Raw genomic sequence first — 144,179 nt, 5'->3', positions numbered from 1 at the left:
ATCTCACATTTGATAGCTCACGAGGCAGAACATTGTGTGATGAGAGTGTTTCAGTCAAAACGTAAAAGGAAATTTAATCCAAATATATAGTAGAGAGAAGAAAATCTAAGCATATATTGCTTAGAACCTGGTTTGATCGATATTAACAAGATTTATTATAATGAGTGCCATGCAACATAATTTTGTTAAGCTTCTAAGGAATGGGGCTCTCTGAGGCAGAAATGTAGGTGCAAGAGTGAGTCTAAGACTAAGAAATAAAATTAAGATGGTCAGTATGAGAGCCAGAACCTACCAGATTTCCTGGCTGAGACCATTTCCTGCAAAGAAACCTCTAAAGGAAGGTATGGGCCGTGTCACTCTTCAAAGCTTGTCTCAGATTCCCAGTTCAGTCTCCTCATCTCCATTTTTTTTCTTTTCATCCCGAGTGCTCTGCCCCATCACAGCTTTATCACTCTTTCTCCCATTGTGCCTTCAAAGGTGAGGTACAAGGCAGAGCTCAGCGCCAGGTTGCTCCCACGGACAGGGAACTACAGGTACCCTGTTGGCCCATAACAACTCTTATCACAAGAGTTTTACACATGCCCACGGGGTCGACACAACTTTTTCTAATGGACTTTAGTTCAGACGGGAAACGGAGAGACCAGAGGTTAGGAGGTCTGCAAGTCCCTGGGGTGGGAGTCTCCACCCGGATCCGGGGACTTACGTCACCGGGCAGTTACAAACGTGAGTGGATGCTGCTTGTGCTCTGCAGACATGTGGGAGTCAGAGGCAGGGACTGCGTGCCTGGGGAAAGGAGCGCCTTTTTTTTTTTTTTCTAGTTCTCATCAAAGAAGCCACGTGCCTTTCTGGAGACACCCGGGCTGCAGCCCCCGAGGAAGCTGATGATTATAAGCTCCCAGACCCTAGGCTAATTACAGCTTTCCAGAGGGGTGACCAGGACTCTACTTGGCCTGCTTTTGAGGCAGGCCTGGCAGAAAGGAAGACATTCTAAAGAGACCCCGCGTCTCAGCCCCACTATCAGACCACTGAAACCACAGAGCCCCAAAGAGACGGGGATTTGCCCAGGATTCTCGCCCTGGGAGAAGGGGAACCCGCCTCTAATCAGAGGAGGGGTTTGTCTCTAAGGAAGGGGTTCTGCAGTTGCGACAACTTGTGAGAGCGCCTCACGGGCGGGCGCACACCCCAAGCCTTCAGTTTAAACCTTAGTCTCCCTTGGGGGGGGGGCTGAAGGACAGATCTGTGAATTGAGGGGCTGAGGAGGAGGAAGGAGGAGTTTCCGGGGTTTCTTGGTCCTGTTTCTGCTTTCCATAAATTTGGCTCTTCGTTGGCTTGTTGAGGATGGGTGGGCCAACATGGTTTGGGGCACAGGCTGTGACACACGCCCCCCCCCAAGTTCGGTACCAAACTCCGAAGACCACCAAACCGGCACAGATGTTGGCACAGCATTAAGCAGAGGCCAAGCAGGTTTATTTGGGGTTGTTGTTTACCCCCCCCCGACTTCCTGGTGACCTTTCATTTCAGATGACTAAGTCTAAAGCCTGCCGCATCTTGAGTGGAAGCCAACGGGGCGAGGGCGGGAGTCGGGGCTGGTGGTTGGGATGGTCTGCCTTGCGGTTTACATTTCGTTGTAACTTCAGTCGTTGACAGGATCCGGCGGCGGCGGCTGCCTAGGAGCGCTGGGTGAGAGTGTTTGCCGCCTTCCCTCGGTGTTTCGTGGTTAGTTCTTCCGCTGGCGGGGTTTTAGCGGGCAGCACACTGAGGCAAGGTCCTGCCCAGCATGTACTTAACTGGGCTCCGCTTTTCCCTTCAGGCCCGCTTCTTGGCTCTTTGTAACTGTGGAGGAGGTATTTCTCCTCGGAAAACCGCGGGCCAGACGCTGTGGCAAATGGCAATCCTGGACAGCTAGTTCCCTCTAGGACTGCTCTTCTAGAGCATCCTTCCCCGCAGCTGTGGGCAACCTGAGATAAGCTTATCTCAGTATTCAAAGCCTCCTGCCGCCCTCACACACCCCTCCATAGAGTGCACTGATCGACTTGGCTTGTGTAACACGCAGGATGCCTTAGGTGAAATCCCTAGTACCACAGAGAGAGCCAAGAGAGAAAAAGAAAGCCATACTGAAAGAAACATGCAGCATTTTAGTTCATTATTTTATCTGTAATTTGACTTTGTCTGTGTTAGAAATAGGAAAAAAAAAAAAAAAAACCTCTTACAATGCCAAAGGGACTGGGGAAATAATACTTGTGTGCTCGTGTGTGTGTGTGTGTGTGTGTGTGTGTGTGTGTGTGTGTTTTCAAATTCCCCCTGGGTTAAGCAAATGAAAAAGATACGAGCTTTCGTTATGGTTATTATTACAATATTTTTTCTCCTGCCTCCACCTCCCAAATGCTAGGACACATCACCACACCTTGCCTGGTGATGCAGCTTAGACTGGCTGATAACTGTTTAGGGCACTAGTAGAAGAAAGAAAACCTTTTTGCCAGAAAGGCTGCTCCTTCACGCACTTGTCTGCTATTTGTCAGATGCCCAGGAGTAGACAGGCTAGAGCCCAGGGGTAAAGTGTGAGCTGTGGATGACAGCTTAATCCGTTTAAAGGTGTTAGTCTCTGGCTTTTTTTCTTCCCCTGCTGAAGGAGAAAAGCTATCTTAAGATTTCATTATTAACCAAATAAATGTTAGTTCTAATTTCTTGTTGCCGTTGCTGTAGCAGAGGTCCAACCCAGGGCCTCCCACATGCTGAGCGAATGACCTACCACGGATCTGTCTCCCGGCCCTAACAATTTCCTCAACAGTGTTGTGAAAATAATAAAGCACAAAGATAAAAGTGAAAAAATTATCAACAGCTCGCCCCGAGGTAACTGCCCAGTATCATTAGCCTTTCATATTCTTCCTGGCATTTGTCTATTCAAAGGCAATGCAAAATGAAGTTGAATACACATACACGTGCTTTTCTGTTTTCTCAACTGCTTCGCTCTCAAGGCATTGTGGTAAGCCATCTCTCAGAATAGGATTTCTGGCATTATACAGTGTTGGGGTTTGGAGGTGGAGGGAAGCTCTGGAGGACTTCTGTGGGGAGGGGACAGTCCTGGGAAGCTTGGACTCAACCATTGCTAAGGGGTGGCCTGTCCACTCACCAGTGGGTGGAATTCGCCCTGCGCAGGGCACGGAGCGCATCCCCAGCAGAGAGGGAAGAGAGAACTTCCTAGCGGGAGGTGACGAGACCCCTTCCAGGGTCCGGCTACATTGTCCAAGTTTCACGTCAGTACACACTGCTCGCAGAAACACCTGCTCTTCTTAACTGTGAAAAACTGAATTATCACAATGCCTTTACTTTCTTTCCCTGAAACTGGTGAAATGCATTTAGGGAGCAGCGGTTGCATCATTTAGAGCACATGAAAAAGTTGGAAGATGGGTGCTCGTGTGGGGTTTAGGTGGTAGGATTCGCACTGTGGGGCACAGTTGACCACAGTGCTTGCCTAGCAATGCAGGACGCCTCGGATTCAATCTCCAGCACAGGAGCCAGGGCAAGAGTTCCCAAAGTTCAATGTTATCCTTGGCTACAGACAGTTTGAGGGGAGCATAATCTATGAAATTTTGTGAAACCCTACTTCACAAAAGAAAAGAAAAGAAAAGAAAAGAAAAGAAAAGAAAAGAAAAGAAAGCTTGATTGCTTAGGGAACATAGGGACAAGGCTTACCGAGAGAGTTCTGGGGCTGTCTGTCAGGTGTGGGCCACGACAGTTATAAATTTCAGATGAAGGGCTTTTCTGGCCAACCACATGCTGCTAGTCATGGGTCGTCGGACCTTCTGGGTTCCACAAATCCAAACAAAGTTTAGATTAGCATGGCTTATGACATGGTCTTAGCCCCTTTCCTGGAATAGCTAGCTCTGTGGTTAATCATCAGGGTACAAGAGGCATTGTTCAGGTTGCTGGGAGACAGAGAGACATTTTTCTTTCCTGGTGTGGTCACTGGCTGGTTACCAGGGCTCCCATGAGTAACCCTAATTAAACCCATTCTCTTTCTTTCTGTCACACACACACAGTGGAGGGGGAGAGAGATGACTACACACAAACATGAGCTCATAAAATTGCAGAAGAAAGGAAGGAAGGAGAAGGGAAGAAGAAAGGGAAGGAAGGAGGGGGAAAGAGAGAGAGAGAGAATACTCCAAAGGCAGAGGTCCGTAAAATGTAAAAGGTCCGTAAAATGTAAAAGGTCCGTAAAAGGCTTTTCATCGCTTGAACCCGCTGGGTGCTTCAGTCCCAGCTGCTTGTCAACAGCAAAGCTAGTTTGAAACCACTAACATGCAGGCCAGCTGTGTGACCTCCACAATTAGTGAATTTTTGACATGAACTGAAAGCAAGAGCAGGAAGTTTATTTATCTTTCCCTGTCTGTAAAGCTGCTGCCCTGGTGAGCGTTCCTTACCAAATGAGTATATGTGGCCATTAAATTGGCCTTCGGCTTCTAGTAGCATCTCCAGTTACTGGTTCCTCTTCCAAACCATTCCACTGTGGCTTACATTGAACAAGGAATAAATCTCTTAATTGATGTTTTGTTGGTGTTGTGCTTTGGCATTCTTGTTACTTAGTCATGTCTGTTTTGGATTTACACAGCCTCCCTATAGCACAGACTGGTTTCAAAGTCACAACTTTCCTGCCTCGGCCTGGATCATGTACCACCTACCACTCCAGACTCAAGCTGACTTTTGATGTTGTTGTCATGAAACAGGATCCCCTGTAGCCCAGGCTGTCCTCGAACTCGCTACATACCTGATGCCTCTGAAATTCCGATCCTCCTGCCTCTGTCTCCTGGGTTACTGGCATGTGTGTGCCACCATGCCCAGTTTTCTGCAGTGCTGGGACCGAGGGCTTCCTGTGTGCTAAGCAAGCACTATTCCAACTGAGCTATGTTCCCAGCTCTCTTCAAGTTCTGTCCTTCTGGCATCTGTGGGATGTTGCCCATGGCTCATGGACCAGGTGGGGAAGCATCAAGTCCACCTGGCCAGACCCTTCAGCACTGCTTCCTGGTAGGCCAGATCACAGTGGGCACATGTGATTGGCTGTCTGACAGGCGAGCGAGGAAACTGTCTTTATGGCCAACCCAAGACAAAGAGATGGTCAAGATTAGTTGCTTTGACTTTGGAGAAGTGAAGTTTCAGTCTCTAAGATTCATTTTGGAGAGGGAATAATAAGCCAGGAACCAGAGGTAGAAATTTAAAATATCTCTAATAATGTCACAGACTCTACCCATCTGTCTTGTCTACCATAAGCTCCTGTGATATATGCCAAATGGCAGTCTTATTTTTCTGTTATTCCTCCTATACTCATGAACTAGAACTTCCCAACAAAGAAAGCACCAGCCTTTCTCTCTAATTTAAAATGTTGTTTATTTACCTATACTAGTATTATATAGATATGACACAGATCATAAGAGAGAGCTACAGATAGTTCATTCTACGAGTTATAATCCATTAATAGCATTACTTTCATTCAAATTTGTCTTAAATTTAGCCATCAAATTTCCTCCGAAGTCTCCTCCGTGACCGACTCAGCAGTGGTTCGTGTGATAAGCTCTTCTCTTAAAGCCCATTCTCTTCTGCCTGATACTGAGAGTCCCGGGCTCAGCCTTCTCTTTTTATCGAACAATGAATGGCATTTGGTAATCAAGATTTGGTACTAGATGTGCTCTCTCTTTGGACGTAAAGAGAACTTATCTTTATACGCAGCTATCACATCTACCTGTGTATCTACGTGGGCTCATAAACTTGCTTATCATGTGGCTTCCTGAGTCCTGGCACCTGCCCTGACGATTGTTAGTTTTAGTTTTTTACACAGCATCTTACTGCATTGCCGGTCCAGAACTGGGCCTTGATGATCTTCCTGTTTTGGTTCCCCAGGAGCTGCCTGCTCTGAAGTTCTGCTCATCTTTGGGTCCTCCACCAGCATGTTCATAAGCCTCCCGGGGAACCTCACTGTTTGCAGTTTCTGAGTTAACCCAGTCACATACTCAGCCCAGTGTTTCCTGAATACCTCCGGCTGTTCTCACGGGAGGCGCTTGACCCCTCTCCTGAGTGCGCTGGCCAAGCTCTGGTGCTAGAGACCAACGCCGGGGGCCTGCAGTGCTGCCCAGTCGCCACCGACACCCAAGCCCCTCATGGTTTCAGTTTTGCCCAGCACTATTTAAGCTTTTTTTTTTTTTCATTTCTTTTGTAAACTATTTGGTTCTGACTTTTCATCATTTTCCTAACCTTGAGACTTCTGAACCTCTCACATTGGATATATTTTTTGAAAACATTCTCAGTGTCAAATTTTGTACCCTTTCTCCTTACGTTACAAACTACACAGTATTTTCATACTACACTCAGTAATAGGAAGAGAAATTTACTGAGCATGATGATAGTCAACAGATAGGAAACATTTAAAAGACCATGGTAATCCTCTTTTTCTTTGTCTTTCTCTCTGCCCCACCCCGACCCCTTTCTTACAGGTAGGGTCTCACTACAGCCCTGGCTAGCCTGGAACTCACAGAGATCTGTCTGCCTCTGCCTCTGCCTCTTAGGTGCTTGGATAGAAGGAATGCAGAGATTAAAGGTGTGCCCAGCCTGCCTCTTTTTTTTTTTTTTTTTAAATAAACCAGTTTTATCTTCCTCTCTAATAACCAAACATTGTTTGCATGCTGTTTGCTAAGATTCAGGGGGCCCGACTGATTTATAATTAACTATACTGAATCAGCGTGCGCACGCAGATTTAGACATGTTTAAAGCATCCTTGAACATTTCTGGTCATGTGGAGAAACATCTGAACATATCCATCCTGTAAGGTTGTTCTGGGCATCATATACTGCTCTCTTCTTTCATTCAAGGAAACTACTAAGTTAGCACATGCTGCAAGTGTTGACATCTAGAGAGAACAAAACAAAGGTGACTGGGGAAATAAAAAGCTCCTAACTGAAGCCATCTTTCATAGTGTTCTTTCTATTTAGGAGATGGTCTCTTTACATGGCCCTGGCTGTCATGGAGCTCACTGTGCAGACCAGGTTAGCCCTGAATGTACAGAGATCCATCCACCCACCTCTACCTCCCAAGCGCTGGCATTAAAGGTGTTCACCACCACGACCAGACCTTTTGCCCTTTTTAAGATATGTACCGAATTCCTAAATAGAAATGCCCAGCAGCATTACTGCCTAATTCTGTGAGACCGTTATAATGCCTGGTGTGTGCCTAACACTGAACTTGATGCTGCAGGGAGTGGGAAGAGAGGAAGGAGGCTGAAGAGGTGGCCCCACAGATGAGTGGGGTGACCTGAGTTCGATCCCCAGCACCTGAGTAAAAAGGTGTGGCTGTACACACCTGTAACCGAAGCAATACAGTAGGGTGGAAACATGAGGGATGGCTGGGGCTTGCTGCTCAGGTGACAGGCCCAGAAGCAAGGGAAGGAAGGGGAGAAATGGAGCAGGTCACCTGGCGCCCTCCTCTGGCCTCCACAGGCACATGCAACTGCACGCATGCACACATACACACACACACACACACACACACACACACACTTTTTTAACTAAGAAGGGGGGTTTCCAGTTCTCCAAGAGCTCTTCGTAGACCGTGCATCATCATTCCTGAGTAAGTGACGGCAGTATGTGAAAGCAGGGCTCCTAGGCAGAGAGACCGGAGGATTTGAATTTCACAATTTACTCAGCTCCCCCCACCGCCCCCCGACACACACAGTCGCTGTTTTCTTATTAACTCAGTAAAGACCATAATTTCCAGCGGCCGGGCTGAGTAAATAAATATTGCAGGTCTAAGCCACGCCCGACTCAGTGCGGAGCCCTTCGTGACGGAGCCAACATCGTTGCCAACAAGGGTGGCGCAAATCAACAACAGACATATCCCTGCCAGACACTCTCCTTTGTATCTGTCTTAGTTTTAAAACAGTTGCCCACTAAACTCTAGGCGGTGCTCTCCGTGCTTGGGCGAGGTGGGCGGGCCAGTAACCGCTTCAGTTATACAGGTGAATAAAGGGAAAGTTAAGTGACGCTTAAGTGGCTCGTGTGAGACCACGTGGCTTTGGAGATGAGGGCCTCAGCAAAGATACTGTCATTCCAAATCTGGGTCACATTCCTGGGCCTCCCGTCACGAGGAGAAGCTGGGGGTACCCTAACAAAAGCTACTCTCTAAAGGCTTTGCTGAGCTGGCCATGGCACCACCTGCCTGTAAGTCCAGCCTTTGGAAGGCCTGAAGCAAGAGGACCATGAGCTTGAAGCCAGCCTGGGCTACATGGTGAGACCCTGACTCAGGAAAAAAAATAAACATCAACAACAACAAAACCACAATAGAAACCCGGTTAGGGTGATCGTAAGGACTTGTCAGTCCCTGCCACGGGTCGGGGGCTAGCAGCACTGACAGAAGGTGCAGGCCCTGCCGAGTCAAAAGTGATGGGGCAGCTTGGATTCAGCAGAGTGCTGTGAAACCCAAAAAGAGGCCGAGCAAGACAGGGAGGAGGGTGGGAGTGCAAGCCTAGGCTGCATGGTTTGAGAAGGAAAGGGTTCCCTGACCCTACCCCTGTCACAGCCCAGTCATTTATTTCCTCCCTCCTGGACAGCAGGTACCGCTCTAAAAATAGCACACCATCAACCCTGTTTCGGTTCTTTCACCCAGGAGAGACACCTGTTCACCTCACCAGTTCAGTCAGTTCCTTTCCCCTGAGGCCTCTGTACCCTCTGAGGTGGAGACTGAAACGCCTAGCGATCAACAAGCTGCTTTCTCCAACCTCATCTGCCCCTGGCCAGTGCAGCACCCCACTTCACTGAGGAGCAGAACACAGTGCCTTCCTGGAGAAGCTGCAGGCTGCAAATGCCAACGTTGTCTTTTTCAGGCTTTTGAGACCTCACATTGAAGATGGCTCAGGCAACAACAGTCGTCGTGACTCAACCTGGATTTGTTCGTGCTCCTCAAAATTCCAACTGGCAGACCAGCCTGTGTGATTGCTTCAGCGACTGCGGAGTCTGTAAGTGTGGGGAAGGTGTCCTCATAATTGATACAACACCTCACTCCTCCCTTACTGTGTTGGAAGTTGTTGACTTATTACAGGCGCCTGGGAATCTCAGAATGGTACAGTCTACTGATCATAGCTGGTTCTCCTCCAGCTGGCTGTCCTGGAACTCGTTCTGTAGACCAGGCTGGCCTCAAACTCCAAGAGATCCACCTGCCTCTGCCTCCTGAGTGCTGGGATTACAGGCATGCATGATTTTTTTTTCCCAGCAACATGATTTCTTTTTTGTAAACTTATTTATTTTTATTGTATGTTCATTGGTGTTTTGCCTGCATGTATGTCTGTATAAAGGTGTTGGATCCTCAGGAACTGGAGTTACAGACTGTGTGAGCTGCTATATGGGTGCTAGGAATTGAACCCTGGTCCTCTGGAAGAGCAGTCAGTGCTCCTAACCACTGAGCCATCTCTCCAGTCTCCTAAACCTGATTTTTTTTAAAGGGCAACAGCAACAATATCTCTTCTTAGTTACACAAATATTAAATCTTGTTTTATAGTCACACTGTGTCCAGTCAGAGAGAGTGTGTACACACCATCAGAGATCAGTTTTAATCTGTACAGCTAAGTCTGTCTACATGCAGTAAGATCTCTCTCTAAGTGAACTTGGAAAGAAGTGAGGTGGGTGGCAAAGGGGACCAGGGGCTTCGTTCTCAGCAAATCAGGAGCAAAAGGTTTGCTTTGAAGCCTGTTCCTAAGAACGGTAAGGAAATACAAGTTTGGCTTGCCGTAGGATGGAACTTGGGACTGAATGAGCTGATACTCGCTTGGAGAACACAGCCAGAGCGAATTCCCTGTGAGTTTGCTCACTGCCTTTCCAGAACGCAGCAGGCAACAGGCACTGAGTGACTAATGTCTCTCACAAGATTATTTTGACATCTGAAAAAAGTGATAGTGAAAGGCTACAATAGTCAAATTCCCCAAAGATGAACGCTCACTCTCCCAGCCCCAAGTTGCTGCTCAATTATTTGGATGTACAATTACTTGGATATATGAATTTTAATGTCTTTAATGTCGGACCGCCAAGATGGCTCAGTGGGAAGAGTGCCTGTGGCCTATCCTCACAGCTCAGTTTCCCACATGGTGGAGGGAGAGGTTCATTGAAAATTATCCCCTGACCTTCACACATGCGCACATGCATGCACATACTACATAAAATATAGTTTTAAGGGGGGGGATGTTCTAATGCAGCCTTAATTGTTTTGTGGGAAGTTTTCTTTTTTCTTTTTCGTTTGTTTGTTTGTTTGTTTGAGACAGGGTTTCTCTGTGTAGCTCTGGCTCTCCTGGAACTCACAGAGCTTGCCCTGCCTCTGCCTCTCCAGTGCTGGGATTAAAGGCGAGTGCCACCACCATTCGGCTTATGGCAGATTTTCCTTCTTTTCTTTCTTTTTTCTTTCTTTCTTTCTTTCTTTCTTTCTTTCTCTTTTTTTAAAGATTTCTTTATCATGTATACAGTGTTCTGTCTGCATGTACACCTGCATGACAGAAGAGAACCAGATCTTATTATAGATGATTGTGAGCTGCCATGTGGTTGCTGGGAATTGAACCCAGGACCTCTGGAAGGGCAGCCAGTGCTCTTAACATCTGATCCATCTCTCCCCCACAGCAGATTCTCTTAAAAGCAGACCTGACCAAATCAATCTCCTCTTACAAAATACTTGGTGGTTCTTTCTGGCCTTGATGGCATATGTAATCACTCTTAGTTTGCCACCACACACACACACACACACACACACACACACACACACGCACGCCTATGCCACCCCCTAACTCCACTCCATCCTCTCCCAGGACCTTGGTTACAGTGAATGGATGTGACAAATTGTCTCAAATAGGCTTTATTCCCTTTAGCCCACATTTAAAACTTTTTCTAAGCATGCTTCACCGTTCACAGCTCACCCAGTCCTTCCTACTTAGGGCCTTGTAGACGCCACTCTGAAGTGACCTGGGCGGGCTAGGCTGGTTCTGTCCTGAATGTTCTTTCCTTTTTTATCCCTGTTGAATTTCAGTTGGGGACATTGCCAGTACCAAGGGTTTTTACCTGGAACGTGGGTAGGCTTCCGTAATTTCTACGTGAGTGGCACTGCGGCAGAAGGGCCAGGTCACCTCCACGCGCAGTCGCTCATGAAAGGATGCGTGCTGGGGGAGGAGGGGGGTCCCGTAATGAAATCCCACCCACACAGCAGAGGGGAAAGGCCTCGTGGCGGGGCTGCTCTTGAGAGAGCCGACCGAGCAGGCTAGAGGAACTTGTATCTTTCCTTATCTTCGCAGGCCTCTGTGGGCTGTTCTGCTTCACGTGTCTCGGATGTCAAGTGGCAGCCGACATGAACGAATGCTGCTTGTGTGGGACCACGGTGGCAATGCGGACCCTCTACCGAACCCGATACGGCATTCCCGTGAGTCTCTTTCTCTCTCCCTTTCTCAGTCAGCCCAGTTTGCTACCGTATTTACCTCAGCTCTCAGGAACGGCTGCTGCTTGACAGCCTCCAGGCTCGGAATTTGGTTGGCTAGAGTTTTTGTAGCAGGTACAACCTTAGGTTCCATGGACACAGCAGTCAACCTTCTCCTTTTGTGCCCTCCACATTCTCTAGAGCAGGAGATTCGTGCTTGCAGTGTGTGTGTATAGCGCAACCCAGAAGGATTAGCTAGAAGCCGGCGTGCATTAGGTGGTTCCACCATCCTTGTGATGCCTGTGTGTGCTGTGGGAGAGGGGCGGCCGTATTTTACCAATGAAGACTTCAGAGTTTGTAAGGGGCAGAGTTTATGACCCAGAGATGTACCGTAGTAGCGGAGAGTAGTAGTAGCCAAGCCAAACCGTTCGTGCATGCGCTTTGCCTCGCGCCTGTATCACTGTATGTACGGGGAGAAGCAGTCAATAGGGTGAGTAGATATGTGTGTGTACACGTATTTCCAGAGATCATCTAGAAACGCACATTTTATATATATTTATGTATCTATCCACTTGCTTCCCTCTGTGTGTGTATATATAGAGAGAGACAGAGACGGAGATAAAGAAAGTCAGAGCAAGAGAGAGAGAGAGATTTGTTTTAAAGTCATGCAGCGGAAGCCATTGAATCCAAACCTTGAAGTGTAAGCTGTCAAGCTGGGTATTCATGAATGAACTGACATTCAAGTCCATAGGCAAATTACAAGGAGGATTCTCATCCAAGGGAAACCCTTCCTTCCTCCTCCTCCTCTTCGTCCTCCTCCTCCTCTTCCTCTTCCTCCACCTTCTCCTCCTCCCCTCCTTTTTCTTCCCCTCCTCCTCTTCCTCCTTCTTCTGTCTTCAACCAGCTGAGCATGGTCTCACACCCATCAGAAATTTTAGGACTTGGGAGATTGAGGTAGGAAGATTGGGAGTTTGAGACTGGGCTGAGCTACATAGTGCAACCCCATCAGAAAGAAGGGAAGGAAGGAGGAACAGGGGTTAAATATCCAACAAATCTGAACAGAAATGAATGACGTAGAAGGTGAAAATCGAACCTTTTGAGAACCAGGTCTACTGCCTAACAATCAATAATAACTTGTGTGTATCCTCTTGAGACATGTTTCTATCCTTGTAAACTCATAGAAAAACATAGCCATACATGCTGATGGTTTGTACATTGACAGTCTCGGAGGAATACTTGGCTGTATCTCTCTAGTGTCAGCACCCACTGTCCTACAGCCTGGAGGCCCACATGAGGAGGCTATGGGTTTGGACATCCTGCGCTGTTGTCCCAGGAGAAATGGGGCGGTTCTGGCAGCTTCCCACCTCCCCTGTTCCTCTGCTGAACTTGGGGTTTATCTAGTGAAGAGTCCCCACCCCTGGCCCCCATGGCTGCTTCTGGTTGTGAGTTCTGTGACTCGGCTTAACCTTCTCCTCCATGGTTGCAATCCCAGCCCCAAATTGCTCCGGATTTCCGGCCTTACTAAAGGCCACCACCGCCTGTTTCCTAGCCCTGAAGCAACTTGTTCTTTAAATGATCTCATTTTATGGACTGTGAAGAGAAACAGTCATTCTCTAGCTTCCTTCACCTATCTGGTCCTTGACAAGAGCAAGTGTGTACGTACTTTGAGTATTCGCTCCTCGATGTGGGCTTTACCTATGAACCTCACAGAGCCCGGCTCTGGTCCCAAGTCCCCTGCTGGTTCCCAGCCCACTTCCTCCTACACAACTCCCGGTACCTTTGGCTAATCCCAAGCCCACGTTTTCTTATGATCCCAGCACTCTTCATTCAGCATCACAGTCGGAGCCTTAGAGTGAATGTGATTATGTTTCCTGCCAAATTTTCACTTTTTTCATTAGCCCTTGGCAGTACTTTGACCCCAAGTTCTTTGACACTTCCCTAAAACTCTTCCCAAACCGCTCACCGCATCCCGTGCCTGGCTGTGAGATCAGACTTTCTGTCTCACAGCTTCCTGGCTGTGAGCCCAGACTCTCTGTCTCTCCTTATTGGACTCTTGGGCTTAGTAGTTTAATGAATCTTATATTCTAAGAATTATAAAGTACTGGGACGAAGAGGCAAGTGTTCTGTGGGAAAGTGAGCTAGCATTTTCCCAAAAGTTTTCATCTAAACTGAATGCAGGGCAAGAGATGGCTCAGCAGATAAAGGCACTTTCTGCCAACGGGGAAGACCTGCATTGAATCCCCAGGACCCTGCAGGTCTGACCGCTGACCTCTGAGCGTGTACACACACACACACACACACACACACACACACACACAGTCAGGAGCACATGCACGTGCTAAAGAAATAAAACATAAAAAGAAATAAACAGAATTGGAGCTTTTGGTTCTCTTTAAAACGCTGAAAAAGTCCACAAGCAGCATGCTGGGCCATTCACGTGTCTCCCGTGTCATCCACAGGGCTCTATTTGCGATGATTACATGGTCACCTTATGCTGTCCTGTTTGCTCTCTGTGCCAAATCAAGAGAGACATTAACAGGAGGAGAGCCATGAATGCTTTCTAAGGAGCTGGAAGGTGAGTCAGTATGGGCTTGGGAAACAGAATCAGGGGCTGGGTAAATTAATCATTGTTCGGAATAACAAGTCAGTGGTAACAATTCCGTAAATCTCGTGCTGTCTCATTATAACTATAATTGGTTTTGATTTTTTTTTTACCTAGTTTGGGCCATGTTTATTAAATAATGGTGAGTTTTATAAACTTATCAGAATTGTTTTCGTCCATTAATGAAGCAACTTAACACTCTGAAGCTACAGAGCACAGTGAACAAAGAATAAGTTGAAGCTGGGCATGGTTGTGCCTCCTGTAAGCTCAGACTCAGGAGACGGAGGAACCGTTGCCCTCAAACCCAGCCTGGCTATGAAATAAGTTCCAGGCTAGTCAGGGCTACAAAAGAAGATCCCGTCTCAAAATATGAAATGAGGGGTGGGGGAATGGTTCACTGTGTAAAGTACTTGCTCTGTAAGCATAAGGAGTTTGGAGTCCCAGAACCAACGTACCAAAGTGTGTGAGTGTATGTGTGTGAGTGTTAGTTATGTGGAGTATGTGTGTGTGAATGAGTATATGTGAGTGTTATGTCTAGTATGTGTGTGTGAGTATATGTGTTTGAGCGTGAGTTTGTGTGTGAGTTGTGTGTGTGTGTGTGTGTGTGTGTTTAAAAGCTGGGCCTAGCAGCCTATAGCCCCAACACAGCTTGTAATACAGGGGAGAGACAAATGAATCCCTGGGCCTCACTGACTAGCAAGTCTAGCCAAAAGAGCAAGCCAAAAGGTTGCTAAGATCCTATCTCAAAAAAGAGAGTGGAGAAGTGATTGAGGAAAGATATCTCAGTGGTAACCTTGTATAGGAAATATACCTGCATGTACACACACACACACATACACACACATGGAAAGAGAGAGAGGAGTTTTAAAAACTGAAAAGACAAAAAAGAAGGCAAAGACATACTTCTGACTCTGACAACATGATGAAGCAGGTAAACAGTTTTGAGATGACAATTTTAAAATACATAGAAGGTTAAAAAGCAAGAGTGACATGGTCTGTAACCTTTGGGTGACTCAAGTTACAAAAATCTATTTACTACTAAAGATGAGGTTTAACACATAAGGTCATCAGCTGTGCAAGAGGGCACACATGTCCACTGCCATCATGTTAAACTGAAATCCATATGGCCTCCTTAGGAAAACCAGCCTTGTCCAGTAAACATTTATAGATACAGCCACATGTGAATATATTTCTTGATAGAATATCTAAACGTGTACCCCTAATTATGTTAAAGTATTGATAAATATTAATAATTTTTACAATTTTATTTTAAATGATTGTATGTGTATGCCTGTATATTTGCGCGAAGGCGCCTAACGTAGGTGCTGGGAACCAAACTTGAGCCCTTTTGAGCAGCAAGTACTCTTTAACGTAGATGCTCTTAACTGCTGAGCCACCTCCTCAGCCCCTAGAAACTCATTCCTCTACATAGGTAGCTCTACCTGTCCTGTTTGTTCAGCGCCTTCCCACACTTGACAGAATAAGACTCATGTGTGGTCACACTTAGTGCAAATGTCTACAGCAAATACAAAGGCCATTGTGCATTCTAAATAAGTGACCATTTAACCTAAGAGCTCTCAATTAGAATAAGTGCACAGATGCTCCAAAGCAAAAATACATTATTGAACAAATACGAACAAAAAGATCTTGCTGAAGGAAATGTCCTTTGAGAGGGATAGAGAGAGAAGGTGATGGTATTTGGAAATGTTGTATGGCATTTCTTCCTCTGTAATTCAGCCGAGTCTCCTGCCAGCTGACTTTTCTCAGGATTGGCTACTGAAGACGCAGGCAAATAGAAATTAACGCTGGGTTTGTTGCTTGTCTCTGTAGGATATCTCCAGTATGAAAAGGAAACCTTCATTTTCCTATTTTCTACAATGTCCCACTTCCTGTCTGAAATGGAAAACTTTACATAGGTTAACAGAAATAAGTATTTGTATAGATGTATTTTATTTTGTGTGTGTGAGTGAGTGTGAGTGTGTTGCATGTGTATGCAGGTACCTGCAGAGCCCAGAAGATGGCATTTGATTTCCTGGAGCTGAAGTTCCAGGCACTTGCCAGCCACTTGATGAGTGAATGTCTTGCCGTGTGTGTGTGTGTGTGTGTGTGTGTGTGTGTGTGTGTGTGTGTGTCTGGTGCCTTTGGAGGCCAGAAGAGGGAATTGGATCACCTGAAACTGGAGTTACAGGTGGTTGTGAGCCACCAAATCCAGCTTCTCTGCAAGAACAAATGCTATTGACTGCAGGGCTCTCCCTTCAGCATCCCCTATAAATAATCCTGGAAGGAGGCATAAGACATTGTTCGTCTGTTTAGCAAATAATATAGTATGTATTTAGTGTTTCAGAGAAAAATCAAAGATGAAGCAGTTCACTGTCCTTGAAGCTTTTATTCTCAAAAGAACCCTACGCAGAACATGGCATTTGATGAGTGCATTACACTGAGTGCCAGGATGGTCATGTTTGTGAGATGAGGGAAGGACAGTTTCTTGGTTTGGGTTCTAAAGAAGTTTGTCCTTAGTTCACCGGAAGTAGGTAGAACTGCCTGTCACAGGATGGAAGGCAGGTTTGTGGCAGGTGTGGATAAAGGCAGGTGATGCAGCAGCTCAGCTCTGATTTCCTCTAAGCCCCAGGGGAAAGAAGCATCAGTTCTCAGATCCCTCAGGAAAGAGTGTGAAGAAAGCTCCCCACAGAGCAACAGAGTCCTCTCATACACGGAAAGAGCAACCCAAGGCAACCCTGAGGATGGGGTCAAGCTAAAAACCTCTGACCTCAATAGCTGCCCTCCTGGGCCTGCCCCAGCCAAATCAGCCAGATGGAGGAGAGAGGGTGGATTGCTCTGGCTCACAGGCCAGCCTCAGGTGTATGTATATATATATATATATATATATATATGGAAAAATCATCCATATTTATGGGCTTAGGGCCAATTTGACTGAAACATGAAATAACAGATTTTTTAAGTGAGTTTGTGCCTCAGCATGCTAGGCTAATGCTTGGTAAGCATGGGGAAATTGTCAAGGGATTTTGAGTGAGTAGAGCTTTACTTGAGAAAAACAATAACGGTATCTAGTACAGTGCGCAGGGACAAAGGCCAGAAGCAGAGAGGCGAAGACACTGTAACACTGCTAAATAAATGCAATGTCCACATAGAGACCACAGCTGTCATCCTAAAAGGAGTAAGAGTTTATTCTGAAGCCATTAGGAGCAACCACGGCCCAGGAACACAGATTTAAGTTACCCCAAATTCCATGTTCCAACACAGAAGCAATTTTACAGGACAAAGAAAGTCATAACTCAAGGCAGCTTCGAAAACGTTGGTGGGTACACCAGACAGGTGGTAGAACGGGGTGCGGGGAGCTGGTTTATGGGCCCAGGATGTTATCTGACGACATTCTTAGTTCTTGAACTGGTGGAAGCCAGTGTTCTGCTAAGTCAGAGTTTGAGGCCAGCCTGGGCTACATGAGACCCAGTCTCCAAACAAAACAAATCCACTGGGCTAGAGAGAGGTCACAGGTTCCATTCCCAGCATCCACAATGATGACTCACACCATCTGAAACTCCAGTTCCAGGAAGTCTGATGCTCTCTTCTGGCATCCGTGGGCATGAGACACACATATGCACAGACAGGCATGCAGGCAAAATAGTCATATACATAAAATAATTAAAAATTTTTAGATACAAATATACAAACAAGGAAAGTCTGATACACTATCAGGTGAGAGAAACCCATGGAATATAACATCACCCAGTGCAGTTCAGTGCTTGGGCAGGATCCCGGAACGGACAGGGCAGTTTGGTGAAAAGGTGAGGAATCTGGACCAAGTCTGCTCTGGTTAATAATGTGCTGCCGTTGGCTTCTGCAGGAACACCCCATGTTAACCAACAGGGAAACGGCCCAGGGTGCTGGGGACTGCTGCATCTCTGTGCAACTTCTCGGTGTTTCTAAAATGATTCTGCAAATTAATGTTTAGCGAAAAATAAAAAAGTAGATCAAGAGACTCAGAGACTGTTTCTGTGCTTCCCTCACAGGCGAGAGCGCTCGCTGGAGCAGCTGAATCCAGCACATACCTCCTCAGCCCGAGTCTTTCCAAATCTGTGCAGCTGAGATGCGATGGATGCGCTTAACGACAAGATGCTGACGTTTTAAAAATCGGGCCTTCTGATGTATTTTAAATGGCTGCCGCTCCTCGACTTGGTTTCTCCTTGCTTCCGCGTCATCAAATATTCCAGCTTATAAATTTTTTACATTACATTTTAAGCATAAACCAAATAAAAGGTTTTGCTAAGAAGATTGTGTGTGGTGCTGGGGATTAATTCAAGTTAGGGCCTCCTACATTCTAAGTAATTGCCACACCTTTTAGCCCTTCCTACACTTTTTTATGCATGTTTGCCTTCACTCAAATACTTTTGTCACCAATTAATTTTAAGGGTTCCATCTCGTGTCCTCCCCTCCCTCCCCCATGGTTCAGCGTCTGGATAGCAGGCTTTCATCATCTGCAGTGCAGCACTTTGATCCATAAAGCTTGAGGTGGGGTGTGAAAGCAGCAAGCTACAGATAGACAAGGAACTATCCCGAGCCAGGGGACACTCTCTTCCACCCCTGTTGCTTATCAGTGTGTATACTGACACAGCAAGACTATGCCAGGAACACCCCAGGTCTGGCTTTCAGCTGAATGCTGGAGAGGTTTGTGGCATTTCCTTTTTCTTTTTTTATCCTAAAAGGATAAAATATGAGGCAATGGGGCCTGGAGAGATGGCTCAGAGGTTAAGAGCACTGGCTGTTCTTCCAAATGGTCCTGAGTTCAATTCCCAGCAACCACATGGTGGCTAATAATGATCTATAATAAGATCTGGTGCCTTCTTCTTGCCTGCAGGCAGAATGCTGTGTAAATAATAAATAAATAAATCTTTTTTTAAAATGAGGTAGTGATGTAGAAGAAACTCAAAGCAATACAATTGCTATAAAGGATTTACCGATAGATTTACTTAAGAGACATTAAATCACACAAAGAAGAATTGAGCCAAGGAAGTGATACCAAAATACCTCAGAGATAACCAGTATGCTAACATGGCCTGTTACAGAGAAGCAAAATTTGTGATGTGAGGACACAAATGTTTGTCTCCAAAGAACCTGTGTAGGGACATTTTAAAGAATTCTGGAATTTTGATTTCTTTAAAAAAACACACACACATATTGCAAGAATGTGTTTTCGTTTTAATCCCAGGTGTAGGAATATGGAGCTGCTTCAGACTGTCCACAGCAGCTGACTATGATTTGCCTCGTCCTCTAGCAGAGGCCTGGTTTTGACAGCTGCAGAAAATTTCTGCAATTGTGTGACCTTAGAAATTCTGGGATCTTTTCAGAGGGTACATAAATGGGAGGGTACCAAGAGGCAGGGTTGGTTGTTGGTCAGTTAGGAAGAAGAAACAGAAGGAAAGAAATTAGATTCAGGAATCACTCTCCCCTCTCCTAGTGTTAGGAGATGAAACGGGGCTGGGGTGGGGGAGGGGAGCAGGATGCATATAAAGGGTGGGAAAAAGAAGAACCCACAAAGTAGCAAAGACCAACTACAACCCTGTGTCTAAAAGGCAGCTCAGGGGGGCAGCACAGGGTCACAATCGCCATTTTTGTTCTGCCATTAAGTCCCCCATGCTCTTATCAGGAAAGCATAAGCCTGCTGACTGGGTGTGCCAAACGTGTAATAACTATTCGAAAAGAACAACACTGGCTTACATAAAAGATAAATAATTCAAGCCAGGTGTGGTGGCGCACGCCTGTAATCCCAGGACTTGGGAAGCAGAGGCAGTGGGCTCTCTGTGAGATCCAGGCCAGCCTGGTCTAGGGGAGCCAAGGATACACAGAGAAACCTTGTCTCAGGGGAAAAAAAAAGAAAAGAAAAGAAAAGAAAAAAGAAAAAGAAAAGATATAACAGGGCACGGTGCACTCCTGTAATCTCAGCACTCAGGGAGGCAGAGTTAGTCATATCACTGTAAGTTAAAAAGACAAAGAAAAGAAAAGGAAAAAAAAATTCTGGTAACACCTTTGCTATGTAATTCTCCCATCTTTCCAGGTGACCAGTGACCAGATTTGCATTCTCCTGTTTCTATTTAAGTCGCTCAAAGCATAAACTAGGGTTGGGACACAGAAGAGATTTAAAACATGTATAACAGTAAAATCTTCTATGGGTGTTAGCCAAAGCCAGCATGGACTTTAGTAGAGGGCTTTGTCCTTATTTCTTGAGAGCTCGGAGTGACTGCTTGAGGGGAAGGAGATAATTTCTGTAGCAGTAATAATAAAGTTTTCGTTGTCAAAGTCAATGACCTGGCTTTGGTTAAATGTTGATGAAAGCATGTGTAAGACAATTTATATATATATTCTGGATATTAGCCCTCTGTCAGATATAGTGTTGGCAAATATATGTAGGTTATTATTATTATTATTATTATTATTATTAGTTACATTTTATTAACTCCGTATCCCAGCTGTATCCCGTTCCCTCATTCCCTCCCAAGCCCTCCCTCCCTCCCTCCCTCATCTCCACCGTGCCCCTTTCCAAGTCCACTGATTGGGGAGGACCTCCTCCCCTTTCATCTGACCCTGTTTTATCAGGTATCTTCAGGACTGGCTGCAAAATCCTCCTCTGTGGCCTAGCAGGACTGCTCCTCCCTTGTGGGGTGGGGAGGTCAAAGAGCCTGCCATTGAGTTCCTGTCAGAAATAGTCCTTGTTCCCCTCACTTTGGGAAACCAATTGGTTACTGAGCTACCACAGGCTACATCTGAGTGGAGGTTCTAGGTTATATCCATACATGGTCCTTGGTTGAATGTCAGTCTCAGAAAACACCCTGTGCCCAGATATATTTGGTCCTTGTGGAGCTCCTATCCTTTCCACGTCATACAAACTCCCCCTTCTTTCATAATTCCCTGAACTCTGCCAAAGGTTTGGTTATAAGTCTTAGTATCTGCTTTGATACACTGCTAGGTAGAGTCTTTCAGGGGCCCTCTGTAGTAGGCTCCTGTCCTGTTACTTGTTTTCTCCTACGTCCAATGCCCATCCCATTTGTCTTTCTAAGTGAGGATTGATCATCTTACCCTGGGTCCTCTTTCTTGTTTATCTTCTTTCGGTGTATAGATTTCATTATGTTTATCATATCTTATAGGACTATATGAGTGAGTATATACTATGTGTGTCTTTCTCTTTCTGGGATACCTCACTCAGAATGATCTTTTCTAGATCCCACCATTTGCCTGCAAATTTCATGATTTCCTCATTTTTGATTGCTGAGTAGTATTCCATTGTGTAAAAATACCATAATTCCTGTATCCATTCCTCCGTTGAGGGACATCTGGGTTGTTTCCAGGTTCTGGCTATTACAAATAAAGCTGCTACAAACATGGTTGAATAAATGTCCTTGTTGTGTACTTGAGCAAATTTTGGGTATATGCCTAGGAGTGGTATAGCTGGGTCTTGAGGAAGCACTATTCCTAATTGTCTGAGAAAGCGCCAGATTGACTTCCAAAGTGGTTGTACCAGTTTACATTCCCACCAGCAATGGAGGAGGGTTCCCCTTTCTCCACAACCTCTCTAGCATGTGTTGTCATTTGAGTTTTTGATCTTAGCCATTCTGATGGGTGTAAGGTGAAATCTCAGGATCATTTTGATTTGCATCTCCCCGATGGTTAAGGATGTTGAGCATCTCTTTAAGTATTTCTCTGCCATTCTATATTCCTCTACACAGAATTCTCTGTTTAGCTCCGTACCCCATTTTTTTAATTGGATTACTTGATTTATTGCTTTTTAACTTCTTTAGTTCTTTATATATGCTGGATATCAGCCCTCTGTCAGAAACAATTTTTTTATCCTACTTGATTTATCTGTGCTGGATTCTTTTTTAAGTAGCAGAACTGAATTTTCATAATTTATTTATTTTTATTTCATGTACATTAGTGTTTTGACTGTATGCAAGTCTTGTCAGGGTGTTGGATCCCCTGGAAGAGGAGTTACAGATAGCGGTGAGCTGCCCTGTCAGTGCTGGGAATTGAACCTGAGTCCTCTGGAAAAGGCAGCCAGTGTCTCTTAACCCCTGAGCCATCTTCTCCATCCCCTCTGTCCTGAATCTTCTTTGTAGTTTCTGCTAATCATGCTTCGTTTGCTAGGGTGAGGGAGGAAGATCAAGTCATCCAACTAGCAGATTCACCGAGAAACCAGTGAGATAAAATCAAGGCTCGGGTACTTCGCCTTTCCTCTCCTGCTCTGGAGCAGTGAGCTTTACCGCTCACTGCTGCTCCATTCACACTGAATGTTCCCACAGAAATTCACCCACTGACAGCTTCCGCTGCCTTCTGTATCCCACAGAGGACGGGGGGGCTGCCGACAACCACACACCTCACTGCCACTCTTGGGTTTTCACAACCTTAGCTGTCTGTGCCAGCTGAATCTTTTTTGAACGTCATCAGTACCCACCCGTTTGTGTAAATGAACCACAGGCACCACCTGCACACAGAGGTTTTGTTTCATTTCTCTTGCAGTCAAGGGCAAGATCACCTTTCCTGGCCACCACATGGTTTCAGACGTGAACAACAAAACCTACAATATTGAACAGGAATGTTCTATAAGTGTGCATTTTGATAATCTTTTAAGAGGTTCTGATCAAATAACCATGTCAACTGCAAAGAAAAATTTGTTTCTTTTTTTTTCTTTCTTCAAAATCTGGATAAATATTTCTTTCTGGTCATATTACACAGCTAGAGATTATGGGATGAATGTTAAGTAGGAGTGTTTAGATTAGACATCTTGTGGGGGTGGGGAGTGGCACACGCCTTTCATCCCAGCACTGGGAAGGCAGACACAGGAAGATCTCTGAGTTCAAGTCCAGTGAGTTCCAGGAAAGCCAAGGCTATGCAGAGAAAAACCCTGTCTTTAAAAACGGAGAGAAAGAGAGAGAGAGAACATCGTTGCCTCGTTCTCATACAGAGAAATGGATAGTCTTTTCCTATCAAATATACAATCAGCTATACATTTTTGTCAACATCCTTCACCAAGATGAGGGGGTCCACCTCTCCCCCTAACTTCCTGACGCTTACCATGAAAGAGCTCGATATCTTGTGCTTTTTCTGAACCCAGTGATGGCATGGGTCATATCGGTCAGCTCTGAATGCTGGTGCAGCCATGCATACCTGGAATAAGGTTGTAGCGGCAGTTGCTTCTCTGGTGTTGGGTTTGACTTGCTACTTGAGCAGATAGGTATTCCTGTCCTAAATTAAAATAAAAAAAAAAAATACTTTTTGATACTGGTTTTCATGTAGCCTGCCTGGCCTCCTCCTCACTAGATAGCTGAGGATGACCTTGAACTCTGATCTTCAGGCTTGTGTCACCACATGCAGTGTTTCCAGGGCTCTGTACGAGCTGGGCAGGCATTCCCCGGACTTCCATCCCCAGTGCCGTTTTCTTGTTGTTTTGATGTGAGCCAAGCTGGCCCTAGAATTTTGATCCTCCTGTTTTATTCTTCCTAGTTTTGGGGTTCCAGGCATGTTCATAGCCACTTCAGCATGGCTATCTCTGATCTCCTTTCTTTATCTGAGGTTTGTTTGCTTTTAACCCACACCACTTTTTTTCCTCTCTAAAGAACTTCTTTTGGTATTTCAGGTATGTCTGCCCCCAAATGCTGTTTTCATTTTGGCAGTTTTAAAGTATAAATGGCAGGTTTTTCCATTCAATACCTTAATATCTCTGCTGTGCTCTTGCGTGATTTCTGAAGAGCAAGCCAATGTGATTCTTATTCATGTTTCCTCCACAGATAAGGTGTCTGGTCTTTGCTGTTGTCTTTTTTTAACCTTCCCTGTCTTTGGTTTCTGCAGTTCAAATATGATATATCCAGATGTTAAAAAAATTAATACTTTCCTCAGTTTGTAATCAGAGTTCTTGTTTTGCCTGAGACAGGGTCTTTTTTATGTAGTCCTGGCTGACCTCAAACTCATGAAGACCAGACTGCCTCTGCCTCTGGAGTGCTGGGATCAAAGGAGTTGGCCACCACATGGGCTGTTTTCTGAGGTCACTTCTACGTTTGTTTTAGGTACTGGAGATGCAAGCCTGGCCACACCCGTGCTCTGCATGGCTTTACCACTGAGCTATCCCCCAACTGCTGTTTGATGTTTTCGTTGTCTCATTTTATAAGGCAAGGTCTTCCTGCGTAAGATGGGCTAGCGAGCCTCAAACTCCAAAGTCTTCTGTGTCAGCCTCCCCAGTACTGAGGTTACTGGCGTGTGCTTCTATGCTCGTATCTCTCAACCCCTGACTTTGTAATTTGGTGTATATTATTAGCTTTGAAACATTGTTAGGAATTATTTCAGATATTTCTTCTCTTCCTTTCTTCTGGTATTGTCGTTACATATGAACTTTGGTAATTTCCTCACAGCTCTTAGCTGTCCTTCTTGTTCTATTTTGCCACTTTACACTTCAGTTTGGGAAGTTTCTCCTTACTATCGACAGCTTTGGGCTATTTATTCTCTTGGCCATAGTCGGCTTAATGATGAGCTCAACAGTGGGTATTCTAATGTGCTTATTTCTTGCACTTCAATCCTTAGTTTTAAACTTTCATTTATATAGTCACCTATTCTCATGTTTGTCAACTTTGTCTGTTAGAGCCCTTAGCATGTTAATCATGGTTGTTTTCACCAGCTGGTCTGATAATTGAAATAACACCTCATTATATATTGCCTTGTTATGGTGCCTGACATCTCTCTTACAATGGCTCTCTTGTCCTTTAGCATTTGGGAGTTTGGGGTTGGATGTCAGAGGAAATGCATGGTTTTATGCTAATCTGAATAGGAACCGACAGGTTGTTCCCCGTAGTTGTAACTGAGAGAGGCTAGTTTCCTTCTTGTTTGTTTTGAGCGGGAGTCCTTCTTTTGGGTCTGTCTTGCACTCTCAGTCACAGTTCTCTGGATCTCTGGGAATCCCTCTATATTATGATTGTTTCTTTTTAATGTATAGTGTATGTGTGACTAGAGCCACACATGTGCTATGGTGTACATATGGAAGTCAGAAAACTTTAAAATTTTTCAGAATCACTTGTTTTCTATGTGTGTTTTGCCTGCATGCATGTCTAGACCTCACTTGCATGCCTAGAGCCTTCAAAGGCCAGAAGAGGGGGAATGAGTCCTCTGAAAATGGAGTCATAGGTGGTTGAGAACCACTTGGGCGCTGAGAATTGAACCTGGTCCTCCGGAAGAGCAGCCAGTGCTCTTAACCACCGAGCCGTCTCTCAAGCCCCAAAAGTTGTTTTTGAGTCAGTTCTTTACTTCCACCTTGCTTTGCAGCAGGGTCTCCCTTGGATTTGCCATGCTGCATACTCCAGGCTAGCTGGCTTTTGGAATTTGTGCCACTTCTCCTGTCTCTCACCATGTCATCTCATCATAGTAGTGTCTGGACTAGAGATGCACACCATCTCCTCTTCACATGGGTTTTAGGAGTTGAACGCAGGTCAGCATGCCTGCAACCACTTTTACCCACTGAGCCATCTTGCTGGCCCCATGGGTCTATTTCTTAGAGTGAATCCCTAGGCTTTGATCATCAAAAGTGTGTCAAAACAAAGGGTGTACTTCAAAAGTTATTCCCCTTCCTCTGGCTGCTGAAATGCAGGAATTCTAGGGAAAACCCTGAGAACCTGGTCTGCAGGAATGTCTCCAGCAACACTGCCTACTCCTAGCTCACCAACTACAACCCTGGTCCCTCCATCATCCTGTGACTTCAACTTTCTGATAAATCTAAGACAAGACACTGATTTTTCAACCTGCCTAGCTGTTTTTGTTTTAAGTGGGCAGGTCACTTTCAAGTTCTTTTATTGCTGGGGCTAAACAAGAAGTCATCCGTACCCTTTTTAAAAAGTTCTTTCTGCATATTCTCTAACCACAGTTGAAATACCCTTCTATGGGGCCTTCCTTGTTGGCTTGCTGCCAAAGATGAACTCCTCCTTGTATGTAACTCCAAGCAATCACCTCACTCCCTTGGGTTTGTTACTCAGAAGGCTTGAAAGCAGGCATTATAGTTTATTCTTGTATTTGTAGCATAACATGTAACATTTTCTAAATTCAAGGAAAAAGAATAAAACACTTTTCACTAATTGAAAACAAAGTACTACCTTTATTTGGCTCATGGCTCATTTATTAGAATAACCACATTTGGAGAGGCACAAAGCACTTAACTTTTACATGACTACAAAGTTATCACAAATCCCAAACTTCAGCTCTTTCACTTCCACTTAAAGAACAAATTTTCAAAATATCTGAGTTAGATTAACACACAGACCCAGAGTACATGGGAACTACTCTGTTTAAATGTTGCACTTCTTGCTCTCGTGTCTTCTTTAAATAGGGTCCAGCATAAAAGGACTGAAATGTATCGGGTCGCGATGCAAATGCTTTGGAGGGCAGTGAGACCAATGCACACAGGTGGCAAAGATGCAGCGTGCGTAGCCCTGCAGGCACTCACTGGGCCATCTGGGCTTCCATGGCTTGTGCCGTCCACTCTGGGGCTGTCTGACTAATTTTCTCCAGAAGGTTATTTACTTGGAAACAAAGTGACTGGATCTGTTTATCCCATGTTGGCAGGGCTTCTCGTGCTAAGGACAGAAGAAAATAATGGAAAAAATAGAAATCACTTACAAAGCAAAGATAAAAGATAAATCACAACAGTGTTAAATTTTTTTTTAATTTATTCCAAAACTCTTGGCTGAAAACAGTAATTAAGCGATAGTTAAGAACTCAAATCAGGCCAAGCATGGTGGCACACGTTTTTAATCCCTGCCCTCAGAAGGCAGAAGCAGGATGGATCTCTGTGAGTTTGCAGCTAGCTAGCCTGGTCTACAAAGTGAGTTCCAGGCCATCCAGGATTACACAGTGACACCATCTCAAAAAACAACAAAACAAAACAGAACAAAAAAAACCCTCAAATCACTAGCACCAAATACAAAATAAAACATAATTTAAAAACATAGGTTATTATTGATGATCTTGAAAACAAAGTCAACAACTGAACATCTTTCAAGACAATATTACTTCAGAGCAGCCTCATCCAAGGGCCCCGTGCCTCAGCAGTTTACTGGTGGATGACACTGCCATCTACTGGGAAAGCATTGGATTTACATACAGGACTGCGCTTACCTCACCAAACAATAGAAAAAAAGTAAATCCACTCAAAACACTATCTTGAATCTACTTTTTCTTTTTCTGGTTTTTTGAGACAGGGTTTCTCTATGTAGTTCTGGCAGTTCTGGACTCACTATGTAGACTAGGCTGTTCTGTACCTTAAAGATCTACCTGCCTCTGTCTCCTGAGGGATAGGATTAAAGGCATGCACCACCACCACCTGACTTCATTCTTCTTTTAAAGGGACTCACTTTATGTTTATGAATGTTTTGCATATAGCATGTACATATGAATGTATGCGTACCGTGTCCTGCCTGGTGCCTACAGAGGCCAGAAGAGGGGGTACCCTAGAACTGGAGTTACAGGTGGTTCTGAGTCACCATGTGGGTACTGGGAACTGAGCCTGGATCCCCTGAAAGACTATGGAACCATCTCTTAGTAGTCTTTTCTCCATTTCTGTGTTAACTTGTTTTTAACTGAAATCGAGCTACATCACATTCTGCCCCATCCCTTTCCTCCATCTGCAGCACAATGACTCTGGCTATACTAGAGAAACTAGGTTAGAAAGAAATTGTAGACAAGGGAAATAATTCACAGGCAGTGTTCAGAATGCAGGGAATACAGAATGAAGAAAAGGGGCAGCAAGATGGCTCAGCAGGTAAAGCACTTGCCGTGACCACCATTTGAACTCAATCACTAGGACACAGAGTGGCAGGAGAGAATGGACTCCCAAAAACTGTCCTCTGATCTCCACATGTTCCAAGGTGTGTGATACACACAAATAATAAGAAAAAATACAGATTCCTGACAGCATTGGGACTTATAATTTATAGGGCATGGAAGATAAAGTACTTCAGAATAAGAAATTAGCCAGGCTCTATGGCACACGCCTATAATCTCAGCTCCTGGGAGGCAGAGGCAGGAGTTCGAGGCTAGCCTGGTCTATAAAGTGAATCCAGGAGAGCCTAGGCTACACAGAGAAACTGTCTCAAAAAACCAAAAAGGAAAAAAAAAATAAGAAATTAAAGAAAAATTGAACATGTATCTACCTTTAATGGCTAACTAGCAAATTTTGGACATGTGTTCATCCTAAATGTCCACTGAGCAATCAGATACAGGTACCTTAAGAGCAAAGTAGAGCTATGGGTTTGAGAATGAGAAGAGACTGGTATAAGTCAAATCCAGACATTTCCACATAGACATGCTAATCAGAGATCACCCATGAAGACTCAGCACTTCTGTTAGCAGAAAAGGCCTGGGATTAAGCCATAAGTAACTGATGTTCAAATGTAAAGGTATCACAGACTCCATAAATATGCCTGCAAGAACAGCTGGAAAGAATGTGGGAGCAGGACAGGTAGAAGAGTTGACAGCTTTAGGATGGCCATGGCTGTGTGTGTGCTGTGTGCAAAGGGATAAGTGATCAACAATATTTGCCTTATTAAAAGTTGAGATAAAGCCTAAAGCAGTATGACAGCACACACCTGTGATCTCTGCATTCAGGAAGCTGAGATGGGAGGAGCTCCACATATGAGGCCAGCCTGGGCTAGAGAGACTACTTCAGAAGAAAAGGCCTGAAAGACAAAAGCAGCTTGTCTACTGGGAGAACTCTGTGTGCTTAGGACCAACTGAAAGAAGTCAGCAGAATTTAAAAAGCTAAAACCTAAAACAAGCAAAAACAACAGGCTCCTAAAGCAGTTCTTTTTCAGTGAAGAGTGGGGCCAGGGAACAGACCCTAAGAACAAGTAAAGTTCATAAATCTGATCAAGAAGTTAAAAAAAAAACCAAAACTTTGAAATGGGAAGCAGGGTTTTCTCTTTAGAAAAAGAAAAGGTTTAAGAAAACTCAAATCTGACTTAGAAATATATATGTATATGCATATCCATACATGCATACCATAACAATTAATGAAAAAAGAAGCCATGAACTTGAATAAGAGCAAGGAGAGACATATGGTAGAGTTTGGAAGGAGAAAAAGAGGAAATGATGTAATTGTATTACAATCTTAAAATTAATTTTTAAAAAGGATCAAGTTCTAGGTACCAGTAGAAATGGAATTGAACAGGCTATCACAGGATCCAGTCTAAGCAGAGAGAGAAGAGCCTGGAAGGAAGTGGAAAGGAACACACTAGTAGCTTTCATGGGTCAGTGGAGAGTTTGTACAGATAGTGGGAGAACAGAAATGACCACCAGGGACCACACAAAACCCAGCTGTGCTCTGAGTGAGAGCTCTCAAATTAAGATTCACAGTGTTCTGGTCCCAGACCTAAAGTGGGAATAAGAGATCAAAGGTGCTGACAGTGGCAAGTCAGCTGGTCCACCCGCTGCCTGCCTATATTGGTTCACTGAGTTTATGAGTAGGACATGCAAGTGTCATCCTATGTGTACCACACACGGTTTAAGTTCAGCCAAGGTCAGATGACTAAATGAGTAAACTGATACAATATCAGTTAAATTTTTCTTAGTTTAGAAATGCCGAAATAAATATATTCATAAATATAACCTGTTAAAGTTATTTTAAATGATTTCTTTTGGAAATAAGCTCATTAGTCATATAATTCAGGGTCAAAAGAAACAATTCAACATATTTTAATCACATGCATACAATTCATTGCCATTTTACTATGATGAGAGTGCACAAAACCGCTTACTTTCAAAATGAACTATTCCATCAATCTGGTCAATAAATCCGTTCATACGTCCTTCTGTTATCATTTGAGATGCTATCTTTTCTGCCTATTAAAAACAAAAACAAAACAATCTCTCAGAAACGGAATACCGTATTTGGCAACCATTCACATATACCCGAGTGATAGCCTTTGGCCTAGCTCCCTATCATTACTGTGCTTCCTGTCGGTTGTTGAGAAACATGTCTTACACTTCTAGTTTCTTGCCCCATTGTTTAAGTTGAATAGGATCTATTTCGTTTTGTTGGGAGTTTGTGTTTTGGAAACAAGTCTCATTATACAGCCCAGCTGACCTAGAACTCATGAGCCTCTCGTGTCAACCTCTCAAGTGCTAAGAATATAGGCATGCCTGACCTGCTAGACAAGAATCCAGCAACTTTTTATCATTTTTAGCAAATGTCTCCTCTGCTTAAAATCAAAATACCAAATTTTCTTCATTTTTATGAATCATTTCATAAATCCCTGGCTGACCTCAAGTTCCCTACAAAGCTGAAAATGATCTTGAATTTCTGATCCTCCTGCCTCTACTACCCAAGTACCAGGATTACCGGAGTGTACTCAGCACAGTTTACGTGGCTTTGGGATAAACTTCAGAGCCTTGTGTATGCTAAGCACATACTCCACCAACTGAGCTAAAAAAATATCAGCCTCAGAAGTTCACCGAGATGCAAGTATTAAAAAATTTAAAAACTGCAAATACACGCTACTGTTGCTACTGCTTCCTAGCAAAGTGCTACAAACGAGCTGAGTGGTTAAGTGCACTGGCTGCTCTCCAGTGGAATGGGATTTGATTACCACACAGCAGCTTACAACTATCCATAACTCTAATCCTAGGGGATCCAATACCCTCTTTTGGCTTCTACAGGCATCAGGCACACATGTGGTGCACTGACAAACATGCAGGCACACCCCCCACACACACACATGGGGCTAGAAATGGATCAGTGGTGAAGAATGTACACTTTTCTTGAACAGGATCTGAGTTCAGTTCCCAGTATTTACACTGGGGGGCTCACAACTGACTATAATTCTAGCCCCAAGAGATCCGAAGTCCTCTTCTGGCTTCCTTGGGTACACACAAACACACACACAGCATACACTCATATGGACATACACACATACTTATAAATAAAAATAATAAATCTTTAAAAGAAATCCATATACATGAAAGTAAGTAATTAAAAATCTAAAATTAAGAAAATAATAAAATTGGCTTAGGTTCTGGGGGAAAACAAAAACTTGCTTTTTAAATTTTATTTCACTCTAACTTCTGTGTATTCTTTATTTTCAAACCTTGTAGCTTGGTTTTTGAGACAGTGTCTCCCTGTGTTGCCAAGACAAAGCTTGCTACCTTCTTGCCTTATCTTCCTGAGTTCTTTGATCACAAGATGTCTCACACTCAGCCTAAAAACTTAAGAAAATACTATTTTAAAAACTCTAAGAATCAAATAAAGGAAGAGATGTTCATATTCAAATAGAATATGAAGAGGATTTAAAGGATAATTAGAGGGAGCAAAAACATATATGTTCTAAATCTGGCTCCTGTTGCCAGAGTTAATGCTTCCTACCCAGGAGTAGGTCAGATCGCAATTGGTCATTTGTTTTGTTTGGTTTTCACTGTGTGTGTGTGGGGGGGTGTCTTGCCTGCAGGAATGTCTGTGTACTAGATTGGTGCTGCAGGCCAGAAGAGGGCCTTAGATCCCCTGGAACTGGAGTTACTTGTGAGCCACTGTGTGGGTGCTGGGAATCGAATCTTGGTCCTCTGTGAGAAACGCCACAGAACATCTCTCCAGCCCCTTGTCTTGCTCATGTTTTATACTGACATCTTTATAATAAAAACTATATCACTCCTACCAACTGGTTATAATCTTTGACTAACAATATATTTACTTCCCTTAGTTTCCACAAGCAATCATAGCATCAACCCTGAAAAGAAAGCTTCTTTCTGCTAATTTGCCTGACTCTGTAGCCATCTTCCTACCCTAGTCTCTAAAGTGCTGAGATTATAGGCGTGAGCCGCCACACTTGGCTAAGAAAACATCTTTTAAATAGTTCCCAAATCAATCCACTTTCTTTACTAAATGTATATGCAAAGAAACTGTTAAAAATCATAAATCAAGCCTGGCATACACACACCTGTAATCTTAGTAAATGAGAGGTAGAGGCAGAAGGATCCAGAGTTTAAGGTCATCCTTGCCTTCTGCCTCCTACTGAGTTTGAGACCAGTCTAGGCTGCATGAGATCCTGTCTCAAAAGAAGAAAAAAGAAAATCCTAAATTAACACTTCAAAACAAATAAGCACTACTTTAATTAAGGTGAAAGACTGATTGCTTACTCTCAGTGTTATATGAAATTAATGTGATGTTTCATAATGATAACACTATAAATACAATTGGTATTGTGCTGGATGGCCAACCAAATCCAAAAAATAAGATACCTGGTAGGCCTAAACTAAACTCAGGAATTACAGTAGAACATCTTGGGATCAGAGAGATGAGCAGGGCAGAGAAAAAAGGACAGCATGAATCACAATCTAACATTCCAGGAATTTTATATTATCAGCATCTTTAAGATACTAAACAGAGATATCCTTATGAAAAATTTCCATTCTAAGTAACTATCATAAAATACAATTTAAAAAGCTAAAACCACTAAGTTTCATGAAAACAATATTTTACCATTCAGTCTCTTCCCACTTACCTGAGGCTTTAAACATGTAGCTTTTGCTATGCTGGGAAACATTATCAATTATGTATTTTCCCATTACTTCAATAGTTTTGGGTTTCAATTTCCTGTTATAAAGTATTGAATTAAGAAAATACCTTAGCTGCAGGGATCTCTAAAAGAGCTCCAAGTTCTTCAAAGGTGATATTGTTATATAATTTGCTTGCTGACAACAAATTATGCTCAATAACAGCTCTGTCCAAGATGCTGGAACCTTAAACAAATAAACAGTAAATGTTTGAAACTAGTTTATATAGCTTTATTTTTATTTCTAGACATGTAATAATAAGCTTTTTGCTTCTGATTAATAATTTACTAAAACAAATTTGTTATTATTATTTATTTAGGTTTTTCTTATTTTTTTATTTTTGTTTTTTTGAGACAGGGCTTCTCTGTATAGTCTTGGCTGTCCTGGACTTGCTTTGTAGACCAGGCTGGTCTTGAACTCAGAGATATACCTGTCTCTGCCTCCTGGAGTGCTAGGATTAAAGGCGTGCACTGTCATCTTTGATGTTATTATTAATTTTCATTTTTCTTAACAAGATTTCTCTGTGTAGCTCTGGCTGTCCTGGAACTCACTTTGTAGATTAGGATGGCTTCAAACTCAGAAGATCTACTTGCTTCTGCCTCCCAAGTGCTAAAATTAAAGGTGAGTACTGATATGATGGGGTACAATTACACTTTTAGTTTATATACAATTAAATAAAATACAGTATTTAGAAAATTAATGATGGCTAATTTCCAATAGTCAAACAGAACCACACCTCTGGGTGTGTCATAAGGTTGTTTACAGACACGTCTAACTGACGAGCAAAGGACCATCCTGAAGTTGGGCATGCCACCTTGGGCTGGGGTCCCAGACTGAACAAAAAGGAGAAAACCTAGCCGGGTACCTACACTGTTCTCTCTGTGTCCTTACTGTAGACATGTGACCTGGCCCCTCAAACACCATGTGGTCTATATTCTCACTGTGTGCCAAAAGAAATCCTGACTTCACCTGCTTTTGTGATACACAGAGACATTTAGAGACCTTCAGGGAAGTATTCTACAAAACCCTTCCTTATAACTGCTCATCACCTTATCACAATAAAGAAAAGAGAGCTAAAAATGAGTTAGCCAAGAATAGGGATGTAGACTGCTCCAGTAGTAGAATGTTTGCCATTGAAGAGCACAAAAGAAAGGGAAGGAGGATGGGATGGATGGTAGGAAAGTGGAAGACTATATATACACACACACATAGAAACTTTTAACACAAAACCTCATAACAGCAATATTAACAGCCCCACTATTAATAGTGGAAACAATACTCCTGTCCATCAACTCACATAAGTAAGCAAAAGGGCACATCCACATGATAAAATATTATTTGGCAAGTAAAATGAATGAAAAACTAATAACAAGGATGAGCCATTACACTGAGAGAAGCCAATGATAAAAGGCTATAATAATATTATTATGACTCCACTAACATGGTATGTCTAGAACAGACAAGTTTATAGGGCAAAAACTATTTTCAGTAATGCTACATGACTCTGGAGTTAAAAAAGCCAGTGGACATACTTTAACAATAAAGCAAACACAAACTGGGCATGGTGGCACACGCCTGTAAATCCAGTAATGGAGGAAAAAGAGGCAGGCAGATCTCTGTGAGTTCAAGTCCAGCCTGAGCTACAAAGCAAGTCCAGGACAGGTAAGGCTGCACAGAGAAACCCTGTCTCAAAAAACAAACAAACAAGCAAACAAGTAAGAAACAATAAAGCAGACACTATGTTGAGATTGTTTGCTCAGGACCACTGCCTCAGATGGAGCAGCACATAAGTATCCTTTCTCCTGCACACAGACCTGAATCACTGCTCTTCAGAGAACCTTTGGAGCATATTTTTCCACTTTCTTTTGTGACCAGAAAGCTCAAAGTCAATTCCAAAGATCAACTACACTAATTCTGGAAACTTTCTACCTAGCTTTTAATTAACTTATATATCAAACATTTTTGTTGTTGTTGTTTTGTTTTCCAAGACAGGGTTTCTCTGTGTAACAGAGTCCTGGCTGGCCTGGACTCGCTTGGTAGACAAGTCTGGCCTCAAACTCCCGAGTACTGGGATTAAGGGCATGTGCCACTTCACCTGGCTCCAGACTTTTTTTTTTTTTTTTTTAAATCATGGCTGCTTAAAGTATACAGTAGATTATAAATTCAAAAGTTAAAAAACAAAACAGGAGGAATAGCATATGTACTACTCATATTTGGGCCTCAAATTCAATCTTTCTAGAAGCCAAGCAAAATAAGAGAATCAATTTATAATTCATAATGTGTTTAACTAAGATAAAAGCTAATTGCTCAGAAGAACCAGAAATAATCTATAGCCATAAAAAAAAAATTTAAAGAAAACTCCATGAAAAAGAAAATCTTGGGGCTAGAGATACAACTCAGCATGATCAGAGCACTTGCTCTCCTGCAGAGGGCCAGGGTTTGGTTCTAGCAGCCACACGGGGTAGCTACCCCTACTTATAATACCAGCTGTTGTGTCACTCTCTTCTGCCCTCCAAGATACTTCCACACACCTAGCATACACTCATATTGACACACATTTATACACATAAATAAAAATAAAATCCTTAAAAAATGCTTTAAAAGAAACGTCCTTTAGGTAGAAAGGTGGGAAGCACTTGAGTCCTTTTTAAAGTATAATCAAATAAAGGAAACTGAACAAGTCACCGATCTGGCTCAGCTCTGAGCAGCTAAGACCAGATAAACCCCTACCTTTCAGCTAGCCCAAGTATAAAGGACTCTTCACAACTAATTTCTTTTTTGTACAGGGTGATAGTGACCCTAGTGAGTCTAGCTGACATGCATGCTCAAACTGTTCCGTGCATATTTCTCTGTGTTCTTATCTGTATGTTTAGTATCACAGTCACTTAACAAGGTACTTTAAAACATCTGTAGACAAACGTACATAAAATAATAAGCAGTCTCCCTAGCATTATTTCACAAAATGCTTTCCAATAGGTACTACCACAGAGCAGTGTTGGTGTTTAATATTCATCAGCAGTCAATATTCCTCTTTTTATTAATCAGAAAATATTACTTGGAAATATTAATCTAACATACATTCTACTAATACATTCTATGCCTAAGCATTCACTGCCGCATACACTAAGACGTCATCATTACCGTCAGCTGTAGTTGCTTTTTGGTGAGGCATCAGCATTGCAGCAAATTCTTGAAGCTGGTTTCCTCTGATGATTCTATCTAGGTACATTTTCTCTAAGATCCCATATGCAGCAAGCTGCTGGCACCTTTCATCCTTAAAAAGAGTAGCCAGCATCCGAGAGCGCTGCTGTCCTAGGAAAACACAAGAGTGTCAATTGTCTGTTTCTTCAGTGACAAAAAAAGAATCACATTCTATGATCCCATTTTTACCTACTAGAATACAAACAATCCCCATTAATATATATGCAGTACAGTATGTAGCATGTTCTAGAAAATTTCTGTACCACGCAGTTAATGCTCAGCTTCTGCTTTTACGGGATACAGAATTAGTTCTTCTAAGGCCCTAGAGTCAATGTTTTGTCAACCTTAATCAATCTACACTTTTGTTTCATGGGTTTCTGTTTAGAACCGTAATTAACATATATGTTAAGTACCTTATTCATCAGCCTTAAATTCATAGCTAACACTGCAATTCTGCCAAAATAAAGTTTACATGACACTATTTTGTCACACAAAAATCTCCAATCAGACGGCCTATACTTAGGAACACTAGAGGGCATGGTAGCATATGCCTGTAATCCCAGCACCTAGAAAACTGAGGTAAAAGGATTGCCAGAAGTTTAAGGCCAGAGAGAGCCATAGGTCAGCCAAGACGATACAGCAAGACCTTGTCCACCCCTAGTTCCTACCAACACCTACACCCGCACACACGCTCCCCCACCACACAGCACTAGAGAGTTCAGCAGGATGCCAGATTTTTTTTTTGTTGTTCTAATTTTTTTTTTTATTAAAAGCCAGGTCACAAAGATATTTACTAATTTTAATTGTTTCCTCTGAAGAAAAAAATATCTTGAAAGGAATTTTATTTGGATTTGGCAATTTTCTTTTTTTTAATTTATTAATTGCAGTTTATTCACTTTGTATCTCACTGTAGGCCCCTCCCTTTTCCCCTCCCAATCCCACCCTCCCACTCTCATCTCCACCCTCCCTCCTCTCCCAGTCCACTGATAGAGGAGGTCCTCCTCCCCTTCCATCTGATCCTAGTCTCATCAGGACTGGCTGCATTGTCTTCCTCTGTGGCCTAGTAAGGCTGCACACCCCTTAGGGGGAGGTGATCAAAGAACAAGCCACTGAGTCCATGTCAGACACAGTCCCTGTCCCCATTACTTGAGAATCCACTTGGACAGAGCTCCCATGGCCTACATCTGTGCAGGGGTTCTAGGTTATATCCATGAATGGTCCTTGGTTGGAATATCAGTTTCAGAAAAGACCCCTGGGTCAAGATTTTTTTTTTCTCTCCTTATGGAGCTCCTGTGACCCCTTCTTTCCTAATATTCCCTGCACTCTGCCCAAAGCATGGCTATGAGTCTCAGCCTCTGCTTTGATACCCTGCAGAGTAGAGTTTTTCAGAGACCCTCTGTGGTAGGCTCCTGTCCTGTTCCCTGTTTTCTGCCTCTTCTGATGTCCATCTAGCTTGCCCTTATGAATGAGGATGAAGCATCTTACCCAGGGTCCTCCTTCTTGATTAGCGTCTTTAGGTATATAGATTTTAGTATGATTATCCTATATTACATGTCTAATATCCACTTATAAGTGAGTATATACCAAGTGTGTCTTTCTGTTTCTGGGATACCTCACTCAGGACGATCTTTTCTAGTTCCCACTATTTGCATACAAATTTCATGATTTCCTTGTTTTTAATTGCTGAGTAGTATTCCACTGTGTAAATGTATCACAATTTCTGTATCTATTCTACAACTGAGGGACATCTGGGTTGTTTCCAGGTTCTGGCTATTACAAATAAAGATGTTACGAACATGGTTGAACAAATGTCCTTGTTGTATACTTGAGCATCTTTCGAATATATGCCTAGGAGTGGTATAGCTGGATCTTGAGGTAGCACTATTCTTTTTTTTTTTTTTTTACCCTTAAGTAGTTTATTAATTTTTTTTATTGCTTTTTATTTAGTTCTTTTTTTTAAGGTAGCACTATTCTTAATTTTCTGAGAAAGTGCCAGATTGATTTCCAAAGTGGTTGTACAAGTTTACATTGCCACCAGCAATTGAGAAGGGTTCCCCTTTCTCCACATCTTCTCTAGCATGTGTTGTCACTGGAGTTTTTGATCTTAGCCATTCTGATGGGTGTAAGGTGAAATCTCAGGGTCATTTTGATTTGCGTCTCTCTGATGGCTATGGATGTTAGCATTTCTTTAAGTGTTTCTTAGCCATTGGATATTCTTCTATTGAAAATTCTCTGTTAGGCTCTGTACCCCATTTTTTAATTGGATTTCTTGATTTGTTGCTATTTAACTTGAGTTCTTTATATATTCTAGATATTAGCCCTCTGTCAGATATAAAGTTGGTGAAGATTCTTTCTCAATCTGTAGGCTGTCATTTTGTTTGATGACGGTATCCTTTTCTTTACAGAAGCTTTTCAGTTTCATGAGGTCCCATTTATTGATTGTTGATCTTAGAGCCCGTGCTGTTGGTATTCTGTTCCAGAAGTTGTCTCTTGTGCCAATGAGTTCCAGGCTCTTCCCCACTTTTCTTAAAACAGGTTTAGTGTGTCCGGTTTTATATTGAGTTCTCTGGTTCACTTGGACTTTAGTTTTGTGCAGGGTGATAAGTATGGCTTTATTTGCATTTTTCTAAATGTAGATATCCAGTTAAACCAGCACCATTTGTTGAAGATGCTATCTTTTTTCCATTGTATGGTTTTGGCATTTTTGTCAAAAATCAGGTGTCCATAAGTTTATTTCTGGGTTTGTTTGATTCCATTGATCCACCAGCCGGTTTCTATGCCAGTACCATGCAGTTTTTACTACTGTTGCTTTATATATAGTACAGCTTGAGATACCTCCAGAAGATTTTTTATTACAGCAAATCACCAATAAAAGGTACAAAACTATGGAAAATGGGATCCTGAGTAGCCCACAAAAGGACACTTGCTTACAGTTTAAAAGTTAAGCTATAACCAGGTGGTAGTGGTGCACACTTTTAATCCCAGTACTTGGGAGGCAGAGGCAGTCAAATCTTTGTGATTTCAAAGCCAGCCTGGTCTACAAAGCAAGTTCAGGACAGCTAGGCTGTGTGTGTGAGGAGGCGTGGGGGTGATCTGGGCCATAAAGAGGAAGAGCACTATGAGATCACGCTCACATGGTGATCTCATAGTGATATTGAATACATTTGCTACATTGAATACATTTTCTACACATATACACAAATGACAAAAAAGCTGAGAGTTTGAGTTAGTTGAAAACAAATTTAATCATTAGATATGTTCACTAATAAAGACCCACAGATAAGTGAGGATAATTGAATATTCATATAACAGACCAGAGTAGAGATCAAATGTTCCTAGTGCTTATAAGCCCAGGTGATTTCTATTTTTTTCTTGCATATTTACATTTACCCATTGTGTGTGTGTGTGTGTGTGTATGTGTATGTATATATATATATATACTTCTGTCATCCTAGACCCTAGGCTTAAGGATGAGGATTGCCAGTTTGAAGCCAGCCTGAACTACATAGCAAGTTCTACGCCAGCCAAGCTAAACAGTAAGACTTTGTTTTAGAAACAACAGCAAACAAAAACAAAAATTTCTCAGAATTCTAAGAAGCAATATTGTCTCAATTTATACATATTAGAACCTTTAAACAACTGATGACAAAAATACCAAAAGAATTGAAACAATACTTTCAATAATTCCTTTCTTTCTTGTAAAATATAACTCTAGGTTTATAGAAGAAGAGTGCAGTCTCAAAGCCACATACACCAAGTAGCCATGGGCACATCAGTATCTAAATCTTGGTATTTTGTGCTGGCTAGTTTTATGCCAACTTGACACAAGCTACCGTCATTTAGGAAGAGGGAACCTCTAATGAGAAAACGCCCACTAGACTAACCTGTGGACAAGCCTGTGGGGTTTGGGGAGCACTTTCTTCATAGTGACTGTTGTAGGAGAGCTAAGCTAACTGTGGATGGGGCCACCCCACGCTCATAACCACTAAGCCATCTCTCCAGCCCCAGGATTTTTTTTTAATGAACACATAGGGCTGGGCACAGTGGGAATGGGGACAGGCCACAGCGCAGTAGTAAGAGCACTTGTCTAGCATGTACAAGGCCCCAAGCTGAATTCCAGCATCACAAAGTACCCACAAGTGAGCAAAATGAACCTGTAACTATAAAAAAGACAAGCAGTACTATCTGCTGAAAACTAGTTTTCAAGTAAAAATTAAAACACATTTGTTTCTGAGACTGACAGCTTTTTCAGAAAAACTTTTAAGATTAATAATAACATTCAAATGTAAATTTTATAACATACATTAAAATGTATCAATATTTGGAAGTTTTATATAATTCAAGGAACGAGTATTTTCCAAATCTAGTAAATGATGGTAGAAAACTTTGCCAGGGAAGCTTTCAAAGCATGAGACAAAAAGGATGGGTGTGGTAGCTCATGGTTGTAATCTTGACACACAGGAGGCAAGAGGAGAGAGGCAAGTTTAAGGTCAGTTTGGTCTAAGTGCAAAGATGCTCTTTCAAAGCAAAGGAAGAAAAAAAGGAGGAGGGAGTAACAAAGTGCAGGGTACTTCACTTGCACAAAGTGCAAGGTTAACAACATTTGACAGAGCAAAGGACAATAGTTCACTGGTGGCATTTCAGATTCCACACAGCAACCAAACTGTACAAAACTACAGCACTGGTCATGTTAAGTATAGTATCAAAAGAAAATACCCCACAATTACCTTTAAAAGTCATTAAAATGCGCCTCCCTTTTGTGCAATATATCTGTAAAGCTAGATTTTCTTTATGCACTTCATTTAAAATACTGCAGGAGTACCTAGAGTAACTCAGCTGTGTTCTGACCTACACAATTTTTGTTTGTATGTTTTGTTTTTTGAGACACAGTTTCTCTGTGGAGCTCAAGCTGTCCTGGAACTGGCTCTTTAGACCAGGCTGCCTCTGCTTCCTGAGTGCTGAGATTAAAGGTATGCACGACCACTACCCAGGTAACCTAGACACTTGGTAACTACAGAATAATTCTGTGATATGCTTAGCATGTATGAGGCACTGGGTCCCTTCCCAGTGTGTCTCTCTCCATGTAACACATACACACAAATAATAATGAACTTTCTGCATGACAAAGTTTCACAAAGTCCAATATAGGCAATTTTGGAAAAAAAATACCAATTTTATATGTGAAGATTTTTTACAACTCAATAAAAAAATGGCCAATGGACATTATATATAAATCATTCTAAAAGAAAATGCAGTGTTATCAACAATGACTTCTTAAACACACAAAAAGATGCCTAAGAACATTCATTTTAAATAAAATATGAATTAAAACTTAAGTGTAATAACTTTCCATCTACTAGATGGGCAAACATTTAAAAATTGTTAATACCTATGAAGATCCAGTTACTCATGAACATCTTTGTTTGGAGTGTAATGTTACAGCACAATATACACTTTCTATCAAAAGATTAAAGTATGCATCTTTGGACCTACGAGTTTAACCTATCCATAAACTCATCCCTGTGCATAACCCCTGAGCACATGGGTGTATCCAACCCTTTGACACTGTAAAATGTTATCAACTACAAAGTTCACACTCAAGAACCATGCAATTGAATTACAAAAACAAAACTAAACTAAACTAAACTAAAAATAATCCTCATATTTTAGGTGTGTTTAAAATTTCATGGTGGATCACACTTATAGCTATCCTTGGCTGCATACAGCTTATGGGCCATTGGTTGGATATGCCTGGATGATAAAGTAAAACAACAGAAAACAGAAATGAATCCATATACTAACATGTAACAATCACAGATACTTAGTAACAAGAAAAAGTAAGTGGTGGTTTAAACCTTAATCCCAGCACTCTGAGGGCAGAGGCAGGCAAATCTCTAAACTGGAGGCCAGCCTGATCTACATCAGGAGTCCCAGGATAGCCAGGACTAAATAGACTCTGTATCAAAGGGGGGGAGGGTATTGTTAAATGGGAGTTCTAAACATGTCATGAGCTCGCAACTGATTACAGCTCTGAGAGGATTTCAGAATGATTTAGAAAATCTAAACTTAACATTCTTTCACAATGGTCCTCTCTATTTAAAAGCTGTGTGTTTTCTATGCTACTATTTAGTAAAAACTTTTTATGTATTGAGGAAAAAAATGAATGCTAGGTCTAAAACTGAAGCTTAAAGGTTTAAAAAATGAAAGGCAGAATACTTTTGAGAGAACACACATGCTATGTATGACACACCTCTGAGGGTCAGACACAACTTCCTGGAATCAGTTCTCTCCTTCCACCATGTGGGTCCTGGGGCTCAAACTCTCAGTCATCAGGCTTGGCAACAAGCCCCTTTACTGGAGTCACTTTACTAACCCAATCTCTAGATTTTAATCGTTCTTTTCTCCTCTGAAGTTCTCATTTAATTTAGAACCATTTTCTTTTTTAGTGAAACTTAGAAATAAACTGTTACATCTTTTAACTATTCTTAATGTATGAATGACAGGCTGAAATAGTCACCTTATGTTTTTAGAGAAATCATTTTTCTCCTCCTTTTGTTTCATGTTACACTTACTTTAATTGTACTGAGACATCCCCAGAAGAGTTCCTTGCTAAGTATTCCAGTAGTTAGCACTTAACGTTATTAAGCAGACAACTCGCTTTATTTAAACATAAATCACATGCTCACCTGCTGATGCTAAGATGGTGCAGTGCAAAGCATGCTTTAAGGCCTCTAGTCTTTCACTTTCATGGACTATTGTCTTGTAAGAGAGTTCGTTGTACCTTTGGGCAGCTTCAATGAATTTCCTTCTGTAATCAAGGACACGTGCATAGCAAACCTATGGAGGGAAAATGTTCCAATTAGAGGAAAACTGGAAAGACAAAGGAAAGAGACAAGGAGAATTTCTAAAATACACAAAAATCACGTTTTGAAACATCCTGGTATATAATTAATCAACACAAGATTACATACAGATTAGCTCATTTGTTACCTTGTAGTGTATTTGTAACTGTTCATTTGTGGATTCATTCTGAAGCAAGGATGCTCGATTTATATAAGCCTCAGCCTGAACAGGGTCATCATCCTCCAGATACAGCCTAGCAATCTTCAGGTAAGTCTCCAGCTTATAGTCTACATTGTACTGTCTAGGACAAATGAATGAATGAATGAAGAATGAATATTTTGTCAGGAAAGTTTTTTTACAAATAATAAAATTCTTATTATATTATGTTACAGAAAATAAACTAAGATTCACTGATCTTTTAAGTTTTTATCATCATTGATCATTTTATATCATGGCTGCTTCTAATTCACAGATAATCTCATAAAATAAAGACACAAGTGCCAAGTTTCAAGCTTTTTGGATATTACTAGTAGAACTACATCCAGGCTCAGCTTGCCTGGAGAACCACCTGGCAATTAACTCTCCATTTATCCTTTGAGTTCTTTATATATGTATGTATATACAAATATATATATATGTATATGAGTATACATATACATATATATGTGTGTGTGCTCTATTTGCATGTACCTAAATGCCAGAAGACTGCATTAGATCACATTACAGATTGCTGTGAGCCACCATGTGGTTGCCAGGAATTGAACCCAAGACCTCTGGAAGAGCAGAGCTGAGCCATTTCTCCAGCCCCAACAACTTTTTAAAGATTTATTTATTTATTATTTATATAGTATTCTACCTGCATGTATGCCTACATGCCAGAAGAGGACACTAGATCTCATTATAGATGGTTATGAGCCATCATGCAGTTGCTGGGAACTGAACTCAAGACCTTTGGAAGAACAGCCAGTGCTCTTAACCTCTGAGCCATCACTCCACCTCTTTTTTTTTTTTTTTTTTTAAGTGAAATAGTGGGCTTTGGCTAAGCATGGTGACACACATATTTCATACCAGCACTCTGGAGGCAAAGGCAGGAAGATCTCTGTGAGTTTGAGGCCAGCCTGGTCTACATACCAAGTTCTAGGCCAGGCAGGTAGCAAGACGCTATGTCAAAAACATATTATTTGGAATATAATGGTATGTCAAACATCATTAAAATTATTTCTGCCATCCAAGTAAAATGTATTTTTATTCATATAACAAAATATAATCTCAATTAGAGTAGTAGTGAGACTACAGGTGGTTTTCAGTTTCTCCCTTCCTCCACTGGTTAAATTTTACTCCAGGAATGAAGAAATGGAGGCCTCACATAATTCAAAACTCATCATTTGAGATCAATCCTCATAGAAAAGTAATCTTTTTGATTTACCAGCCAAAGCAGTAATGCCTATGGCAAGAAAAAAAAAGCCTTAGAATTCACTTGGCTCCCATTCCGAAATTAATTCTTTACTTGTTTTGATTTTTGTAGGGGAGGGACAGGTCATGGAAAGGATTTTTATGAGTTCAAATTGTTAATTAGCTTATTAATTATCAACAGCTTATGCTTGTCACTCACAACTGAAATTTATATGAATTGTTCTGCATGTTAAGCTTCTTTAATTTTCTATGAGAGAACCCTTTTATTACTTTAAAAATCAAAATGAATAATTTCTTTAAAGAAAAAAGTTCCCATTTGTCCAAAGTTATAGCCTGTATTTTTCTCACTTACAACTGCCACCCCCTCTGTAGTTGCAGCTGATGGCTATATCTGACTTCACTAAGAGAAGCAATCAAAGTGTACTTGCATAAACGCATCACTAACACAGCCTGTTCTGTGATCTAGTTATTTCACATCCCTGGGACAAGTTTGCCCACCAGAAACATCTGGCATTTCTGGTTGCACAGCAGTGCTGCTGCCCTGAGAAAGAAGAATTGGATGCTGCTAACCTTTTAGCACAGGAAAGCCCTAAAGAGAGGATTATGCCAAGCTAAAATGGCCGCACCACTACCAGACTCCCTTTTCATACATTCTTGTGGGAATCCTTTACCAAATTCTCAGTGTCAAATTTTTGTTTTGTTTTTCAAGACAAGGTCTCATTATGTTGCCCTGGCTGTCTTGGAACTCACTTTGTAGACCAGGCTGGCCTCAAACTCACAGAGATCTGCCTCTGCCGCGTGAGTGGTGGGATTAAAGGTGTATACTACCATGCCTGGCCCTCTCATTTTTCTTTGAATCGAAGTCCTTACAATGGCTTCAAGAACCCAGAGGATCTGATCTATTGTGCTGATTTCATTGTCTTTTCCTGTGTTAACTCTACCTCCACTGACATAACAAATACGCTGGCAGCTTAAGACCTTTGTGTTAACAGACCACTTCTAAGAGTGGCCTTGTTATACTCTGCCCCAGACAACTCCGTACTCTCTGAGAAGCACTTACTGCCACCTAATGCACTGTGTTTGCAGCTTCTACATTAGGATGTACGAAAAGTATGAGCGAGCACTTGTCTGTCCAAATGCAATATTCACCGTACTTTTGCCCTGTTTCCAGAGGAATCCCCACCAACACTTGGGCTGCATTTCTCCAGTCTTCTTCTTTCTCATAGATAGATGCAAGATGCTGTCTTATGGAAGCAACCTAGAATGAGACATAGACGTTAATGAAGCAGTGCTCTCGTCCAGTCTACTAAGCTGGTAAATAAGTCGCAAGGTTTATCAAGTTTGCATTCACAGAACATCAAAACAGAGACTTAAAACAACACATTTCTACAATGTGTATCTTGGCAACATTTTGTTTTCGGTATTAAATTTTGCTTTTGTGTTGCTACACACATGATGTTGGAGCTTTCCTGTGCCTTTAATCTTAACTTACAAATAGTCTTACTAAGGCTACTGAGATTGATCAATGGTACAAAAGCCTATCATCTAAATCTGATCCCCAGAATCCACATACAGATGAAAGAACACAACCAATTCTACAGAATTGCCCTCTGACCTCTACCTGTGCACAGTGGCTCATATCTGTATACACAAAAAAAATTAAGTAGAAAATCTTTACCAGCACTCCACTTGGAGCTGCAACATCCTAATGCTTACCTGATTTACATTATAAATGCTGTTTGACAGATTTATTAAAAAAATATGAAACAGCAAAAATTATCTCATTTAAGGAGTTAACAGCATCAGATCAAATCATAAAAATAATTTATCTTTAGAGCAAAATCTACTGTTCTAACACAACAGGACTATGCACATAGGAACTCACACAAACTGGGGGAGCTTGCACAGGGCCAGCACAGGCTCCAGCCAGACAGCGCCCCAGCAGGGAGAGAGGGATTGGACACAGGGTCCTACACCTAACCAAGAAGCTGTTTATAGCTGACATGCTTCTGGCAAAGGGAAATCAGTCCCTCTGGGTCTATCAGCCACACTCTAGGGCAGCAGGGTCCAGGCCCAACTTAATGATATCTCTATGGACTTCTTGTTTCACCTTGCTTTGTTTGGACAGGTTTTGTTTTGTTTTTTATCTTATTGGTCTCTGCCTGTTTGTTTTGATTTTTGTTTCTGTGGTTTTATGGTTCCATGTGTGTTTGTGGGAGGGTGGGTGTGCCCCTACGCTTGCCTATGTGAACAGGCACATATGTGTTTCATGGTTTGCTTCTGGCTTTTGTTTGTTTTTTAGGTTTTCAAGACTGGGTTTCTCTGTGTAGCCCTGGCTATCCCGGAACTTGCTCTGTAGACCAAGCTGGCCTCAAACTCAGAGATTTACCTGCCTCTGCCTCGCAATGTTTGTTTGTTTGTTTGTTTTTTAAAGAAAGAAAAAAGAACATAAAGTTGAGTGAATAGGGAACACCTGGGAGGAGGTGGTAGAAGGGAAAACATAATCAAAATATATTGTATAAAATTTTTTTTTTTCAAAAAAAAAAAAAAAACTACTGGCAATTAGTAATTTTAGTTTTCTGATTCATTAAAACCGAATAAAATAACAACGCTCTGGATTTTCACCTGCTCCTCAAAAGAGATGACTCGAGGCTGGATCTTCTCCAAGGTGAAATGGTAAATCTCCTTGGCTGTGCTGTCTGGCAGGTTAGGGAGGTGTGTGCAGAAATCCGTCAGCAGCTGCCGCGAGATCACCAGACTGACATTCTCGTTCACCACTTGTGAGAAAATAAAAAAATATAAAACGTCAATAATTTGTAAGTTTCCATTAAGCAACTAAATTTTACTTTAAGTTAGCACTTAATACATTCAATGTATTATTCAGAAATTTTCATATCCTTATCACCTTATGTTACATAGTTAGTTTCTATATACTGGATTTTGCTGATTACATATCTGCTACTGCAAAGCAGAAAAAATATAGTAACTTTTCTAAGAAACATAAAAGACTGGGGAAAATTTATTTCTGAAAATTTTATACTTTTTTCTTCTTTATTTTTGTGCAAGGGATGGCACAATGCACCTAAACAAAACCTTAAATGGGCTTTCAATTTTGAAGACAATTCAACTGAAAAATAACCCAACTCAAAGTGGTTAACAGTCTGGAGTAAGTTAATCTGAAAACACATTTAACATGATTGTTGTAGAACCGGCTGACAAAGCAAGCACAGCTCTTCCATTCTACTCACTTGCTTCCACAAAAGCTTTCAGTGCTTCTAGTTGTTCTGTCCCAGATAGCTGAATGGCTTTTTCCAAAATCTGACGATATCTAAAACAGGATCAAATAAAATAACAATGTTTAGTTCTAATTGTCAACTTGAAACAATCTAGAATCACTGAGGCAGAGAGTCTCAATGAAGAACTATCTTAATCAGACTGGCCTGTGGACACTGTCCTGGAAATCTTGATAACAACTGAAGAGCGAAGACCTACCCCTGTTAGCGGCACTATTCCTAAGCCGGAATGCTGACCTACAAGAACTGAGAGCCAGTTAAGCATAATCATGTGTTTATTCTCTCTCTGCTCTTAACTGTGATGTGAGAAGCTGCTTCCAGCTCCTGCTGCCCTGACTTACAAACGAAACTAAGACATATACTGTCTAACCCAAACCCCAAAGTTTACTCACCTTAATTGTGTATTTGTTTCTGTTTTTTTATTTTTTATTTTTTTATTTTTGAGTCGGAGTTTCACTATGATATAGGTCCAAGCTGCCCTTAAATTCTCTATGTAGCCCAGCTAACTTGGAACTCTTGATCTTTCTGTCTATCTCTCAAATGCTACACTTCTGGGTACGCCACCATGCCCTGGCCTACTTATTCATTTCTACCACTAACTTTGACATGTATTCTGTCTTTTCTATTTACCCCAGTTTCTTCCATTAATCTCTAGGTGGCAGTTTTCTCTCCAGCACACTGATAATAAACACATATTTAAAGTTTCCAACCCATCACAAGAAATACTAAGCTTTGAGACTGGTGAAACAGCTCAGCAGATAGTCATTAAAGTCACTTTCTGCCAATTCTGACACTTGAGTTCTGTTGCTGGAACTCACACAGTGGAATGAGAGAATTGACTTTTCGAGAAGTTGTTCTCAGACCACATACACAGACATACACACACAGAGAGAGACACACACACACAGACATACACACACAAATGCAATCTTAACAATTTTTAAAATAATAAGCTTGTAATTCTTTGTTTGCTTTTGTTTTTTTGAGACAGGATTTCTTTGTTTCCCTGGCTGTCCTCGAACTCAGTTTGCGTGAGTCTGCCTCTCAAGTGCTGGAATTAAAAACATGTATTCCATGTCTGGCCTAACCCTGTAATTCTAAGGTGCTACCTTTAGTTTTTAATATTGGATTTTTTTTTTTAATTTTAAAACTCATCAGAGAGGGCTGGAGAGATGGCTCAGCGGTTAAGAACAGTATCTGCTTTTTCAGAGGTCCTGAGTTCAATTCCCAGCAACCACATGGTGGCTCACAACCATCTGTATCCTCTACTGCCCTCTTCACAATGGAGCACTTATGTACATAAAATAAATAAACAAAATCTTAAAATAAAAAAAAAGACTTGTTTAAAACTCATCAGAGGATGGGTTCAGAAACTGTATTACTGAATCTAAAGCTGTATCTTTCTTGAAAACTTTCACTTTGAATTAGAAGTAAAATACCAATTTTCTTTCAAGTGTCTCTTAAAAATAAGTTACAATTTCTTCAACTGTATGCTATACAGACATACAAGAATACTATTTGAGGCTCCTGAATCTAGGATCATCAACAATCAGATAATACTGACTAGACAACAAAACCAATACTAGAGTCTCAGTATGTACAAAACCAATTCCAAATTCAGTATGTACAAAACCAAGACAAATGTACTAATAGAATGTTCTTTATGTTGTCAGACATCTGCATTCAGTTCTAGCAACTGGTCTACTATCCCTCACCACATACCTATCCCATCAAAGTGGCATTATGAAGAGAGTAAGAGAAATGCTAAAAATAAACACTGACAATTACCATGTCATACTAAGTTCCTTTCTTGGAACACACAAGTTCCAAGAGGACAGGGCCCTTTTTTTTTCTGCTTTGTTCACTGAAACATACACGGTCTTAAACAATATGCTGCACAAAAGGAGCACTGACTTAACAACGGTAACACTTTACTTCTTAAACTGAGTCAGTAAAAGAGGGCTAAATTGTGTTACTTTTTATATTTTGTGGTTTTGTTAATTTTTAAGATTTATCATTTTTATTTGTGTGTTGGTGTGAGCATCTGTCATATAAATTTGGGTACCCATGAAGCCCATGAATTCAGAGTCACTGGTGGTTGCAAGCTACCTAATGTGTTTGCTGGGACCCCAACACCAGTCCTCTGGAAAAGTGATCAAACAGCACACTAACCACTGACCCATCTCTGCAGCCCTCTCTCCTGTCTTTTTAAAACATTTATTATTGGATCTACAGAGATGGCTCAGCAGTTAAGACCATTGGCAGCTCTTCCACAGGACCAAGGTTCAATTCCCAAAACCTACACAGTGGCTCACAAACATCTGGTCCCAGGGATCTGATACCAGTTTCTTGGCCCTGTGGACACTAGGCACATGCACAGTGCAGACAAATATGCAAGCAAAACACCCATACACAGAAAAAAACTTATAAAATTATTATTGTAGATGGGGATGAAAATACTGTGGTGTACATGTAGATGTCAGATGGTCACTTTGTTGAGCTGGTTTTCTATTTACCTTTACATGGGTTCTGCAGATCAAACCTAGGTCTCCAGGCTTCCTTAGTAAGCATCTTTACCTACAATTCATCTTGCCAACACCACTCTTTAAAGTACGCACATACACACAAATTCATGTATATACAAATTTTAATTTTTTTTATGTCCACATCTACTTATTTATTGATCTGGTCACATTTTCAGGTAGATCATGCTTACTGGTGTGTCATTTATTTTTTGATTGATTTATTTTTCAAGTTTGATTATATTCTATTAAAACAAGGTTACAGCTAAGTCTTACATTTACATTCTCCTAGAGTATTTTATACAAAGATGAGTACTTAGATAAATTTGATGCCTAACCTAAAGTTAAGACTGAGGGCGATGGCACACAACCTTTAGTCCCAGCACTTGGGAGGCAGAGGTAGAATCTACATGGGTTCAAGACCAGCCTGGTCTATAAAACACTGAGTTCCAGGACAGCCAGGGTGGTTACACAGAGTAACCCTGTCTCAAAAAATAAAAAGTTTTCTTTTAAATTTATTTATTTATACTTTCTGTATTGGTGTTTTGCCTACATCAATGTCTTGGGCACAACATGCATGCAGGCCCACAGAGGCCAGAAGAGGGCATCAGATCTGGAACTGGAGTTACAGATGGTTGGTTACCACCATGTGCGCACTGGGAAATCAATCTGGGTGCTCTGGAACAGTCAGTGTTCTTAACCATTGAGCCATTTCTCCAGCCCCTGACTTACATAAATTTTAACACAGTTTCATAACTTGTCATTAGTCTGTCCTGGTAATAGGAAAAACATCCTAACGCAGGTAAGTTTTAAACTAGCCCAGTTACATTAGAAATGGCCTGCTTAAACTAGGTATGGTGATCTGTCTATAACCCAGCACCTGGAGGCAGAAGTAGTAGTAGGATCAGGAATTCAAGGCCAGCCTGGGCTCACAGAGAAACCCTATCTCAAAACAAAAACGAAGAAACCAAAGATATCATGTAAGGTAATAAGGAATTTACAGATAAAGTTGGTCTATGACAGTATTGTGGCTGAGATGGTAACAGGAAAAGTTAAGCCAAGTCAATAAGAGATAAGCAACCACTTTCTGATTGGATTTGAGTTCTGCTCCACAGAAGAGAATTCATATCTGATATTGGAGACTGAGTCAAAAAGCCTATAGATGGGAGATTATGGGCCCTAGAAGAGAAGGTGCTATAGGCATTTTGCTAAATGAGCAGACATGTCTACCAAATGGGCCTTCAAAATAATTTACGCTTATGATTATGTTTATGATTACAGTGCTACCATAAGCTTTGGTCAGAAAACTTCATTTTACAGTGGGCAATGGTAACTATAAAGACAAACAACTGGGCAGCCAGGTGGTGGTGGTGGTGGCAGCAAAGGTGGTGGCGGCTACCTTTAGTCCCAGCACTTGGGAGGCAGAGGCAAGTAGATCAAGACCAGCCTGGGCTGTCTTGAAACTCACTCTATACCAGGCTGGCCTCAAACTCACATAGATATACCTGCCTCTGCCTTCCTAAGTGCTGGGATTAAAGTTGTGTGCCACCCCTGCCCAGCAATAAATGGGATTTCTCTATCACTCTCTCTAAGGCTCAGGGAACATGACAGAAAAGGGGACAGGAAGACTGTAATAGTGCCAGTGAGACAGCTCAGTGGGAAAAAAACACTTGCCATATAAGCCTAATGTCCTGAATTCTATCCCTGCAACCATGATGGAAGGAGAGAGCTGATAACTTCTGAAATTTGTCCATCGACTTCACATGCACCTATAGACATGAACACACACAGTTATAGTAAGTATATAAAAAAAGACATGGGAAGCAGGGGAAAAAATAAGAATTTAAAGTGAACCACAGCCTCTTCCTGGAGGCATTTTCTAGTCCTCAAAGGCAGTGGAGGGAGAAGTGAGGTGGTGAAGACTCTTCCAGAACAGAGAGAGGGAGGCTCCCTCTGGAGCACTCTTAAACCTGCTGGAAACACTGAAAGGCAACCCGCTGTTTCTGGGAGACTAACAAAGCTGGAGGTATATGAGTTAAGTTATATGCATGCCAAACAAGGAAACACAAACACTTTGAAATGAGGTCACAAATTCAATATCAGGTATTATCTAGGAAAAAATTCGGAAGCCTTTTGTCTTAGACTGTTAGCAGGTGCTGACAGAAGGAAATAAAAACTCTGATACACAGCATGCTGGGCTTCAAATTGTCTTTAAAAAATACTTTAGAAATAATTTGCAAAAAAAAAAGATTAGGAAGGTACATGACAATATTAGCTATCATCAATAAAAGCAGCAACCAACTGCAACAACTAGGAACTGATGCTGAAGCCAGAAAAACTGTAATACAATCACACCTAGGGAGATAAGGTAAGCTTTGAAGTTCAATAAGAAACTAGGAAATATGAAGTGAGATTTGGAAAATGAACCATCAGAAATTACAGAACTGAAAGATACTATAACCAACTTAAATACCCAACAGCAGATGAGACAGCTGAAGAACGGCTAAACCAGAAAGCAGATGTGAAGGTCTAGAAGGAGGCATAAAAATGAAAGAATACACAAGAGAGCAGAAGATACAAAAGTTCCAATCAGATGTTCTGAACAGAGGATTCACTGGAGTCTAGAGGACAAATAAGACAGACCAGATGTAATGAAGAGGCATTACTTAGACGAGGAATGGGGGCCCATGTCTATAATTGCAATACTTAGAAGGTTGGAGCAGGAGAATTATAATGAGTTCAAAGCCAGTCTCAGCTACAGAATGAGACACTGTCCAAAAAAAAAGGGGGGGGGCAGGTAAGGAGATAATCCAAAAGACAAGTCTCAGAGCTGTCCAAAATATGTCCACTGGGCTTCCCAGTGAAGCTCAGCCCAGCAACTTTAAATATGTTCAAAAAGTGGTTTTTCTTTCACTCCCTGTATCTATGTCACTTTGCAATTTGACTTTGTAACTCTTCACATAAGAAGAAAAAAAAAAGTTTGTTTCACCACCCCATTCATTCCCTTTGAAACCCTGCTGTCACATATTAGCCACCCACCACTCAGAAGCAGAGCAGGTACCTGGCCTGCAGCTCACTACAGATGCACGTAGGAGGTCAAGTGGAAGCAGGACCATTTGGGCAGATAGTTCTTTACCTCAGCCTAAACCAAACTGTCAACCTACAAAACTGTAAACTAAATCATGTTTTAAGTCACTACGTGACTTTTTTAGTGGCTTATTTCATAATAAAAGCTAACTGCTATTTATATATGTGCTTTATAGTAAAGTTGCCAATAATAAAACAAGCAAGTACTAATATAATTTTTCAGAGAAATAATCTTCTAGTAATCTCCTGATCTTTAAGCATTCTATTTTTATTTAGTGGCAATGGGAAATACTGGTGGAAAAATACTCTAATACATTTTAGTTGAAAACAAACAGTTCATTATTTGTTAGGAAACTGAGGCAAGAGGTTTGCCATGAGTTAGAAGTGACTATGAGCTATGTAATAAGTTTCAGGACAGTCTGGGGTATGAATGAGACCCTTTCTTAAAAAAAATAAAATAAAATAAAGCAAAACATAGCCACGTTTGGTCAAATTAATATAAGGCCAAAATGGTGGCTATATTATTTAGAAGTTCACAGACACGGCTGTACCCGGGCTTCACCTCTATGTGATTCCCAGGCTTCTTTGTGTGTGTGAGTATTCCTCCCCTGCAGTCCCTCCCTCTCTCAGAAGTTCTTTCTCATTCTTAAATAAAGCTGTTTGCTTTGGAAAAAAGTATGTTTTCTCTGTCTCTTCCCCCACATATAAGGCTAGAGCCATTACCTACTCGCCACATCGTGTCTGGCATTTACTCTGGGCACAGGAGCCACTCAGACTGTCCTGGAGGACTAACAGAAACCAAAGATCTGAGTCAGAAGGGGTCTTTGGGCTACCCAGTCTCCGCCACTGCAGATAGCGTGCACATACTCATTCTGATCCAACGTTACCTCACAGGAGCAGAGGACAATCTTACTCTTTTCCTTCTGGAAAAGTCTTCTTGGTAAGCAAGGGCAACTAAGAGGTCTTCTATTACTAATGACTTCTCATAAAATGAAATTTTAGCAGTCCTGCCAGAGCACATTATTAAACCCAGCTTTGAGGAGCCTGGGGCAGAAGGATCAGGAAGGAGTCCTAAGCCATCCTGAGCTACAGTGTTGGAGGCTAGCCTGGGCTACAAGAAACCCTTCTCAAAACAACAAACAAAAATAAATGTTTAAACTGCAAAGACCCCTCCCCCCATGCCTTTTGGATCGCTTCCATGCTCTGAAACTGGGAGAATGAAGGATGAAGTTTTCCAGGTCATATTTGATTGACTCAGGAAGGACCTATACCCCACAGCCTAATACCTGCTCTCAAAGAAGAAACATCTGAAAAAAAAAAAAAATCTAAAGTATGTCCAAGTAAAAGTAAGCTACAGCTGGGCACAGGTCCAGTGTGGGGATGGGTGTGAGCATGTGAGCATGCTTCCCAGAAGTAACATCTGAATCAAATGTGGACGAGCCAAGCAGTTTGGCCAATTTCAAGAGAGCCTAGCACGGGAATTACCTTCACGTGTTCCCTTTCCAGGCTCTCTTTCTCTTCTAAAGGTTTGGGTTTTTTGTTTGTTTTGTTTTTTGTTTTTTACTTTTTTGAGGTAGGGTCTCTTTATGTAGCCTTTGGCTGCCCTGGAACACACACAGACTGGCCTGCTTCCAACTCCCAAACTCTGAAATTAAAGCCTTCACCACTAAGCCTGGCTTCTAAAACTTTCTTGAAAAAAGATTTATTTACTTTTATGGGTATGATGTTCTGCCTGCATGTTTGTCTGTACAACACATGCATGTCTGGTACCTGTAGAGGTCAGAAAGGGGTAGTGGAGCCCATAGAACTGAAGTTATAATTATAAATAGCCACCATGTGAATGCTAAGGACTGAGCTCAGGTCCTCTGCAAGAACAGAAAAGTGCACTTAGTAGCTAAAGTGCTCCAGTGCCCTCTTCTAAAGCTTCATAAGAGGTAATAAATGTTATATGAAAAAAAAAAAGCAGCCTATATCTACAACAACAAAATGCTTTTTATATGGCCAGTTTCTCATACTAACTTTGAATAAATAAAAGCACTTCTGAGTTTTTAACAATGAAAGCAATATAGTCGAGTTGATTAAAAGTGAGCTTTGAGACAAACGTGGGTTCAGAAGAAGTTATGTCCCCTTCTGGCTATTCACTGATTTAACCAACAGTTCTTGAACAACACACTGTATGGAACAGACAATATCAGTATTAGAAATCTTGTATTGCATAATTCCTTACAGTAGGGCCTTTGTTTCTCAGGTCCCAATTGAAAAAAAAAAAAAAACCAAACACCTTAACTGAACAGATGACTTTGACACATGTACTTCATAAAGTATGTGGCTAGCAGAACTGCTTTGTTATGAAGATAAACATCGTGACACATTCTTACCCAAATAGTACTGGGTAAATACCTAGAGGGAAGGCCAACAATAATATTCTCAGAAAGCAGCAGTGAGCCTGGAGATGGCTCAGTGGTTAAAAGTGCTTGCTGCTCTTCCAGAGGACCCGAGTTCAGTTCCTAGCACCACATCAGATGGCCCACAACCACCTGTAACTCCAGGTCCAGGGAGCTGACTCCCTCTTTCAGCATCATGGGCACCTGCACTCATACTCACATACACATAAATAAAAATAATAAACTAAATCTTTTTTTTGTTTTGTTTTGGCTTTGAGACAGGGTTTCTCTGTGTATCCTTGGCTATCTTGGACTCGCTTTGTAGACCAGGCTGGCCTCAAACTCACAGAGATCTGCCTGCCTCTGCCTCCCCAAGTGCCCCAACAATAAACTAAATCTTAGGACAAGAAAAGAAAGCAGTATTGAGGAAGGTGCCGGCCAGCACAGCATGGGCTAACATTTATCAATTATTTCATTTACTCTTAACAATAAACCCATGTGGTAGACTGCCACAGTAATAGTTCCCAAGTTCATATTCCTCTGCAATATCACTTTGTTACGGAAGTGTTGGTGGTACGCTCCATTTCCCTTCCTCCTGAATCTGGGCTGGTCTTCTTACTTGCGTTCATCAGTATCACAAAACTGATGTGAGACTTCTCAGACTAGCCTGAAGCCTTACAGCTTCCAACCTCACTCTGTTAGGACACTCTGATGAAGGAAGTCCCAGAAGAAAGCCAAAGCTACACCATGGAATAAGAAAAAAAAAAAAAAAAAAAAAGACCCTGCCAACAGCCAGATAGCTGTGTACATGAGCCCAGCCCTAACTGGAGCGCCAGCCAAATTAATCTGCATAACTGAACCAGGCAAGATCAGGAAAACAGCCCAAGCAACACTCAGTATCCTGAGGGGGAAAAGAGTACTTTTGTACTACTAAATTGTGTATTTATTAAGCAGCAGTAGAAAAAAGAAACACCCTATTGGAGGCATACCACTGTTTGTCTCCAATTCTGAGCTAAAGAGGGGTAAATAGCTGCAGTTCCAGAATTCTTTCAAGTCTGAGCAACTGTATCCTATCTGATAACTTGTAGAGTTAGTGTTTTCTGTAATAGAGAAAAACAAAAATCAAAGGAAATATGAGGGGATACATAAGCTAGTTTTACTTTTGACTAAATCTATAAATCTATACATGCAAAAAAAGACTAAACAGTTAAGACACAGTCAACTATTTCCAACTCCTGGAATAAGTCCTATGTATTTACCGACGCTTATAACAATAACTCTATGATGTTTTCTATACATCAGGGACCGTATTTAAGCATGGTAAGCACTTTGACACACACTCATTTAAAAATCAGGCAAGTCCAGGGTATTTTTTGGCAGAAAAACCCACTAATAAAGTAGACATTATTTACTACAGAGAAAAGCAGCGCAGCAGCCACACAACATATACACCATTTCAATGCGCAGGTTTGAGCAAGAACATTTCATTAATTAGACCTACGTGCTCTCAGCTGTCAGGATGTAAACCTTAGGATCAATCGGAGCCATACTATCAGCAGAAAGCAAAGCTGTGAGATCTACAAACAGAAAACGAGTGTGAAACTGCCAAAACAACTACCTGGGGGTACCGACACACGTCTCAAAGTTGGACTTGGAATGGACCTACGCATTCTAAGGTTTCAACAAAACTCCCAAGCAGCCTGGCAACACCACCGTTCTAGACACCCTGAGCCCGAGGACGTTCTACAGCGTTCCCTTCTACAGAGTTGGTGACAGGGTATCGGAACATAAGGACCCCCCACTCCCCCACCAACACGCTATAAACTGAGAAGTTCTGGGCGACATGACGGCGGCCATACCTTCCCGGCCCGTCAAGCCTCAAAAAAAATAAAACAAAACAAAACAAAAAAAACCTCTCTGCATCGAAGTCCAGACCAGAAATTTACCTCCACCAAGACGCGGGCGGGGGCGGCAGCCAACAGCAGTTAGAACTGTCGGGTTGGCCAGAGAGACGCTAAGGCGGCCGCGGCCGGCGGAGCCGTCTTTCTCCCACGCTCGCAGACGCCAAAGGCACCCGCGGAGGACGTTATCAAGGACCCAGGAAGCTGGCAGTCAGGCCGGGTCTTGGGACGGTCAGGCCCCCGCAAACGGTCCCCACAGCTTTCCACGGCTCCAGCAGTTACCGCCGCAGCCGGCTCCAGGCCCGCCCCCCTGAGTCAGGCCTACCTCGTGCCTCACCCCGAGAGGCCCCGTCACCTCTAGGAAGGTAAATTGGTGGCCTCCCTCCCCGCTCTGGGCTCCCAGGGAATACTCACTTGCCCGCCAGATCTTTATGAGAGCCGCTCGAATTCATGAGCTGGGCCAAATCCTGTCGCACGGCAGCCGCCATCTTTCTTCCACCTCAGCCGCGGCTGAGGGACCGCTCGCAGCCAGCAAGGAAACGAGTGTGGTCCTCCAGAAGGCAGGCAGAGGGAACGCGAGGTGCCATAGAGTAGCGCCTGTGCGGGCCAGAGCGTCAAGGATGGGAGCCGGAATTAGCTCCGCCCACAAGGGTTGAGTGACACAAAACTCCTCTCCTCCGCTTTGAGTCCCGCCCAGGCCTCCCGAGAGACGCTGTCTCTCACGCTCCGACCTGGGATTGGCTGAAGAGCTTGAAGGCGTGTACCTGTGCAACTTCAGTAAAGGCCCGGCTCGTGAAACTACGGGATTTCCACTTCAGTTCCGGGACTAAAGATTATCGTCCTCACCTTCCTTCTTTAAGGCATCTCTTAAACACACACACAAACCGCAGAGATGGGAGGAAAAAGACCATCGACCCAAATCATCATGGCTAAAATAGTTAAAGCAAGCGGTTAATTAAGGCAAACTTTTTTTATTCGTGTACTAAAGCACGAATTTATTTTCCCCCCAAGGCAGAGTTTGAGGGGTTCTCCCCCCCACCCCGGACGTGAGGGAGACAAGGCTGAGTAGCTCAGGGGCAGGGAGTTTCCAAATGGGGTCTCTGGAAGGCAAAATAGGCAGGAGTGTCAAGGAGCAGAATGTAAGCACAAGCTAGTCCTTCCTGAAACAAAGACACGGTTGAAAGGTGGGCAAAACAAGGTAGTCACAGGTGGTCATAAAACCTTTAGAAACAAAGTGGGGTTTCAAGGTGGTTATAAACCTCTTTTTGAAATAAAAACATGATTTCTGTTCCTGGAACAGGCAGTGCAGACCATTTGTAGTTCCGGTTATAGGTGGGGCCATAGCCCAATACACGGGAAACAGGTTTAATCATATACAGGAAGGAATCTAGTCTGTCTTTACTATAAGATGGTTTTTAAGCCTAGAATGGAAGCAGGCTGGTTTTTCAGATAATTTACCTAGTAGGGAATACACAATGGTCAAGAAAATGATCTTTCCAGGATGAATCTCCACCGCTTAGGTGTGCTGATGTCTGTGTTTCCCCACAGGTGAGAAACTCAACTGCATACTTTATGATAATACTGGGCTTTTTCGGCAATTCCCCTTATAAAAAAAAAAACAGCCGATCCTGGTGTGGTCACCTGTAATACCAGCACTCCTGAAGGCTGAAAGATCAGGAGTTCAAGGCTATGCTCCCTTAACTTAGCAATTTTGAGGCCAGTTTGGATTACGAGAGACCTTGTCCCACAAAAGTCTAAGATACAGTATAGATTGAATGTACATACTCACACACACACCTATGTGTATGTCCTTTCTCTGTTACACCCCGTATCTTTTTAAAGTATTGGTCATACACATACCACTTTGTTCAGAACAATGCTATTTTTCATCAGTTAACCTGAAGTAATTAGTAATACTTCCTTTCACTTTAGAAACTGTTATTTGAATCTCAAGTTATATGGTCATCTTACTTTTACATATGATTATATTCATTATTCATGTATTCTTAGAAAACTTCTTTTAAAAATGCAATCAAATAAATATAAGATTTTATATTCTTTTCCTTTCACAAAAAGTAACATTCCTTATTGTTCTTCCTTTAGTGTTTTCACTTTTTTTAATGATCTAGCCATATAAGGCCAGTCCTTTTCTATCATTTTTTAAAGTAGTGATAGTACAAATTAATATGTTAAGTGATTTTTAATAGAGCAACCATTGGTGCAGTAAACAACCTTGTATGTGCATCATTTAAGATATGTGCAAATGGGCTGGAGAGATGGCTCAGAGGTTAAGAACACTCACTGTTCTTCCAAAGGTCCTGAGTTCAATTCCCAGCAATCACATGGTGGCTCATCTCCATCTATAGTAAGATCTGGTGTGCAGGCAGGATGTTGTATAAATAGTAAATCTTTTTTTAAAGATGTTTATGATCAGCTTACTTTAAAAAAAAAGGATATGTGCAAATAAAATACACTCCAAAAAAATGAGTCAAGGTACATATAGTTTGGGGGCAGATTTTTCCCAAATTGCACTTAATGGGAGGATTCTAGTATTTTGCCCTCCAGTCAGATATATTTGGATTGTAATTTCTTATAGACTTACCTGCAACAAATACTAGAAGCATTTTGCCACCTTGGTACATTATGGCATGTTCTCTCTACTGGGAAGGGAACAGAATGAGGAACATAAAGTAATGTAGAGGTTCTCCACACCGATTCACATCACATTCTTTTGGTAAGAATGCCTAGCAGTGGCTATGCTGGAAACTCACTCTCCAACTGGGCAGCCTTTATGCCCACAGGGGGTGGGTCAAGTGTTCTGGCACAGGCCTCTCAAGGCCTGTCTGGACAACTTAGTGGGTCCTGTCTGAAAATAGAAAATAAAATGAAGGCCAAGGATACACCTTACACCTCAGAGTTAGATCACTCGCCTACCATGTAGAGGCCCTAGACTAAATTCCTAACCTAAGAGTGAAGGAGAGGGAAAAAGGGGTGGGGTGGGAGGTGGGGAGATGGACCCAGAGAATGAGCGATAGAGGGAATCAGCAGTCTTTACTGCAGCCTGTCCATCTGACCACCTAAATATCAGGGAACTCCCTTCCCTGAGGAAAAGAATTCAACTTCCCATTCGGTGTTACCAAAAATAAAATCACAACAATGTAAAGATCTTCTTCAGTTGAATATAGTTTTTATTTTAGAATCAGGAACATCATGAAATAAATGTTCCAAGAAGAGAAACATAGTTATATAAGTCAGAAAAAAAACAAAGGAAAGAAATAAGGAAAAGTGAGCCTGGCACAGTGGCTGGTACCTGTAAGCCCGGTACTCAGGCGGTTGAAGCAAGGGGACCCATACAGGTTTAAGGCCATCCTGAACTACGCAGAGAATTTCAGAAGGGTCTGGGACACAGACTGAGAAGGAAAGGAAAAGTGGTTTGTCATTTCAACGTGATTTTCTTTGTGAAACAGGGCCAAAAATAATTTGAAAAATCCTAGTTACTTTAGGTTAATTTGGTTTTTTGTTTTTGAGAAAGTATAGATCATCGAAGGAGCTTCATCAGTGTGTTAATTGAAAACTGCTTGTTTGAAAAATCTCTTTAATGTTCATTTCTCTGGAGGTGAATTAAATAGCTTGATGATATATGTTACTGTGAGTCCTTCACTTTTTATTTATAGTCTAATCCTCAGAGACAGGAGTGGGAGCTTGGTCTGAAGCAATGGGCTCCTGTAACTTTATGTTTACATCAGCTCAAACCCTAGGATGTTAAAACAAAACAAAACAAAAACCTCTCGAGGGACTGGAGATATGGCTTGGTAGCTAAGAGCAACTGCTCTCTTGCAGATGGACCCGGGTTCAATTCCCAGCATCCATATGGTGGCTCAGAATTGCCTATAACTTCCGTTCCAGGAAATTTGATATCATATTCTGGCCTCCTGGAGCTCCCACACAGAAGCACATAACTCACATAAATTCACTCAAGCAAACATGTAGACACATGAGATAAAAATAACAAATCTTTCAAAAGTAATTTTTAAGGATGCAGAGTTGGGGAATGGCTCGGTGTGTGTAAAGAGTGTAACACACAAGCAGTTTGGATTCCCAGGACCCATATACAAAGTTAGTCTGCGACAGGTGGGTCCTGAGGGCTCCCAGACCAGCCAGTCTAGGTGAAAGAGCAAGCGTCCAGTTTCATGAAAATAAGATGGAGACAGATGTAGGACGCCCACTGGTCTCCACATGTGTGTGCGTGGAGAAGTGCATGCTCACCCACTAATAGAGAAGAACAACCCCGAGTACAGTCTCACAAAGTTTCTAGTTCACCGGGAGCTCGGGATCTGCACGCCGAGATGTTGTTTCTTATCGGGAACTCACTGTTCACCTAACTAAACCCTCTTTGGCATATCAGGATTGCCAGTATCATTGCCCTTTGCACTTGGGGCATTGTTAAGTAAAGTAAAGATTATTTGAATAAGGACAGCGATAGTAGGTCCGATCATCAGGACACCTACCAAGTGACTAACAGAAGGGCAGCGAACACATTGCCAGTTCACCGACCAAAGGAATGATTCATTCCCCCAAACGGCACTGAAAAGAATGGCAGGAGAATTCAGCACACTATTCAGAATATTGCTCAGCTTAAAAGTTCAGGATTGTTTGTTTCTGAAAATTTCCATTTCCATTTAACATTCAGCTACCTGTACATAAGTACAGGTGATTGAAATCTCTGAAAGTAGAATCAGGAAGACGTGGCACAAACCTCGACATTGGTGTACTTTGGACATGCCACCTTGATCTCATTAGGGTCAGTTGTGTATCGCATAGTGGTCGCGTATGGTGTTGGATGAAATTAAGAATTACTATAATTAAGTATATGGTGAGCTTATGCTTTCTCCGGAGTTCATTAGGGCACGAACAACCAAGAGCTTTCTGTGTTTGTTTTTCACTACTAAGAGTTTTCTTCCAGACGCTTCCTGATGCCCAGCGTTCTTTCTAGAAGTAATCATTAAGCCTGCCCTAGTTGGTTCCTTCCATACTCAAACCTGTTCACATTCTTTCTCTCTTTCCCATCCCCTAATCTTGCTTTATTTGAACATTGTCCCTCGTTCCATTGCACCACTGTGGATCTTCAACCATCAAAAGGATGGTAGATGGTAGACATCAACTCTACAGCCCACAGATTTGGAAGTCTCCAGAGTTTAGTGGTTTCAGAGAGTTCTCTAGCTAAGGAATAGATACCACACCTGTCAAATAATGCTGACAGTCTTATCAAAAGTGACAATTCCACTGTGTTGAATGTCTTCTGTTTCTATCTGCTGGCTGTTCCTTGAGGTTTCTGATGAGGAAGGCTGAAGCAGGCATAACTTGAATCCAGGCCTGTTTGAAAGGTCAGCCCCACTGTATTTTTCAGACCCATCCACTTACTGTTTGCTTTGGTGATGTTATCCCCAGGTTTATTTTGGAAAACAAATACAGGGGTCTGACCTTGAAGGTCAGGAAGATTGGTGTAGACTCTGACACTGGTGTGCCTCAAATACAGCACTGTGGTATCACTGGGGTCAGGTGTGAGGAGTGTAGGAGAGGTGTCTGGTACTGAGTGAACCCGGATGCTGAATATGCAGCTTGACCATTTCCAGATTAAAAAAACTCTCTCTCTCCCTTTTCCTCCTTCCCTCCCCCTCTCACGTGTGTGGGTGTGTGTGCATGTGCATGGAAGTACATGTTCACATGTGTGCACATCCATGTGGTATTTTCTATTGCTCTCACTGATCTCTTACTGACCCCAAAGTTTACCAAATGGCTTGACTGGCCAAGTGGTAATCTACCTGTCTCTGCCCTCAAGGAACTGTGAATTTGAACTCAGGTCCTCATGTTTGACGGTCAGGCACCTTACCCACTGAGCAATCTCCCTAGCACCAATATATTATTTTTGGTTTTAGAGTTTGTTTGTTTGTTTGTTTGTTTGTTTGAGTTGGGGGCTTTGTGTGTCAAGGTTGGCCTTTCATTTGTTTATAGCTGAGGATAACCTTGAGCTTTTGGTCCTCTAGCCTCCTCTCCCCAATTTTTGGAATTATATGCACATGACACCACTCCTATGGAGACAGTATAGCGTGTGTGTGTGTGTGTGTGTGTGTGTGTGTGTGTGTGTGCACACGTATTCTTTTTGGAGGCTGATGTTAGGCTTCATCTTCTATTGCTGTCCACGTTCTACTTTTGAAATAGGGAGCTCACCAATTGGCTAGGCTGCTTAGCCAGTCAACTCCAAGGATCCACCTGCACACACCACCATGAGCATTGCCATGCTCAGCTTTTCAGGGACGGGAGGATCTGGGGATGGGGATGTGAACTCAGGTCCTCAAAGGTACCAGGCAGGCACTTTACCAACTGAGCTATCTCCTGAGCTGAAGCTAGTGCATTCTTTATCTTTTTAATGCACATTGGTGTTTGACTGCATGTGTGTCTGTATGAGAGTGTTGGATCCCCTGGAAAAGGAGTTACAGACAGGTGTGAGCTGCCATGTGGGTCCTGGGAATTGAACCTGGGTCCTCTGGAAGAGCAGCCACTGCTTTTAAGCACTGAGCCATCTCTCCAGCCCAGACAATGCATTCTTAATGCCTACCTTTTAAAGATGGCAGCCTAGAAATCATCTGAAAAAGGTGGTCTCAATTGAGGTATAATTTTTATTAATTTAGTTTTGCTTATGCTTATCTTTGTTTTTTGTTTCTGTTTGGCAAAGGGTCTTGGGGAAGAGGGACAGCAGGAAAAAAAAAAAAACCATCTCTAATCCAAGTCTCCTCTGCCACTTGGAAGTGAATAAACCCCTGGGGTGTATAATGTGGTCAAGACTCAGAATTGTAAAGATGGTTTAGTCTCTTTTCATGTTTGCTTTGGATTAGACAGGCAGTGATTTGCCAAACAAAAACTCAGCCACACACCTGGGGAATTCTTTACTAGTGGAAAGCTCCTATCTGGAAGGGAGGTTTACCTGACTTCCTGGTTGCTGTGGAACAGTTTTACTAAACATTTCCATGTGAAAAAGACTTGTCACCCTGAGGTAGAGAGATAACCTAGGTAGTGAAAAATCTTGGGGTCAGCCCTAGGGAGTGGAGAGCAGGACAGGAGAGGAGACATTTCTTTTTCTAGACTGCTGGGCTCTTATTCCTTGTGCCTCATATCTAAAAAGCTGTATTTCCAGATTTTGCTTATGTCGCCTGAGAGAGAATAGCAATACTTGCTGTCCAGACGACTTACTCACCCTCTTCCTCAATTCCAAGGAGCTAGCAGGTTAGCCAGGGCACGTCTGCATTGGCTTGAGAACAGTACCAAAACACAGCTTAAAAAAAAAAATAGTTTTGAGGCTGGAGAGATGGCTCAGTGGTTGAGAACACTGGCTGCTTTTACAGCGGACCTCGGTTTGATTCCAGCTACCCACATGGTGGCTCACAACTGTCTGTAGCTCCAGTTACAAGACCCTCTTCTGGTCTCTGTGGGCACCAGGCATGTATGTGGTACACGTTGATACATGCAGATGTATAAAATAAATCTAAAAACAAAAAAAGTAACAGTTTGTCTCCCAGCTCAGACCTAAAAGCTCATACATTAACAACACCCTCCCCAGTGATTCCTGAGCATTAAAAGCTGAGAAGCTGGCTGGTATGGGGCTCATGCCATTTAATCCTAGCACTTGGGAAACAGAGACAGACAGATCTCTGTGAATACCAGGTTAGCCTGGTCTACATAGAAAATTCCAGGCCAGCCAAAGGCTACATCATGAGACACTATCTCAAAAAGAAAGAAAGAAAGAAAGAAAGAAAGAAAGAAAGAAAGAAAGAAAGAAAGAAAGAAAGAAAGAGAAAAGAAAGAAAGAAAGAAAGAAAGAAAGAAAGAAAGAAAGAAAGAAAGAAAGAAAGAAAGATGGAGGCTGAAGGGGCTGGAGAGATGGCCCAGTGGTTAAGAACATTTGCCCAGATGGCCTGCATTCAGTTTCTAGCACCCACATCAGGCCACTAACATCTGCCTGTAACTCTAGCTTCCCAGCTCCAGGGAAAGGATTTCATCTTCTGGCCTCTGTGGGCACCTCCACTTTTCAAGCACATAGCCACACACACACGAGTAGAGGAATTTTAATTCAGAACATAGCTGTTCTGGGTCTGTGTATTTGGCTGGAATAGACACACACCTTTACTCCAGGAGACAGGGGCAAGCAGATCTGAGTTCAAAACCAGCCTGGTATAGAACAAGTTTCAGGTAAAGAAAAGCTTAGGTCCAGGCATCGTGGTGCATGCCTTTAATCCCAAGCAATGAAGGGAAAGTTAGTTTGTAGAAGGAAGCACCTATGTTTTGAAAGTGATATCTAATTGAGTGATAGAAATAGTGACGAATCATAGAAAGAGTTGACAGAATAGGATATGTCCAACTCTCAGGAGAAAAGAGAGGAAAGAGAAGCTACATAAGGAGCAATAAGAGAGAGGGGAAGCAGTTTTACCAGGATAGTAATGGAGAGACAGCTTGCAGAGAGAGAACTCAGGTAAAGACTGAAATGAGCCAGAGAATGAGAAGGAGTCAGGAGATTAGAGCAGATTGCTTGAGTTAGTTTGAGGCCCTGAAGAGCAATTTAGAGGCTGAGAGAAAAGCCAGATTGAGTAAATCAACTGGGGGAGGAGCCTGAGCCAGAACAGCTGATTTGAACAGCGAGCCCAGAGTTCAGAGAGAGCTAGAAAGGATGAGCTTATTCAGCTGTAATTCTCAGAGGCTGAAAACATCCTAGGCCTAGGTTAGGTTTTGTGGAGGCTAGAAGCTTCCAGGACTAGGCCTAGGTTAGCAGAAGGAGGCAGTGAGCCTCCCAGACAACAACCGAACCAGGAGAATAAAAGTTGCTTTTTACACACATAATTCAAAATAAATACTAAAAGAGAAGTTGAGGTGTAGAAAAGCATCTAGCAGATCTTAACACCACTGACGTATGGATTCTGTCCACTCAACCCGGCTCTAGTAATGCTATTTCTCCATCCAGGAACCTACCGTTACGACAACCGACTAGACGGGTGCCAGCCTTTCACCCCGGCCCCGCAGATATGCGAAGGAAGCCATACCTGGACCACTCTTCATGCGGCGCATTCTTTTGTATTTTTACCTTGTCCAACCCAAATATGCCTCGATTGATGAGTGTGACCGAGTGCCTGCCGGCATCTTCCACACCATCCCTTCTTGCTCCCTCTTGTTTCGGGTGGCGCTCTGAGACCACCTGCTTTAGAATCATCATGTGCTTTCTACTCTAGACCCAGTACAGTCAGTTCCCAGGGAGCCGTTGTCTTTTAGGGGGAGCCGACGGTCCTAATGCTGACAATCCGCGTGCTAGGAATGCTCTTACTGTTGCATCAGCGATGTTGTCCTTTTCGTGGGAGAGATCCAGAAAACACACGTTTTAAGGGTGAAATAACTCATGAGCTCTCGCAGAGAGCCTCTTCAGCGTTACACTGTGTCTTCACACCCAGGATCCCAGTTAGCAAGAGTATGGGGAACCCAGATTCGGAATGTCCCGTGATTACTCTTTACGTTTGCCTCTCGTGCTATACGCCTCGGAATAATGACAGTAATGCTATGACAGAAATATGAGTTGAGGGGCCAGTGAGATGACGCATGGTGGAAACACACACACACACACACACACACACACACACACACACAATGAAGAAGTAGGGCAGCTGGGGATTTGCTGAGTGGTTAATAGCACTTGTTGCTCTTTTTAATTTACTTATTTATTATTTATACAGTACTCTGCCTGCATGATGTATGCGTACTCACCAGTAGAGGGCACCAGATCTCATTATAGACAGTTTGAGCCACCATGTAGTTGCTGGGAGTAGAACTCAAGTCCTCTGGAAGAACAGGCAGTGCTCTTAACCACTGAGCCATCTCTCCAGCCCCAGCACTTGTAGCTCTTGAAGAGGATGAAGGATAAGGTTCCAATACCTACTTATATGGCACCTGAGCAACGTCTATAACTTCAGTTCCAGGTGGGCTGATGCCATTTTCTGGTCTCTACAGACACTGTATGCACTTGGCACACAGATATACATGCATACAAACACCCATACACATTAAATAAAAATGAATAAATCTAAAATGGAATTGCAAGTGTAATTTTTTTTGTTTGCTTTTTGAGACAGACTTTCTTGAAACCGGAACAGCCCTGGCTATCCTGGAACTCACTCTGTAGACCTGAGCTGCCCTCCAACTCATAGAGATCCTTCTGCCTCTGCCTCTTGAGTGCTGGGATTAAAGGAGTGTACCTCACTCGTAAGTCAGTAAGTCAGATGGGCTTGGTATTATGAACGGATACACTTTCCTTGAAAATCTAAAGATATTATCTAACTGGAGAACATCGGTTCAGAGTCTAATTTAACTATCACCATAAATCACTTGTTTATTTATTTACTTTGCCCCTAAAATGGCCCAGGCTTTTCCTCTAAAGTCCAGAAATCTTACTAGACAATGCTTCAGTGGCCTTCCTGATCCATTATTCTCAGGTATGAAACGAGCTCTTTTACTGTGTGGTTTTTATAATTTCCCCAGTATTATATTCTATTCGAGTTATCTGTACAAGGTTTCTTTGGGTTTTTTTTGCTTGTGTTTTTGTTTTGTTTTGTTTGCTTGTTTAGCAGACTCTCATATACAGCTCAGGCCAGACTTGAACTTTTTAAAACTTTTTTTGTATTATTTATTTATTATGTATACAGTGTTCTGCACCCATGTACACCTGAACACCAGAAGAGGGCGCCAGATCTCACTATAGATGGTTATGAGCTACCATGTACTTGCTGAGAATTGAGCTCAGGACCTTTGGAAGAAGAGCCAGTGCTCTTAACCTAGGAGCAATTTCTCCAGCCCTGGACTGGAACTCTTGATCCTCCTGTCTCTGGCTCCTGAATGCTGGGATTGACTATAGATCCCACAATGCGCCAATGAGGCATCAGAGCTGCTAGAGTAACAGAAGGTTGTGAACCACTGCATGTGGGTGCTGGGACTCAAACTCTGGTCATTTGCAAGAGGAATTGCATGCTGAGCCATCCCTTGGCTGCTCTGCCTTTATTACAACTTAATGAAGGAAAAAAAAAATCTTAGAATGTTGTTACTCTGTAGTAGTCCTCCCCCAGCTGGGACTTTTAGGCCTGTTGACTACTGCCTGCCCCAACTCACCTAATTCCTTGGTTTCGCCAAATGAAGTTGACATTTTTGTTTCATTTCAGCCAGCATTTTCTGTACATCTGACTTCGTTTTAGCAGTCCCTTAACACCTGTGTTGTAATTCTGTAGCATTGTCATTATTCACCTACACCACCTAGCTTATTCAAAGTAGATTATCCACCACAGATTCCTCTTCCCTGCATCCCTACCTTGATGAGAACCATGTTTCTTTGCATATTAGCCAAGAAGGATCCATGTGTACGATGCATGCCTATGGAGGTCAGAGACAGCTCTGGGAGTCTGTTCTTTCCATCCACCGTCATAGATGTTCCAAGGATGGAACTTAAGCACCTTTGCCCCCTGACCCCTTATGTCCAGTTCTGGTTTTTAAAACTCCTGTATTGTTTTTGTTGTTGCTAGGTTTTTTTTTGTTTGTTTGTTTGTTTGTTTATAGCTACCTACTTACTTGTATTTCTCTCTTTTTATTTTTGCTTTTTCAGACAGGATGCCATGTGGCATTTTTGGGGGGAGATGAACAAACTCCTATTCACCCAATAGAGTGCCAATGACAGACCAAAGAAATAATCCACCCATCATGAGCTTAATGCACCAGCAAATTTATTGGGGTTATTTACAAGAGTATGGTGGCAGGTCCATGCAGAACTGTGGATGACTGAAAGGCAGCTGCATTATCTAGAATTCCCAGCAACACCAAAGGCAATCCACGAAAGGTGCATCCACTCCTGCACAACATGGATGCAGCTCAGCTCCTTTCCCCAGCAACTGTTACTGTATACAATATTGGAGAGGGGCCTTGTAAATCTTGTAAGTTTCAGGAGCTTCCTGAGACTGCTGAGTTTCATTTATTTCCCGAGATTTGCCAAAGTTTCACTTTCTGAGTCTTAAGCATCCTACCTTCAGGAAGTAATGTTTTAATTTGAAGAAAGTACCTGCAGCAAAAATATGTTCTTGCTCTGAGGCCCCAGGTAGCCTTGGATAATTCTCAGGCTCCAGAATTCCATAATTAAAGCATGTGTGTCCTTGTTAGGATTACTATTGCTACAATGAAACACCATGAAAAAGAGCAAGCTGGGGTGAAAAGGGTTTTGCAATCCATCAGGGCAGGAACTCCAGCAGGGCAGGAACCTGGAGGCAGGAGCTGATGCAGAGGCCATGGAAGGGTGCTGCTTACTGGCTTGCTCCCCATGCTTGCTCAGCTTGCTTTCTTATAGGACCACCAGCCCAGGGATGCCACCACCTACAACTGGCTTGTCCCTTCCTCATTAATTACTAATTAAGAAAATGCCTATGGCTGGATCTTAGGGCAGCATTTTTCTCAATTGAGGTTCCCTCCTTTCAGATGGCTCTAGCCTGTGTCAAGTGGATGTAAAAAACTGGCCATGTCAGTTGCCACTCCTATTTTAGCATCCACTCTTAGTAATCCCTGAGAGAACGTCCATGAGAAGCAAGTCTGTGAAGGTTTGCATGTTCACAGGTCTCTGTCACCTGACTGCAGTGGGATTTGGGTTGTACTGACAGCTTTTTTCTTTCATAGCTTTCAGGGTTTCAGATGAGAAGTCAAAGCCATACAGTACCAGTGATGTCCTATCCTCATAGGTCTTTCTCTCTTCGACTTTTCAGAAGTAACTTCTCTTCCTATCATTTTAAAACTCTCCTCTTTATATAGACTTACCCAGGACATGCTGAGGTGTGTTCTTTCTCATGAGTCTTGCCTGGAACACAGACAGATGCGAGTCTATATATTTTATGGAGGGGCATGTTCTTGAAGCATCTGCTTATCACTTTTCTGTCTTATGTTCCCTTTTCCAGATAACTGTACCCTGGGTCTCTTAGACTTATCTTCGTAGTGACCTGTATTCTCAATCATAATTTCCACCTTATATATGTCTGCTTTGTGGTTTAACATATCCAGGCAGGTGTGGTAGCACACACACCTTTAATCCCAGTACCAAGGAGACACAGGCAGGCAGGTATCGGTGACTTCAAGACCAGCCTGATCTACATAGAGAGTTCCAGGATAGCTAGGGCTACATTTTAAGACCATGTCTCAAAAATAAACAAGCAAACAAAAAAACAACTTTTTCATGTCCCAACCCATGAAGGAGGAGTTAAGAGTGCAGAGGAGCTAGCACTTACCACATAAGCATGAAGGCCACAGCACCCACATAAAAGCCAGGCACTATGGGATGCACTTGCAATCCCAGGACTGGAAGGCTGAGACAGGGGAAGGTATGGGGCTCCATGGGTGACAACCTAGCCTAAGTAAGGAGCTGTCTCCCCCCAAAACAAGGTGTACAGCTCCTAAGGTATGTCACCTCAGATTGACCTCTGACCATCACATATGTGTACATGCAGACACACACACCAAAGAAAGAAATAATGATTTTTTAAAAGCAAACTCACATGAAAATGTTTTGTTTATTCTTTAATGACCATAAGTGGGAACAGCCCTCACATTCATTGTCAGGAAAGCAAAGAAACAAAGTTCAGCATTTTCATCCAACCAACACAAATGCTCAACATTAAAAGGGAATAAACTACAAACACATGCAACAATAACAATCTTTTAAAAAGTATTTTACTGAGTGAAAACAGCCATATAGTAAAACAAACAAACACACAAAAAACAAAACCAAAAAAACTGTGCAAGGGTTTGTCTGTGTGAAGGTGTAGCTCAGACAAAACTAATTTATAGTGATGTAAAATCAGAGTTGCTGGGTGGGGCTGAAGAGACAGCCTTTAAAAAGAGTTAAAAGTGAGTACTGCTTCTACAGTGGACCTAAGTTTCATTCTCAGCACCAGTGGCTTACGCCTGTCTGTAGCTCCAGCAACCAGGGAGATCTGACAGCTTTGGCCCTCTCGGGCACTTGTACTTGTGCACATACCCACACACACAGATACACACATGCACGTAATTGAAAGCAATACAAATAAATTATGTATTACAAAGTCATTCTGGGCCTGGTGATAAAAACACCTTCTCATACACATGAAGATAAACAAAGACAAAAATCCACTTTTTTGTTTGCTTGTTTGTTTGTTTTGTTTTGTTTTTCGAGAAAGGGTTTCTCTATGTAGCCTTGGCTGTCCTGGACTTCCTTTGTAGACCAGGGCATCAAACTCACAGTGATCTGCCTGCCTCTGCTGGGATTACAGTCATGTGCCACCGTTCCCGACTTAAAAACCCACAATTCTTTGTATGTGCCATGAAAGGAAAGCCATGAGTTGCATTTGGTTTATATGCTTTAATTTGCCAATGCCTGCTCTTGAAGATTCTCTTTTACTGGTGAATGGTTCAAGAAGAAATACATGGTCAAGTCTGACCAGTGTCTCCAGAAGAGAACTTGTCTGAGGGCCTGTTTAACTTGCTGTTGAAAAGACTATCCTGACTGTAGCTGACATGTGTGAATTGTATGTGCTTTATGTGGTCCTAGGTGCTAGCTATAAACCTCTAAGAACAAAGACAAAACATTGAGGATGGTTTCAGGAAGAGCAGGGACTAGCTGCTCAACAGAGCCCAGAATTAAACTAAGCAGAGCAAACAGGCACTCAGCCATAGGCTTGGGTCACTGGAGTAGGGAACCCAATTGCTCTACTCTTCTTTCTGTTGCAGTGATAACTCACTGACCAAAAGCAACTTGGAGAGAAAAGTGTTTATTTGGCTTAAACTTCCAAGCCATGATTCATCATGTTGTATAGCAAGTGAATTCAGATTAATTTTACATGTTTAGACCTTCTGAAAAACATCACCACAGTTAAATTCTAACATACTCTCCTCTCTTCAGAAAGTTATGCCTGACCCCTTTGGTAGCAATCAAACACCACAATTCAACTGCCAGGCACGGTGGCATAGACCTCGAATCCCAGTGCCTGGGAGCAGAAACAGCAAACCTGCTGTAAAGCCAAAGCCAGCCTGGGTCACTTACCCTGTCTCAAAAATCTAAAACAAACAGTAATTCGCATTTCCCCGCTGATATATGTGGATATTGTTTTTAAATGGCATAGAAATACTATCACATCACACCATTTTTTTCCATTAAATGAATTTGTCATAAGCTTCCAGAAATCTTTCAGTTTTCAAAAAAATTAATAAGGGATCAACAGGTGTTGCATTTTAAAAGGGTGACAGGGCAAAGGGGTCTATGAGAGCACATGCCTGTAATCCCAGCACCTGGGAGGCTGAGGCAGTTCGACTACCACAAAGCCAAGGCAAGCCCGGGCCTTCACAATGAAGGTCCTGTTAGAAACAAGTTATAAGATAAAGGGAAATAGCTCAAAATGGAAGGTAACACATTTCTGTTGGCTGCTGCTGCTATAGAGACATCTTGGAAGAAGGGAACACGTTTTTATTGGCTGCCGCTGTAGGAGTGTTTTTTGTTTGTTTGTTTGTTTGTTTTTGTTTTTAATGCTACTGTACTGGGTTCTTATATCTACCACCCTTCTCCTCACCAATCCCTTCCAACACCCCAACACCAGGTAGGAGAGACAGAAGGTTAGTAGGGAGAGGGAGCGTCGAGATTCTTTTTCAGACTACTTCCTGCTGATTAGGGACGTTGAGTTCCTTGGGAGCAAGTCCACTCTTGTCAGGATATCTCTTTCCCTCAACCGCTTGACAAATGAGCAGGAACCGCCAGGAGGAACAGCGGCGCCTCCTTTCTTAGGGCTTTGGTCTTTTTATACCTGCTCTAGAGTCCCCAGAATTAATCTGTCTTCGGCGGCAGAAGCATGCACCAGGCAAATAGTCAGCTGCTGTGGACAGTCTGAAGCAGCCCCAGATCCCGCCCCTGGGATTAAAACAAAAACATGTTTACATAAGATAACTGGGGTTTTACAGACACCAACATTCTCACTGCATGCTTGCTATAGAGACGTCCTGGGCTCCAGGCAGACGCGCCACAGCCAGGGGAGCCCTGAGTAGTCTTTTGAACGGCCCTGTGATAAGGATGATTTGTTGACCTGTAGATGCGTAGTCCCCAGCACTGCGTCTGGTACAAAATAGGAACTCGGTAACATCTCATTTTGTCTTCTAATACCTCTACCCAACTGTTACCTACGTAATCCTGCTTCCATGTTTTTATTCTCTTTTCCTCAGAATCGCTATCTGTTGGACTGGGAGGGGCTAGCTCAGTAGTAGCATACTACTGAGTATGCGCCCAGTGAGCTGTGAGTTCAACCCCCAGCACCAATTCTTTTTTCTGTTGAAAGAAATTGCAGATCGCTCACAACGTCTCCTCCAAGGACCACAAAGCCATCGTGGAAAGCGCAGTGCGGCTGGCGACCAGAGTCACCAATCCCAGCTGCGGCCTGCGCAGTGAAGAAGACAGAAACTGCGAAGAGGGACAAAGAAAAAAGAAACCCCAGGAACTGGGGATGAGGACACTGAGACGTCCGTGGCAGGCAGCTGTGCCTAAACTCTCACAGCTATTATTAGATGGCGGGGCTGGCATTTCAGCCCAGTGTGGGTGCCGAGATCAACCAGCCTCAGATATTTGCTTATTTTTAATAAATGCTATCTAGTCTCGGCAATATTTACATTTCTTACTTTTGTTTTAAAGCTTAGTCACCATGGATAATATTAAAAATAGCTCTCATATCTCTACGTTTAAAAAACTGCATCAATTCTTTTTCTTTTTTCTTTTTTCTCTTTGTGTAGCCTTGCTGTGCTGTCCTGGACAGAGATCCGCCTGCCTCTGCCAAGAGTTTTAGCATTAAAGTGCAACACCACCAAGCCAGGCTTAGTTCAGTTCTTGAGGAGGATCCTGTTGTAATAATGTGGCTGCCTCTGCTATTTTATTGTAATATATGATGTCATTGCTTTTGTTTGTTGGTTGGTTTGTTTTTGAGACAGGATTTGTTTGTATAGCCTTGGCTGTCCTGGAACTAGCCCTGTAGACCTCAAACTCACAGAGATCCAGCTGCCTCTGCTTTCTGTGTGCTAGGATTAATGGCATCCACCACCACCTCCTAGCCAGTTGCTGCTTTTTCAATTGTAATTTTTTTTTTTTTTCCTGAGACAGGTTTCTCTGTGTAGTCCTGGTCATCCTGGAATCTTGATTCAAGGAAGAAAACATCGTGTATTTTCTTTCTCTGTGTGTGAGAGAGAGAGAGGCGCAGGATGTGGTGTCTTACTAAGTAATCCAGGTTGAGTGTTGGGTTCAAACTCACAAAGTTCTTTTTGTCTTATCATCCAAAAAGTTAGGATATGGGTATGTGCCACTCTGCTCAGCTAAAAGCTTATTTATTTATTTATTTATTTATTTATTTATTTATGTTTTTTCTTATCATCTTTATTATTTTATTCTTGGTCTTATGTGAATTTTACTGAAATATTTTTAAGATTTTTATTTTTAATTTATATATCTGTGTGTCTGTTTGTGATATATGCACATAAATAGGGTACTCTTGGAGGCTAGAAGATGATGTTGGATTCCTGGAAGCTGGAGTTACAGGCAGTTATAAGCCACCTGGTGTGTGTACTGGGACCTAAACTTGGGTCCTCTTCAAGAACAGTACCGGATCATAACCATGGAGATGAGATATCTTTCCACCTTCTTCGAAGAATTGTAACACTAGGTACAGTTGTTGGGTTTTTTTATGATGCATCACTAGATAAGCATGTTTTCCCATTTGATGGATTACACCAGTATATTGACTAATGTAAAGCTATCATTCTCCTTCCGCAGAGACTACTTTGTCATGGTGTTAGTTCTTTTTAGTATCAAATCGCTAACTGATAAAATTGTAATAGTCACTTTAGTCTTTGTAACAAAACCACAGTAAAACCGGAAACGTTTCTCTTATCCTTTAGGTGCTGTTTTGTAGCAGTGGGATCAGAACTGTGCTAGCTTGGTGGAAGGAACTCAGAATTTTTCTACCAGGGTCGGGTGTGGGGTTGGGGATTATTGCCTTAAACCGGGCTAAATTTGGTCACTCCATCTCTCTGTCTTCTTCTTTCCAGAGATGCCTCTACTGGGGATTTCTGTCAAGGTTTCTCATAAACTGAGCTCACAATACCGATCCTCAACAAAACCCTTGTATAGTCTCCAACATTCCCACCTGGCACTTCTGAGCCACTGGACTTGCTGAAGTGCGGTCTTAGCCTAACAGAACTAACATCTGGGGCCAATACCGTGTAGCCATTTGGCACCTCTCGCTTTTATTCAGCTGTCTGAATCCTGGGAGGTTATTTTTATTTTGTAGACAGAAAAAGAAACCTGTTATATAGGAATCAGTGGAGGCACCAGAAGAATTTAAAACCAGGAACACTTGATTGTAGCATCGCTCTACATAATAACTTTAACATAATAACGCTTGCCTCCTCCATGCCAGTCCCCAGGTGGCCTGACGTTATCTGTACGTCTCCCGTAGTCCTCTAGTGATGCACCTCACGGGATACTCTCAAGGCCTTTTGTATTTCTTGGATTTTTATAAATATCCCAGGAAACGAAGGAAAAGACGATCGAACACAAAGAATCCATATTGTATTCGTACAAGAAGGTCTATACTGTATTTCAAAACAAATTATCAAAGACTCCCTTGCAAGACAAGTTTAACTCTGCGTGCTCCTCTCCGGGGCTCTCTTGGCGCCCCTTGCAAAATCCAGGCGTGAGCCCGGAGAGACTTAGCCCTGGAGCAAGGACGTCGACCCTCGCCTCACTCCGGCGCAGCACCGGGCGGGGGCGCGCTGGAAGCCGCACCTACTGTGGTCTTGTCACAAAGCCAGAAAAGCACGAACCCACCCGGCGTTCCCCGCCTTCCTCCTGACAGAGGCCCCGGGAGGAGTCACGTGGAAGACGGGAGCACTCCTCCGCCTTGCGCAGTGACGCGGCTCGGGTTGCCAGGGGGCGGGGCCGGCCGCGGAAGGGGCGGGGCGGCGCAGGGGCGGGCGGGGCGGGGCGGGGCGGCCCGGCGTATTATGGGATGCGGCGGTGGAATGGCGCTGGGCGCGTGATTTTGAACAAACCCGGGTCTGTGTTTCGGAGGCGCCGCCGCCGCCGCGGCTGCTGGGAGCCCGGGGAGCGCGGCGCGAGAAGGAGGCGGCGGCGCCGCCGGCTCGGGTGAGTGTCAGCTCGGGAGACCCGGGCTGAGCGTCGGGGACCCGCGCCGGGCCCTCGGGGCGGCCGCGCGGGCGGAGAGCGCCGGCCGGCTCCCGGGCAGCTGGGCCGGTGGGCCGCGGCGGGCGGAGGGTGGTCGGGGCGCGGCCGCGAGCCGCTGGCGCCCGAGAGCGCGGCTGTCAGTCGGCGGGGCCGGCGCCGCCCGCCCCGCGCTCGGGAGGAAGGGCCCGGTGGCTGTTGACAGGCTCTCGGCGCGGCCCGGGAAGCGGCCGCCGGCCCCGGGCTCCTGGGAACCGGTTTTGCTGCTGTGTCATTTGGTACCGGCGCCTCCTTTCGCTGCTGCCCGCCGCCGCGTTCTTCCTACGCCCCTTTGTATGGACTCCTCTGGGTGTGTGTCCGTTTCCCTCGCGAAGCCCACCAGCCAAATGTCATAATGTCCCCGCGGTGCACGGGGGAAGGGAGCGGGCTGGGACTCAGCCTGGCCAAGCAACGGTAAACAACCATCCGAGGGCCGGCGGACCCGGCTGTTGGTGGGGGAATAAAGTTGAAAGATGAAACTGGGAGCTCCTTACACGCCCAGCCTCTAGCGGGCTGTACGGAAAAACGCGCCGGGAGTGGGAGGGACAGAGCTCTTGATTAAGCCCGAGCCTGCAGACTTTTATATATGGAGTTGTCATTCAAACAAGGTAGGGTAATGAGATGGCCTCTGCGTCTTCCTTATTCTTAGGTCAACTTAAGACGGTAGAATAGCTCTGTTCACAACCCCGAGGTTCAGTTTGCTCATTTCAAATAGGTCTTTTGGAGCTTATCCTGTAGCTAAATGATACAGAATAAAGCTTTTGAGCTGGCAATTATTAAGGCTTCCTGAGGTCAAACAGCTAATTTTGGGGGAATGCTGGACCCATTAAGAAGCCTTACAGCTTACATGTTCTTATTCCTGAGATGATTAAAAATGACTTATATCTTCTTTTGGCTACTGATTAAACAAAATGATGTCAGGAACTGGGAGGGGCGGATAGGTAGTTCTGGAATCTTGTTCTAAAGCAGGCTGTTTATTTTCACTGCATTGAATAGGTGTATCAGCAGCAGATGGTTTTTAATTTGGAAAGTTAGATCCTAAAACCATTTGGCAAGGGATTCTATCGAAGAGCTCTGTTTTCTATATGTTAGAAGTTGATCGTTCATGAATGTTTCCACGGTTGAATCAATTCACCTTAAATTAAGTAGCACTTGGTACGTCTTAAGCCAACGACAAATTGACGTAATGGCGTTTATAGGCAGAAATGGCCAAAGTTAAGTGGAGAGGAAAACAGTTCAGAACTTTATTCTTAAAAATTAAGAAAACAACAACAACCCGTTGTCTGCAGGTTCAGCGCCTGTTATTTATGGGGTGTCCGAGGAGACAGGCATGCATATGGAAATAGTCATACTGTCAAAGTCGTTCTGTGGGTGGAGTAGAATGCCAAAGTCGGAGAGCGACGTTCAAGGCCTCCAGTGACTTTGAAATGTTTATGAAACGTGGTCTACCATCTCTCTCAAGTGTTGTTCTGGAGAAGAATGAGTTTGGGGTGTTTACGGGTCTTGTGTCAGATTTCCGCTTGGCTTGCCCTCCTAACCAATACCCCGGACTTGGAATCCCCCAGGTATCACGACTCCCGTTGGCGTTCCTCCGGGGCCCCCCGGGAGCCGTGGGGTCTGGTCCTGGGGTGATCGGTGTGACCCAGCCCGCCGGCGAGCGCTGGAACCTCGGGTGTGCGTTTGAAGGTTGGCGGGGCGGGCGGGAGGTTTCCCCGGATATGTGGGTGTGCGCCGCTTGGGAGGGCGGGCCGGGGCGGGAGCAGGAGGAAGGGGGAGGTGACTGGCGGCGGCGGCGGCGGCCGGGGCTCGGCTGTCGGGGGAAGCTGCTGAGCTGTGATGGTGATGACGAGGTGAAAATGGCGGATCTTTCGAAATACAATCCCGGCCCCTGACATACCAGAGGCGGCGGCGGCGGCGACATCGCCACCCCGGCTCCCGCCAGGGTCCCCGGGTACCCCACAGTGCTCCATTTCGGGCAAACTGGGAAAGGAAGCAGCTGGACAGAGCTACCGTGCACAGGCAAAACAGGCACTTCCCCGGGCTCGAAATTGCCCGGGACCTTCCTGAGCCCGCTCCTCGGAGCCGAGGGTGGAGAAAGCGGCAGCCTCTGGAGGTAGAGGAGAAGGGGGGGAGGTACCCGGAGGCTCTGTGTCTGCAGAGCTCTTTATTTGGGAGCTGGGGGAGGAAATGCGCTGCGGATCAAGAATGACTTGTCCGGAGTGCAAAGCCTCATAATGACATCAACATTTTTTTTTGGGGGGGGGGGTATCAAGAGCACTGAGTTTGGTTCTACCTTAAGGCTGCTGCTGAGGCCTAGAGGACCCGCTAGTACTTACCATGATTTCCTGATAGAATACTTAAAACACCCGCTCAGTGGGGGTTGGCTGATGGTGTCCAGCAGTTCAGGGACACCCTAAACACTTAGTGTGTTTCTTTACTGAGGCACAGTATTGGCATTTTCTTCCACATTTAATGTTGGTGATGGACATAGTCCATAACTTGTTGGGGTGTGAGTCCTCACCAATTTTTGAACATATGGACCAGTTTTGTAGCAATCAAAATTTTATATGGCTTTGTCATCTTTGGGGTGGCACCTCTGACCCTGCCACTTGGCAAATAACAGTTGATACTGTCATATTTTCTGCTCGTTTTAAAATGGAATCTCTTCTCTGTCCCCATTTAATTTCATGAATTATAGAATGAAGTTATGGAAGATTTTTATGATAGGCTGTTGTATACTACAAGTGAAATCCTGTTTGGTAGTGTTGTTCTGCTTATGAGTTTGCCTTTACTGTCACAGATATGAAGGTTTGATGCAAACATTGAGCATGTTAAGCTGATAAAGGTAATTGGAACCTGTTATATTGCAAATGTTGCTTCTTTGCTCAGGTAACTAGAGCACTGTTAATTTGATTATAAGGCTCGATTGACTTTATAATGGCCCCAGCCTGCTTTTGTCATCTGATGGGCCATACTGTGCTGCAGGTTCCTAGGCCGTCTCCTTGCAAACAACAGCAGTGATACCAAAAGGCTTACATGTTATTTAAAACTTTACACACTGGTTTGGGGCCCTCCTTTTTTCTTCAAAGTAAGTGGTAGAAGGTTGTGTAAGTGACCTTGAATTATGAGAGTAAAAAGGTTAATATTTAAGAAATGCCTAGTAGTAACATTTATGAGTGGCAATCCGGTTTTCTTACTCAGGTTGTCTACAAGGCAGGATAGTATTTCATGTGTTACAATATGGCATATTGTGATATACAGGGCAAATATTTTGGATGTGTATATAGTTTGAACTTTGGCTTTCACCCACGGTAAGGATGAGAATATTTTACAGTCAATACCTGAGAGGTACTTAGAAGATTTAATTATTGTTGCTCATCAAAAATATAATTTGAGGGGCCAGCCAGTTGGCTCAGCAGGTAAAGCACTGGCCATGCTACTGGCCTGCCCTCAGCCCCCTGGAATGCACATGTTGAGAGAATACCAGCTCTCACAGGGTGTTCTCTGACTTCCTCATGGCGAGTGTGCTCCCAACATGTAGCAAATGTAAAAAATATTAAATTTGTGGCTGAAGAGATATCTTATCTACTAAGAGTGTTTCAGGCCTTTCTGGAGTTTCCAGCATCCATGTCAGATGGCTTTACAACTGCTTTTATCTCCAGCTTCAGGGAATCTGATGCCCTCTTCTGGCCTCTTTGAGAACCCAAATATGTGTGACATATACTCACATACAAAAATGACTCTTTTTTTTTTTTTAAAGATAAAAGCATTACAATTATATATATACACACATATATTTGTTCTTGCATTACTCAGTAAGAATTTGTTTTTTATTATGCTCACTTAGTAGTAAGAGTAAGAAAATTTTAAAACCTAAATGCTTTGTGATTGGTTTTCTTTTTTTCTTTTTTCTTTTTCTTTTTCTTTTTTTCTTTTTTTTTTTTTTTTTTTTTTTTTTGCAATGGGGTCTTGCTATGTAGCCCAGGCTAGCATTTATTTTTTTTGTGTGTGTGTGTGAGAGCATTTTGCCTGCATGTATGTCAGTGCACCACTCACAGGCATTGGGTACTCTGGAGCTGGGGATGCAGACAGTTGTGAGTCACTGCAGTGTGAGTGTTGGGTTCTTTGGAAGAACAGCTACTGCCCTTAACTTCTGAGCCCTGATCAGGTTAATTTTAACTTCCATCTCTGTTGCCTTTTTGGTTGATTCTTAGTGATTATCCTGCCCTGCCTTTTTTAGATAGTCTTTTTTTTTTTTTTTTTTTTTGCCTAGGATGGCCTGAAATTCATAGTGGCACAGACTAACTTCTAACTCAAAATGGTCCTTATGCCTCCCAAGTGTGCTGGGATTACAGGTATGAGCCATACCACGCTTACTCTGTGATTACCTTTTAAACTACATGATTCTGAATGCTGGGATTAAAGGCATATCACTATACCCAGTTGTGATTACCTTTAGAAAATAATTTCCTTTTTAAAATTATAATATGATTATATCATTTCCCCCTTCTCTTTTCTCTAAAACCTCCTGTATACTCCTGTGTTCTTTTTCTTTTTTAAGTTCATGGCCTTCTTTTTTTATTAATTGTTGTTACATAGGTGTGTGTGTGTCTGTGTGTGTGTATTTCTAAACACATAAGTACAACTTGCTCAGTCTGTGTAATTACAGTTATTTGTATGTGTGGATTTTCAGGGCTGACCATTTGTTATTAGCTTCCTGGTTAGTATGCTCTTCTCTGGGAAAACTGTTTCTCCCAATCTCAACATGCTTTAGGGATTAGAGCTCAGTTTTTAGATCATTTTAGTAAGGATAGTTGCCTATTAATAATTTAAGTGTATTAGAATGACTGAAGGAAGAATTTGCTTGTGGAGGGAGTCAGGCGTCTGTTTTGTTTGGAGAGGAACAGTATGGACGGTTTTGCTTGTTTTGGTTGGTTGCGGTTTTTTGAGACAGGGTTCACTATAACTTAAGCCAGTGTGTAATTTGAGACTCTTCTTGCCTCAATCTCCCCATTGCTGATTACAGGGACTGATGTCACACCCCCGTTAGAGTTGGACATCCCTAATCTGATTCAAAATGTTCACTCAAAAACTTTTAGCTTTTAGAGTATTTTGGATTTTGACATAGGTTATAATTACAAGGAAAAGCTATACATATATTTCCCAATGTGACACTTGAGAATCTGAAACACTCCTGGTTCCAGGCATTTTGGATAAGGAATAGTTAGCCTCTACTGGGGATCATGAGTCCTATACTGTGCAAGGGAGATGGGTAAAAGAAATATCATTGCCCCAGAGGACTTTCAGTTTAAGTATCACCGCAGGTAAAATTGAAACCATAGCCTAAAAGCTTTAAGTTGCGTATAACTTTTGAGTAGAATGGCAGCCTCAGTAATGTACCTGGGGAGATAATCCAGGAATGTTTCTGTAAGATGTGCTGGAGATGAGAGGAGACAAGTGAGATACCATGGTGCACACCAAGCTGTGGAGGTTCAGTGCTGTTGATTGTGAAGGGATGGGGTAGTTCATGCATGAACTGCTTGTCGTGACACATTAGTATTTCTGTGGAGATCTGTCAAGAGCTCATTGTATTTTAATTAACTTACTGTTTGGTGTGTGGGCTCACATGCCAAGGACCACATGTGGAGGTGAGAGGACAACTTCCCCACCATGTGAACCCACAGCACACAGTCAGGTCACCTGGCATCGCAGTAAGCGCCTTCACCAGCTGAGCCATCTCCAGCCCCAGGCTGAAAGACCTCCCCACACAAAACAGTAAATTAATTACAAGAAAATAAGATCTTTTAATTGTTGACATATCTCCAAAGGAAAAAAAAATAGTAAGTTCTAGGCCAGCCATAGGCTACATAATGAGACCTTGTCTAAAATAATAATGATAATGACATTTGAGGAAGAATATTGACCAGTGTTATTTTCCTTTTTATTTAGGACATACATTGATGACCTTTCTGGGCATCAGTAAGGATATTAATGTAGGAATCCAAGAGGCTTGGGTTAGCATATGTCTAGGTTTTGTTAACCTTGTTTCTATGATATGATACTTGAACTGAAGAAACTATTAATTCACAGTTCCAAGTTACAGTCTGTCATTCCAGGGAACTTAGGTGGTAGGAACCGGAAATAGCTTGTCATATCATCCAGTATTTGGGGATCATTTCTCAAATTACGTGCATTAAGAATCCTTGTTTCATGCTGTCTTCTGGACATACCATGACCATCGATTGCACTCATGTCTCTGTTTACCTGCACAAGACTTCCAGAAGGGGAACAGCCCATCAAGGTGTGTAAAGCAGGGCAGCAGGGGCGTAGATGAAGCTGGCTGTCACATTGTTTCAGCAGTCTGGAAGCAGAGCCAAGCTTTGATGGAATATTAAATGCATAAAAACAGAACTTAAAGGGAGAAGTGGTTTAGAGAAACAGGAAAGAATCGTGGTGGTGAGTTCACCCATGTCTTCTTAGCGGCCTTCTAAATGAGCCTGAGATTGATTACATGATAAGCAGCTGGTAGAGCCAAGATTGGGAAATGGGTCTTACTACCATAGTTTGTTGTTTAAGATAGGTCTTCTACATAATCCTTGCTGGCCCTGAGCTCATGATACTCCTGCCTCAGCTTTCTGAGTGTGCTTCTTCTGCAGTAACACTGTAATAAATTCTTTAAAATGTAGCCTTTTACTTCCATCCATATTATTTTAAAATTTTAGATACAATTTACTTCTTTTTCATTGTCTCTGTACTAAATCAAATCTGTTTATATCTGCTGTGGACTTTCTACTGTAACAGCCCCACCCCACCACCCTACCCTTTTTTTTTTTTTTCTTGTTTTTTCCAAGACATCTTTTCTCCTGGTAGCTCTGGTTAGAACTCTCACTCTGTAAACCAGACTGGCCTCAAGCTCACAGAGATCCGCCTGCCTCTGCCTCCCGAGTGCTGGGATTAAAGGCGTGGGCCACCCTCAGGTTGCAACAGCCTTTTAACTGTCTGTCCAGTAAGATGCCTGAGATGATTTTACCTCTTTGTCTCTTGATTTGTAAAAACCTCTTCAGGGCTTAATTTCTCAAATGTGCTCAAAGTCAGAAAGCAATAAGAAGTACCTATTTGTTGAAGTACTTATAGAACTGTAAGCTAGTTACAAATTCAGACCTTGTAGAGTTTTAGATAGAAAGTATTTTCAGAGGATATTGTTGAAAAGCTTACTTGAAGATAGCTTGTCAGCCTGCTAGCATATCTGTGGTGGTGTGGATTTCTTGTTAAAAGCCCTGTGAAGTCCCAGAGCACTATATAAATCCACTGTACATGAATATTTATTTGCAAAACCTGGCATATATAATGGTAGAGTTTTTTTTTTTTTTTAAGGCTACCCTTTCTTTATGGTTAACATGTTCATTTTTCAAATACGAAGATGCTATTGTTTGCCAGCTCTTGTAGGCCCTAGGATGAGAGGGTTTGATGGTGAGGAAGGTAAACAAGTCTCCTTCGCCTGTATCTTACACTCCAAAGAAAAGGGGTGCGGTGTGATCAAGGTATAAACAAATAGACAAAACGTTCTACTGACTGTATGTGCAATGACAAGAATGAGGGGAAGGATATAGTGCCTAGTGGTGATGAGGGTTGTATTTAACAGAGGGCTTTTAGTGTCAATGAGATGGATTTATAAGTCATTAGACCTTCTGAATCTAAGGACTCAGATTGGACTTAAACCATTAACCCATTTTCAACTGGGAGGAAGTAAAAAGCTGATTGACTTCCCGGAGTATACTTTTTTGTCTGTAGATGCTTAGAATGCTATGAGCTGAAGCTACTGGAGGTTGGGGGCATTCCATTTCATGTTCTGGGTTCTTCCCCTCCATACATTGACTGGTGGTAACTCCTATGCAGGTGAAGCAAACTGGCCTTAGCATCCTTGGTCTGTGAAGATCGTGTTCCTTAGAATAGACTTTAACACTGATGAAGACACATATGCTAGCACATAGCTTCCATTCCAAAGGGATAAAATTAGGGTGATGAATCATGTAACTAAAGGGCCAAACCCTTTTCTTGCCATACACACACGCTTGTTTGGAGAATTTATTTTAGTGAAGGTTAGTATGCCCTGCATGTGACCCTAATGGAAGCATATAAGGGGATTAGGTGCTCTGCAGAATGCAGAATGGCTTCCGAGGTGTCCTGTCTCTGGAACTTTGCATGGTCTCATATTACTCACCGACTGGCCACACCTGATTAGACTGTTTCTTACTAGAAGTTTGAACTCCCAGTTCAAAAAGACACAAATATGCTTCCATTCTTGTAACTTAGTATTGCGCGTGGGTATTCTCCTTCTGTTCCCTTCTGCCCTCCCCTCTCCTTCTCTTCTTTCCTTTCTTCCCCCTCTGCGTATCCCACTATGAAGTGGTCTTGCTATGTGACTCAGCTTTGGAATTGCCTCAAAATAAAAATCCTCCTGCCCCCCAAGTATTGGGATTTCCAGCATTTACTTCCATGCTGTGCTGTTCCAGGTCTCTTCTTAACAGGATGAATGTGGACTTCAGTTTTCTGATAGCAGAGCTTTCTTTAAAGGATCAGAGGCAGAATGCACAGAAGACACAGTGGTCGAAGCCACTGTCTTATTTAGGAACTGAACACCCTCTCAGTGGTTGTTAAGACAATAGAGCAGTTTTGCTTTTCTTATTCAGTAAGTTGCTTTGCTTTTTTCCTTTGCTGTGCAGCCCAGGCTTGCCTGACACTCAGTAGTCTCGATTCCTGGGGTTACAGGAGTAACTGTACCACACACCTGACATAAACACGAGTAAGGATATGGGCTAGGCAAATAATACTAAAAACCAACTTGATGTACATTGCAGAATACTACCCTCTGTAATGTGTTCAAGTGAACAAAGTGAACCGTCCGTCAATATGCTGAATAACCGATTCTCAAATCTCTTATTTCAGATTACGGAAATGTAAGAGTTTCTGTTTTTTTGACAATAGACATTAAACTAGAAATTGATATAAAATGCATAGAAAATCTCCAAGTGTTTAGGTGTTAAATGCTATCTATTATCATCTGTCAAAGATGGAGTCACAGGGGCTATTAGACAATGTTTTAAAGTGACTAAATAATAGTAAAAAATGACCTTAATGGAAGGCATTTAAGTAGCATTGGTATTCTTTTTCTTGTTGTTAGTTTTTTTTTTATGTTTCAATGGCTTGTTGTAGGTTTAGAAGCTTGAAAGTCAGCCATCATGCCCTTGAGAGCTGTAGCTCTGGGAGCCAGTGTGATCTGCAGCATGTCTGGGCTGCACTGTTCCTTTGTTTTTGAGTGTTTTCATGTCACTTTGGGGAAAAAAAATAAAACAAAGCTGTGGAAGTGATCTGAACCACATCTTGAAAAATTGTTTTTCTGTAGGACAGATAGTAAACGTAAGTTTTGCAGGCATAAAATTACTCATATATTTCTCCCAACCATGGAGAAATGTAATTAAACAATAACAAAAATACCTTAGGGTGAGATTGAGTAGAAATAACACTCTGGGCCTCTAGGCTGGGTTTACTGAACCCTTGTTGCCATTTTAAGATTCTGGAACAAGGAGTTAAGATTACATCTAAAGAATGCAGAAGGATGTAAAGATAGCTTTTGACTGTGTAAAAATGACAGTTGAAATCTCCAGCCAGAGTAATTTCGAAAAATGAGATAGAAAACAAAATACCAGTGGGAAAAATGAAGAAAGGACATTTCTACAGAGCCTACAGATTTTTAAAGGAATGAATATTATATGTAACTTTAAATATATATATATATATATATATATATATATACACACACACACACACTTAAATAAAATTATACAGTGCTGGTACATTTGGCAGGAGGAAATAGACAAGTTCCTTCAGAAACACAAACTATCAAATATCAAAGCTTACTCATAAAGAATTTATCAAAGATATTTATAAGTTTAACAAAAAAACTTTTTGTAAGCCAGGAGCAGTGGTTCCTTTCTGTAAAAGCTTGAGAGGCTGAATCAGGGTCACTGGAGGCCAGTGTGCACGAAAGTGCATATAAGACCTTGTCTCTAGAACAAGAACAAAAGAAAGCTTCCTAGAGCCATGTGTCTCCACTGATGAATTCTAAGAAACATGCAAGAAGGAAATGGACAACTCTGTGCATGTGTTTCCTGAGCAGAGAATGTGCTCACCTCATTTCGTCAGGCTAGCCTTAGTCCCAGGAAGATGCCACAAGAAAAAAACACTACAGACTGATACCTTTCATGAATTTACACAGAATGCTTAGCAGAAAGTTTACAGAATAGAATTCAGCAGCTAACACAACTGCGTTATAAGATGGATGGTCTTTGAAAATGTAGAATTGGATTGATAATAAAAATCAGTTTAACTTGCAGATTAAGGTAGAAAACCATCTGATTTTCTTGGTAGTTGTAGAAAAAAAAGCACACAACAATTAAACGTGTGTGTGTGTGTGTGTGAGAGGGAGAGAGAGAGCGAGAGAGAGACTGAATGTTGTGCTTTATACATCCTAAGCCAGTGTTCTGCTGATAGGTTGTTTTCCCATCCTCACCCTCTTTTGAGAGTGGGTTTTGATATGTACACAGGCGTAGTAGGTGCTTTTCTCTTGCTGTGATATGTACACAGGCGTAGTAGGTGCTTTTCTCTTGCTGTGATATGTACACAGGCGTATTAGGTGCTTTTCTCTTGCTGTGATATGTACACAGGCGTAGTAGGTGCTTTTCTCTTGCTGTGATAAAGTACCAAGACCAAAAGACAACTTAAAGAAGAAAGTTTATTTTGGCTTAAGGTTCCAGAGCAAGAGTCCATCATGGCAGGGAGCAGGCATAGTGGCAGGAAGCTGGTTAAACACAGTTCCTTCCACATACAGGAAGTGCAGAGAACAAGCAGAAGCATGAGGCTGTCAACCTTAGGTGTCCTCTCCCAGCGATGTGGTGTACTTCCTTCAGCAGGGCTGCCTGACAGCTGGGGAGCCAGTGTTCATACCTGAGCGGAGGGGCTATTACTCATTTAAACCACCACCCAGGTTAGCCCTGAACTCACAGTCCTAAATCCCTGGATTATACTCACGAGCCACCATTCTTGTCTTCATTTAATTGTTTTATAGATGTATTAACTTTTACTTCAAATGTATGGATGTTTTACTTGTGTGTATGTCTCTGTACCACATATATGCACTACCCTCAGAATCCAGAAGAGGGTATCAGCTATCTGAGGACTGGAGTTACAGATGGATGAATGTAGGGTCTGGGAATCCAGCCCCGTCCTCTGCAAGAGCAGCCAGTGCCATTTCTCTAGGCCAAGTTTTTTGTTTTTGTTTTTTAAAGGATAGGCAAGATGGCTTAGCAGATGATGGTGCTTTTGACCAAGGCTGATGGCCTACATTCAATCCTAGTGATTCACATGGTGGAAGGAGAGAACCATTTCTCACTTTGTCCTCTGACCTCCACACTTGCACCATGGTACTCGTGCACCCCCTCCCCCAATAAAGGGAATAGGAGAAACCTACAGATAAACAAATGACATTGGGAAGCAGGCATGGGAGTCTGTTTTCATACCCTTAAGTCTTCAGTTTGTGTGAGGTCACAGCAAATATAGCAAGGCAAAGGAAGTAAAGGTGTGCAGATTAGAAAGGGATAATTATAGTTGATACTTGCATTGAGTATTGATGAATTTTAAGTAGTCTACATTGAAAAGCTACGAACAGTGAATAAGTGGGCTTAGGATACAGGGCACATGGATAGCATATAAAATCACTTATTTCTTTATATTAATGACAAACACGTGAAAAATAGGGGAAAACCATTTACAATAGCATGAAAACAGAGCACTTAGGGGTAGATTGAACAGTGTGTATAAGATGTGCACACTTGGGAGTATAAAATGTTGCTGAGGTAGATGTGCTGTTGGAAGATGGCTCTGTGTGTCTTTTGCATTTCTGTATGAACTTCAAGGAAGACAGTGGCAGCTCTTGTTTTTTTGTTTTGTTTTGTTTTGTTTCCGAGACAGGGCTTCTCTGTGTAGCCCTGCCTGTCCTGGCACTTACTCTGTAAACCAGAGTAAGTTTTATTCTGTAAAATTCTGAGATCTGTATGTCTCTACCTCTTGGGATTAAAGGTGTGTGCCATCATTACCTAGTGACAGTTCTTGTTTTAAGACTTAAGATCTTTTCACAATGGTGTGTACCTGTAATCTTAGCTATTGGGTGGCCGAGGCAGAAGGATCCCAGCTTTCAGGTTAGCCTGAGTGATTTAGCCAAACCCTTTCCAAAATAAGACAGAGCTAGGACTGTAGCCCAGAGATAGAGCATTTGCCTGTCATGTACATCGTGTCCAGTGTAAGAAAATATCATCACCTTCTTCTGTAAACAGGAGAGAGTTTGTTTAAAGGTTCTCCAGTTGGGATGCCAATTCCCTGTATATGGGGTGTCAGCCTGGGCAACCTCTTTGTCTTCTGTGGGACTTGAGAGCTAGAGGAACTGGCCTACCTACACGTGAGGCTTATGCTTTTTCTCTACTACTAAAGCAAACAAATGAAAAGCTTAGTCTCAGACTCAGGACTTTGTGTTTTCTGGTGATGAGATAGTAACTGGTTCCTGGGTTTCTTTGCTTGCAAATAGCCTATTTGAAAAAAAAAAAAATCTCTCATCTCAGTTTGTGCCATGGCTTCTGGAAAGGTCAAGGAAGGATGGAGTCTTTGTGGGCTAGATTAAAGGTAGTGAAAGACTTTCTTGGGTAGTGGATGATGTCATCTGTAAGTTGGACAAGAACAGCTTGCACAGGGAGAGTGTTACCTGTTAAATAATAAGTAGAGGCTTAGTAAGCCTACTAGATAATGCTTTAGTTAGTGTACACACTCAACCCCATGCCCTTTGCTGAAAGGTAGTTTGAGTATGGCTGCTGAGTGAACGAGCCCTCAACTTTGTGTGTGAGACTTTCAGAGGATGACAGTGAGGACTTGGAACTTTTTTTTAACTGAGAATCACAGGAGTTGGTTGGGCTACAGGAGTAAGTTCTTAGGATTGGAAGAAATGTCAAGCTTTGCTTATTAGTGGGAAGTCACTAGCTCCATCTTTGTCTTGACCTTTGCCTCTGATGTCTTGACCTTAAGGGAAAAGGTGAGTGGAGCTTGGGATGAGGTACCCTGTCCTTAAGAAAGACCAAAGCCCACCCATGTGTCTATGCCCCATTTTGCACATTGTAGAGAAGAAAAAACAATCTGTTGAACTACAGTAAGTTGGGACCTTCTGTGCTATTTACCTGTGGCTACAAGAATTGTACAGAAGCCCTTCCTCGAAGCAAGCATTTGAGATTGGTCTTTACTGTTGCACTCATTACTAGTTCCCTTCTTCTGACTGTTACATAATATTTTCCTGCACAGATCCACACTTTGTGTATCCGTCCACTTAATAATGGACATTCACTTATGATAATGAAACTTATGGATAATCCTGCCATAAACACTAAGTTCAGGGTATTATGGCTAACTGTCTTTCTATTTCTTTTGAATAAACACCTAGTGAGGAATGAGTCAAAATTTTATGGTTCTGTTGATACAGATTACCTCATTTAGTATGGCGTGAACATTCAGGTTATAGGCATAATTTGTAGGAGAAATGAAGAGGCTGTGTGACTGTGGGTGGGGCTCTTGTGTGTGGACACTGTGACGGTAGGTGGGGCTCTTATGTGTAGACACTGTGACGGTGGGTGGGGCTCTTGTGTGTGGACACTGTGACTGTGGGTGGGCCTCTTGTGTGTGGACACTGTGACTGTGGGTGGGGCTCTTGTGTGTGGACACTGTGACTGTGGGTGGGGCTCTTGTGTGTGGACACTGTGACTGTGGGTGGGCCTCTTGTGTGTGGACACTGTGACTGTGGGTGGGCCTCTTGTGTGTGGACACTGTGACTGTGGGTGGGGCTCTTGTGTGTGGACACTGTGACTGTGGGTGGGCCTCTTGTGTGTGGACACTGTGACTGTGGGTGGGCCTCTTGTGTGTGGACACTGTGGCTGTGGGTGGGGCTCTTGTGTGTGGACACTGTGACTACAGGTGGGGCTCTTGTGTGTGGACACTGTGGCTGTGGGTGGAGCCCTTTGTTGTGCCTGGTTAGGATTTTCAGTGAAGCATGTGTCATTGGTTTTTTTGTGAGACTGTACTGTGAATGCTGGTAAACCTGTGAATGGCCATGGAGCTGTGTTCAATATTTAAGTGTTTATGGCTCTGCCTCTGTTCAGTACCTAGTTCATGTACCACACTCACTTCTCCACTATTCCAAAGTCTGCAAACCCTAGGAATTACGTTCAGTTACAAATTATTGTGACTGATGATTTTCTTGAATATATAAAGGAGTCATTCAGCTCAGTAGGAGTTCCAAAAAAGTCTTCTTAAGGCTGGCCTTGAATTCCTGACCTTTTGTCTTTACCTCCCAAATGCTGAAATTACAGGCATATCTTAGCTGTTAAGAGGCAAACACAAACACATATACAGGCATGCACATGCACACAGTTTGTACATGCAGATGGTCAGTATTATTACTGTTGCTGGCAGTGGTAGGTATATGCTAGGCAAGCACGGAGCAGGAACAACCAGATTTCCCAAGAATCTGGTTCCCAACAAATAAATGTCTTTGTTTTTCTGACTGACTTACATCACATAACACAATGATCTTCAGTTACTGAATTTTCACCTTTTGAAAAAGGAAACAACATGTTAGAAAAACATGCAGAGGGGATTGGAGATGTAACTCATTAAAAAAAAAAAGCTCATGTGTAGCATGTGCAAGCTGCTATGTTCAATATCTGCTACTTTTTTTTTTTTAAAGAAGATAGAGCAGACTCAGTACCTTGTGTGAAAAATAGAGGTTGGTCTGATGTGGTAGCTCATACCTTAATCCCAGCATGTGGAAGGTTAGTGGACATATAAAATTACATGGCCTCAAACTCACAGAGATCCACTTGCCTCTGCTCTCCTAGTGCTAGGATTATAGATGCATGCCACTGAGTTTGGCTTGATTTAGACGTTTTAAAATCATGATAGTTTTTCTGGGGTAGCACTCTTTGCTGAGGAGCATCTGTACAGGATTCTCTGTACGAGAAGTTCTAGTATGAGCAAAAAAATACAAAGCCTATTCTGAAAGACAGCGGTGTGTAGTGTGGGTTTTCAGGACAGAGACTTGACCCTGAAGGATTAGGCCTATTTTATTCTCTACTTTAAAACACCAGTGGTAAAATGTTTATGATTTTGCAACTAAAATGACTAACTTTGGAACCATCCAACCCAGAATTCAGATTCTGTCTCTGTCATTCACTAACTGCCTTGGGCAATTATTTAATCTTTCTATATTTCTCATCTGTGAAGTAGAGGTAGTAATGTTACACCTGTCCGTCCAACATGGGGAGGGAAATCATGCCATGCTTGCAACAGTAATTTCTCAATATTGATGGCTTATTTTGCCAGAAGCAATGTTTGCCATCACTTCTAAGTACAATTTACTGTTTACTTTTTATTTTATTTTATTTTATTTTAAACACAGGCTGCCCTAGAACTTGCTGCAGTCCTTTTACCTCAGTTTCTCCAGGGCTGAGGGTTACAGGCATGAACCACCACACCAGCTATATGTGCTACTCTTAACTTTGGGATGATTGCTATATTTTTATATTTTAAAGAAAATAAGGTGGGTGTGGTGATGCTACCTGCAATCCTGGTACCCAGGAGGCTGAACGATTAAAGGACAGTCTGTGCTAGGTATGAGAGCCTGTCTCCAGAAGAAAAAAGTACGGCTTGCTGATTAGGCTCTAAAGGATTCCTAAAGTCCTCTGAGCAAGCAGTTTACTACTATTTCATTACCAAGACATGCTGTGTTGTCTTTAATACCTGCTGATACTGGAATTCACTCCTTTATTGGAGGTTCTAAATGATTTTAGCAAAAAGCTTCACGACTGATTGTCCATGATCTGGACTTATTTTTTTCCTCAGTGGGGACTAGCTGTATATTCTTTTTTGTATTTATTTTTTATTTTATATGTGTTTTGCCTGCATGTATGTATGTGTGCCGTCTGCATGCCTGGTGACTGTGGAAACCAGAAGAGGGCATTGGATTGCCAGGAACTGGAGTTCAGAATGTTGTGAACCGCCATGTGAGTGCTAGAAATGGAACTCCGGTCCTTTGCAAGAGCAACAATTGCTCTCAATTGCTGAGCCACCTTCCTAGATTTGTATATTCTTGAATAATTCCCCATCTACATTTTAAGTGGGTGAGGATTTGAAAATTTTTTTCAAAGAAAAATTCTTTTAGTATGAAATAATTGGTTAGACTTGGGCGATATAGTCCATTTGAACTCCGATCATGAGGTAGATTCATCTAGAAACTCCTTGAACATTTAATGGGTGTTTATAAACAGGGTGGAGCTGTTTGTAGGTAGGTCATTGAGGACTTAAGGCTGTCTCCATAGCTTGATCCTTAAGAGCTGAGATTAGCGAGAGGGGCATAGTTGAGGCAGGCATCACAGATACCCTCCATATAACTGTCTGTCCGTGTCAAGACTGCTTATGTTGTCAGCTGCATTTTTTAACGTACTTTTGAAAATCTGCTTCAAAACCTGGTAATGGGTTTTTTGCTTTTCTTACAGCACCTGGGCATCTTTCTAGAAGCAGAGCAATCATGGAGGTGGTGCCGGCCGAGGTGAATGGTTTGCTTCCAGAGGACATAATGGACACTGCTATAACGTTAGTGGATGAGGATAGTATTGAGGCTGTAATTGTGTCATCCCCAATTCCTATGGAGACAGAGCTGGAAGAAATTGTCAACATAAATTCTACTGGTGACTCAACAGCCACGCCCATTTCCACGGAACCAATCACAGTGTACAGTAACCACACTAACCAAGTTGCAGTGAATACCACAGTTACTAAAGCAGATTCTAATTCCACAGTGAAACCAGCATTTCCAAGTGGCCTTCAAAAACTTGGTGCTCAGACTCCTGTGACTATATCAGCCAATCAGATCATTTTAAACAAAGTATCACAGACATCTGATCTTAAACTTGGCAATCAGACCCTTAAACCAGATGGACAGAAGTTAATTTTAACAACTTTGGGCAAGTCTGGTTCTCCAATTGTTTTAGCACTACCCCATAGCCAACTACCCCAGGCTCAGAAAGTTACAGCTCAGGCCCAGCCAGGAGATGCTAAGTTACCACCGCAGCAAATTAAAGTAGTTACCATTGGAGGGAGGCCAGAGGTGAAACCTGTCATTGGTGTCTCAGCACTGACCCCAGGAAGTCAACTGATTAATACTACAACTCAGCCCTCTGTGTTACAGACCCAACAGTTAAAAACAGTACAGGTAAAAACAAAAAAAGGGGGCATTTGCTTAAAGTGCATGTAAAAAAGTTAAACTGACTCAAAGTTGTATTTATAGGTGTTTATTGCCTAACTTTTAATGAATTCTTTTGAATGTTGTAAGTAATTGTGTGGATTTGTTTTGTTCTTAAGCTTGATATGTCTAATGCTCATGGAAATTTTTGTTATAGAACTTTCAGAAAACTAAATTGTGGTTAAATTCCAAATTGTGTATTTGTAGCCTTTTATGCATTTTATACATAATGTAATTGGCTACACTGGCATTATTTTGCTGGCATAAAGATTCCCAGCTTTCTGCAAAGCTATCAAATCAGTTCATCTTTTTATTGTCTTGGTTAATTAAGGACTAAAGGCTAGGTAAACTTTGCTCTTCTGAGGACCCGTGGAGCCAGCAATAGCTGCTGCTCACCAGCGTTTGCTTCTTGCTTGGAACTTACTGTCGCCTTGTTCATGTTTGCAGTGGGATCAGGATTGTGAGTACAGTGGAGCAAAGCACAGCACTGTGAGTTGGACCTGCTGGTTTTGAGTCAACCTCATGTTCTCCGTAGGCTGCGGAGCTGTGGGTAGCTAGCTCTCAGGAGTTTTTAACCTTAGCTTAAGATGGCTACTTGATCATTCAAGAAACAAAACAAGCATAGTACTGTGTAGTTCTTACAACACTGAGCGTCCTTCAGAATAGTACTTTTTAAAATACTAATTACAGTTTATTCACTTTATATCCCAGCTGTAGCCCCCTTCTTCATTCCCTCCCAATCTCACCCTTTCTCCCTCCCTCATCTCCTCTCCAAGTCCACTGATAGGGGAGGTCCTCCTCCCCTTCCATCTGTCAAAATAGTACTTAATAGTTTGGGTAGTATAGTAATAGATTACCAGGATACACATGAAATGTTTCTCAGTTTTTAATGGCCAAAGAAGTCTCTTCAGGCCACCACAACGCTGATAAATATAGTGACTCACTTAGGAGAAGGAAACCACAGTCCATTCCCTGTTTGGAAGGATTGCCTTTTAAAAGAAACCAGAAGGCAGCCAGTCATGGTGGTTCCCACTTTTAATACCAGCACTTGGGAGGCAGAGGCTGGCAAATCTTGGGTTTGAGGTCAGCCTGGTCTACAGAGAGAGTTCCAGGACAGCCAGGGTTATACAGAGAAACCCTGTCTCAAAAACAAACAAACAAAAAAAAAAAAAAAAGGAAAAGAAACCAGAAGGCTTGAGTCAAAGTAGCAAAGAAAGGAGTATAAGGAGTAGAAAAGTTTGGGAGAGCTACCCCCTCTTAGCCAACATTTACATTCAAGTTTGGCTACTATGTTGGGAAAGAAATAGAAACTTTAATTCTCATGAACTTTGCTTTAAGAAGTTTAAGTTTTCTCAAACCTTGTAACCTGCTATATCCTTTCTTCTACTATTTAACAGTTCATGCCCTTTGCTTCTTCTTCACCATTTATTTTTATTTTTTGAGGTACTCTTGAATGAGATAACCTCCCTTATCACTGTGAAAGCATCCTGTCCTTTGTGTTCAAACCTGTTTTGATTGGCCTTGGCATGTGGATTATTATCATGTTCTCCAGGAACTAAAGATGGAAATCAGAATGCCATTTCTTCGTCCATGAGAGCAGTGTACAAATACTATTTGAATAACTGATTTATCCTATTCACTGATTTCTCACTTTAGTTTCCTAAGTATTGATAGTAAAAGGCTCAGGTCTGATACTTGTTTTACTGTTGTTAGTTTTATATAAACCTAATTTCATTTGTTTTGAAAAGTTTATATATCTGTATATATAACAGAACTGGGCATGGTGGTGCATGTCTTAATCCCAGGATGCAAAAACAGGTGAATCTCTGAATTTGAGGACAGCCTGGTCTGCATAATGAGTTCTAGGACAGCCAGGGCTATATAGTGAGACCCTGCCTCAAACAACTAATAAACAAACAGAAACAAGCAACAGAAAGCCAAAGAAACCTATTTATAATATTTTCTATATTATGTATATAATGTTCTGTCTGCATGTACACCTGCATGCCAAAGAGGGCACCAGATCTCATTATAGATGGTTGTGAGCCACCATGTGGTTGCTGGGAATTGAACTCAGGACCTCTGGAAGAGCAGCCAGTGCTCTTAACCTGAGCCATCTCTCCAACCATGAGTAGATCTTTCTAACTCAAAGGCAACTTATAAAACTTTTTAATTTTTTTTTTTTTTTTTTTTTTGAGGCAGGGTTTCTCTGTGTAGCCTTAGCTGTCCTGGACTTGCTTTGTAGACCAGGCTGGCCTCAAACTCACAGAGGTCTGCCTGCCTCTGCCTCCCAAGTGCTGGGATTAGAGGCGTCATCACTGCGCCTGGCTCAATTTATGAAACTTTAAAACACTTTGGAAAAATAAGTTAGTAACTACACATTTATAGTTTTCTACAACAGGCTCAAAATATTGGGGCTATTTTGAGGAATAAAAGTATACAAATTTGATTTTCTTCCATTAAATAGTGCACAGCATGATTTTAAATTTAGAGTATTGAGGCCCTTAGAGTGTGGACAGCAGGAAGACTAAGGAGACCCATTTTCAAAAGTCATGAATGCAGTGACCGTCCCACAGGCAGTGACTGAGGCATAGTTACACTTAGTTTCAGGGCTAACCACTGTCTCATGAGAGCATAGTGCATAAGAACAATAAGCATCTAGCCGTCTGGGATGGCAGAGCTCCTTAGTGGCTCCTGAATGTGTCCAGCATGGTACTGAAAGTTATTTACATGAGTGTTTGGCTGACTTTTCTACCTTATTTATAATTTTTTTCTTAATCTGCTGATTATATAAATTTATTGAAAATGATTCTTTAAAATTTTTTTAAGAAGTTGTTTGCTTGTGTATTTATTATCTGTCTGTCTATCTGTCTATCAATCAATCATCTATCTATGTTTATGTATGTTTTGCCTAAATGTATGCTGTGCGCGTGCCTAGTTCTTGCAAAGTCCAGAAGAAGGCATCAGATCTCCTAAGCCTGGAGTTACAGATGAGCTATCGTTTGGGTACCAGGAATGGAACCTAGGCCCTCTGGGAGAACAATAAATACCCTAAATCTCTGAGCTTTGTGCATGCCAGGCAAACACTCTAGCAAATGAATTACAAACACAGGCCATTTCAGTTTGATTCCTAAGCTCCCCTAGAAGAAAAGTGTAAGAGAAATAAAGAATCATTTTCAAGGGCATGCGCAGCATTATATAACATAGGCGGGTGTGGTGGCTGGTGTCTGTAATATCCTCTGGAGGCAGAAGACTAAAAGAGGTCAAGGCCAGCTTAGCCAACATGAGGCCTTATTTTAAAAACTGCTTCCTTATTGGATCTGGAAATTGTTTTTAGAAGTGCTTAAGAAATACAACCGTAAGAACAAGATGAGATTTTTCATTTGAATAATTAATATGCTTTTGGTTCCATTGTTTAGATTTTTTTTCTGTTTGGTAAGCATATAGCATATGACGGTGAAAATCAGGAATGGGGGGAATACTTGAAGTCTTAATGGCTAAGGTTCTGTTTCTGAGACTGTCTACTTCTGTGGTCACTAACGTGTAGATGTGAAATTTCACCTTGCTTTAGAGCTTCACTGAGCACACTGGTTTACAGCGTTCTACAGTCCAGTTAACTTACTCAGGTGTATCATGGTTTGCAAGCTGGCTGTATTGCTACACCAGTGGATTTCCTTTTGAAGAAAGGATTTTATCTCGTAGGAATTTGTGTCACTGATATGTTCTGAGTACCAGAAAGTAGCATTGTGAGTGTGATAGCATGCCATCTGTAATTTGAGCACACAGATAGAACTGGTATTTAGCTGTCATCAATACCATTTCTGATGTATTGCTAATTATTCCTGTTGGTTATATTTTTTCATTTGAGTCATCTCCAGTAATAAATAATACTTTAGGGTCTTGATGTACATATTTGTGAAAAGATAAAATGTTCTTCACGCTTTGAGTTTTTACGCCAGGTAAGTCTCGGTATATGAAAATGCTGAGCTTGGGCATGCTAGCTTGTACCTGTAATCCTAGGCCTTGGGAGTGAAGGCAGGACTTTTCCTGGTTCACGTGGTATGTGTGTGCAATAGGCATGGTGCTTCATGTCTATAATCTCAGTACTTGGGAAGCTGAGGCAGAGGGAGTGTTGTGAGTTCAAGGCCAACCTGGGCTACATAGTGAACTCCAGGCCTGCCTTAGCTGCTGGAGTTAAAATCTCAAAAAGAAAACAAATGAAAAAGCGAGAGAGAAAAGACAGTGTAGTTGTAAGTCTGTAGTATGTATTTACATCTTAGATTGAAGGTGAATGTGGTCATGTGTTCTGTGTGCAGCAATGACTCATCATTTGTATTGCAGTTTTAAAACTGTCTTTTGATTACTGAATAGCTTATTTGGGAAACTAATATCGTGTGTAATGTTTCTCTATTAAGCATTATTATTATTAAACTTTGCTGTTTTCACCATCTGTATGTTTCAGAGAGGCTAGATATTTATTGTGAAAGTAGAGGTGTTAGGAAACATGCGCTTATAGATATGATCATATTAATATTTTGGTGAATTGATTTATTTTAAATGGCTTATACATTAATTTATAGATACACTTGCTAAATGACTTTACATATATTGCTGTGTATGAATCTTGTCTCATTTTTTACTGCATAGATGTTTTATGGAACAGATGTCTTCATAGTTATTTATGTTTTAGATTGCTAAGAAGCCTCGAACACCAACCTCGGGTCCAGTGATCACGAAGCTGATCTTTGCAAAACCAATTAATAGTAAAGCAGCTACGGGACAGACAGCTCAAGTGTCGTCACCAGTCATTACAGGTTGTATTTCTTTATAGTTTATCAAGCTCTGTGTGTATCTGTCTTTTAGAGTCAGAAAAGACTCTTTTGCCACCTTAAAATGTTTTTAGTGCAGTAATTATAGCTTATTTATTGGTATTTTTGCACTCTTTTATTAAAAATAATTTTTTTCATGCAATATATTCTGATTATAACCCCCCAGCTCCTCCCAGCTTCTCCCAGCTCCTCTCAGCTCCCCCACAGCCCTCCCCAGCTCCTCCCAGTTCCCCCACAGCTCCTCCCAGCTTCTCCCAGCTCCTCCCAGCTCCTCCCAGTTCCTCTCAGCTCTCCCCAGCTCCTCCCAGCTCCTCTCAGCTCCTCTCAGCTCCTCTCAGCTCCTCTCAGCTCTCCCCAGCTCTTCCCAGCTCCTCCCAGCTCCTTCCACATCCTTTTCTTCACACATCTTCCTAGAAACTCCCCCTACAACTCCAGTCTTCTTTCTCTCTTAGAAAACAAATAGGCGTTAACAAAAACAAAAACAAATAAACCAGGTTAAAAGCCACAGATAGACAGCACAAGATACACACAAAACACAAAACCTATAAAAACACCAAATAGGAAATCATAACCCAGTTCCTTTGTCTGAACCACCTCTCCAGCCCACATAAATTCTATATGAACAGAAAATTGTCATGTTATCAAATGATTGTTATTTAAATAATAACAGAATTTAGGTTAGAATACATTATCAGCCTTAATCAACTTTATTTATCAACTTTAATGTTACCTAATTCTTTTTTATTATATAAGCAAAAGACCTATAAGACAAAAAAATGCCTGAACACAGTGATATGAAACAAGAGTCTAAAATAATACCATTGGGTTTGTGGTGGCATCAAGTGCTGGGCATGGGGCCTGCCCATAAGCCTGGTTAATACACCCAGTGAGACTCCATCTGGGCATGGGGCCTGCCCATAAGCGTGGTTAATATACCCAGTGAGAGTCCATCTGGGGGGAGGGTCTATTTTCCTTTGTTATCAGAGATATCTTCTTGGTTAGGGATGGGACCTTGTGTCCACCCCCTCTGCCCTACCCGTCCTCATTTTAACTTGGACGTGGGCAGGCCCTGTGCATGCTGTCATAGTGTATTTTGTGCATCAGGCCTGTTGTATCTGGGAGACACCATTTCCTTGGTGTTGTCTATCCCCTCTGGCTTTTATAGTCTTTCCACCTCTTCTGCATAGTTCCCTGAACCCTGAGGTGTAGAGGAATTTTAACCCAGCAACATGGCTACATTGGCAAGGGATCACATCCAAAGACCTAGGCCTGTGTGATCTGGCTGAAATACAGACATGCCTTCAGTATATACCTTTAATCCCTCTGGCTGGAATTTAGTACATACCTTTAACTCCAAACAGTGATGTCTAATTGAGGGGCAGCCAATGTGATGAATCAGAGAAAGACTTGACAGAATTAGTTAGAGATAGGATACACCCAACTCTTCTTGGGAACAAACAGGAAAGAGAAGCTACTTAAGAGCAGTGCATGGAGAGGAGAGTACAGTTCAGTTTGGTACAATTTAGTTGAGTACAGTTGAGTTTTACAGTTTGGTTCATGGAGTCCAGAAGCAGTTTTTCTAAACAGAGCAATTCCATGAGAAGCAGAGAGTGGCCAGTTTGAATCAGTCAGCTTGGAGAGGAGTTTTGAGCCAGAACAGCTGAGTTGAACCAGCCAGCCAGAGATCAGAAAAAAACTAGAAGGGGTGAGCTTATTCAGCAGTAAGTCTAGGCCTAGGTTAGCAGATGGAGGCTGGAAGCTGAAGCCTTCAAGGTCTGGTCTTGCAGAAGATTAGATTGTATGGAGACTAGAAGCTTCCAGGCCTAGCCTAAGGATATTTAGATAAAAAGTCTGGGCTCAGCTCAAGCCTTGTATTAGTATAGTTTGGGTATGGCTTTTATCTCATCCCCTCTTCTGAGGAAATGAAAACATTACACTGAGGGGAGAGTTCCAGAGTCTCACTCTCTTCCCGTTGTCCAGTTGTGGGTCTCTGTGTAAGTTTTTATTTTCAAATGAAGACATTTTACACTTAATAAATAACTGCTGCAAGCAAAATGTCTCATTGAGTAGTAAGTTCATGAAGACCTTAAGCTCCTTTGCTTTGGATAGGAATTACCATGAAAGAAGCAGACATTTGGGCCTGCAGTAGCCCCAACTAGCGTTTATTAATGTTTAGTTTATGGTTTTTGTAGATTTCTATATGCAGTAACTTACATAGTTTCTTAGAAATCTTGTGTAGCATATACCAAAACACTGCAATTTTGCCAGAGTGCAAACGGAGGCACCCAAGTAGTAAATGTCTGAGCTGGGATTTGAACCCAATCAGTTTGTCTCCAGATAGTAATTCATATGCTAACTATTTGAATATGTTTAAATTAATAGACATTGGATTATATTTCATGATGTGTGTTTGAAGGTTTGGTTTTGGCATTTTAATATACAATTCTTTAAATTTTTTGTTTAGATTTATGTGTTTAAGTGTTTGCCTTCATGTGTGTATGAGTACCACATGCATTCTTGGAGGTAAGAAAAGGGCGTTGAATCTCCTGAAACTGGAGTTATGGATGACTGTGAGTTGCCAAGTGTGGGTGCTGGTAATCAAACCTGGGTCCCCTGGAAGAGCAGCCAATGTTCTTAATGGCTGAACCACCTCTTCATCCTCCAAATGCAATTCTTTATGAACAGAAAATTGTTATGAAAGAACTTAAATAATAACAGAATTCAAGCTATAGTTCATTTACCAGCACTCTCCTTCATGTGATCCAGGCCCTTTTTATCATATACTTTAAAATGTGTCATCAACAGTAACTGTATCATTTCAGATATTTAGATTTCAAATGCTCTGTTAGGAATGTAGTTCAGTTAGTAGAAAGGTTGGCTATGCCTAAGACCTTGATACCATTCACAGTAATACAAAACAACAACAAAATCCCAAATAATACAGTTCTCTCTGATTGTATGGGTTACTATCTTGGATGCCATTGTTTAGTCCTTGGGTCATTTATAGTATGTTGCAAGGTGATCACCTTGCCTTGTAATTGCAGACAAAATGCATAAAGATAAATATCTGTTCTGTCACTATAATTGTTCGCACTAAGTTTAGTTTACAGAAATAATTTCATCTTTTTGGGGAGAGGGAGTCAGGATCTTGCTCTATAGCCCTGGCTAGCCTGCTGTCCATTCTGTAGCCCAGGCAGGCTTTTTGTACTCACAGTAGTCTTCCTGTACAGCCTCCCTAGTGCAGTACAGGCGTTCATACTGTGCCCAGCTTAGTTTCTCTGTTGACTAGTTCTGTGTAGCCTTTATATTTTTACACATGTCACATTGTAAGCCACCAAAATAGTTGTCCTATATTACAAGTGTCCTATTACAGGTAAGTTTTATCATTTGTTTTTGTGTTACAGCTAATGCTCTTTCAAAATATGTTAAGATTGGATTTTAAATTGGGGGGTTCTTATTGAAGATGGCTTTACCTATGTATAGCTAGTTTCTCTAAAATGTAAATTTGATCTTGTCACGTCCTTGTTTAAAATATTCTTTGCTTGATTCATTTCCTGGCTTTGGCATAACAGTATTGCTTACATAGTAGAAGGAGAGAGCCAGCTTCTGCAGGATGTCCTCTGATTTCCTTAAGCACACCATGGCCTGTGAACAACCAGACCCTCTCTCACACACTGAATGAAGAACCGTTTAAAAAAAAAATGGAAAATCATAAATGCTACCTGGAGGAAAATCTAGCAGATTCCTTTATTAAAAACAAAACAAACAAAAACAAAACAAAAATAAACACACTTAAATTTTAAAGTATACCATGAAATATTCAAATATTTGGCCAAAGTTATATATCAGGCTGATTTGTCCTTGTGTGATGCTAATGGTCCTCAGCCTTGATGCTGCAACACTTTAATACAGTTCATCATGCTGTGGTCACCCCAACTATAAAATTATTTTTGTTGTTACTTCATAACAGTAATTTGGCGACAGTTATGAATTGTAATGTAAATATCTGATTTGTATGATAGTCTTAGATGACCCCTGTGACAGGGTCATTTGACCCCAAAGGGGTCAGGACCCACATTGATTATCATACATGTTTTCAGAAGGGACCTCTTGCCAACCACAGCATCTGTAGCTCTTTGTTCATCCTTACAGGGTTGGGGCTTTCCTCAAGAGAACATCAAGGCTGTATTGATTGTTTATAGCATTAATGTGGCAACCCCAAACTGCCAGCTGGGTACTAGGACTTAAACAGCCTGTGATCGCTGCTAGAGACTTAAGAACCAGATTCATTCGTGGGTATAAGTTTGATGTCCACAGTTCTTGGGAGCTGGCACTGGCACTTGGGGGATATCTAAGCAAATCTGCATTTCTGTACCTGGTGGAGAAGGATGAGGGTTTCAAGACCATTTTTGGTTATACTGTGTTAAATTCTAGGTCTGCCTGGGCTACCGAAGAACCTGTCTCAAACTCAAACCCAAAATTTCCTTTGTATCTTGTTCTTGCCTGGGTTATTCCTTATTTAATGTCCATTTAGGAGTAGGAAGGATAGGATTCCCCCTGCCCGAGCCTACCCCACAGAGGGAAGGCAGTAGACAGCAGAACCTGCACTGTAACACCTGTCCGTGAGACCAAACTAGCAGGCTTGCGGGAAGTCTGCCTCCCTGCCCCTCAGAGAGGCAGGAGAATATAGATCCCCACTAATGTAGCATGTGTACATATTCAATAATCAGTCTTACTTTAATAACAAAATTATTCACTTGTGTGTGTGTGCACCTGCATGCAAGCTGAGTGCAAGCCCTTGTGTGTAGGATTGTGTGCTGTGTAAAGATTCAAATGATGAGTTCTGTGACTCCCATATCTGGTTCTGAGAATCTCCTGTCTCAATGTTGTGTAAACACTGCTTCCCCAATTGTTCTTAATACGTCATTAAAACGGCTTAACAGTCTATTGCTGAGCATGGGAGAGAATAGGACTGGACCTCCTGCCAGCCAGGGGAGGAGAAGAGAGAGAGGAAGTAGGGAAGTCAGGCAGAGGTCCAGAAGACAAGAGGGGAGAGCTTCTGGAGCAGAGAAAGCCATAAAGTGCAAGTATCTCAGGGATTGATGCTGGCAGGAAGTCAGATTCGCTTAGAGGGTTAAAAATAGATCAATACTGTTCAGTTCTTGTGCCATAAAGCTTATTAAACAAATATAATAGTCCAGTCTCAAGTATTTGGGTGCTCAACCAGCTAGGTTGAGAGACTGCAACACAAACATACACGCACACACACACATATTTCAACAACACTAACGCCTCTGTACCTTAGAGTATGTGTGGAGGTCACAGGACAGTTTAGGCATCCCCTTCTCTCCTGCCATGTTGGGCTTGGGTGCCTTCCCTGGGTCTGTCCCCTGAGGCTCAGTGGCAGGCAACACCTTTACCTGCCAGACCTTCTCTCCAGGCTTAATAAACCTGGGGGGATAAAAAGGAAAGGAAATATAGATGGGAGCCTAGTTGGGGTATCCAAAACCCAAGGCGAGACCCAGGGGACCTATTTACAAAATGGAATCACTTTACACTGAGGCAGAAGGCTATTCAACCCTGCCTCAAGCACGTGAGACCATCACACTCTGAGCTTATGTTAAATATTGCAAATATTAGTGCTTAGTATAGGGTTTATAGGCTGGGCCATAACTTGGTGATAGAGCACTTGCCTTATGTTAAACCCCAGGTTTACTCTACAGTCACCCCAAAAGGGTGAAATCTGCAAACGGGAACATCGAGTGGCCACCAATTCTTAATTCCTGCCCTGGGCACAGCCTGACAGTGTGGCCCATCTTGCCCACTTCCTGAGTTCAGGGTGCCTCAGCACCTCAGCTGGCCCACCTGCCCGTGCTGGGCTGCTGGGCAGTTGATAGGGCGCCAGCTCTCACTTCCTGCTCTGTTATTTTAGTCACTGGCCCTGAGTGCAAGGGGGTGACCTTCAGTTGGTCTAAAAAGGCCTGAGGCACCCTCAACAGACTGATTTCTTAGGGGAACCCCAGCTCCTAGTGGGCCCAGCAGCACACGACTTGCAGTTGTAAGGGCCAGGGATCTGGGAATGGCACAGTGGACCGCAGGACTTCTAAGATAAAACTCAGAATGAAAGTAAACTTTTGCCTTTAGTTCTCTTTCTTATTCACAGTTTGCTATGAAATTTAAATTATTATTATGTTGATATGTGGAGAACAAAGACAATTTTCAGGATTTGGGTTTTAGTTCTTCCTTTCTCAGGTCATCAGGTTTGTGTGGGCGGCACCTTTACCCACTGAGCCATCTTGCCAGCATAGTATTTTCCCTGTTTTAAGTGAGTTCACTGTAAATGATTCACCTCTCCCCAGTATAAATTACCTTCAAGAATTGAGATTGTCTAAAGTGTGATTTTTAGGAGTTTGGAGAGATGGCTCAGTTTGTGAGTGCATACCATTTCAGTTTGGTCCCTAATACCCATATATGGCGTCCCACAGTGAGCTGTGACTCCAGCTCTTCTGGCCTCCAGGGGCATTGCACTCACTTGACAAACACATACTTAGACACACAAGGCTGGAGATGTGGCCCAGTGGCAGCAACCCTGCCTACACACACTCATGTGCGTATGGTTTTTATTTTTCTAGAGAAAATAACTTAATGAAATTTTATCATACTCTTTAATCCGTTTAAGCAATCATTAGGTCTTGACCAATCTTATTTCATAAACCCTCCATCCCTTCCATCTATATGTATTGTCTTAAAGCAATTTCAGATATTAAATTCTTACTTGTAAATATTTCAGCCTTAATCTGTAACATAAATAAATATATTTATTAAAAACAGCCATAACCACAATAACCAGTGACCTTAATTGTAGTTTCTAAATATAAAATACCACTGTCACATTCCAATTTAACTAAGTCACCTTAATGCTAATACTTTTAAAGTTTTTTTCCCCACCACATTCCTTATCAAAACTCCTGCTGAACAGTGAGTCTCATATTACAAAGGAGGCTTTACTTCTGTACTCATCTTTAAGTCTTTGGTTACAAGTTAAATGAAAAATCACACAAATGCATACAATTGTTAAAAAATAATACAAATAAAATCTTTTTAAAAGAAGAATGTTTCCTAGAAGATAATACCCATTTAATAGGAAATTATTTTAATAACTAAAACAATGAGAATTTTTATGAAGCTCTTCATTATTGTTTCTGGAGTGTTAGGCTTGTTTAGGCATGTGCTTTGTAAAGCACACATATGGTATGTTAAGGAAACATTCACAAATTACTTTAAAATGGTTTTTAAGTGTTTAAAATTACATTTGTTTATTGATTGATGGGGTGGGTGTGTAGAAGTCAGAGGACAGTTTGTGGGCCTTGGTTCTCTTCCCACGAGAATCCCTAGGGTCAAACCAGATCTTTTTCCTGAGCCACCTCACAGTGCACTTTGTAGCTGAGGCTTAACCTGGGTTAAAGCAACTGGGTTAGAGGGATTCTAGCAGTAACTTCATTACAACCTCTACTACTTCCTGGGTACTTACCCCTTTCCTCTTTGGTGAGTGAATTTGATCATTCCACCCTCAGTGACTAGAGGCTCATTCATGTTGGAATAGTGCTCTTAACAGGTTTTTTTTTTTTGTCAGAAGTTTTTTGATAATGTGGAGTTGAATGTTTTGTTTTGTTTTGTTTTTTCCCTCCTATTTCTATATATTTGATGTGTCCAGTTGCTTTTGATTCTTAAAACTGACAGCCTGGGTCAGTCAGGATATTACTGGTTTTCCTGCCAAAATAATCTCCAAATTGTTTCACAAGAAATTGTTTATTATTCATACTTCAAAATTACCTGAATGTCCATTTGCAGTTTAGAAGATAGTTCCAGTGGTCACTTAGAGATGCAAGAGACAAAGGAGCTACTACCTTACACATAGTGGAGGAAAGGGCTTCAGAAGGGCTATATCGGGCTGTTCTGATCCAGAAATGACATTCTGAGTTTATTCATAACTCACTTGCAGTAGTAGTCACATAACCCTCTAGATTTAACCTCAAGACTTCACAGGGCATAAGGTCAAAAGCGCAAGTACGGTTGCTACCATGTGCCCGAAATGGAGGAGAATCAGAATACTTGGGGAACAGCAATAACAGCTGTTTTATATAATCCTTCAAGACTTTAGAGATCTAGGCTGGGGCTGAACGTAGGTGAAGGTAGGTGAAGGAAGGAGGGTTAGACCTTTGACATTTACAGGGCTAGCATGTCTTTGTATTCTTTTCTTGCCCAAGATAAAACTTCCTGATAGTTCACCTATTCAAATATGGCTTCTGGCCTATTAAATATGCCTTTAATTCCAGCACTCAGGAGGCAGAGGCAGGTGGATCTTCAAATTCAACTCCAGCCTGGTCTACAGATCAAGTTTCAAGAAGCCAGGGCTGCTATATAGAGAAACTCTGTTTTAAAAAGCACAAAACTAATTAACCAAATAAATAAATAACTATGCACATCATCCAGACACCGTGAATCTCCCAGGGTTGTTTCAGAGGAGCTGTTGTCCAAAACAGTACCATGTGGAATCTGGCCAGGGCACCTGGGCGAAAGTTTTCTTTTCCTTTTGGTACTCTAAAATCTATGTTCAGGTTTGTTCATTCAATTAAATTTTTTATTTTTTAATAAAAATTTTTTTTTTTGTGTGTGTGTTTTGTGTTGCCATTTGTTTGGGCGTGTTCAGAGGCCAGAAGAGTGTACCAGATCCCCTAGAGCTGAAGTCACAAGGAACTGTGAGCCACCTGGTGTGGAAATTGGGATCTGACTCTGGTTTTCTGGAAGAATAGCAAGTGTTCTTAACCACTAAGCCATCTTTCTGGCCTCCAGTAGCTGTTTTATAAGTGTCTGTATGGTTTTTGGTTTTGAGTCCAAGTCTTATGTGTCCCTGGCTGGCCTATTACTGTGTTGCTGAGAATGACCTTGGGCTCCTCATGTCTCTGCCTCCACAATGGTGTCCCATCTTGCCTGGTTTATAAGATTCTAGGGTAGAGCTATGCCAGTCAAGCACTCTCCCAACAGGCTGCTTTTGCAGCAGAACTGTGGCATTTTATTTGCCCTGCATGATTTAGGTTCAGATAGGAAGACAGCTGTTGTACAGGTAGAGACTGAAGACGACTTTGGACGTGAGCCCTGAGTTGCCCCAAGCTTACTCTGATGTATGTAGCCTAACTGCGTTCCAGGGGTACTCTTGGGTAAGCTGATCTTACATATTATCGAGTTTTAGTTTGTTTTTACCTAAGTTCATTATTTTTATAGGGTCTCACTGATGTCTCTAAAGTCATGTATCGGTATATGTGAAACTAAAGTCCTTGTATATAGAGGCCGTCACCACTTAATTTTTTTTTTAAACCATTACTTAAAACCATCAACTGATGTGCTGCCTCTCATTTGCAGGTAGGGTTCTTTCACAGTCTACTCCTGGAACTCCATCAAAGACTATAACAATATCAGAAAGTGGTGTTATTGGATCATCTTTAAATTCTACAACACAGACACCAAATAAGATAGCCATCTCACCTTTGAAGTCGCCAAATAAGGTAAAAAAGAAAGTCAGCCCCAAATGCCAAATATTGTGGGTTGATACTTTTACTGTCTTACAAGAAACTTCAGATACTTTAGTTTTCATCTATTTCTAAGCAGATAATGGGCACTCACTGAAAATATAGGAGTAATTCAGTAATCAAATTGTTCTCTTTCTCTTTTTGCTTGTTGTGTTTGTTTAAGACTAAGTCTACTCTGTAGCTCTGGACCTAAAATCCCCTACTTATGCTTCAGGTGTGTTTATGGATGCGTCAAGCATGCTTTTCCACCGCCATTTTATTAGTTTGTTTGATCCTGGGGATTTTGACAAGTGCTGTACCACTGAGCTATACGCTCTCAACCACAAGCAAGGACTTTTTTGCTAGTAAAGATTTTACTTTAAATACTTGGCAGTAGAGTAATCACTGGTGACTTTGATGGCCTTATGGATAGAGATACAAGTGTTGAATGAAGTATGCGATGTGGTTAGTTGCTCTTCAGCCAGTATTTAGCAAATTTATTCTTTGGGTAATAATAGACAACATGCAGCGAGTTTACAGTTATCAAATGCTAATGTAACTATTATGGGATGTGAGCTCTGGCAGGGTGACACGGAGGACTAGGAGGACTAGGTGTGCTAAGCATGCTGGCGGTGTATTCGCAGCTTACCTACATATTATTCAAAATATTTGGAGGTTTTTCATGATTTGTTCTCGTTCTAAGGTGGCAAGTACTAACTTCCCTAAGAGACACAGACGTCATTATACCAATGTAGAAAAACATACAAACCAGGCATATTTTAAAAATCACTTTGGTGGAAAACATCATTATTTTAGATGTTATTCTATGATTCTGGATTCTTTCTTGATTTGTAGCAATTCATAAATAAAACAACATTAAATGTTTGCTCTATATAATATATAAATAAAATATCTCATACAATTTATCAAAGTAAACACCTACATGCTAATTAATATTATACAATATAGACAAAGTTTTCTGTAATAGAATGGACTCAGCTTATTGCTTCATGCATTTAAGCACCTGGACTAAAATAAAAGTTTTCATTTCAAGAAGCTCAATAAGAACATTAGATGGAAACATTAAAAGTTCTCTACCGAATTTTAATTATTACAGGTAGACTGATATGTGTGTATGTGGTATGTGTTCATTACTAAAATTTATACAGAGAAGGCTATATATATACATATTTGTTCTATTTTGTTCTGTCTTCAGAGTCTTTCTATATACCTTAGGCTGGCCTCGAACTCAAGGCAATCATTCTGCCCTCGCCTTCTGAGTGCTAGGTGTACATGCATTTGCACCACACCTGGTTTTGAAGATTATTTTTGGGGATTCTTTTTTTTTTAAATATTACATTTATATTTATTATATTTACTTTATGCATATGAGTGCTCTATCTGCATGTACATCTGTACACCAGAAGAGGGCACCAGATTTCATTATAGATGGTTCTGAGCCACCATGTGGTTGCTGGGAATTGAACTCAGGTCCTCTGGAAGAGCAGACAGTGCTCTTAACCACTGAACCATCTCTCCAGATTCTTGGAGATCCTTAAACTGAAAGGTAAGTGGGACTGAGCTGTGATGAGAAGCTTTTCTGAGTTTGTAGATGTGTGGCACATTTTGGGAGCTACATTGTTTTGGTGGTGTAAGATACTGAGATACTATTGTTGGTGATAGTTTTTTAAAACTCTTTTATTTACATTTCTTATATCTTTTTTCTCCCTACTCTACCCCAGTCTCTTCCAATACCCCAGCACCAGGTAGGAGAGAGAGACGGTTAGTGGGAGAGGGGCCGCTTCCTGCTGGTCTGGGTCGTCGGGTTCCCTGGAGCCAATCCAGTCCTCATTTCAGGAGATCTCCAACTTCTTGTCTCACAACAGCAACCAGGAGCCTCAGGGGGAGGCAGGAGCAGCCTTGTTCTTTCTTGGAGCTCCACACTCTCTGGGCTCTGGCATTTATCCTCTCTCCAGAGTCCTCAGATTTAAACTGTCTACAGCTGGCAAAGAGCTCCTCTCAGAGCCTGCCTGAGGCAAATAGTCTGCTGCTGTGGACCATCTGAATCAGTCCCACATCCACACCTGGGACCAAACAAAAACAGGTTTATATCCACAACAGATTATGGTTACATGGAATTATTATCTTCAGTGACTTCTGTTGTTGGCAGTGTGTGTACATCAGTGGTTCTCAGACTTGTCTGCACATTAGAATCACTTGGGAACTTTAATTACCAATGCCCCATTCTCATCCCAGAGTTTCTCATTCAATGTCTGGAGTTTGCTGTAAAGATTTTGAAACTGTCTCTTAGTGGTTCAGATGGATACTTAGACTGAGAGCCGCAACTCTGAATAGTAAGAGGTTTGTATATTTATAAAGAAGACCTCCTGTCTTGTACAACACAGTTGAGAGACATCAGTCAGAGTGAGATTTGGCTACACTTGAGAAACATCTGGGGCCCTCTTCAAAACCAAAACAAACAAACAAACAAACAAACCAAAAAACCACTAATGGCTGGCTTCCTGCCATACCTTGTTTAAGTCAGAATCACTAGGCTAGGTTAAGTATTAGGTTTAATATTTTCATTACCAATTGTGGGTAAGAATAGAGAATCTCTAAGTTGGATTATGATAAGTAGCTAACTGCCTTCCAACAGAATAATTCATATCTGCTGCTGCCAGCTCAGAGCAATAATGCTTGTCAGAATGAGATGGGTCGTGGGCCCTTTTATTATTTTCTTTTTTATTTGTTTCTTCTCTTTTCTTCCTTGTTTTTTTCTTTCTTTCTTTTTTTTTTTTTTTTTTTTTTTTTTTTTTTTTTTTTAAGACAGGTTCTTACCACATAGCCAAGATCCCACTGCCTCAGCCTCCCAAGTGTTTGGACTATAATTATGTTCCACAATGCGCAGCTCATTGGCTTTTAATTTATTATTATATACTTTTTCTGTGTTTAGGTGGCATTTTGCCTGCATGTGTATATGTGCATCATGGGTGTGCCTAGCACCCGCAGAAGCCAGAATAGGGTGTTGGTTTCCCTGGAACAGTGAGCTGCCATGTGGATGCTAGGAAACAAATCTAGGTTTCTTGGAAGAGTATTCTGTGTTCTGAGCAGATGAACCATCTCTCCTGATTCCTCCCCACTCCCACCCCTCTTTTTAAGTAGCAAGAGGTAATTGGTAGGGTGCTGTCTTGTAGAAATTCTGTGGATGTCACGTCCTTTTTAGACTGTGGGGAGTTGATCACATGTAGCCCTTAACTTGGGCATGTGACTAAAGCAGTATGTTGAGCTGATAGAAAACATTCCATATACCTCTCTTGTATTAAAGAGAAACTGTAGAAGAAATATTTGGGCAAAAAGGTATTTGGTTCTTGGTTATGTTTGTTGTTGATACCCTTACTAATTACCTAGAGGCTGATGTCATTTGGAAAGCTTAACAGAGGCATTAAAGGTATAAAACTCTGCCAAGGAACTTTAGGTTATATAGAATGAAAGGCAGAACTGATCCAAGTGTACTGTTAGAAGAATAAGACTCAGTGGAAGACAGTGAGCAAGAGTCAGCAGCAAAAACTAGAATGTAGCTGGAATGATATTTCAGGAATAATCCTAGGCCACAGATCATGAGAGAATCAATTAAGAAAAACTAAAGGTTTTAGCTGGGCATGGTAGCACACATGGCTACAGATATATACCCAGAAGTCAGAGGCAGCTAGAGTAACCCAAGTTCAAGGCCATCCTATTTTACACACTGATTTCCAAAACCAACCAAAGAGTAAGAATTTTCTCTTTATTCCACAGTTCCCTGATAGGGCCGGGAGGAAACTAGGTTTGTATTGCTCTTCCCAGCCACACCACAGTCTGAGCACCATTATCTGCCGACTCTACTGCGGCTTCTCTTCTTATTTATCTGCATTTATATCGGGCTCCACCAAAGCTTAGCCTTCTAGGTCACCTCCTCACGTCTAATTCTCCCAAGAGCTCACAGTTTTGTTTTGTTTGTCCTCTTCCCATCCACTTCTCTCTTGAAATTCTCCCACTGTGTCCCCTCCAGAAGTAGTCCCCTAAAATCTCAACCTTTTAACTGGATACTTTCTGAGTCTTCTTGCTCAAATGGATACCTGTTGTTCCGAGAGGATATGTCTACCCCTGAAGACATTTGCGTGATGGCTCTTCTCTCCATCAGCCCTTCTGTCACCAAGTCTGAGATAGGTGACACAGCCTTGTTTTGCTAAAATTTCAGACAGTTCCATTCTTCCTGGTCGTTGAGTGTAACATTACGACTTTCATTGTAGAACATCAAGATGCCAGTGCTTTCTCAGCTGAAAGTGCAGCTATCTCTTACTGCTGGACAGGTTTTTTTTTTTTTTTCCTATTGTATTTTCTAATCATAAAATTTCATAGGTCTTTATTAGACATACAAACAGACATTGAATTAATAAAATGTTCTATTTCTCCTAGCTTTAAGTTTTACTAATTTTATTCTCTGTTTTCTGTCTTTCAGTGCATCTTTTGTTCTGAAATCATTCTTTTTAGAATTGTTTGTTTTGGTATATTTCAGTTTCTTAACTATAGTGTTTTAACATGCAAAACTAATTAATAGAAGAAGCAAAGACTAATTTACATTCAACTTATACTTTGGTAAACAGAAATTTGAAACTGCAAAAACAGAATGCTTGTAAATTAAAAAGGAAGAAAAAGACTTAAGATTCTAGATACTAGCCTGGGCTGGAGAGATGATTCAGTGATTAAGAGCACTGGCTGCTCTTCTATAGATCCTGGCTTCAATACCTAGCACCCACATGGCAGCTCACAGCTGTCTATAACTGAAGTTCCAGAGGATCTGGCACCCTCACACAGACATACATAAAATAAGATTAAAATAACTTTCCCCGACAAAAGAAAAATTTTAAAATTGTGAGTGTTAGATGTCCATGTTTATTATTTATACAGTATTCTGCCTGCCTGTACACATGAGCACCAGAAGAGGGTACCAGATCTCACTGTAGAGGGTTGTGAGCCACCATATGGTTTCTGGGAATTGAACTTAGGACCTTTGGAAGAACAGCCAGTGTTTTTAACCTCTGAGCCAACTCTACAGCCCAACAAAAGAAATTTATGGAAATATATTTACAAAATAAATTAAAATAAAATATTTACTAAAGAAAAGATTCCATGTACTAGCACGGTGTTGAATAATACCTACTTCTGATACTTGTTCAATTCTGCAGATGTGAGTTAATACCCAGCAAGCGAAAGAAGTAAGGGATTAAGAAGAAAACATCACAGTTTACTCAGTTAGTATGTGCACATAAATACAGAAACCACAATGGCAAGTTAAGTTTAAGGTTTAAGTTTAACAAGATTCCTGGACATAAGGCTGGTGTGCGCTGTTTGCTTTGGGACGGAGGTGTAGCTCCATTGATGCACTACTTGCCTCAGTTACGTGAAGCCCTTGGATTCTGTCTCCAGCCGTGCATCAAAGTGGGCATGGTTGTGTACCGGTCTAACCTCAGCACTTGGGGAGTGGAGGCTGGTGGTCCAGAAGTTCAAGGGCAAACCCAAGTCTCAGACACCAACTTGGGATTCATGTATTAAAAACAAAAACAAAGCCAGAAAACATATGTATGTGTCTGTCTGCCACTATCATTTCCTGCTCTTGCACACACAGAGTTTTTAATCTTTTTTTAAAATTATTTTGGTGCTAGGAATTAGACCAAAGGTATCACATATGCTGAACCTGTGTATTATCACCGAGCTGTATCCTCAGCTTCTCAGTAATTAGTGTTTTACAAGTTTTATTGTAGAGCTCTTTCGCTTTTCCAGTTAAGTATATGCATCAGTATTGTGGGGCTTGGCTCCTCTATGTTTGTGTTGGTGACTATGTAAATGTGATCACTTTCCTGATAGCAGTTTTGACTGGGGGCAGTGTGTCCTGACACTTGAATTGTTACTTAGTATTAGGTTTTCTGTGTAAGAGCTGTCCTCTAGTGATAGTAACTGTTTGACTTCCTCTTTTCCAGTGTAAATAGTCTGTCTCTCTCTTCCCTGATTGCTCTGTATAGGACTTCTAGCACTTTATTGAGTGAAAGTGAGCATTTTTTTTTCCTTGAGATTTTTAGAGAGATAGTTCTCAGTTCTTCCTCATGAATAGAATACTAGCTGTTGGACTTTTGGATATGGCCTTAAATGATTACCTATGTTACTTCTGTATGTAATTTCTTGAGAGCTTTACCACAGAGAGTTACTAAGTTTCATAAAACTCTTTTCTGTGTCTGTTGAGATGGTCACATGGCTGGGTACAGTACATTTATTGATTTGTATGTGTTGCTCTTTCTGCAGTCCAGGCTGTCTTGGCATTTTCTGGATAGCTTGGATTAGCCTCCAACTTATGATAGTTTCATTTTTTTTTTTCTTACTCTAGCTAAGCATTTATCAAATGTATTTTTTAGCAGAACCAGCTCTTGTTGTTTTTGGGTTGACTTTTGTAACTTTTAGTCTCTCTTCCATTTATTTTTGCTGGGATCTTTGTTATTTCTTTCTCCTAATTTAGGATTTAGTTTGTTCTGTTTTTCTAGTTCCTTAAAATGTAACATAAGTTGTGTGTCTGAGATCTTTTTAGGTTTTTCATGTGTTGTATTTATTTTCATGTGTTGTTTTTATTTTTTTTTTCAAGGAATTTAAAGTATTTCCTCTTGGTTTCTCTTCTCTGTTGGTTATTTCAGAACAACTAGGCTGGTATGGTAGTACACACCTGTAATCTCTACAGCCTGAAGCAGGAGGAGCGAGAGTTCATGGCCAGCCTGGGCTAAGAAAAGAAAGAATAAGTTTTAAGTTTTTCATGTATTTGTATGTTTCCAAATTTTTGTTATGTTCCTGATGTTTAGTTTTGTTGCATGGAGGTTGGGAAGGCTGTAGGTGTGACTTCAAGCTTCATATTTTGTTGAGCTATGTTTTCATGATTACACTTGGAAAATGTCCCAAATGGTGATGAGAACAATGCAGTTTACAAGTCTGGGGGTAGTGGTCCGTTGGTGTCTGTTAGGCCCATTTGGCCTAGTGCAGCTTGACTGATGCTTCTCTTGGTTTTCTGTCTGGATGACCTGTGCATTGCTGGCAATGGGTGTCACAGCCGCTGGAGCCTGTCTTCCTGCTCTGACACTGTATTCATAGAGATTTACAATTGTTTCCTTTTTGCTGAATTACCACCTTACCCTTTGACCCGATGGTCTTTAGACAGTGATCTTATTGCTCTTTCCTGGTTTTGAATTGAAATCGATTTTACTTAATATAAATATGGCTACTCTTGTTTCTTTTGGATTGTTTGTTTTTACTATCATATTTTGTCCCTTTGTGTTCTTCAGTGTTAGAAGTGAGGTTAGTTTCTTACAAGCAAATGTAGTTGGGCCTTGTTTTTTCATCCAGTTAGTCATTTTAATAGGAGAATTTCACATTTAATCTCTCCTCCTGGGGCCAGGGCCATGGTCTAGCAGTTTTGAAAATCTTTGCTGCCAAACCTGACAACCTGAGTTTGATCCTCAGGACCCACAGGTAAGACAGAGAGAACTGAATTCTGCAGGTTGTTCTCTGCCCTCTGTACTCACGTATGGAATCTACACATATGTGTACATCACACAAATAAGTACCTAAACGTAAAAACTAAAACAACCAAACTTGCATCCTAGTACCTGGCGGCTGAGGCAGGAGGAGCCACAAAATTAATACTAGGTTAATGAGGGCTACAGTGTAAGACATCCTTAAAACTGGTCAAAAAAGATATGGAAGTATTATAGAAAAACTTCAGGGTAGAAATAGAATGTTACATTTCCCTTTCTGTCTGTCTGTGTCTCTGTGTACATATGTGTGTACATGTGTGTGTGTGTGTGTATGTGTGTATACACTTGAGACAGTCTCACTTGTATGGCTGTCCTGGAACTAGCTATATAGACCAGGCTGGCCCTGAACTAATAGAGATCCCTTCTTTTTGCCTCCTGAGTGCTGGGATTAAGTTTGAAGGTACAATAAACATTTTTAGAGGCTATAGAATTCAATACAATTATAGAGGAAGGATGAAATGCAGAGTTTTCACTGCTATACATAGTTTGAGTTTCAGAGAATATAGTCGATAGTTAATTATCAGCATTACCTCACAATACCATTTCAGTTATCCTGATGCTCCTGGAAGATTGAGGCAGGAGGAGCATGCCTTCAGGGCCAGTCTGGACTACTAAAGAGACCTTTGTCAGAGAAGGGAGGGAAGAGGATGGCTCTCTGTTTCATTTGAATGCATTTTTAAAAACAATGTAGTCATTTTTTTTTTAATGCTGCTATGCAGTAGACTAGAAAATGACATTAGGCTAAAATTTATAATTGGATGAGTAAAGCTTTCAGTCTTCCACTAGGCTGAAAGAGAAAAAGACACAGTAAAGGCATGTGAAAAAAGCTTTTATAGAGTGTTTTGCATCCAGTCTCTATTCTAGGTAAAATTCAGTTGCTTGACTTTATTTTGCCCCAAGAGAAATGAAGATATATCTGACTTTATACTTAGGAAGCAGAAGAAAACACAGATTTTCGGTAAGCAAAGTGGTCTTTAATATATTTATTTGATTTTTTACACTAAAGGGCTGTATTCACATCGGTAATTGTCATTAGTTAGCAGAGGCTGGGAAGTTAAACTGTGATGAGGGCTGCCTATTGTAAGGAATATGCTGTCGTTGCCAGGGGCTGTCAAGTCTGTTGTTCTATGTGTGCCCCTTACTGATACTATGGGAACTGCTGAAGAGCTTGCAGTAGGTAGTTGACAAAATTGAATGAAAGTAAAACAGTGAGTAATGAAAGTATTTAAGCTGTTGTGTAGAGCAAATGGTGCAAAGGTACAGTGGAAAGAGGAAGAGACACCTAACTAAAGAAGCAAGTAAAATTCTTAGTGTGCATTGTTTGTGACTAGTATATTGCAGTTGACTTGTTTATGCACCAAAATGACATTTTCTAAATGAGAAATATTATTTTTGAATTTATTTTCTTTTAGATTCATTTATTTTATTTTCTGTTTATGATGCTTTGTCGGCATTTATGTAAATGCATTCCTGGTGTTCTCAGTGGTTAGCAGTGGGTGTTGGATTCTGTGCTGGTTGGGTTTTGTCACTTGACACAAACCTAGTTGATCTGGGAAGAGGGAATTGTAACTGAAAATGCTTCCCTAAGATTGTCGTGTAGGCATTTTCTTTTTTCTTTTTTTGAGATAGGGTGTGTGTGTGTGTGTGTGTGTGTGTGTCTCCAGCTGTTGTGGAACTCACTCTGCAGACCAGGCCATCGGGAATCAACCTGTGGCCACCACACCTGGTTATAAGGCATTTTCTTCATTAATGATTGACATGGGAGGACCTAGCGTTCTGGGTAGGGCATGCCACTCCTGGAGGGTTTAAGAAAGCAGGGTGACATCATCAGAGAAGTTTCCTCTTGCAGCAGATGGTATTAAATACAGATTGATAGTATGTACACAGAGAGTGAGTTTGGAGCATTCAGATATTATGCACAGAGTGAGTGAGTTTGGAACATTCAACCCTAAATAGGATGTCTTCATCAAATCCCTCCCCTCAGGACGCAGGGAACCTTACAAAAGTGGAGGTGGAAAGATTCTAAGAGTCAAGAGTGTAAGAGCAAGAGGTGATGGAGGATACCAAGAAAACAGGGTTCCTAAATCCACATGATCAAAGCTGATAAGAGCTCACAGAGTCTGAGGCAACATACCCAGGGCCCACACAGGTCTGTACCGGGTCCTCTTCGTGTATATCACGGCTTCCAGTTTAGTGATTCCCCACCCTGTGAGACAGGGTGTCCCTGTGTAATCCTGGCTATGAGAATGAATGAGTAGAGGGAGGGAGGCAGGGGAAACTGTAATCAGGATCTATTATGTGAGAAAAAAAAATCTATTTTCAATAAAAGGAAAAACAATTTAAAAAAGAAGCCATGTGCGATGGCATATGCCTGTAATGCCAGCAAATGCCACCATGAGGGAGCAAGTCAGCAAGCAGGGTTCCTGCATGGCCTCTGCTTCAGGTCCTGCCTCCAGGTTTTTGGCTGGAGTTCCTGCCATTACTTCCTTTGTTGGTGGACTGTGACATGGAAGCATAAGATGAAATAAACCTTTCTTCTCCAAGTTGCTTTTAGTTATAGTGTTTTATCATAGCAGTGGGAATGGAACCCTACGACGGGTTCCCTGGGATTAGATTTATGGATGATGGGGAGCTGCTGTGAATTCAGGAAATGAACCCAGGTTTTCCTCAAGAATGGACAGTGCTCTTAGTCACTGAGCTAAGATTCTAGCACCCACAAATAATTTTCCAATAAAAGGAAAGATGTGAAAAATAAAAAAAAAGAGAGAGAAAGATAGGTAGGTCCTAATATTTCTTTATTCACCATTTAGAAATATGTATTGAATACCTGTTATATGTTGAGGCACTGTTCTTCTGGAGGAAATATGGATATATGGAACCTAAAGTTCAATGTAAGGTAGGGAAAACATTATTTTTATATGAACATAAAATTACAAAATCAGGAAAAGATACAAGGGGTGGTGAGATTGTTCAGCGGGTAAAGGTACTTGCTGGCAAATCTGAGGACCTAAGTTTGATTCCTGGGGCCCTGCATAGTGGAGCAAGAACACTAGCTCCAGTCGCACATCAGCCCTAGTTGTGAACACTGGAGAAGGTGGGCCTGAAGTGTCCGTATAGATGTGCTTTGGAATGGACATGATGTACATGCACAACCACCATGACTCGAGTAATAATAGCTTAGAAGGAATGGAGAAGAAATAAATAAGGGCAGAGTATGAATAGCTATGCAGTATCTGACTGGCATACTAGACTCATGAAGCTGATTCTAACAGGCAACTCACAGGCAACTAATGGCTCATAAAACCAGCTGTGACTGTTTTACAAACATCTGGAAGGAAGTGATCCGAGCAGTGGCAGAGAGCAAAGCTGAAAGTTAACACGGATCTTAAGAAGTGGCCCTAAAATTGGTTGCTTATGTTATGAAGCATTCATGCATGATAGTGACAGTGTGATGGGAGGGAAAGGATGTCATTTTCCTCATGGGCTGGGATCAGACCAGTGAGAGCTGACTGGAGCTGTGGGTTCTGCTTAGTCTGTTGTCTGGATTTGTATTTTGTTTTTTTTTGTTGGCTTTTTAATTTTTATTACAATGTAGTGTGTGTACTTATGTGCTGGGGGTTGGTCTGGTGCTATGTATTCTAATGCTAATTACCAGTCTTTGTTGTGCGAACTTTGCTCTACCTAATTTAAAGTTAGTTGGTTAATAAATTAGTTAGAAGCCTGTAACTGGTTTGAAGAGAAGTAGGCGGAGCTTAGGTTCCTGGGCTTGGGGTAAGAGAGGGCAAGGAGGAAGAGGAAGCAGAAGAGGTAGCAGGAGGAGAGGAAGCCTTCAAGAGGGAAGTTGCCATGGAGTAGCGTAGACCATGAGCACATAACCCGATAGAACAGAAGCAGTCAGAAGCAGAAGCAGGAACAGTTGTGGCAGCTAACTTGAGGTGTGTAGCTGGAAAATAGCAAAATAGTTTAGAAGGTTGATACCTGCCCAGTTATGATGCCTTAATTTTTTTTTTTATAAAACCAAAAGGCCTCTGTCTCAATTATTTAATAACTAGCTGGGGCAGAGATGCCCACTACAGTCTCAAATCCCTTTCACAACATATTGGAATCCCTCCGTACAAAAAATAACATTTACAACACTAATGTTTGTGTTGAAGCATGCATGGAAGTCAGAGGACAGCTTGCTGGGAACCTCACATGTTCAGCAAGCCTTTGACCATTGAACTATATCCCTAGACTTGATATGAAGATTTTCAAACAAAACATTTAAAACTGAAATTAAGAACTCAGCAGTTTAGATGTAGATTAAGAACAAGGACTCTTCTCTCTCTTCTCTCTCTCTCTCCCTCCTTCCCTCTCTCTCCTTCTCTCTCTCTCTTTCTTCCTCCCTCCCTCTCTCTCCTCTCTCTTCTCTCCTCCCTCCCTCCCTTTCTCTCTCTGTCTGTCTTCCTGTCACTAGACCCACATATAAGAAAATCTCACAATACATTCTTGAGGCAAAAGGTAAAGAAAGATACATGGAGAAAATAGGACAGTAAAAGTAAGTTTGTAGATGTAGCAAAATTAATATCTTAAAATGTTTATATGTGTGCACATTGTCAGGATCAAGCCTAGGTGTTGTGCATTCTAGGCAAGACTCTACCACTGAAATTTTTTCCAAAGCTCTTAAAATATTCAGTCCCAAAGAGGCGAAAAAGGAGTTGATGACCGGGCAGAGAGCTGACTCTTGGAAGTTACCCTCAGACTTCCACATCTCTTCATTGGCACACATGTGTCCGCACTCAGGCATACACATCATACCTTGCTCACATATAACAATAGACATGTATCTTAGAAAATATAAACAGCCTGTACACTGATTAAAAATGTAGTCAGAGCTGACATTTTCTTTAAAAACAAGTTATGCTTAGCTTGTAAAAATGGTAGCTTTAAGATAGAGAAAAGTTAAACATTAGATTTAAAAGGTCTGAGTTTTGTTTTAAATTTTTTTTTTCTATTTATTTGTTTGTTTGATTGATTGATTGGTTCTAAGGCAGGGTTCCTCTGTGTAGCCCTGCATGTCCTGGAACTCACTTTGCAGACCAGGCTGGCAGCGAACTCAGAGATCCACCTGCCTCTGCTTCCAGAGTATGGGGATTAAAGGTGTGCACCACCACCACCTGGCAAGAGTTTCATTTTATATGTATGAGAGTTTTGCCTTGTATCATGTACATACCTGGTACCCACAGAGGCCAGAAGAGAGCCTCCAATCCCCTGGGACTGGAGTCATACAGGAAGGCTGCGCAAAAATGGCAAGTGCTTCTAACTACTAAGCTGTCTCTCGTTCTCACCATCCCCATTAAAAAAAAATTGTTTTGTTTTGCAGTGCTGGGAATCAAGCCTGGGGCCTCTTAAATGCTGAATAAGCACTTTAATACTGAGCTCTATCCCAAGTCCCTGTGACATAGGAAAAAAATGTGTGAATAAGTGAATCTAGATCCTTAGCCCTGTGGCAGGGGTGTGTGAGGGCTTGCAGTACAGTAAGTAGGGGTGTGTGTAATCTTCTGTGAAATCATATTTTACAAGAGGTTAAACTACTTTTCCTTTATTTTACTTACTGTTTTAAACGGGCTTTCACTGTGTCGCCCACAGCAGCCTTGAACTCACCATCAGTGCTGAGATTGCCAAGCACCACCATCCACACCCCGTTTACCTTTACTGGTGACAGGGTGGCATCGATTAGGGCCATCTCATGAGACTAGTTGCTTCTGATCTGCTCCTGATGTTTCACACTGGAAACATCTTCCTGGAACATCTCAGCTCACTATCTGGTTAAGAAAATTATTGAAGTGATTACTGAAATTTGACTCAGATTTGTTACACCCAGAATTGGTTAGTTTTTCTAGACAATCAACATTGGGATACTTTTGAACTGTACGTGTCCATGGGCTTATGTAGCAGGTAGTGGGTGTTGCAGCCTTTCAAATGGTCTAGATTTGACAAGGGAACACAATGGGCTTTTTCTTTACAATATGTTCAATAAAAACTGGTATACTTTATTTGATAAAAAAAATCTATATTCTATTTTTAAGTAAAAAATTAATAAATTTCTCATAAATTTTACCTAATAACAACAAAATTGTATGTATTTTTACATATTACTTTTAGTTTATATTTTTTGAGTTAATAATTAACAATATTTCTCCCTTCCTTTTCCTCTCTCCCAGCCTTCCCATATTACCTTCCCTGCTCTCCTTCAAATTTTCTTTCATATTTAAGGCTATTTTGAAAAGATTTTTTATTTTTGGGAGAGAGAGAATGTGCGTGTGTGTCACTGTGTGCGTGGGCCTATGGAGGCTACAGGGATGCAGCTGAAACTGGTTTCAGGTGGTTGTGAGCAGCCTCACACGGATGCTGGGAACCAAGCTCTGGTTCTCTGGGAGAGAGCACACCCGCTGAGTAGTCGTCTCTCCAGCTCCAACTGAATCCTTGTTCATTTATTTCCAGGCAGGCTGTTGATGAGCACGTTCTCTTCTGAATGGCTGTCCTGAGTTAACAGATTAATGGTAGGCATGTTGTTTTGTGTTGTTTGACAGACAGTGAAATCAGCTGTGCAGACCATCAATGTTGGAGGAATGAGCACATCACAGTTTAAGGCCATTATTCCTCTGGCAACTGCTCCCAATGTCCAGCAGATTCAAGTGCCCGGAAGCAAGTTTCATTATGTCCGACTTGTTACTGCCACAACGGCCAGTAGCTCAGCCCAGCCAGTCAGTCAGACTCCCAGTGTAAACACTCAGCCTCTTCAGCAAGGTTTGTGACCGTTTTTCTTTTACCAGTAACAAATGCTTTTTAACATTGTTAAAGAGCACTGCTTGAAGAAAAAAATTGCCATTTCCTTTGACAGCATGAATGAGCAGTAGTTACTGAAGTAAGAACAGAGTGGTCTGTAAGCACCGTTATTCTGTGAGAGGTTAGTTGCTATAACACCAGATAATCATAAGTATTGGTTAACTGGGTAGCTGTTTTACTGCTTACACCCCCACTCTTTATATCAGTTGGGTAGATTTAGTTGGAACCTCATGCTTTACTTAATTTCTGAACTATACAGCTTTTTGCTAAGGTTTGGGTCAGCTGAAATGACAAGCGGTCAGTGTATAAAGAAGAATGTAACAATTAGTTTAATCTTCTTAGAATAGTACTTAATATAAAATTGCAATTGGTAAGGCTACTCAGTTGGCAGAGTGCTTGCCCTGCGTGCACAGAGCCTTAGGTTTGCTCCTTAGTACCACAAACTGGCTGTGGTTGTCCCTGCCTTGTATACCTCATACTAGGATCAGATAGCTTTTGTTTTGTTTTGTTTTGTTTTTTTTTGTGACTTATTTATTTTTTACTTTCCATCCTTCCCTCTTCCCCAGGATCAGAAGTTTAAGGTCCAGGCCAGCCTGTAAGCAGACTCTGCCAGCAAACAAACACAACTTCCTGTTACCTGATCCCTCTGCATAGACAAATGTCACTGTTCTCACACTTGGCTAATTTTAAAAGTTGAGCAGAATGAAAGGTTCAGAATAGCTTAGAGCTCAGAGCCTATTTTTCTTTGGGAAATTGCTTTATGCTCCCAAAGTGTCAAATTGAAGAGATGTGTATGTCGCTAAGTGGTGTGCCCACCTCACACGTGTTGGGCTTTGGCTCGATCCCCAATACCACAAAACCAAACGCAGAAGTGAATGGAAGACTCAGACACCAGCTGGTTACTTTTTCAGCTCTCTTTGGAGGGTGGGCCATGTGTCTCAGCACGTGTGGAGGTTTCTCCATCCCTTATGTGGGTCTCAGGGATCAGGCCTGGGTCTGTTAAGCTGGGTGGCCAGCACCTTTACCCATAAGCCACCTCCCAGGCTCTGTCATAGCATTCTTAGCGAAGGTAAGGAGAATGAACTTACATGTTATGAACTAAAAGACTCAAGTTTTGTATTCTTAGTACTTAAATTTAACAGAGATAAATCCAATCTAACCATATATCATGGTGATAAAAAGCGCTTGCTAGCTGCTATTGGTTGTATTTTATGGGTTTTGGATGTGTATACTATTCTATGACTCCATTCCCAGTATAATATTAGCATTGTTTTATTCATTGGTATGAGGAGAAAAAAAGAAAAAAAAATGAACTGAAGATAAGGTAAAGCAGAGGAATGGATTTGGACATCCATTCTAATTCTAATGTATTTATTCTTCCAACCTAAGGCTATTTTCTACATTTCTCTACTCCATTTCTTTTCCTTTTGTCTTCCTCACAGTCTCTGGACTGTTCCTGCTTCCAGACTTCTTTGCCTCTCTCTTGTCCTCACCTCTCTGCCTCTTCCACCCTGCTCTGCCCATTCACATACATTCTTCCAGCCCATTCACATCCAGGTACTATGCGTGCACTTTCTCTCAAGCTCACCTGTGTTTTTTTCTTTTCTGTCTGTCCTTTCCATAAAAGATCTGCATATTTGTAATATGTATTAATGTATAGGAATAGCAAGTTGAAGTTTTCATATATAAGCTGAAAAGGTTCTCTAGTTTATTAGTACATTATTGTAAATGTGGGTACCTAAGTTTTCCAGGGGGATTGTACATATTTGTGCATGCATGGGGGGGGGGTGAAGAAAGTCACATATTGATGTCACAAGGCAGGTTATAACCCTTCGATATTATTTTTCTGAGGATCATGAAATTGTCCTGTCCCATCCTGCTTGCTTTGTATACTCACAGGAAGGTGACCATCATCTCCTCTCTCCAAGGAGCAGGCTAGGAGTCAAGTGTGCATTTGAACTTTCTTTTTAAATCTACTGTTGCTAGGACTGGTCTGTAATGGCTTTTTATAATGTTCTGTAAATCATCCTTTGGTGTAACTAGGAGAATCAAACTTAGAAATCACTTCAAATCCAATGTCACTTTGTCTTACTCTATGTTCTATTGCTGTGAAGAATCTCATTATGACCTTTTTATACAAAGGCTTTTTCTTTACTTTTTAGAACAGTTTTCCTCCCAATATCTGCCTGTCTTTGAGACCAGGCTCCCAGCTTTACTGTTGCATAAGTGAAACCCCAGGTGATATCCTTCCTAGTTTCCTAACTCCCACCCCACCTCCTCTCCCATCCCCTTCAAGGCTTTGGAAATGGCAGGAAGCAGTTTTTAGAATTACATCTATTTGGCCCTGGACCAAGTTTTTTAGTCTGTTTCCAGCTTGTTACCTGAGTTTATCCTTGTTTCTGCACACCAGGTTTCTGTCTTCTGCAAGCCACCTTACCTCACGTTTGTAGTTGGCCATCCTCATTTTGGTAGCTCTGAGTGGCTGGCCGCTTCTTCCCTTAGGCCTACTGTTCTAGCACTTGGCTGGGGTGGGGAGTGGGAAGCAGGGTGTTGGTAAGTCAGTTCCTTTCACAACTTCCAGTCTCTGGCGTGCACTCGTTTTCCCACCACAGTGCTGCTCTCCCATGCTTGCACCCTTCTGCCTTGTCTTGTTTCTTGCAATGTGAGTTGGACTGTTTTACAGACAGCTACCAAGTAAATTTTCCTTTGTGTTGTTTCAATAATATTTAGGTTCCTCAGAACTCCCTAGAAACATCTCATTGCCTATAGAATTAAACATACAGAATAAGACTGGGCATGATAGTGCATGCCGTAGGCAGAAGTAGGCAGGTCTCTGAGTTCAAGGCCAGTTTGATCAATATAGCAAGTTCCAGGCCAGCCAGGACTACAAAGTGAGATCCTGTCTCAAAAGTTAAAATCAAACTAAATTTAAAAATACAAGCCTGGGGGCCTGGAGAGATGGCTCAGTGGTTAAGAGCACTGACTGCTCTTCCAGAGGTCCTAAATTCAATTCCCAGCAACCACATGGTGGCTCACAATCATTTGTAATGAAATCTGAATTCTTCTGGTGTGCAGGAAGACAGAGCACTCATACACATAAAATAAATAAGTAAGTAAGTAAGTAAGTAAATAAATAAACAAAAGAGTAAGGTTAAAAAAAAAAGAATGCAATCCTGGTGAATGCCTTTAATCCCAGCACTCCAGAGGCAGAGATGGGAGGATCTCTGAGTTCAAGGCCAGCTTGATCTACATAGCAAGATCCAGGACAACCTAAACTACATAGATAGATCCTCTTTCAAACAAAACAAACAAACAAGAAATTGAATAAATATGTAAATTTCTACCTAAACATTCAAAGTTTTTCAGTTTGCCTACTTTAATCCTATGTTCCGCTTAGACTGGTGTGTTTACTAACCTATTGTGAATATGCTTTGCAGTTTCTACTCTCCTGCTCTGCCACAGTCTGTATGCTGTCTCCACCACTGCTGCTGACCTGGGAGTCACAGCAATCCACCTGCCTCTACCTGCCCAAGTGCTAGGATTAAAGGCATGTGCCATCAAACCGGGCTTCATTTTATCTTCTGTAATAGTATTATTTTAGATTTGTTGTTGTTGTTGTTGTTTGTTTTGTTCTTCAAGATAGGGTTTCTCTGTGTAGCCTTTGGCTGTTCTGGACTCACTTTGTAGATCAGGCTGGCCTTGGACTAACAACGATCTGCCTGCCTTTTCCTCCTGAGTGCTGGGATTACAGGTGTGTGCCACAGTGCCTGGCTAGATATTGTTTATTTCTTGAAATTTAAATATAATCACATAATTTTACTGCTTCCTTTCCTCCTTCTATCACTTCCCTCACGTACCCCGTGCTCTCTCTCAGATTAATTAGCTTTATTTCTCTAATTCTTGTTACACATACACACATTCATAAATATAATCTGCTCAGCCCCTGTACTTGTATGATTATGATTTCAGTATTTCTGTGGGTTTGGAGAGATGACTCAGCAGCAAAGAGAGCACATGCTTCTCTTGGAGAGGACCAGCATTCAGTTCCTAACACCTTCGTGGGAATTCAGCAATTGTCTATAACTCCTTAGGGACCAGACATGCTTGTGCACAGACAAAATGCAGTCAGGCAAACATGGATACATATAAACTAGATCTAAAAACATGTTTTAAATCATTTTTTTTGTGTGTGTACTTCCCTGATCTGTTCCATGATACAATTTGGAGAGCAAGTGCTTTATCCTTGAGTCTCCACAGGAGCACTGGCCATAGTATTTACAGAGAAGCGAGGTAAGGACAGCTGGTGTGTACTGAGCACTTGCTGTCTGGTGGGAGCTGTCCTAACCCACTCCAAGGGATGGACTTCATACATCTCACACCCTGTCTGGGTGTTGACTGCATGTCTCAGGCAAAGGGCAGACCTGGGCCTGGGACTGCTGGGTCTTCTGACTTTAGAAGTTAATATTTTTTAACGTGTGTATGTGCGCGTGCACATATGCTCATGTGTTCATGTATATGCATCTGTATGTATGTATGCTTGTGGGTGCATTAGTGTTAAGTGTGTCTGGGTGTGTGCTTGCACATGTGTGTGTTTGTGTGCGTGTCTGTGTCAGAGATGTTGGAGTTGTTTGTTTTTTTTCTTCCTTCATGTGGGTCCCAGGGATTGAATTCAGTCTACCTGCTGAGCCATCTTGCCAGCTCAAGAACTTAGATTTTTCACCTTTTTGCCCTGTTGTCTTTTGTAAATACTGAGTTGTGTAAGCAAGATCTTTTCTCTAGTTTAAAGGAACACAGAGATTAGAAACAGCAGCACAGAATGGTGTACTTAGCTGAAACTGTAAATGGCAGTTCCTTTGTTTGTGCAGTGTTGTCTGAGGCTTCTGAGCACAGGCTGTAGGACTTTAAGGGGACTGCCCCTCACCTGGGTGGGCTACTCACCTGAGTTAAATTTGCTGGGTGGAGGAAGCAACTTTGAAAGGTAACTACTTTTTGTTTTTTTGTTTGGTGTGCTTTGGTTTTTATTTGAGGTCTTTCCTTGTAGCCCTGGTTGGCCTGGAACTCATTAGGTAGATCAGTCAGGCAAGCCTCCAAGTCACAGAGATCCACTTGCCTCTGCCTCCCAAGAAAGGTAATTATCTTTGATTAAACATTGCTCAAAATGAGAATCAAATGGAATCCTTTAAGTTGTTTCTTAAGAATATCTTGAAAGATAAGTATTAGTAAGTGTTTTGAGTACTGTTTTCTGTAAATAATTTGTTTTTTTTTTCTTTCTTTCTTCCTTTTTTTTTAAAGCAAAACCAGTAGTTGTTAACACCACCCCGGTACGGATGTCAGTTCCATTTGTCCCAACACAGGCCGTTAAACAAGTGAGTATTGTGCAGCTTTTCAGGTTTTTTAGTCATAAGATTTAGTTATAAGGCATGGTGGCATATGCCTGTAATCCCAGTACTCAGGGAGGCAGAGGCAGGTGGATCTCTGAGTTCGAGGCCAGCCTGGTCTACAGAGTGAGTTCTTGAACACAGGCCTTCACAGACCAGAAAAAAAAAAAAAAAGGTTTATGTATAAGAGATTTATACTGAACTAAACACCTACAAAACTGATGTTTTTTTATTATTTAGTCACAAATTTTCTTTTCTTTTCTTTTTAGGTTGTTCCAAAACCTATCAATTCAACTTCCCAACTCGTAACTACGAGCCAGCCACAGCAACGGCTTATCATGCCTGCCACACCACTGCCTCAGATCCAGCCCAACCTCACTAACCTGCCGCCAGGTACTGTGCTGGCACCAGCTCCAGGAACAGGCAACGTGGGCTACGCAGTGCTTCCGGCGCAGTATGTCACTCAGGTGAGTGGGAGAGGAGAATGTTTAGCTCTGCCATGTTCTAAAGGTAATACAAACATCAGCTCTGTGTTAAGATGGTTCTTTCTAAATGCTATATTAATTGAATATTTTAATTTCTTTGTTTATAATTTAGAAATATACAACACAAATATGATTTAAAAGTTGGGCAATTTTGAATAGTTTGGTGATAGGGCAAGGCTATATGTAGAGTAAGTTTTAAAACAATTTACATTAAAAATTGGAATTCCGGTGAATTTAGTAAAGACTGCCAACATTGATGTTCATTTCTACACACAAATACAGTGCTACTGGCTGGTGCTTAGAAATAAGTCCATTTCTTGGAGACAGGATCTCACTCTAGCCTAGGCTGGCCTGGAATTCACCATGCTTCTGCCTTCATACTGCTGGGAGCATAGGCATGGAGCACTGTTTTCTCCAAGGTGTTGTATCTTAGGGAGGGAGAGAGGGAGGGAGGGAGGGAGCGAGGGAGGAAAGAAGAGGGGAGGGGAGGGGAGGGGAGGAGAGGGAGAAGAGAGGAGGAGACGGAAAGGAGAGGAGGGGAGGGGAGGGGAGAGGAGAAGAGAGGAGACAGAGAGGAGAGAATGTCTATGTGCGTGTGTGCTGTCTGTGAGGGCGCATGTGTGCAGGTGAGTGTGTGCATCACATATGTGTCCTCCCTTGTTGAGGACAGAGGCTAGTCTGTTCCTCCATTACCCTGCACTTTATATATTGAGGCGTGCTCTCTGACTTGAACTCAGAACGTGCCAAATTAGGTATCCAGCTAGCCAGCTAGCTCCTGAGGCCCTGTCTCCACCTCCTAGCACTAGGATTATGGGTGGGCCAACCAGCTTGCTGGGCATTGACCGGGCCCCTCTCCTGTATGGCACACACTCTGCCCACTGAGCCCTCCTGCTCCCTGAGCCCTCCTGTCCCCCAAGATGTCAGTTTCAGTGATTTGTTCTAGTATCTGGGCACCTTTAGGATGGAAGTCAGGTTGGGTTGGAAGTGCTGTTACCATGAAGCAGATGCAGATGGAAGTTCCCTTTGTTATGTAAGGATCAAGCAAATGAGCCCCGTGTTCCACAGTGCTGAACTCATGAGTTCTGATTACAAGAGAATGAAAAGTCACATGTGTTCTCTGCTATATCCAGTGTCTTGTGGGGCTATGATTAAAAATGTTCAGTCTTCTTCCCGTAACATTTCATGTTTCTATAGCAACACAGAATAGAAGGTGTGGATGGACTGCCCCTCTTTATTGTTCGTAATGTAATAAATAATAAGTACCTATGTTACAAATGAGTTCATTGCATTTCTTAGTTAATAGATGTTATTCTGGTACTTGTATAGAAAATTCTGGTACTGGTATAGAAAATTCTTCACCTAGAATTTTCTATAATTCTGACATAGTCCTTTGTAAAGTAATCTTTTTATATCTGTAACATTCAATGCTCTAAAACATTCATGCTGTTTTTACTAGTGTTGGTTGAGGTCTTTGGAAACATACCATGAGGTTTATATAAAATTCAGTTCCCCAGTGTTTTTTCTATTTGGGTAGACATGTGTCTTACGCATTGTTATGTCTGAGAGTACTTTCCATTTTTGCAAATATTATCTGAACTTTTTTTTTTTTGCCAATAGTTACAGCAGTCTTCGTATGTGTCTATAGCAAGCAACTCTAATTTTACTGGAACGTCCGGCATCCAGACACAGGCAAGGCTTCCATTCAATGGGTGAGTATTTTGAATCTATGTAAATTAAGTTATCAAATCAGTTTAAGTGGAGCATTAAATAGATTTATTCCAAATATATTGCATTTGGTTTTCCCCTTATTTGTCTAAAGTACTTTGTTTTGAAATACTTAAAATGGAAAGGTCTAGGGGCACTCAGTGAAGGACCCTGTGTCCTCTGCCCGTTCTGCCATGTTTTTCCTGCTCACTGTGAACATGTGTAAAATGATGTTGACTGTTGTTTTTCAGTGGCTAAGCTTTGGCTTTTGCGATTGTTTAGCTGTTAGTTGCTGCCTTTCTTCTATTAGCCTGTGAGCAGTGCTGAATTGAGTTAACTAGTCTATCCCCCACACCCCGCCCCATTTTTCCCTATGCCAATTCTTCTTCCTACTTTTCATAATGAAGCCCTAGGAGATTTTGAAACTATTTTCAACCTCAGCTCTTTCAGAGGGAAGAGTACGTGTGATGTCTTCCAAGCAGTTGTTGGTGACGTTTTGTAAATGTAAATGAAACAACCTGGTAAAGTTTTGCTAGAAATGGATGCATCTGTTAATGTTTACTGTAGGAGGAATTTATAGATTGAAGTTTTTTTTCTTGATTTAAATAATTATTTTAAATGATTGAAATTAATGTTTTTTGTGTGTTTATGTGTCTGGATAGCATAATTCCATCAGAGTCTGCGAGTCGGCCCAGAAAACCCTGTAACTGTACAAAATCACTGTGTTTGAAATTGTGAGTAGTTTTATTATTATTTGATATTTGATACAACTAGAAATGTTCTTAAAATTGAGTGAAGCCACTTGGGAATGGTAGCACAAGCCACACAACCCTCACACTTGAAAGCGGGGTGAGAAGGATTCTTTGCTGCACGGTGCCCCTGACCACATGGAGCCCTGTAGGGAGATATATGATAGAGGAATGACAGAGGCCAGATTAAAAAGTCCTAACAGACAGATTTTATTAAGTCTAAACAGTTTAAATAAACCTAACATGAATGGTTGAATACTATCCTTTCATTGATTCAGAAGAGAATAATATGAGCATGGTGCCCTATTGTCTGTATCCCCAGGACTGAGGAGACTGGGGCAGGAGGATTGATAGGTGTTCAGGATCATCATGGATTATTTGTGATCGTTTGGGACAGCCTAGACCACAGTGTAAGACCCTGTCTGGAAAACAACAACAACCAAAAACAGAAAATAATTTTAGAGTCTTCTATATGCCAGTAGGGCCAAGAGACCCAGCAAAATGAGACATAGGTTTCATCTCAATACTAACAAGTTTGATTTTGTTTACGACTTTATATGTGGTCTCCCAAGTCAGGGAATACTTGTAGTTTTAAGAGTCACTGGATTAGAGGCTAGAGAGTTGGTTAAGAGCACTTGTTGCTCTTGCAGAGGACCAGGGTTCAGTTCCCAGCACCTAAATGGTTACAACCGTCTGTAACTTCAGTCCCAGGGCATCCAACACCCTCTTCAGACTTCCATGGGCACCAGGCATGCATGTGGTACATATACATAGATGAAGAAGAAACACTCATGTGCATAAAGTAAATTAAAAAAAGAAGTTCGTTGGATGGTTAATTCTCTCACTAGGATTACTGTATAAGGTTTGACATGGAAAGTTCAGTGAAAAGTACTAGTCCTGTTGGAGGTTTGGAATTCCAAGCATCACTGTCCCAGCTTCTGTAGCCCTTAAAAAGTCTGAGGCTGGGCTCCTTTTTCTCAGGGTTTTGAAATAAGCATTTAAGGGCACATCAAGTCATATAGTTTTTGTGTTGCCATTTCTTAAATGGACTAAGTTTTTAGGATGAAATTCCAGGAGTTGGTGGCTCTCATTTGGCTGTCAATCTGTATGTGGCTTTGTTAACTTTGTATCTAAGTATCTCCGAGTCCATTCTATACCTGGACCACATTTATAACATGTAGAAGGTGTATGTATACATAATCAGGTAATTGCTAACTTGATTTTAAAATGATGTTTTAATCTTATTCTGATTTTATCTTCAGATACTGTGATTGCTTTGCAAATGGTGAATTTTGCAACAACTGCAATTGTACTAACTGTTACAACAATCTGGAACATGAAAATGAAAGACAAAAAGCAATAAAGGTGATTCTTTCCATTTAACTGACAGAAACTCTTTACCTATTTTTAAAGAACCAGTTGCTCCACAAAGATAAATACTAATTCTTTACCTTTGAAGTATTTAAATTGAATCTATGATTTAACCTCAGTTGGTGTTTGATCTGTTCCAAAAGGCATGCCTTGATAGAAATCCAGAAGCCTTCAAGCCGAAGATAGGAAAAGGAAAAGAGGGGGAGTCAGATCGACGGCACAGCAAAGGGTGCAATTGCAAACGGTCAGGATGTCTTAAAAACTACTGTGAGTGCTATGAGGTGAGCTGCTGGCTGGGGAAGATAATCTAGCCATCTTCTGAAAACATTATTTAAAAATTGGCAAATCACTGTGCTGTTACATTTGAAAAGATGATGTTAGTATAACGTCCTTTGAGGAAGGCCTGGGACCTTTTAAGCAGGGCTTGAGAAGAGCCATTCCTCAGGTCATCATTCCAGAGGAGGTTGGTTTTATTAGCTGAGCTACAAACTTATGACTTAATGGTCGTCACTTGAAAGCACGTAAATCAGAATTAATTTTTCACTTAAAATAATAAGACATACATGCATATACATGATATACTTTGGTTTTTTTCAAGACAGGGTTTTTCTGTGTAGCCTTGGCTGTCCTGGACTAGCTTTGTAGACCAGGCTAGCCTCAGAGATCTGCCTGCTTCTGCCTCCCAAGTGCTGGGATTAAAAGCATGCACTTCTTAGACATTAGAGGTTCCCCCCGTTGAGAATTTTCTGTTTAGCTTGGTACCTCTTTTTTTAATTGGGTTATTTGTTTTTTTGGTATTTGCTTTCTTGATATTTGGATATTAGCCCTCTGTCAGATGTAGGTTTGGTGAAGATCTTTCCTAATCTGTAGGCTGCCCTTTTGTTCTATTAGCAGTATCCTTTGCTTTACAGAAGCGTTTCAGTTTCATGAGGTCTCATTTATCCATTTATTAATTGTTGCTCTTAGTGCCTGTGCTGTTGGTGTTCTGTTCAGGAAGTTGTCTGCTGTGCCAATGTGCCAATGAGCTCAAGGCTCTTCCTCAGTTTCTCTTCTAACCAATTTAGTGTTTCTGGTTTCATGTTGAAGTCTTTGATCCATTTGGACTTTAGTTTTGTGCAGGGTGATAAATATGAATCTATTTGCATTCTTCTACATGCAGATATCCAGTTAGACCAGCACTGTTTGTTGAAGATGCTGTCTTTTTTTCATTGTATGGTTTTGGCTTCTTTATCAAAAATCAAATGTCCATATGTGTGTGGGTTTACTTCTGGTTCTTCAATTCAATTCATTGATCTCCCAGTCTGTGTTTTTTTTTTTTTTTTTTTTTTTTAAATGTACCTTGGTGGTGTTTTACCTCCAAGTATGTATGGGTTAGAGTGTCAGATCTCCTGGAGCTGGAATTACAGACAGTTGTGAACTGCCTGATGGGTGCTAGGAGTTGAACCAGAGTCCTTTGGAAGAACTATCAATGCTCTTAAATGCTGAGCCATCTCTCCAGCCCCTCCCCCCCATTTCTTTTTTTTTTTCAAGAAAGGGTTTCTCTGTGTAGCCTTGGCTGTCTGGACTCCTGGAACTTACAGAGATCCACCTGCCTCTGCCTCCCAGAGTGCTGGGATTACAGGCGTGTGTCACTCTGCCCAGCTCTCCCTATCTGTTTCTATACCAATAACCATGCAGTTTTCATTACTATTACTCTGTATTACAGCTTGAAATTAGGGATAATGATACTTCCAGAAGTTCTTTTACTGTACAGTATTGTTTTAGTTATCCTGTTTTGTTTTGTTTTTTCCATATGAAGTTGAGAATTACTCTTTCAAGATATACAAAGAATTGTGTTGGAATTTTGATGGGAATTGCATTGAATCTGTACATTGCTTTTGCTAAGATGCCCATTTTTGTTATGTTAATCCTACTGATCCTTGAGCATGGGAGATCTTTCCATCTTCTGATATCTTCAGTTTCTCTCTTCAAAGACTTGAAGTTCTTATCATACAAGTATTAAAGTTATTTTTATAAAACTATGTTTCTTTCTGTTTCTCTCTTAACCCAGCTATCACAAATAATTGAGACTCTTTTATAATTGTTTAATAATAAGCTTCCTAACATCTTTGGCATCTTAAAATCCAGCAAGCCAGTCTTTTTTACTTAATGCTAGATATATCTATTTTTGCTTTTTTTTATTGGAGTAACTCATAAAACATTAGGCCTGTGTGTATAACCATGTCATAGAACATGTACAAAACAAGCCTATAACTTTGGATTTGAAAGCATTAGAGCAAATCTACAGGAAAAGAGAAGATAGTATTACTCTAAAGCACTAGAGGTGCAGTTAGTCCGTGTCTGTAGCATGGAACAGTCAGGACAGGCTAGCTCATGAACTTCAAACTTCTGTGAACCTAATCACTGAATTGAACTGGTTAACAGTCAGTGAATCAGTGGAAGTAAATAAGTAGTGGGATGGTTGAAAAGTGTTGGATTTCTCATTCTCAAACTCACAGAAAGAAAAGAGAAAAACGAAAAACCAGGAATGTATCAAGCCTTGAATAACAGTGGTTAATTGATGATGTTTTCTAACAAACAGTTGGAATTTTTTGTTGGTACTTGGACATTCAGTTGAGTTGGCTTTGGGTCCTGTTGGCTTACCTCTGGACTTCTGTTTTTTTCACCTATCCTCAAGTTTTACTTGATTATGTGTGGCTCTGCATGACAGCCAAATGCTTCTGCCTTTTCTTGTGTTATCCCCAATTCCTCTTGGACTTCTGGGGAAGCTGAATTAGCAAAACTAAACAGATAGCATGTAATCTCTTTCTTGTGCTCTGTTAGTGTCAGAACAGGAGAGATGGCTCAATGGTTAAGAATGCTCACTGCTGTGGAACAGAGGTGAGAATGGTGGTGGTGCACGCCCTTAATCCCAAGCACCCAGGAGTCAGAGGCAGGGGGATTTCTGTGAGTTTGGGGCCAGCCTGGTGTACAAAGTGAGTCCAGGACAGCCAGGGCTACACAGAAAAACACTGTCTTCAGAAAACAAAACAAAAAGAATGTTCATTGCTAATATGTCTCCTCTGATGAAATTCTCTAATAGTTAGGGAAATGTACAGAACAGTGTGCTTTCATGCATCCCCCCGCCCCCATCACATTGGAAGCCCAGTGTGGTGGTGCACATTGTTGGCGATGTGAGAGGTGTTAGAACTGGGTAAGAAACAACCTAACCACATCACTTAAGATATGCTGCAGCCAATGAGTTCTATTTTTAAAAAAATAAATAAATAAAATCTAGTTCAGAGAAATAGAAGCTGTATTTGGGCACTCCTCCCCACAAAAAAAAAAAAAAAAAAAAAAAAAAAAAAATTAATGAATCGCTTTTGTTGCCCACGAACTCTAACCACACCCATTATTAGAGGGATGAATGATCTAAACATGAGGCTTATTGTGTCAGGGATCCCACTGTGCTGGATAGCTAGGAGAAGGCTTTGAGGAAAGAAGGTGTACCAAGGCAGGTGGTGATTTTTGTAAAAACAAGCTAAAAAGGACAGTTCTATATTTGTTAGTTGCTATGTGTACCTACAGTCTGGGCTTTCAGAGTTACTTATTTAGTGTGTGTGTTTGTGTGTGTGTTTGAAACATGGTCTTTATGTAGCCTAGGCTGGCTGGCCTTGAATTCACTGTATAGGTCAGGTTGGCCTTGAACTGTAGATGGACCTGTTTCCATTTACCAAGTGCTAGGATTATAGTGTTTTCATGTAGACATGCTTTATATTTTCACATAGGAGAACACACCAGTTTATGGATGTTGGGAATGGAAGGGCTTGGGAATCTGACTTGGTGAGAGAAGAAAAAACAGTACATGAAATCCCCCTTTCCACTTTAATCTTTTTGAGATAGTGTCTTACACTTGTAGCCTAGGCTGGCCTCAAATTAATGACAGTTTTTCTGCCTCATCTTCACCAAGCTCAGGTATGAATTTCTTCCAGTGTGAAATTGTGAGTTTGTATAAGTATGAAGTCACTGACAATCAAATGGTGATTTGATTGAGTGGTTGGATTCTTAGTGACTTTAAAAAAAAATTATGTCTTTTAAAAATATTTTTAATATTCACTCTGAAGAAAATGCTAGTCCTGTCTGGGTGAAAATCTGTAGTCAGAATGGAAGAGGGCTGAAAGGCCTTGCATGAAGCACTGTTCTCATTTAACCCTTGATTTACCAACTGGCAGAGCCTTTGTTAGCAGAACATGCTTTCTTTCATCTAAGACATCAGTTGATAAGATAATGCTGTTATTTTTCTGTTGGGGTATCTTCTTACAGTATTATTTTCTACTTTTGATTTGGAAACTTCCCTTTGGCAAATCTTTCAGGCAAAAATAATGTGTTCCTCCATATGCAAATGCATTGGCTGCAAGAATTTTGAAGAAAGCCCAGAACGGAAGACATTGATGCACTTGGCAGATGCAGCTGAAGTCAGGGTCCAGCAGCAGACAGCAGCAAAGACCAAGTTGTCCTCTCAGATCTCAGACTTGCTTACCAGGCCAGCCCCAGCTCTGAACAGTGGAGGAGGAAAGTAAGTCAGTACTTCTTAAAATCCTCTTTGTTTTTTAATTTTTTATTTTTTTTCTTAAAAACCTCTTTTCATCTGTTTTTCAGATTGTTCCTTTTTAGTAAGGTTTCTTTTTAGGAAGATAAAGTTTTAAATTCGGACTCCAACCTGTTGCCAACTTTTGAATTTTCTATTTTCCTTCCATCTTACTTACTTTTTAAGTAAGCTGAAGAGTAATAGAAAAGCTGTGGTATTCCCAGCGCACAGCAATGCTTTGTATGTTATAGATAATTTAGCTGGATTGCTCTCTCCTGACTCAAGTTAAGTTTGTACCTGAAGAAACTCTTAAGAAAGCCAGGATCTCCCCTCCCTTCAGCATGACTCCTCACTTTCATAGTCTCTTGCCTTGTCTTGTGTTCTCAGACACTTGCCTATCCTCCATACACTATAATACTGTGGTTTTGTGTCTGCTTCACTAGACAGCTGCGCTCTGGAGTGGAGTAGCCATCATTTGGAGGTACAGTGCTGTTGCCCTTAGCTGCCCAGTAGTGGAGGCAGCTGTTATTTGGAGTTTCCGGTAGCTTGTGCAATAGAGCAAGACCCCATCTCAAAACAAAACAAAATAAAAAATAGCTGGACATGGTGGCATAGTCCTTTAATTCCAGCACTCAGGAGGCACAGACAGGTTGATTTCTGAAATGAGGCCAGTCTGGTCTACAAAGCAAGTTCCAGGACAGCCAGGCTATACAGAGAAACACTATCTCAAGCCAAATACATAAATAAGACAAAATTAATTAATTAAAAAAATAAACAAAGGTATTATATATATAATATATATTACACAATTAACTGAAAAGAATATGTTGTTGAAAATAAAATGGTGGGTGTTAGGTTATATATTATTATTTATCATTAGTCCTAAATCCTGGGAACCTTAGCCAGGCCTACCCCATTCTCCCCTGCCCAGTTTTAGTTAACCAGTTAGGTATAAGGTCTTAGACAGGTTTCACAACAAGTAGGTATCTCTGGGCAGTAACCAGATCTTGAGGGCCAGTAAGTAGCATCAAAATACAAGCAGCAGACCAACCCCCAACAAGAATATATATCAAAGTGTTTAAAATAAATGACAGAAGAAGAACAAAAATAAGTGCATGTGTCCCCTATTGGAGTTGCTTCTTAGTCTGTGGAGAAAAAGTACTTTGTGACTCTGGTCCCAGATTTCTGCAAACTGCAAGAAACATTTATGTTGCCAGTATTTTTTAAGGCCTACTATTAACACAGTAATTTGGAATTGGATTTATATTAGGCAGTATATTAGAGATTAATTTGAGAAATTATTAAGAGAATAAATCTTGCAAATGATCTTTTTACAGTGATTCTCAGTGGGTTGCAACCTCTTTGGGAGAGGGTCAAATGACCCTTTATAGGGGTTGCCTAAAATATCCTGCATATCAGATATTTACATTATGATTTATAACAGTAACAAAATTACAGTTATGAAGTAGCAACAAAAGTAATTTTATGGTTGGAGGTCACCACAACATGAACTATATTAAATGGTTACTGAGTTAGGAAGGTTGAGAATCACTGATCTATTAAATGCTTAAGTTGAACAACAATGCTTAAGTACAACATTTGTAACAATGAAACACTTTTTTGGTACAAAATAGTTTGGTTTTTAGTTTTGTTTTGTTTTTTTTCTTTTAATTTTTAGAGGCAGGATCTTAATATGAATTTGTAATTCTTCCACTTCAGCCTCCTGAGTGCCAGGGTCACAAACCTGTGCTACCACACCCAGCTTATCTATGTGTTTATATGTTTTATGTGTCACACACACACAAACACACACATAGGTGGAGTGGGTTCTCTCCACTTCACGCTGGCCCAGCCTGGCCAAGTCAGCTGAACTCTCATGAGCTCTTAGAACTGAATTATTATTTACAAAATTTTGACTGAAGTATGTAAAAATGGTCATATAGCTAATTAGTGTTGGGACATAGACTCTTCATAATCTTTTAATGATACATAAAGAATATGTATGCCCAGGAATACTATCCAAAGTTGTCTCCTCTTCCCTCCACTTGCACCCTCAGATACCCACATACACACGTGCTCTCTTTCGATATCTCTCATAAACTACTAGAAAGGCAAACATGGTAGTTAGGCCAGCATGCTCAGTATATTTTGTTGGTGTCTTGAAATTCTTTTTTCCTTCTTCTTGTAGTTCCCAAATCTTTTATGTATTTTGTTATTCTGTATTTTATTACTATTATTGTACTATTTTTTGCTATTCACTATTACTATTACTACTAGTATCTTATTAGTGTTACTCATAAGTTGTATAATATCCTTAGAGTAAAATATTTCAGTCCACCATCCCCCAGAATTTATAGTAATATTTTCTAGAGCACCTCTTTAGAAGCTCAGGATTGCAGTAGACTTGTGTGACAGTCTGAGGCTCAGTAACTCTTGTCACTGTAGGCTTTAAGTTCTGCCTATAGAGTGTCAGTAGTCTACCTGTGACTGCTTGTGGGGTGTTGTCAGTTATCTGCTAACCTCTTTCAGGCTTTGAAACTACTTGGCTCCACTGTAACAAATTCATAGGACAGTATCTATTTCCTCCTTTGTTGTGTTTATTGTAATGGAGCAGTGCGCAGCTTGGTGTGCGCTTTTTTGTTTGTTTTGTTGTTGAGACAGGGTCTCTCTGTATAGCTCTGATTCTCCTGGAACTCACTCTGTAGATCAGGCTGGCCTCCAACTCACAGAGATCCTCCTGCCTCTGCCTCATGAGTGGTGGGATTTAAGGTGTGTGCCACTCACCTTAAACAAACTGCTTTTGTTTGTTCTTTTTTTACAGCCATTATAAGGGAGTGTGGTAGAATTTTGTTTTCAGCAGTTCTTTAATCCCTAGTAATGATTATAGAATACTTCTACTGTGTCAGAAAAGAGGATGAAAAACCAGGACGGTGCTCATGGAGCATTTGCACACTGGGGAGACTTAAGTGGTAGACAAACCCAGTTTATGTGTAGAAATACATCTTTTATTTTGCTAGATAACATTGTCTGGAGTAGATCATGCGTTTTATGTTAAGTGTATTTCCTGGTAAATATTTTAGATGCGCTCTCTGAGACCAAACCTGAGTCTTAGAGTGCTTGAGGATGTGCTCCCCTCATGGACCCCATGTCCTTTTGTGGTGCAGCATGAACATTCAGTAGAACCCCAGATCAACCCATGGTCATCTGTGTTTCTCTCTCAAAAATCATTTCAGATTGCCATTTACCTTTGTAACTAAAGAAGTAGCTGAAGCCACGTGTAATTGCCTTCTTGCCCAGGCAGAGCAGGCAGACAAGAAGGGGAAATCAAAGGCGGCGGCAGAGCGCATGATTCTTGAGGAATTTGGACGGTGTTTGATGAGCGTCATCAACTCTGCAGGAAAAGCAAAAAGTGACCCTTGTGCCATGCACTGCTAACTCTTGTACAAAAGACTGGCGTGGAACTGTGCAGAGGATTTAAGGTGCCAGGACACTTGATTTTTTAGAGGATAGTCTAACAATTACTGTATTTTAATTCATCCCTTGTTTTAAGAGACCTGAAACTATAATATTGAAAGAGAAGAAATTTTAAATGAAGAAATTAGTACATTTTAAATCTTAGTTAATTCTGCCTATGTCCCTTCTAAATTTTTTCTTTAAAAATTTTTCCTTTATTGTATTATATATTTTTTAATTTGCTTGGGTTTCTTAAGAATTAGATGTTCTGTCCTTCTGATTCTCTTGACAAAGAACATTCATAAATTATTGTAATATCGTTTATAAAGTATGGTGTTGTATGACTTTGTTCTGTAGAAGAAGCTAAAGCACCATGGGTGTTACCCATTCTTTGGCTCCAGATCCAGAATATTCACAGGTAGAATGTCCATATAACCAGATTCTTAATGAAACATATTCAAATAACATTTTGTTTAGAAAAACACCATCCTTCTAAAGAAAAAGCAGCTTTTTAAGGTGGATTCTAGAATACTATCTGTTGTCTCTTTGGGAAGATCAGAAGGGGAAACAATCCCTGTCACACCTTTCAGATATGAACGTATTTTCTTTAAAGAAAACAAAATATTAAGGGACAGTAATTTTCAGAGGATGGGCAGTGTGTCTTTATGATGAGGAATGGCTAACATGTTCTGGGGTGTCTTCATTTTCTTTGAAGGAGGTGGTATGTTTTGCAATAATTGTCAAAGTGATTATGGATAATTACTAAAATAAGATTGTGTAAACTGAAGTAAGCATTTTATGTCATGATAATATAGAACTCAAGTATCAAGTACAAAATTTGGCTTGGATGGAGAAGCAAGGATACAAAGTTGTGAGATTATGTATGATGACGTTTTTATGCACACAGTTCTTTGTAGACCTTTTGAACTAAGTTTGAATCAATGTGTGACTCTTACCTGATTTACTAAAATGGACCTCCTAGCAGCTTCCACAATTGTAGTGAGCTTTTTATAAAGAAAGTTTAATACAACATTGTTTTTTAGCCAGTGATTTGGTAAGCTGACATATATGTGTTCTCATACTTGCAAAAAAAAAAAATCTAAATCATCTTCAATAATTAAAAACTATGAACTTGAGAGCCTATTTGTTGTAATAGGACTCTTGAGTTTATGACAAGGGGGAAATATGTTGGAATTGGGGCATTTTGTAAGGTACCTTAATTCTTGATAATTATTAGCATACGATTATTACCTTTCCTACAAGGACTCTGTAGTTGTATGTAGTTAAGTATGTATATATGTTCATATGAACATGAAAGATATAGGCAATAGAAATTAACCCCAAAAGGATTCCGTTATTCATTAAAGTACCCTCCTTTTAAAATGTGGACTTATGAAATTATAGTGCAGTAACTTTAAATGTAGATAATGCAGGCATTCTTAGCACCTCAGTCTAGCGTGTCTAAGTAAGCTTTGTATAAATGTAAATTAGTCTACAAGGATAAAATAATATCTAATCAAGTTATTTTTCAAAAGACTGCAATAAGTTTTTGGTCTAAACCTAAACTTTGTTCATTTTGTATATATTATGTGTTCATTCTCATTGCACCATTGTGATGTGTATTTATATACAGTGTCCACAAAATGTTTGTGAATTTTTGATTATAATTGTAGATTATGTATGATGGCATTGCTTAAGAATGTTTTGCTTGTAAAAATTTGAAGGTGCAATCAAATGCTACTAGTTTTGATTTTTAAGAAGCTTTCTAAAGTATCAGTCCCTTTCTTCCTGTGTGGTTCTCACTAAACAACTTTTTGTATTAGGCATTTGCATCAAATTGCTGAACAAAGTTAATAGCCACAGTAATTCATCAATTTCAAAAGATTATTTGGGGAGGGTTCGGTATATAATTTTTAAGCCCTATTTACGTCCCAAAGTAGAAAGATTATATTTACTAGAGCTATTCAAAAAGTACACTTTTCTATATTGTAAAATCAGGGCAGAAGAATAAATCATACAGAAAATAAACATTTATACTATTCTGTGAAAAAAAAGTTTTGCATTTTTTCTTTAGTTTAATAATACCAGTTTTAACCATTCACATGCAGGAAGCCTTTTAATTTACCTGATTTTCAAGTACATTTGACATTTCTTCTGAAAAAAACTTCAAAAGATAACTTTGGACAATTCATTAATATGAATTGCATTGAAATAAGAATATGTCTGTACTTTTCCACTGCTGAGGCAGAAATACTGTCTCCTTTCTTTTAGATGCATTATGCTCTTGTGACCACCTCTTAGCTCTTGTGGCCTGGAGAGGAAAAAGCAGCCTGTAGGTCTTATCTATGAGATGGGAGCTCGGTGTGGTAGGACCGAAGTGAACAGCGCTGGCTGAGGAAGTGGGATGAACCGCCTTAGCCCCGTCATCTGATACTCCATAACTGACATTTTGCTCTTATGTAAAATGTGAATAAAAATAGCTTCAGAAAGTTTTTCTATTTTTGTTCTGTAATGCTGATTAGAAAAAGAATTCATATCCTTGAAGCTTGGACCTTCAGTTCTACCTCTGGGAAAATGGATCCCATAAGCATTGTGGTCTGTTTTTATGTTGTCAGAGATGCACCCTAGACCCTGGGCAGCAAGCACTGATTTCACAGCCCTATGGGAGATACCTTGCACAGCGTTTCTGGAGTATCTACTCAAAGCCCCAGAACCAAGCAACTAGACCACTATTGAAGCACTTCCTACTGTTGTTGGTAATTATCTTGCTTCTGTCAGGGATTGAACCTAGGACTCCGTGCATGCTGGCCCTGTGTTGTGCTACTGAACTACACCCCTAGTAGTGAAGCTATTTTCTAATATGTGTGTTATTTAAGGTTATTTCCCAGTTCCTGATAGTGTCTTTATCTGTAGATCAGATGTTTTTGTCTGTTTATTTTGATTTTCTTCCTTCTCTCTCTCTCTCTTTTCAAGTATCTCCCTGTTTAACCTCGGCTGGCCTCAAATTCCTGACAGTCCTTCTGCCTCACCTTTCAGAGTGCTAGAGGAGGGATTATGGATGTGAGTCATTCACCTGGTTTTTTGTTTGTTTTTTATTTTTGAGGCATTGTCTTGTGTAGCACAGGCTGCCTATACTAAGTAGGAAGGAAGGTCTTGAACCCCTGGTCCTCCTCTCTTCCACCTTCCATTTCATGACATGTGTGCTACCATACTTAGTGTGTTGTGTGGGTTGTATTTTTTTATTTGTTCTTAGAGATTTATTTTTAATTGTGTACATGTGGCTTGTGGGTGTGGGGGCAAATATGTGAAAGAGTGTGAGTGCCTCCACCCCCAAACTAGAGTTGTCAGGTCCCTGCAGCTGGAGTTACAGGTGACTGAACTACTGTGACCCAGGTGCTGGGACCAGAACTCAAGTCCTGGACATGAGCAGCATGAGCTCCTATTTGCAGCCATCTCTCTGCCCTTGGCGGTGTGTGCTTTTGCCTTTTCTTTTGTTTGTTTGTTTGCTTGTTTCTTTTTAGGATTTGTGTGTGTACTTCATGTGTATGAGTGCTCCATCTGCACATAAACCTGCATGTCAGAAGAGGGCATCAGATCCCATCATGGATAGTTGAAAGATGCCATGTGGTGCTGGGAATTGAACTCAAGACCTCTGAAAGAGC

General features: G+C 41.5%; 3 protein-coding genes across 9 annotated transcripts in view; 2 read left to right on the top strand and 1 right to left on the bottom strand.

Moving 5' to 3' along the window:
• Positions 1–18,314, top strand: part of Plac8 (placenta associated 8) — an 18,996-nt gene extending 682 nt beyond the window's left edge. Inside the window, exons 2-5 of the mRNA XM_021646124.2 lie at positions 8,864–8,995; positions 11,306–11,430; positions 13,884–13,999; positions 18,055–18,314. Coding sequence (XP_021501799.1) covers positions 8,887–8,995; positions 11,306–11,430; positions 13,884–13,988 — 339 coding nt within the window. The 5' untranslated portion in view covers positions 8,864–8,886 and the 3' untranslated portion in view covers positions 13,989–13,999; positions 18,055–18,314. The remainder of the gene's footprint in view (positions 1–8,863; positions 8,996–11,305; positions 11,431–13,883; positions 14,000–18,054) is intronic.
• A 7,831-nt stretch (positions 18,315–26,145) lies between these two features.
• Positions 26,146–57,910, bottom strand: Cops4 (COP9 signalosome subunit 4). Of its 3 annotated transcripts, none has more exons than XM_021646120.2 (10): positions 57,667–57,910; positions 47,314–47,393; positions 46,691–46,842; positions 45,220–45,323; positions 42,800–42,953; positions 42,496–42,646; positions 35,750–35,920; positions 32,679–32,794; positions 29,821–29,905; positions 26,146–26,643 (listed from the first exon to the last, which is right to left on the bottom strand). In XM_021646120.2, the coding sequence occupies exons 1-10, from the start codon at positions 57,738–57,740 to the stop codon at positions 26,510–26,512; spliced, it is 1,221 nt and encodes a 406-aa protein (XP_021501795.1). In that variant the 5' UTR covers positions 57,741–57,910; the 3' UTR covers positions 26,146–26,509. The 3 variants fall into 3 exon arrangements, with proteins under 3 accessions (XP_021501795.1, XP_021501796.1, XP_021501798.1); XM_021646121.2 differs by lacking the exon at positions 57,667–57,910 and adding an exon at positions 57,298–57,414; XM_021646123.2 differs by lacking the exon at positions 29,821–29,905 and having other exon boundaries at positions 57,667–57,827.
• An 18,461-nt stretch (positions 57,911–76,371) lies between these two features.
• Lin54 (lin-54 DREAM MuvB core complex component) lies at positions 76,372–143,006 on the top strand. Of its 5 annotated transcripts, none has more exons than XM_021646118.2 (13): positions 76,372–76,513; positions 93,232–93,284; positions 98,668–98,791; positions 108,227–108,369; positions 122,555–122,771; positions 128,103–128,176; positions 128,458–128,655; positions 130,291–130,382; positions 131,040–131,111; positions 132,389–132,491; positions 132,641–132,778; positions 136,850–137,052; positions 140,298–143,006. In XM_021646118.2, the coding sequence occupies exons 2-13, from the start codon at positions 93,264–93,266 to the stop codon at positions 140,497–140,499; spliced, it is 1,587 nt and encodes a 528-aa protein (XP_021501793.1). In that variant the 5' UTR covers positions 76,372–76,513; positions 93,232–93,263; the 3' UTR covers positions 140,500–143,006. The 5 variants fall into 5 exon arrangements, with proteins under 5 accessions (XP_021501793.1, XP_060237005.1, XP_021501791.1 ...); XM_060381022.1 differs by having other exon boundaries at positions 93,232–93,947; positions 140,362–143,006; XM_021646116.2 differs by having other exon boundaries at positions 93,232–93,947.
• Positions 143,007–144,179: the final 1,173 nt, after the last annotated feature.

This window comes from Meriones unguiculatus, chromosome 3 (assembly GCF_030254825.1).
Source record: "Meriones unguiculatus strain TT.TT164.6M chromosome 3, Bangor_MerUng_6.1, whole genome shotgun sequence".
NCBI classification, from domain to species: Eukaryota; Metazoa; Chordata; class Mammalia; order Rodentia; family Muridae; genus Meriones; species Meriones unguiculatus.
Note: the sequence above shows the minus strand (reverse complement) of the source record. Positions and strands in the feature narration are given on the sequence as shown.

Excerpts from the sequence above, each read along its gene's own strand:
- Lin54 (XM_021646116.2), top strand. The coding sequence starts at position 93,264 with ATGGAGGTGGTGCCGGCCGAGGTGAATGGTTTGCTTCCAGAGGACATA. Across the intron at positions 128,177-128,457 it reads CAACACAGGCCGTTAAACAA|GTTGTTCCAAAACCTATCAA; the intron begins GTGAGTATTGTG and ends TTTTCTTTTTAG. Across the intron at positions 132,492-132,640 it reads AAAGACAAAAAGCAATAAAG|GCATGCCTTGATAGAAATCC; the intron begins GTGATTCTTTCC and ends CTGTTCCAAAAG.
- Cops4 (XM_021646120.2), bottom strand. The coding sequence starts at position 57,740 with ATGGCGGCTGCCGTGCGACAGGATTTGGCCCAGCTCATGAATTCGAGC. Across the intron at positions 46,843-47,313 it reads GAAAGCTTTTGTGGAAGCAA|TGGTGAACGAGAATGTCAGT; the intron begins GTGAGTAGAATG and ends TTTTCTCACAAG. Across the intron at positions 42,647-42,799 it reads AGTTACAAATACACTACAAG|GTTTGCTATGCACGTGTCCT; the intron begins GTAACAAATGAG and ends TTCCCTCCATAG.